This window comes from Nycticebus coucang, chromosome 11 (assembly GCF_027406575.1).
Source record: "Nycticebus coucang isolate mNycCou1 chromosome 11, mNycCou1.pri, whole genome shotgun sequence".
NCBI lineage: Eukaryota > Metazoa > Chordata > Mammalia > Primates > Lorisidae > Nycticebus > Nycticebus coucang.
The window spans coordinates 22,232,118-22,376,296 of NC_069790.1; positions in this window are offsets into that span (position 1 = coordinate 22,232,118).

The window sequence follows — 144,179 nt, forward strand, 5'->3', positions numbered from 1 at the left end:
TTAGTAAGCACTCCACCTATACTACCTGCCCCCCACTCCCACTCCACTGTATTGATGGTGTCCCAAGAGTATTGGCAAACCTATTGCAGAATATAGTTGGATATTAAATGCCCCCTAGTGGTTATGTGAGGTAAAATCCCAGCCAGCCAGATGTTGAAGAGTTGAAATAATACATAAGTGTAATTAAGATATTTCATTACCTAAACATTGGAGAGTTCTCAGCTCAGTTATATTGTTGATGTCACATGACTGGTTAGCTTTCAAACTCAAGTTACTCAGGCTTCACAGTGACATCAGCTCTCCACAGATTGGGATTGTAAATTGGGATTTAGACAGATGAATAGCAGTGTTTGCATCAAGATGCTGGTACTGCCACAGGGCTAATACCTGGGATAAAACTCCATGGTCCATACTTTCAAAACCCAAAGGTTATCTCTGAAGGAGGCAGTAGGTCTAGGTCACCACTCTAACCGTAGCATCGGTCTGGTCCATAGAAAGTTCTTAATACATATCCATTGCATGGATATATGGTTGATAAATGCAAGACACTTATAAGGATCACAGAAAAGGTCAGTTGAAATGGGAACAATCTCAGGAAATACAGGACTCTTAGTCTAGTGGAATCTAGGTAAGTCAGGCTTATCCGGAGTTGAAGACATGACTAATCCAGATCCAAGGAATGATACCTCTTTTTCAGTAAAGTCCTGGAAACTGAAAGATAAATAGTCAAAGTATCTTTAACAACTGTACAGTGAATGTAAACTAAATTTGTGAGTGAATTACATTAATATGGCATCTGGCTTACGTGGTTGGTAATATATAGTAGGTGTGCAATAAATGTTTGCTATTGATGAATTGTCAGGTGCTAAACATCATTTGAGAAGCTTTCCATACAAGTAGTGCTAACTTAGCCATCACAACCTGACCAGTGAGCCATCACTGTCCTCAGTATTATAAGTAAGGAAATGAGGCTCAGAGAAGTTACTCATCTGAGTCACTAGCTCATAAATGATGGATGGGGTTTGAACATAACTTTGCTTGACTGAAAAGTTCATGCCCTCCTTACTACAGTGTTTTTTTGCTCAAATTTTGGCTCAGAGATAATGAATTTGCCTCATTTACTTTCAATTTTCAAGTGGGAAACAAATCTTTCTATCTTTTTTTATTTTTTTATTTATATTTATTTATTTTTTTTTACTTTTTGTTGTTAAATCATAACTGTGTACATTAATGCAATCATGGGGCACCATACACTGGTTTTACAGACCGTTTGACACATTTTCATCACACTGGTCAACATAGCCTTCCTGGCATTTTCTTAGTTATTGTGCTAAGACATTTATATTCTACATTTACTAAGTTTCACATAGACCTTTGTAAGATGCACCGCAGGTGTAAACCCACCAATCGCCCTCCCTCCAGCCATCCTCCCCCCTCCCTCTACTCCCTCCCAGTATTCTGAGGTTATAACTCTTCCCCTTCCCCCTGTTCTGAGGTTATAACTGGGTTATAGCTTCCATATGAAAGTCATAAATTAGTTTCATAGTGAGGCTGAGTACATTGGATACTTTTTCTTCCATTCTTGAGATACTTTACTAAGAAGAATATGTTCCAGCTCCTTCCATGTAAACATGAAAGAGGTAAAGTCTCCATCTTTCTTTAAGGCTGCATAATATTCCATGGTGTACATATACCACAATTTATTAATCCATTTGTGGATCTATGGGCACTTGGACTTTTTCCATGACTTAGCAATTATGAATTGGGCTGCAATAAACATTCTGGTACAAATATCTTTGTTATAATGTGATTTTTGGTCTTCTGGGTATATACCTAGTAGAGGAATTATAGGATTGAATGGCAGATCTATTTTTAGATCTCTAAGTGTTCTCCAAACATCTTTCCAAGGGAATGTATTATTTTGCATTCCCACCAGCAGTGTAGAAGTGTTCCATTTTCTCCACATTCACGTCAACAACTCTGGTATTGGGATTTTGTGATATGGGCTAATCTTACTGGAGTTAGATGATATCTCAAGGTAGTTTTGATTTGCATTTCTCTGATGATTAAAGATGATGAGCATTTTTTCATATGTCTGTAGGCTGTGCGCCTGTCTTCTTCAGAGAAGTTTCTCTTGAAATCCCTTGCCCCTCCTACGATGGGATCACTTGTTCTTTTCTTGCCTATACATTTGAGTTCTCTGTGGATTCAGGTTATTAAACCTTTGTCAGAGATGTAACCTGCAAATATCTTCGCCCATTCTGAGGGCTGTTTGCTTGCTTTACTTACTGTGTTCTTGGCTGTGCAGAAGCTTTTTAGTTTGATCAGGTCTCAGTAGTGTAGTTTTGAAGCTGCTTCAATTGTCTGGGGGGTCCTCCACATAAAATACTCGCCCACTCTCTTCTAGTATTTTTATAGTTTTGTGTCTTAAGTTTAAATCTTTAATTTAGTGAGAGTCTATCTTAGTTAATGGTGAAAGGTGTGGGTCCAGTTTCAATCTTCTACAGGTTGCCAGACAGTTCACCCAGCACCATTTGTTAAATAGGGAATATATTCCCCACTGAATGTTTTTAATTGGCTTGTCAAAGATCAAATAATGGTAAGTAGCTGGATTCATCTCTTGGTTCTCTATTCTGTTCCAGAAATCTACTTCTCTGTTTTTGTGCCAGTACCATGCTGTTTTGATCACTATGGATTTATAGTATAGTCTGAGGTCTGGTAGCGTGATTCTTCCTGCTTTGTTTTTATTTCTGAGTAATGTCTTGGCTATTCGAGGTTTTATCTGATTCCATATAAAACGATGTATTATTTTTTCAAGATCTTTAAAGTATGACAGTAGAGCTTTAATAGGGATTGCATTAAAATTGTATATTGTTTTGGGTAGTATGGACATTTTAACAATGTTGATTCTTCCCAGCCATGAGCATGGTATGTTTTTCCATTTGTTAACATTTTTGGCTATTTTTTTTCTTAGAGTTTCATAGTTCTCTTTATAGAGATCTTGCACGTGCTTTGTTAGATAAACTCCCAAATATGTCATCTTCTTTGGCACTACTGTGAACGGAATAGAGTCCTTAACTATTTTTTCAGCTTGACTATTATTGGTATATATAAAGGCTACAGATTTATGAATGTTGATTTTGTAACCTGAGATGCTACTGTATTCCTTGATCACTTCTAAGAGTTTTGTAGCAGAATCCCTGGTGTTTTCAGGTATACAATCATATCATCTGTGAAGGGGGAATGTTTGATCTCTTCTGACCCTATATGGATACACTTGATCGCCTTTTCTTCCCTAATTGCGGTGGCTAAAACTTCCATTACAATGTTAAAGAGCAGTGGAAGCAATGGGCAGCCTTGTCTGGCTCCTGATCTGAGTGGAAATGATTTCAATTTAACTTCATTAAATATGATATTGGCTGTGGGTTTGCTATAGATGGCCTCTACCAGTTTAAGAAACGTCCCTTGTATACCAATTTTCTTAAGTGTTCTGATAATGAAGGGATGCTGGATATTATCAAAAGCTTTCTCTGCATCAATTGGGAAAATCATATGTTCTTTGGTTTTTAATTTGTTTATGTGCTGAATTATACTTATAGATTTACTTATATTAAAACAGCCTTGAGACCCTGGGATAAAACCAACAAACCATCATGATTTGGTCATGATGTATAATTTGTTTGATGTGTTGCTGGATTCTGTTTGTTAGGATCTTGTTGAATATTTTTGCATATATATTCATTAGTGATATAGTTCTATAATTTTCTTTTCTTGTTGGATTTTTCGTGGTTTGGGGATCAGGGTGATATTTGCTTCATAGAATGTGTTGGGTACTCTTCCTTCCTTTTCTACATTTTGGAACAGGTTGAGTAATATAGGTACTAGTTTGTCTTTAAAGGTTTGGTAGAATTCTGACGTGAATCCACCTGGTCCCAGGTTTTTCTTTTCAGGGAGTTTGTTTTGTTGATACTATTTCAGAACTTGATATTTGCCTGTTCAACATTTCCACTTGTTTCTGGCTAAGTCTTAGAAGGTGACGTGCTTCCAGGTATTGGTCAATTTCCTTCAGATTTTCATATTTCTGAAAATAAAGTTTCTTGTAATATTCATTAAGGATTTTTTTAATTTCTAAGGAGTCTGTTGTTATTTTGTCTTTGTCATTTTTGATTGACAAGATTAGAGATTTTACTCTTTTTTTTTTTTCCTGGTTAGGTTAGCCAAAGGTTTATCTATTTTATTGACCTTTTCAAAAAACAAACTTTTTCATTATTGATCTGTTGTATAATCCTTTTGTTTTCAATTTCACTTAACTCTTCTCTAATTTTGGTTATTTCTTTTCTTCTACTGTGTTTGGGGTTGGAATGTTCATCCTTTTACATCTGCTTGAGATGTCCCATTAAGTAGTTAACTTCCTCTCTTTCCGTTCTCTTGAGGAAGGCTTACAGTGCTATAAATTTCCCTCATAGGACTGCCTTTGAGGTATCCCAGAGGTTCTGATAACTCATGTCTTTTTTGTCGTTTTGTTCCAAAAATTTGGCAATTTCCTTCTTAATCTCATTTCTGACCCAGCTATCATTCAGCTTAAGTTTATTTAACTTCCATGTTTTTGTATGCGTATGCAGATTCCTGTTGTTACTGAGTTCAACTTTTATTCCATGGTGGTCTGAGAAGATGCAAGGAATAATTTCTATTCCTTTAAATTTACTGAGGGTAGACTTGTGACCTATGATGTGATTGATTTTGGAGTATGTTCCGTGGGCTGATGAGAAGTATGTGTATTCAGTTTTTTGGGGGGATGAAATATTCTGTAAATGTCTGCTAATCCAAATGTTGGATGGTTAGGTTTAAATCTAAAATTTCTTTGCTCAGCTTCTCATTGGAGGATCTATCCAAAACTTCCAAAGGAGTGTTGAAATCTCCAACTATTATGGAGCTGGAGGAAATCAACATAATTTATAAGTTTCTTTCATATATTGAGGTGCATTCTAGTTGGGTGCATAAATATTCATAATTGAAATCTCATCATATTGAGTATTACCCTTAACAAATATAAAGTGACCATTTTTATTGTTCCTTATTTTTGTTGTTTTAAAGCCTATTCTGTCTACAAATAGAATTGCAATGCCTGCTTTTTTCTGATTACCATATGCCTGAAATATGGATGACCATCTTTTCAATGTGAGTCTATATTTATCTTTTAAGGTAAGATGTGACTCTTGTATGCAGCAAATATCTGGCCTGAATTTTTTATCCAGTCAGCTAACCTGTGCCTCTTTAGAGGACAGTTTAAGTCATTCACATTAATGGAGAATATTGATAGGTCTGGTAAAATTTTGTGTATCGAGTTTTTCGAATGTCCGTTGGACACTTTTAATCCTTTTGCCACTGTGGAAGTTGGACTTTGATCAAAGTTTCTGACTGAGTTTACTTTTGTGGTAGAGGATTGGGCTGGTCATTATGGAGGATAGGTCTGAGAATATCCTGAAGAGCTGGTTTGGTTATGGCAAATTTCCTCAACATATGAATGTCATTAAAGCATTTAATTTCTTCATCATAAATGAAACTCAGTTTAGCTAAAGACAAGATCCGTGGTTGAAATTTATTTTGCTTTAGGAGATTAAAAGTTGATGACCACCCTCCTCTGGCTTGAAAGTTTCAGCAGAGAGATCTATAGTCATTCTAATATTCTTCCGTTTGTCGGTAATGGATTTCTTATGTCTGGCTGTTTCAGAATTTTCTCCTTCATATTCACTTTAGTGAAGTTAATTATGATATACCCGGGGGATGTCTTATTGGGATTGAGTCGTGCTGGGGTTCTGAAACTGTCTGCTATCTGAATTTCAGAATCTCTTGGCATGTCTTTAAAATTCTCTTTCATAGGGGGTGGAGCATGATGGCAGACAGGACGGATGTGTAGCCTACCTCTCCCAAGCCATCAGGTGAGAGGAAAGGCGGTCTGGACCTTCCCTGTGTGTGGATTATTGGAGTGGACAGACAGCTGGAGATGCCCAGCGAACTGGCAGAGTGCTATATAAGAGGGGTAATTTAAAATCACAGACTCTGTTGTAGAGATTCTTCCCTGCTCGGCCATGCTGGGACTCCCCTATGGAGGTCAGCAGCTTGTAAATGCTGACAAAACCCAATTGACAAATAATTATTCCTGAACTGAGGGAGGCATCCGAAAGGAGAGCCACTCAAAACCATGGGGAGCTGGGCAAACTGTTGGACAATTGAAGGGCAGGGATCCTGCCTGGGAAACAGACATTTTGAACTACCCAAAAGGGTGGGCACCTTTCCCCCAGGTGTTGGAGGGGGCTGGTGGTTCAGGCTGCCCGGCAAACTGGCGGGTGCCAATCCAAAAGGGAAACTCTGAACCATAAAACCCAGAATAAGTTCCCCGAACGCTCTAACCACGGGAAACGGCTTGAAGCCACAGACCCGGCTTTACCTGCTAACACCGAGAACTTGGCTTCAGCCCCGGGAGCCAGCTACAGCAGATAAAACTGCAAGCCCGCCAACGACTGCGCAAACTCAGCACCAATCCCCCTACAGAAGATTGCAGTCGCCAGTTTGCAAGAGAACCTGGGAACAGAGTGGAAAGACTTAAGAAGTGTGGACACCTGCACTGAGTGGGAAGGTTGGTCACAAGTGCTGTCTGGAAAAGAACAGCTGAGGTTACACAATTCTTAGGCGACAAACTTTTACAGAAATTCCAAAATGGCGATCGGCCATGGAAGGTAGTTACCATGGTAACAGTATAAACTGTAAATCAGGTATAAGTCTCAGAATCACTCACAGCACCACCTGGTGTCCAGAAAGTATACTGAAGTATGAATATATTCCTACAAAAGTTGATCCCTACAGCAGACATATAGATATATATAGGTATATTTCTACACGCAAGAATATTTTTGTAGTTGGTGCCTTTTTTTGTTTGTTTGTTTGTTTTGGTTTTCGTGGGGTTTTTTTTGTTTGTTTGTTTTGTTTTTGTCTGTTTTTTCCTCACCATTTTCTTAGAGGAGATTTCGATAATTTTTTATTATTACTTTTTATATGGATATATTTTTTATTTCTATGTCTTCTAATTTTAATTTCTTCTTTCTTATCATTTAACATTCCTACTAACACCACTTTTTCACTCTTTTTTTCCTTTATTTCAATTATTTTACGATTATCACTATTTTTATTGCAGTTGTTCTTATATTGCTGTTGTCGTGGCTGTTACCTGTATGTCTATGTGTTTCTATCTGTCTCTGTATCTATGGGCCCACGTGACTGATAACCTTTGTACCTGTTTGTTTATTTAGTCTCAATGAGTTTGGTGTTATGACCTGCAACTCTGAGCTGCTAACACTCCCCTCCACTCTCACTCCGTGATCTGGAGACCTGCCCTGCCAGGAGTCCAGATTCTTGGGTGAACTCTCGAGAGGTGCAGACAGGACCTGGACTGCAGCCGGCCAGTTCTGACTCTGTAGCAAAGGAGTGAGAAGACGACGGTCGGCTAAGAGTGAATTACACTGGAGCGCTGGTGCCCTGAGGTGCAGAGCAACAGCCATCTTCAGCAATAACAAGGCCCACCCCCAGATATCCCATAGCCTCTCCTCCTGTTGTCCTGGGCAACCAGATGAGGCCGAGCATCTTCTCAGATGGCAATAACCATGGAACAGACCTGGGACTGAAACACAGGCAAGGTGAGTAAAGGGTTTGCCTGAGGCGGCACTGACCTGGGGGGAACACGGGAACTAGAAAACACACCTGCAGAGCTAGGAAACTCCCAGGGTGGGGCTGATCCAGAGGACTGCTTTACTGAGCCTTGACGCACCTGGCCCTCAGGGTATTACCAGCCTATAGACAAAGGTGGCCAAGAGGCTACAGCTGACAACTGATCATGCTGCGAACACAAACCCGCAGGACTAAAGATAGGGCCTGTGGCACAGGTTCTGGGAAATCAAATAGGCCTCTCCTCTGCAGAAGAATCTAGCAGGGTCAGAAACAAACTTCCACAGGGTTGTTCCGTTCACCCAGTAACATAAACTAAGGGTGGGGCTGGAACTGAGTGAATACCTCCAGCCTCCATCAAGTGCCCGAGGTTGACAGGCCACACCACCCCCTGCTGGATAAAGACAGAGAGTAGTGGCCTAGATGAGCATACACAGACTACCCTGTGACTTAGGCAGGTGCAAACCCCTGGAGTATCTGCTTACTGCAGACAACTGACTGGGTCACAGCCCTGTGGGGCTAGCAGCGACTGGGTGTGACAGAGATGCAAGGTGGGGAAGGAGGCATCAATCTTCCCAGACTGATCTATTTATTGGGTGGCTCTTCCTGACTCCATGCAGCACTGGAGCAAGCCATATTAGAGCAGTCACCAGACCCCTGTGATCCAGTTCCCAGGGACCTCTTGAAATCTCCCACCCGAGGCAGCTGCTGACTGAGACAATTGATTTGGACCTTTTGAACTGAGCCACTCACCTGGAGACTATCCAGGTGGTGCCCTGGGTGTGTGGTTGTAGGAAGGTTTGATTTTCCTTTTGGATTTTTTGCCTGTGGTGGGTGGGGTGACTTAATTGCTGGTATTTCTCCAAAGCTGAGACTTCAACCCAGAGAAACTGTTTCACAAGGGTCAAATAGAAACGAGCTGAAAACAAGACAGACCACTTAGCCCCTCTACACCAAACAGGGCTCCAGTTTCTCAAGCCACAGCACTATATGGGTCCTCGACAAAACACCAGGGGAGAAATCAAAGGGAGTAAAACAATCATGGGGCGGAATCAGCAGAAAAATTCTGGTAACATGAATAAGCAGAATAGATCAACCCCCCCCAAGGAAAAATACGGCAGATGTAATTGAAGATCCCATTCACAAACAACTGGCTAAGATGTCAGAAATCAAATTCAGAATTTGGATGGAAAACAAGATTAACAAAATGGAACTAGGAATTCATGGAGAAATTCAAAAGCTGTCTCAAGAATTTAACGAATTTAAACACAAAACCACCAAAGACTTAGACACACTGAAGAAAAAATTTGCAGCCCTCAAAGATATGAAAAATACAGTAGAATCCCTTAGCAACAGAATGGAAAAAGCAGAAGAAAGGATCTCCGAAATCAAAGATAAAGCCTTTGAACACTCCGAAACTCTCAAAGAGGAAGAGAAATGGAGAGCAAAAATGGATCACTCAGTCAGAGAGCTCTGGGATAACTTGAAGAAGGCAAATATCCCTCTCATAGGAATTCCTGAAACAGATGAATTGGCCTTACTGGGCGCAGAGGCCCTTCTGCATGAAATTATGAAAGAGAATTTTCCAGACATGCCTAGAGAACCTGAAATTCAGATAGCAGATAGCTTCAGAACCCCAGCACAACTCAACCCCAATAAGACATCCCCCAGGCATATCATAATTAACTTCACTAAAGTGTCATACTTTAAAGATCTTGAAAAAATAATACTTCGTTTTATATGGAATCAGAAAAACCTTGAATAGCCAAGACATTACTCAAAAATAAAAACAAAGCAGGAGGAATCATGCTACCAGACCTCAGACTATACTACAAATCGATAGTGATCAAAACAGCATGGTATTGGCACAAAAACAGAGAAGTAGATTCTGGAACAGAATAGAGAACCAAGAGATGAATCCAGCTAATTACCATTATTTAATCTTTGACAAGCCAATTAAAAACATTCAATGGGGAAAAGATTCCCTATTTAACAAATGGTGCTGGGTGAACTGGCTGGCAACCTGTAAAAGACTGAAACTGGACCCACACCTCTCACCATTAACCAAGGTAGACTCTCACTGGATTAAAGATTTAAGCCTGAGACCTGAAACTATAAAAATACTGGAAGAGAGTGTAGGGAAAACCCTTGAAGAAATTGGGTTGGGCAAGTTTTTTAAGAGAAGGACCTCCCGGGCAAATGAAGCTGCTTCAAAAATACACTATTGGGACTTGATCAAACTAAAAAGCTTCTGCATAGCCAAGAACACAGTAAGTAAAGCAAGCAAACAGCCCTCAGAAAGGGAAAAGATATTTGAAAGGGAAAAGATATTTTCAGGTTATGTCTCCAACAAAGGTTTAATAACCAGAATCCACAGAGAACTCAAACACATCAGCAAGAAAAAAACAAGGGATCACATTGCAGGCTGAGCAAGGGACTTGAAGAGAAACTTCTCTGAAGAAGACAGGGCACGGCCTTCAGACATATGAAAAAATGCTCATCATCTTTAATCATCAGAGAAATGCAAATCAAAACTACTTTGGGATATCATCTAACTCCAGTGAGACTAGCCTATATCACAAAATTCCAAGACCAGAAATGTTGGCGTGGATGTGGAGAAAAGGGAACACTTTTGCACTGCTGGTGGGAATGCAAATTAATACATTCCTTTTGGAAAGAGATTTGGAGAACACTTAGAGATCTAAAAATAGGTCTGCCATTCAATCCTGTAATCCCTCTACTGGGCATATACCCAGAAGACCAAAAATCACATCTTAACAAAGATATTTTTATCAGAATATTTATTGCAGCCCTATTTTTTGGGGGGGGGGATTCATTGAGGGTACAATAAGCCAGGTTACACTGATTGCAATTGTTAGGTAAAGTCCCTCTTGCAATCATGTCTTGCCCCCATAAAGTGTGACAAACCCCAAGGCCCCACCCACCTCCTTCCTTCCCTCTTTCTGTTCCCCCCCATAACTATAATTGTCATTAATTGTCCTCATATCAAAATTGAGTACATAGGATTCATGCTTCTCCATTCTTGTGATGCTTTACTAAGAATAATGTCTTCCACTTCCATCCAGGTTAATACGAAGGATGTAAAGTCTCCATTTTTTTTAATAGCTGAATAGTATTCCATGGTATACATATACCACAGCTTGTTAATCCATTCCTGGGTTGGTGGGCATTTAGGCTGTTTCCACATTTTGGCGATTGTAAATTGAGCTGTAATAAACAGTCTACTACAAGTGTCCTTATGATAAAAGGATTTGTTTCCTTCTGGGTAGGTGCCCAGTAATGGGATTGCAGGATCAAATGGGAGGTCTAGCTTGAGTGCCTTGAGGTTTCTCCATACTTCCTTCCAGAAAGGTTGTACTAGTTTGCAGTCCCACCAGCAGTGTAAAAGTGTTCCCTTCTCTCCACATCCATGCCAGCATCTGCAGTTTTGAGATTTTGTGATGTGGGCCATTCTCACTGGGGTTAGATGATATCTGAGGGTTGTTTTGATTTGCATTTCTCTAATATATAGAGATGATGAACATTTTTTCATGTGTTTGTTAGCCATTCGTCTGTCGTCTTTAGAGAAAGTTCTATTCATGTCTCTTGCCCATTGATATAAGGGATTGTTGGCTTTTTTCATGTGGATTAATTTGAGTTCTCTATAGATCCTAGTTATCAAGCTTTTGTCTGATTGAAAATATGCAAATATCCTTTCCCATTGTGTAGGTTGTCTCTTTGCTTTGGTTATTGTCTCCTTAGCTGTACAGAAGCTTTTCAGTTTCATGAAGTCCCATTTGTTTATTTTTGTTGTTGTTGCAATTGCCATGGCAGTCTTCTTCAAGAACTCTTTCCCCAGGCCAATATCTTCCAGTGTTTTTCCTATGCTTTCTTTGAGGATTTTTATTGTTTCATGCCTTAAGTTTAAGTCCTTTATCCATCTTGAATCAATTTTTGTGAGTGGGGAAAGGTGTGGGTGCAGTTTCAGTCTTTTACATGTAGACATCCAGTTCTCCCAACGCCATTTATTGAATAGGGAATCTTTCCCCCAAGGTATGTTCTTGTTTGGTTTATCAAAGATTAGGTGGTTGTAAAATGTTAGTTTCATTTCTTGGTTTTCAATTCCATTCCAAGTGTCTATGTCTCTGTTTTTGTGCCAGTACCATGCTGTCTTGAGCACTATGGCTTTGTAGTACAGACTAAAATCTGGTATGCTGATGCCCCCAGCTTTATTTTTGTTACAGAGAACTGCCTTAGGTATACAGGGTTTTTTCCGGTTCCATACAAAACACAGAATCATTTTTTCCAAATCTTGAATGTACGATGTTGGTATTTTGATAGGAATGGCATTGAATAGGTAGATTGCTTTGGGAAGTATAGACATTTTAACAATGTTGATTCTTCCCATCCATGAGCATGGTATGTTCTTCCATTTGTTAATATCCTCTGCTATTTCCTTTCTGAGGATTTCATAGTTTTCTTTATAGAGGTCCTTCAACTCCTTCGTTAGGTATATTCCTAGGTATTTCATTTTCTTTGAGACTGTGGTGAAGGGAGTTGTGTCCTTAATTAGCTTCTCATCTTGACTGTTATTGGTGTACACAAAGGCTACTGACTTGTGGACATTGATTTTATATCCTGAAACATTACTGTATTTTTTGATGACTTCTAGGAGTCTTGTGGTTGAGTCTTTGGGGTTCTCTAAGTATAAGATCATGTCGTCAGCAAAGAGGGAGAGTTTGACCTCCTCTGCTCCCATTTGGATTCCCTTTATTTCCTTGTCTTGCCTAATTGTATTGGCTAGAACTTCCAGCACTACATTGAATAGTAAAGGTGACAGAGGACAACCTTGTCTGGTTCCAGTTTTAAGAGGAAAAGCTTTGAGTTTTACTCCATTCAGTAAAATATTGGCTGTGGGTTTGTCATAGATAGCTTCAATCAGTTTTAGAAATGTGCCACCTATGCCTATACTCTTCAGTGTTCTAATTAGAAAAGGATGCTGGATTTTATCAAATGCTTTTTCTGCATCTATTGAGAGGATCATGTGATCTTTATTTTTGCCTCTGTTAATATGCTGGATAACGTCTGTAGACTTGCGCATGTTAAACCAACCTTGCATCCCTTTCAGCCCTATTCTTAATTGCTAAGTCATGGAAAAAGCCCAAGTGCCCATCGATCCAGGAATGGATTAATAAATTGTGGTATATGTACACCATGGAATATTATGCAGCCTTAAAAAAAGATGCAGACTTAACTTTTACTGTTTACATGGATGGAGCTGGAACATATTCTTCTTAGTAAAGTGTCTCAAGAATGGAAGAAAAAGTACCCAATGTACTCAGCCTTATTATGAATCTAATGTAAGACCTTCACATGAAAGCTGTAACCCAGTTACAACCTAAAAATAGGGAGAACGGGGGAAGGGAGGGGAGGGAGGGGGGAAGGAGGTGGAGGGAGGGGGATTAATGGGATTACACCTGCGGTGCCTCTTACAAGGGTATATGTGAATCCTAGTAAATGTGGAATGTAAAGGTCTTAGCAAAATAACTAAGAAAATGCCATGAAATCTATGTTAACTAGTGTGATGAAAATGTGTCAAACGGTCTATGAACCAAGTGTACGGTGCCCCATGATCATACTAATGTACACAGCTATGATTTAATAAATAAATTAAAAAAAATTCTCTTTCATAATTTCATGGAGAATGGCCTCTGTGCCTTGCAAGGCCACTTCATCAGTTTCAGGGATTCCAATGAGGCAGATATTAGCCTTCTTGAATTATCCCAGAGTTGTCTGAGAGAATGATCCGTTTGGCTTTCCATTTCTCTTCCTCTTTGAGAGTTTGGGAGCGTTCAAAGGCTTTGTCTTCAGTGTCAGAAATCCTTTCTTCTGCTTGCTCCACTCTGTTACTGAGGGATTCTACTGTAGTTTTAAGATCTTTGAAGGCTGCAAATTCTTGCTTCAGTGCATCAAAATCTTTGGAAGTTTTGTCTTTAAATTTGTTAAATTCTTGAGACAACTTTTGATTTTCTCCTCGAATTTCTAATTCTGACTTTTGAATTGCTCCTCGAATTTCTAATTCCAGATTTTCCTCTATTCTATTAATCTTGTTTGTGATCCAAATTCTGAATTCGATTTCTGACATCTCGGCCAGCTGTTTATGAATGGGATCTTTAGTTATATCTGCCATATGTTTCCTTGGGGGGGGTTGATCTATTCTGGTTATTCATGTTACCAGAGTTTGTCCGCTGATTCCGCTCCATGATTGTTTTACACGGTTTGATTTTTCCCCTGGAGCTTTGTCGAGGACCCGTAAAGTGCTATATTCTGAAAAACTGGGGCCCTGTTTTGTTTAGTGGGGCTAAGTGGTTCTGTCTTATTTTTAGCTAGTCTCTGTCTGACTCTAGTGAAACAGTTACTCTGGCTTGAAGTGTCAGCTGTGGAGAAATACCAGGAACTAAGTCACCTTGCCCCCCACAGGCAACAATTGGAAAAGGAAAATCAATCCTTCCTAGAACCACACACCCAGGGCTCCACTTGAATAGTCCTCAGGCAATTGGCTCAGTTCAAAAGGTCCAAATCAATTGTCTCAGTCAGCACCTGTCTCAGGTGTGAGAGTTTAAAAGATCTCTGGCAACTGGATCACAGGGGTCTGGTGACAACTCAAATATGGCTTGCTCCGGTGCTCCGTGATGTCAGGAGGACCCACCCAGTAAATAGATTAGTCTGGGAAGGTTGATGCCTCCTTCCCCACCATGCACCTGTGTCACACCCAGTCACTGATAGCCCCACAGGGCTGTGACCCAGTTGCCTCTAGTGAACAGATACTCCAGGGTTTTGTACCTGTGTGAATCACAAGGAAATCTATTTCTGCTCAGCCAGGCTGCTGCGCTCTGCCTCTATCTGGCAGGGGGAGATGAGGCCTGACAAGCTTGGGCACTTGCTGGAGGCTGGGGGGTGTTCACTCAGTTCCAGCCCCGCCTCTGATTGATGTTACTGACAGAATAGAACAGAACAACTTTGCAGGAATTTGTTTCTGTCCCTGCTAAGTTCTCTTGCAGAAGAGAAGCTGTTTTGAGTTCCTAGAGCCTGTGCCACAGGCCCTGTCTTTGCTCTTGCAGGTTTGTATTCGGTTAGCTGTCTGTTCTAGCCTCTTGCCTTCCTTTGTCTATAGGCTGATGATACCCTTAGGGCCTGTGCGTCTTAGGCTCATTAAAGTGGTCCTCTGGGTTAGCCCTGCCCTGGGAACTTCCCGGTTTTGTGTGTGCGGTTTCTAGTCCCCGTGCTCCACCCAGTGCGGTACGGCCTCAGGCAAACCCTTACTCACGGGGCCTGCATTTCTGTTTCAGATCTGTTCCACGGTGGTTGCCATCTGAGAAGATGCCCGGACTCCTCTGGTTGCCCAGAGAGACAGGGGGTGTGGCTTCGGAATATCTGGGAATGATCCCTATTGTTACCAAAAAACGGCTGCTGCTCTGCGCCTCGGGGCACTGCCACTCCAGTGTGGTTCCCTCTCAGCCAACTGTCCTCTCCTCACTCGGGTGCCGCAGTATCAACACTGACCAGCTGCACTTTAGGCCCTGTCCACAACCCTCAAGAAATCACCAAAGAATCTGGACTCCTGGGGGACAGGCCTCCAGAACTCAGAGTGAGAGTGGATGGGAGTGCTAGGAGCTCAGAATTGCAGGTAGAGAATATATACAGTTTTATACAGTTTTATGCCTGGCAGAAGAACGCCATGGCACCCTAGTAGGGGAGGTAGGTCAAGTTTTTAGAGGGTCTCTCCCATGGAGTGTAGTGGGAGGACCTTTGACCTCTTCTCATTTGTTTGTAGGGCACTCTGAGCCATTCTCATGGGGGAGGGGACTCCCATCCGCTTGGTGATGGATTTTTCACCTTTTGTTTGTATCCTTTGGGTCACAGCTTGCCTTAGCAGGGTTGATGTGCATACTTCAACCTTCTCTCTTGGTGCAGCTCTAATCCACCAGGTTACTTGCTAAATTTCTGTCCTTCAACTTTCCTTCTGGACAGGAGCCTCTGGGGAAAGCTGGCTTCAGCCCCAAATCTTTATTTTCCTTCTGAGCCAAAACATGTCTGAAGCTGGGTTTCTATGTCTTTGTCAGATTCATGACAGTCTTCCCCAGGACAGAGGTTAAGGTTAATTTGTTGGATGAATGGATGGACACCAAGAAACATGTGGCTTTCATGTTATACAAAATGTAGCTACCTCATCAGGGCTAGGGTGGGTCACAAGGCTTTCTGTGCCCATAATGTGTTCAAGATTTGTTTCATGAATGTTATTTAAGTGGTGTTGAAGATGAATATCTCAAACACAGGCAAGAGGTAATATAAAGACAATGAATATCAAATTGCAATTCTAGGTGGGAATGAAGTCTCAGAAAAAAGACTCAGCATCAGTTCTCAGTGATCAGGAGAGAAGTTCTGCTGTCCTGTTACTAGACCTGCTTGGCTTCTATCATTCAAGCACCTGAGCTCTTTGGCCTACTCAAAGCCTCAAGCCTCACTATTCTTCTTAGATGGGTGGGGAATAAAAAGCAAAGTACTGACATCTCTAATTCCACCCACATACACACAAGCACACAATTTTATGTGAAACAGGCAAGAACAGACAGCAACACTTTGGATTCCTGAAGCTGCTCAGTTAGACTTGGAGGCAAAGAGGCATTACTAATTGTGAGGATCTAGTGACCTGAGAGATACCTTTGCAAGAATGGTTGAATCATTGTCATTGCAATTACCATTCTGCATTCACCTTTTCTAACTATTTTACCTACAGCTATGGGCATTCTACCTTGGATTGCCCATAGTAGTCTTTTCTATCACTGGATTCAGAAAACATGTATGACAAGACTTTTTAATTAATCATGATTACAAAAAACAAGACACCTGTAAAAAGTTACATATATAAATGCAGATGTTAGTGCAAGGATTACTACCTTTGTCAGGCTTCTTTGACAAAGCCCAGGACAGGGATAGAAGTGGTACCCTCTGTAGTGCCTCTGGACCTGTCTAGGGGCTGGCAGGACAAGCTGTTGGGCCCTCCTGCATGAAGGATGGGATGGGGGTGCTACTGAAGCTAAGCCTATTGAAGTAGGCAGTGGGGCTGTGGATCACATGATCCCTAGTAGCTGAGGACTAAGAGTCATTCAGTGAACTCTCATGTGGTGCATTTACCATGAGGGAGGAGCCTTAGCTTATGCACAATGATATAGAAATGATACTCAGGCCAGAAGTGGGAAACTCTCCTGGAAGTCATGGGACTGTGGATGTGGTTATACTGGTGTATAGTTTTATAATTAAGTTCAATGGACATGTTTTTAGAATCTAGTAGGGGCATTCAACATACTCTGGGGTTATCAGGAAGATGAAGACAAAGAGTGGAGTCTGGTGGTGGAGGTAAACCAAAAAATTCACTGTGAACGTCTATGACAGAGATGTAGATCCCAAAGTAGAGCTTGTCCTAGTTGGTCAAGAGATATATATCTCACAGAAATTGACAAGTGAGCTGAGTCTGGACAAGTGAGTAGAAGCAGCTAAGCTAAGAAGTAGAGTGCCTGGCAATAGTGTGAGTGAAGTTGGAGGGTGAAAACTATGGGTTAATGGACAGATGGGGCCATCTAGGCTGTTAGGTGTGGAAGAAATAAAGAAAGGCAATAAATAAATAGAGATGAAAAACTGGAGCTCGATCCCCCAAACGAAACCAGTTATTTTCAAAAATGGGACAAGGTCCAGGGCCTGGATCATCACTTAGAGATAAAAGAGTTTGCAGCCAAGAGGAAAGATTCTTGTCCATCTGAGATCTTCTTCACTTGCCTTCATTGTTTGAACTGCCTCTCCCCTACCTCTCAATACCTCCATCACAGGTGACAGAACGTAATGTTTGTGCCTTCAGACAAGAAAGCCACACAAGGGACGTTGGATTACTGCTTAACACAGTATTTCTTAGTCTTTAGGACATGTTGAATAATTTATATTAGCCATTTCTTCTCTGGCTGGAAACAGTCATTGTTCTGGAATGTTTTATTCTCAGTGCCATGGGTCAGAAATCATGTTTTATTAACAGTATTAATAACCCACTGCCTAATTGCTCTCATCTCAATCAGGGCTTGGCAGGTGAGAACTCCATTTACATTACTGTCAGCTTTCTGGTTACAAGTGAATCTGTGGATCTTACCCAAAACAGAAACACGAATATTCTGCATTCATTTTAATGTGATTGCCTTCTTGCAATTCTTCCTTGGATGACAAGAGGACTTTTAGATTAACCACAAATAAAATGTATTGAAAAATTTGAAACAATTAAATTACGGGATTCCCTCTGAATTCCCATAATATATCAAACCACAGATGCTATAAATCATCTCAAAACTCACTGGGCTTCAAGTCTATATAGTAATTAATATTTGCTGAATATACAAATGAAATGTCTGCTGTGTACCAAGAACTAAGATTAACATTTAAATTGCTTTTCTAAGCTCTAGACTCTTGAAATATGGAAAACTAACATTTGGATAAATTAGGTCAAAATTGCTACAATGCTGTAGAAACCGAAGTGATTACCATATAATAAAGATACCAAAGAAGTACTATTCCTGATGATCCACATGATTAAAAAATACTGTGGGAATTTGTTTTCTGTCCTGGATGTGCTAACCAACAGCATCTGAGAACTTTCCCCTGGGGGCCCACCTCGACTCAGACTCATACTTCCAGTCCTTCCAGGAAACTCTAAATCAAGTAGCTAAAAGAAAGCAGGAAGAGCTAATCCATGGAGCAGCAAAAGGAATGTAAGGACCTAGAGGGGAACATCCTGGGAGGTGAGGACAGGTAGAGGACAGAGGCATGAGAGAGGCCCTGTAGGAGGATTCTTTGGAGAACATCCTAATGACAAATTTCTACTGTCAGAAACTTCTCTTTCTGTGCAATTAAGTTGGGTAACTTGTCAGTAATATTTAAAAGGCGAATGAGTTAGTGCATACCCAATCCATGCACCTGGTCGTGCCTCAGTTTTTCTTCGTCCGCTCCTTCCTTTGCCTGCATTTATGGGTTCCTTGTGTGTTGTCTGGGTCATGGGAGCCTCCCCTGCCTGGGGTTAGACATCTCTCCTTCCAGCTCTCATCTATCACACCATGGGAGCCTAACTGAGGTTTGCAGATGCAGCTGCCTGACCAACTCTAAATACTATGCTGACCTTAGTTCTTGCAAAATGGCATGAGGAGGGAGAGTTAACCTGAGTGGAAATGGTGGGAAATGGAGAAATAAAGCCAAGAAAGACAGGGACAGACGAAGAAAGATGGGAGACGAGAGAAGGATGGTGTCGAGAGGACTGACACAACTGATGACTGCAGCCAGCACCTGAACTGTGGAAACAGCTTTATTTATACGGTGTCTTAACAAGGTTATATAAATCTTAACACAGGGGGTAGAGATCAACCTTAAAGAGGAAAAACTGTGTTACTTGACGATAACAAGGAAAGTATGCATAGGCTAGGTGACTTCTGGCAGGTGGAAAGAATGCTGTTAAAGGAGAGAGAAGTGGTCGGGAGTTGCTTCCTGAGCATTTCTCATGCTGTGAGGGCCCTGCAGCCCACAGCCAGCTCCCCACACTTAGTGTTTTAGATTTTGATGGTGCCCTCATTACTCCAGCAGAAGCCAGTCTCCTGGGCCAGGGTGATGCTATAGCCTGATGCCCACCTCTGCCTAATCCATCTTCCTATTCCTGTCCACTTGCTATGAAAGTCCTCAGCCCATCCCAGCAATGGTAGAAAAACAGCAGATGATTGGAAAAATGGGTTTTCCTAAAAATATAACTTACATGTTATATGTTTAATCCAGAAACTGCTGTCAAGACCTCAATTGGGGTTTGAGGTATGAAAAAATGATGGGGGGGAAATTGATCTGGGAGACAAGAGAAAGAAATGAAATGGGAAAATTGAGTCCAGATTCACATTTTTTTTTTTTTACTTTTTTTATTATTTTTTTTTCTTCTTTTTTATTGTTGGGGATTCATTGAGGGTACAATAAGCCAGGTTACACTGATTGCAATTGTTAGGTAAGGTCCCTCTTGCAATCATGTCTTGTCCCCATAAAGTGTGACACACACCAAGGCCCCACCCCCCTCCCTCCATCCCTCTTTCCAGATTCACATTTTTGAACTATTAAGTATTGTATGAACACATCCTCTCTGAGCCTCACTTTTCCCGTCTCAGAGTTTTATGAGTTGTACTAAATGATTACTGAGCACTAACATCACTTGCCTTTCCCAGAGGGAGAACTATATATTTTCTCCCCCATTGATATCAGATTTAATCATAAGCTTATTTTGGTCAATGAGTTGTGTGTGGAAGTGACATGTGTCATTTCTGGGAAGAAGCTATGAGAGTTAGGGCAAATTTCATTATTCTTTCTCCCCCACCCCCTCTCTTTTTCTCTCCCTACTCCCTCCAAACCTCCCTCACCCTTCCTCTCTCCCTTTCTATTATTCTTCCCTTGTCCTGACTCTGGTATTGTGGAAGCCTGGGTTGAGACCATTCTTCCATTAGCCTGAGTCTCTGAAAGAAAAGAATAAACTGAGGCCTCGGGCAGTACCTGCAGCTCAGTGAGTAGGGCACTGGCCCCATATACCCTAGGGTGGCAGGTTCGAACCCAGCCAAACGGCAACAAAAAAATAGCCTGGAATTCTGGCAGGCACCTGTAGTCCCAGCTACTTGGGAGGCTGAGGCAAGAAAATCACCTAAGCCCAAGAGCTGGTGATTGCTGTGTGCTATGATGCCATGGCACTCTACCCAGGGTAACAAAGTGAGACTCTGTCTATAGGAAAAAAAAAAAAAAAGCCAAGGCAACTTATTAACCTGTGATGGAGGGACATGAGCAGGAGATAAACATTAAAGCATATGGTTTTAACTTGAGAATGCCCAGTTATTTGTTACTTCAGCATAACCTCACTTAGCCTGGTTAATGAGGTAGTAAATCAAATTATCAATGGAAAAGACTAAGTGGCTGCCCAGAGTTAGCACTTTATAAGTTATTACAAGTTTTATTTTAGGCTAATCGTTTATGTATTTTGAAATACCCTTTGCTTTTTTTCATAACCTAGGCCAAAAATACTCATATGGGACTAAATGTGTTGGAAAGGGAATTAAGTTTATTCTTAGTCAAAAGAATATCTCCCATTTGCATGGATTGCTATCCGTTGCCAAGGGCTATAGAGTACAATAATAGGCAAAAGAGGGTAAACTGGCATTTAAGCACTCACAATATTTCATTTTTTTAATTAAAGTATGACTTTTGAATGAAGTTCCTTGAATGAACACTTCAAATCAATATCGATATATGAATGGAATTCTGAGTGCTGTGGGGAGAGCTCTTGTCTGATTCAAAGGCCTGAGGGAATCATAGCTCCAGCCCAGCAGAAGAGTTGTAGTTTCCTCAAGTAACTGCAAGAATCCTCTTCACCTGTAGTCTTCAACTTCCCAGATTGTGGACCAGTACCCTTCTGTACCTGTTAAGAACTGGGCTTCACAGCAGGAGATGACTGGTAGGTCACCATCTGAGCTCTGCCTTCTTCACATCAGCCACTGCATTAGGCTTCTATAGATGGGCCCTTACTATAAACTGTGCATGTGAGGAATCTAGGTTGTGTGCTCCATATGAGACTAATTCCTGATGATCTGAAGTAGAGCTGAGTAAGATGCTAGTCCTGGCAAGCAGCTGCAAATACAGATTATCATACGCAGAGAGATTTGACTGAACGGACAGAGAGATTTGACTGAACAGAGACCATAATAAATCAATTCCTTGCAGATGCATATCAAAACCATCCCCTACCTCCTATCTATGGTTTGTGGAAAAATTGGCTTCCATGAAACTAGTCCCTGGTGCCAAAAAGGTTAGGGAGCTCTGCTCTAGACCCTGTATGACTTTCACTATCTCATGTGCAGGGAGCTTAGGAGAGTAGGGCTTTATTTATATTAAGCAAAAGCTTCTTTTAAAATGCAAATAGCCAGGCAAAGTTAGGGGGCCTAAGGGAAGAGACACCTGCAGAATGGAATTATTAATAATTTTCTCAGAATGATTTTTATGCTAATACTTAGAATTAGTTTCTTGAGGAAAAAAGTGAAGATGGGATAAAGGGGGTATTGGAGAAAAGAGACAGAGTAAAACAAATTTTTAAAAATATAGCATGCAAGGTCCAAGCTAAGTGACTTGGTAAAGAGGAGGGCAGGCAGAGGATATGGAGAAAGAAGTGGCTTGTGGGAAGGCAAGTAATCTTCATTTGGGTTCTCATGAATTGTGCCGTGATGCTTGCTTGTTATTCCTCTCCAAACTCCTATTCCTGTCTGTTAAGAGAACTGTCTTTTTCCTTCCAAAAATGAATTCAGAAAGGGGACAAGTCTTAGGAAGTTTCTACCTTATTCACCTTCAGCAATGGGTGAGTAGTCTAGGTAGATGGAGAATCTGAGAGGGTGGAGAACCTGGAAAGGTGAAGAACATGGGAGGGTGGAGTATCTGAGAAGATGGAGAGTCTGAAAAAATGAAGAATCTGGGTGGATGGAGAAGCTGTGGGGGTGGAAAACCCGGATGCCTAGAGAATCTGTAAGGCTGGCCTTTGAGAGAGAAGAGTGTCCGTTTTCTACCTCCCATCTGCTCTAGGCTCTGAGAGGACCCTCACAGGAGATTAGTGAGCAAAGTTCCTCCATGAATACCTACCTCTTCCCTTTCTCAATACTTTGCCTCGCAGATGAGAACTGGCTCCAATCCTACTTCACCAACCAGGTAAGGCAGTTGTGATTCTTCTGCCTCCAGAGCAGAATTGCCTGGGACCAGAGCAGTTGTGTCATATGCGTGGGTGCCCACAGGGTGGTCCAGGGTCCATGTCTCAAACTCACACTGACTTGGGCTGTTTTAAATTGTCTGGAAAGGATCAGATTCCTTATGCTTTTTGGAGGAGAATAACAAACGCTCTTATTGGATTGAATAACCCAAATGACCTAATACTTAGGCAGTTTTTTGAGTTTTTGAGAGCTTTTAGTATTTTTTCACATAATTATATAAATGAATGGCATTGTTATCTAGAATGTGGAGAATCATCTAAAAGAGCAAACCCCTTTTCTTTAGGGAGTGGGAGAGACTTTTTCTTGGTTATTCAGAAACATACAGTCTAATGTTAATCAACATTTATAAGAATCTATGTGATCTCTTTGTAATCTAGGTAAGAATAGGACAAGAAACATGGACAGAGACACCCTCCATAGCCTGAAAATAACTGAAATGTTCATTTGACTTTCTGTGGGTCACTTTTTAAGGCTTTGGCTTAAAATACCCTTAACATTCTATTTCATTTAGTCTTTGTATCACTTACAAAAATATTCAGTTCAAAATAAAAGCCCATTCAGCAGAGGCTAACACAAATCATTAATTTTTCTCATATAAGAAAAAATCTGAAGGTAATAGATTCTAGAATTATAATGTACTACAAATAAACTATAGCTGACTCTGGAAAAAAAGAATCTCAGAGGCTTCCAATTAAATTTCCCAAACTGCGATACTTTTAACTGCAAGGGAGACTAAGACAGTGAATAGTTGATCCCAGTAAATTGGGATCAACTAACTTTTGGGTCAACCAAACAGCATCACTGGTTAAGTATGTGTAAGAATCCATTCTCTTTGGTGTGTGCCATACCTTCTGGGGGCAAGACAGGATTGCAAGAGGGACTTTACCTAAAAAATGCAATCAGTGTAACCTGGCTTATTATACCCTCAATGAATCCCCAACAATAAAAAAATATATATGTATATAAAAAAATCCATTCTCTTGGGGGTGGCACCTATATAGCTCAGTGAGTAGGGCACCAGCCCCATATACCAAGGGTGGAGGGTTTGAACCTGGCCCTGGCCAAAATGCAACAACAACAAAAATATAGCCAGGCATTGTGGCAGGTGCCTGTAGTCCCAGCGACTCTGGAGGCTGAGGAAAGAAAATCACCTAAGCCCAAGAGCTGGAGGTTGCTGTGAGCTGTGATGCCACAGCACTCCACCAAAGGCAACAAAGTGAGACTCTGTCTCTAAAAAATAAATAAATAAATAAATAAATAAATAAATAAATAAAAATCCATTCTCTTTCCCCTTCCTTTCTCCAGGCTCATATAGTTCCTCTTCTCACCAATCCTGTCAATGTTTCCCAAAATTCAGAAGCATCACTATTACTCTTTACCAGTACTAAATAATATTTAGTGAAGATTCATGGTAATTGACTAGTGGTTGATGTCTACATGTAGAGCAGAAAGGGGATACTTGGAAAATACTCTTACAACTATGTCCTGAATTCTTTGTTAATTTATATCTATCTGGGTATAAAGTTCATAACAGGATTCATTCACTCTTCAAGATCTGTGGGCCAGGCATGGTTGTTCATACTGGAAACACAGCTGTGGAATAAGGTGAAGCTCTTGTATTTATGGAACATAATTTCTAGAAATTATGAGATAGATAATGTAGACAGATACATATCATATAATGTCATGTAAGTACTATAGGGAAAATAGACCTTGCTGGAGGATAGAGAATGATGATGGGAGTGTTGCCATTCTGGATGGGTGAATCAAAGAAGACCCTTGAGAAAGTAACAGTTGAGCAGAGACTCAGGTGGAGTGAGGCCTCTGTCACTCTGCCTGTTTTGAGCCATACTTGTTGCTCTTGGGGGTTCATCCATCTTTACTTCTGTACTAATGACTTCTAAACCTGTATCGTATTTTTGTTTCTCCTGGGGCTTTAGCTATACTGTACTATACTGTAACTATGCTGTTACTTGAGATCTACAATTTTCAGTGAAACAAGCTTTCTTGAAAAATTAAACTCATGATATAAGTCCCTATAAAACCATTTTTTTAAAATGAAGTATATGTTATATAGAGGAAAATTCACCCTTTTAATACACAGTCCTTTGGGTTTTGACAAATGGAACCATGGGTACAATCAAGATACAGAATAGTTCCACCAAAGTGATTTCCCTGTGCCCTTTGGTAGTCACCTTGTCTCAAACTCCAGTTTGTGACAAGCAGTGATTTATTTTTTTGTTGTGAGAGTTTTTCCTTTTAAAGAATATAATACTAACAAAATCATTATAGGACGCAGCAACTGATTCTGGCTCTTTTCAGTTAACATAATGTATTTGAAATTCATCTAGGCTGTTGTATAATCTGAAAGTCTATTTCTTTTTAATTGCTGACTAACATTCCAATGTATGGATGTACCAGTTTGTTTATCCATTTTCCAGCTGAGAAGAAATGTCTGTGGCATTTTTTTTTCCAGTTCTTGGCAATTTCAGATGACGCCATAATAAGTATTTGCATACAGGCTTTTGTACAGGCGTATGTTTTATTTTCCTTGGGCAAATGAGTAGGAGTGGGATTTCTAGCTTGTACAGTAAATGTATGTTAAACTTTGTAAGAAAATGGCAAAGTTTTCCAAAATGTCCTTAACCATTTTGCTCTACCATCAACAGTCATCCTGGCTAGTACTTAGTATTATCAGTGTTTTTTATTTTAGCCATTCTAATAAATGTGTGGTGGTGTCTCATTGAGGTTTCATTTTGCATTTCCCCAGTGAGTAATGAATGCTCCCTGGAGCATCTTTTCATGTACTTATTTGCCATCTGTGTATCTTCTTTGGTGATATATCTGTTTAAATATTTTGCCATTTTCAAAAATTTCATTGTTTGCCTTCTTTTTATGGAGGTTTAAGAATTTATATGTTTGGATATAAATTCTTTCTTACATATGGAATTTATAGATATTTTTTCCTAGTGTGGAACTCACCTTTTTATTCTCTTAATAGCCTCTTTTAAGGAACAGAAGTTCTTAATTTCACTGAATTCTTATTGATCAAAATTCTCCTTGATGGACTTTGGTTTTAGTGTTGAATGTAAGAAACTTTTCCCTAATCCAAGGTCACAAAGACTTTCTCCTTTGTTTTTGTTATATTAGATTTGCCCTTAAATTTATGGTCCTTCTGGTATCGCCTTTTAAAGGGTGGAAGGGATGTGTGTTGGGATTCACCTTTCACATGTGACTATCCACTTGTTCCAGCCCTGGTTTTCCTTTTCTTCATCAAATTAATTTTGTTCCTTTGTCAAAAATCAATTGACCATATATGTTTAGGGCCATTTCTGGGCACTGTCTTCTCTTCCATTGATCTGGATGTCCATCCTCTTGCATGTAGCTTTATATTAGTTTGCAGAGCAGTTAGTATGAGTTCTCCAACTTAATTCCTTTTCACAATTTTTGTGGCTATTCAATTTCCTTTGTTTTTCCATGTAAATTTTAGAATCAATTGATGAATTTTTGACCCTCATCTCACTTCCCTTCTCTGCCTCTGCCAATCTTCTGTGACGCCACGTGATCCCACATGACAGCACATCGTTGCTTTCTCAGTCTCAGATAATCTTGGCTGATTGAGTGCAGAGTCCCTCATGTCATCCTCACAGTTGGTATCCCATTCTCAGCATCCTTCTCCCCAAATGATCAATCTATCCAGCACTCTGCAACCTGATTAATCTCTCTATAGTTTTGAATAGTTAAATTTTTTGCTAATGACACTCAAAAGATTTCTTCTTGCCTATAAGGCTGATGGTCTACCTAGTTCTTTTGGGTTCTTTTTACTTTTCTAACTATTTCACCTAAACCCTAAACTTTACTCATTATAGGAAAGTTAACTTAATTTTCTCTGCAGAAATCCTTTTGTTCCCCATTTGTTTATACTCCTCCCTACCTCTCATATTTTCTTCCTTTTCTAAATGGTAACATCTTCTTCCTTTATAAGTCTCACTCTGTTTCCCAGGCTAAAGTGCGGTGGTATCATCATAGCTCATTGCAACCTCAAACTTCTGGGCTCATCCAATCTCCTGCCTCTCAAGTGTCTGGGATTGCAGGTGTGTACCATTATGTCTGCCTAATTTTTAATTTTTTTTTTATAGAGATGGGCTTTATTCAGGGTGCCCATGCTGGTCTCAAACGTCTGGCCTCAAGTAATTCTCCCTCCTTGGCATCTCAAAGTGCTAGGATTACAGATATGAGCTACTGTGCCCAGCCTGTAAGTAATTATTGACCAAATGTTTGTTTCATGGACAAAGCTGCTGGAGGTCAAGTCACCGGCTCTGTCCATCCTGAACCCTCAGAGCCTAAGGTAATATAATCAACCTTTAGCATCTGTGGGTTCCTCATCTGTGGATTCAACCAAGAATTGAAAAAATTAGGAAAAAAATAGATGATTGTGTTGTACCGAACATGTAGAGACATTTTTTCCTTGTTCCCTAAACAATACAGCATAACAATTATTTACATAGAATTTATATTATATTAGTATTATTTGTAGCTTAGAAATGATTTGAAATATACAGGAGGATATGCATAGGTTATGTGCAAAAACTGTACCATTTTCTATTGGTGACTTGAACATCCATGGATTATAATATCTGAGAGGTGTCCTGAAACCAATCCTCCATGGATGCCAAGGGATCACTCTACTTGGTCAAACCAATCTGTCATCTCAACTTAGCAGGGTGAAAGGATACCCATTGTAGTGGGGAGGGAAAGAAGACAGTTTATAAGCATATATTCCACATTACCATGCTTTGGCTTATTTTTAGGCATGACATAAATTTTAAAATTTTAATTAAATTGAATAAGAGTAAGAAATATTTATGTGTATATCCATAGTTGTTAGGATTTCCAGGGCTCAAATCATTTTTTAATAATATTTATTATATCATCACATTAATTAACCAGTCCCGTAGGACAGTAATAAATCCTCTTTGGCTCCCTAGTACTAGAATAGGCTTCAACCCAGAGAAAGCAGCTGTAGCCTCATGGTTCACAGGACTGACACAACAATCTTCTAGAAGTGTCTAAAGGGAAGAATCTCAGGTGACTTCCTGAGTGAGAATTCTAGTGAACGGGGCTGAATCCATTTATTCCACGAGTGGTACCCTTTGCAGAAGCTCTTGGTGGTTGAGCTTTTATAATTAGACTTCAGAACACATATGGAAAGTACAGATATGAATGTGTAAATGTCAATGTCCTGCTTTGCTCAATACCTTCTTGGTTTCCTGGGGCTCAGAGATAGATGGTCCCAAGGCCTGGGATGTGAAATCCCCCCATAGGAAGGGGAAGAGAGAGGCCTTGGATGTTGTATGTTTTGGTTTTAAAGGCTTGTCCATGTATCCTCTCAACATGTCTTACTGTGGTGTCAGGAATAACAACCAAATTATGTATTGCATCTTTAAAATTCAAATCTAATGGTTGGTAAGAATTAAGATCGCATCTACCCTAATCCTTTTCCATGAACTTATTGAGACATTGGCAATAAACTTGTTATACTAAGATTTATTTCTTGATATGTCCTTTCATTCAATAATATATTTATTGACCATTTATCTGCTCTGTGTCACGTGCTATACTGGGGGCAGTGGGACCTACAGATGTATGAGAGTGATTGGCATCTAGGGTTTGTGTGTGCCTCTGTGTGTCTGGGTCCACGTGTACATGCTCATGACTGTAAAAACATGTGTGTGCATGCCTGTATGTGTATATATGTAGGCAAACACGTCTGTCAACAGATAGATCATTTACAATGAGGCCACTGCACTGTACCCAGGGCAACAGAGTGAGATTCTGACTCAAAAAAGTGGGGGAATGAATCATGTTGCACAGATATTTCAAGTGCTTTAGGTACATGAGGATAATGATGATGCAGAACTACTAAACCAATCTGAAGTTTTCACCAAAGAAAGGGTGTCTGAGTTTAGAGTGATAACAGAAGGAAAAGGTGTGAGAAAGGCATTGCCAACAGGTACACAGAACCTCCTGTTCCTGGACTACGGTGAGACACTCATTGCAACATGGTCCAGGATGTGAGAAGAAGGGCAAGGGGTGGGTTAGGACAGACTGTGAAAGCTTAGTAGGCCAGGCCCAAGAATTGAGTTTTAACCTGTAGAAGGTGAGGATGAATGCTTCAAAGCCATGCATAATGTCCCCCACACCAGGCACATTTTCCTTTCCCATCAGGAAACTAACTCTCGCAGTGAAAGTGACTTAAAGTCCTGTGTCCCTTCAGATAACTTGACATAAGAGGCAATAAGAGTTTCCCATCTCCCCTGGAAAGCACTTGGCCAAGAAAGTGTAGCTACAAATTGATCTGCTTGCAACTGCAATGTGAGAGACAAATAAACCTTGGGTGTGTTAAACCACTGGGATTCAGAATTGGGTTTGTGCTTTGCTGGGCCTGAATGATTATGACTAAAATCAGTTTAGAATTCTATTTTTTTCCTTTTTAAAATTATATTTTATTAATTTTTTTAGGAAATTACACCTTTAACATTGCTCATATTTTCATATCTACTTTTTAAAAATGCTATTTTAAATCCCCTTAGAGATAACAAAAGCTTTAGATGTAATGATTGGCAGTCACATTGCAAACTATAAAATGCTGATGAGAGTGAGCAATCCGTCACTTTTAGGCAGCCATCAGTATTGCCTAAGTGGGAAAACAGATGATTATTGCTACAACCTCATCACAACCTTGGGTGATTTTGTCATTTGTGGCCTGGAAAATCTTTTTGCCACAGAAGCAGCCAAATTTTTCTCTGGGTGGGGCATAATTTCTCTTCTCTACAAATGGCCTTTCATGCAGTGGGCCATTAAGCTTGCCTAGATAACAGTTAGATATAATATCAGGATGATAAAGCAAGAAATAGGATCTTCCCTAAATATCTATATCTTATTCTACAGTTTTTCATGATCCAATTTAAAAGAAAAGAGAAGAGAAGAAACAGCTCACTGTACTCCCCCCAACCCACCCCGTATTTGAGGACTAATAGCATATTAAAGCCGCTCTGAAGAACCTCTGCCTGCAGTGGTCTCTTGGAGCCTGTTTAGAAGCCGCTTCTGTATAGATGATGTTGGTCTTTCTCCTTTCAGTAGTAGTTTTGAGAAAAGAGAGAAGCGACTAATTCCTGGGAATATAATAGCTAATATTGAATTATTACTCTGGGACATTTGCTGTTCTTAAAGGCTTTATAAACATTCTGTCATTTAACTTTTCACAGCAACCCTCTGAAGGACATTTATTGTTTGTTGAACGTGGAAACCAAGGCACAGACAGCAGTGAACTACACAAAGTCACACAGCTAGAAGGGAGTGGCCCTGGGATTGGAGCCCAGCAGTCTGGCTCTGAAGCAGGGGTGTCCAAGCTTTGTTTATCTTTGTTGCACGTTGAAAGAATAAGAGTTGTCTTGAGTCACACATTAAATATACAAACTGACTAGCAAAAATTAAAAAATAAATAAATAAAAAGTCTGTACACACTTTTTGTGATTTCCGACTTGACAGATAAGCCAAAAAGTCCTCACAAAATCAGCATTCAGCCTATGGGCCTCTGGTTGGACGCTTCTGCCTAAAGCCTCACTGAAATGGTGGGGAAAGCTCAAGTCTGAGTTTACCTGGGATAACTGAGCTGCTTGCTCTGCGATCAGCTGCACTGAGAGGTCCAGAGAGAAGCTTAGTTACTTAAAAACAAAGTGAGATTTCTTATCTACTTGAGTGCTAGGCTTGAAACATTCTTACTCACTGTATCAACAGGAAATCATTTCAAGGATGGCAGTGAGATTTTGAAGCATTAATACATGCGCTCCTTCCCACTCCTACAGACAACCTCTCCCAGCCCAGGCAGCCCCAGCTCCCTGTCCCACTGCCTTTAGGGACCAACCTCAGCTCCATCAAGGCAGGCAGGGAAAAGCTAGTCAGCTCCGAGCTTCCACAATACCCCCGAGGGGAATCATAACCAGCTGGAAGAGAAATGGCTTTTGTCTGTTGTGAGAAAATGTGTCTTTCCAGCATTCCAAGTGCCCAGAATAACACATTGGGAGGAACACTGTTTACTCAGTTTCCCCGTGACAGAGAAGGGAGGTGGAGGGAGACAGAGGGTAGGGGTACTCGGTGGTGCAGTATTCCAGGACAGCTGTGGGAAAACTCAGACACCGATGCGCTAGCTTTGGATTGACCCCTTGCAGGGGTTAGCACAAAAAGTGGGAGAGAGAAGTCCTGCTCACTTCAGGGAGCACAGGCCTGAAAGGTGCTGAGGTCCATTTATTGTGAGGGGCTGAGGAAGGGCAGCCTCCCGGATTTCCCCAGCTATGAGATGAGAGTTGTACAGTTTAAACAGCTACGCTGGGTGGGAGAGGACCAGAGATAACACCACTGTGTTTTCTGCTGCCCAGAGGTGAGAGGTGAGGGGTCAGATTTTCCATTCTAGTAAAGGATGTGGAAATTTAGCCTGAATTGAGAGGGGGAGATTTGAACACCATGTACTTGGAGGGAGAAAGCAGTGTGGCCCTGACCTGGCCCAGATGGGAACCCAAGCTAGGGTTCAGAATAAGGATGACCATGTTTGAGGGACATCCAGGCCTTGTTTCAGCTAAGGCCAATTTCCTCAGGTCCCTCACTAGACTAAACCCTCTCCATCACCTCTCCTATACCCTTTATTCCCCAGGAATGCCCTATGGAAACACAAGCCATAGAGGTTAGATGCCTTCCCGAAGCCAAAGATGTAAAAACTCTTTTTAGGCTGACGTGTTCTGCAATGACTTATCTTAAATTAACTAAGATTATGTTTCCTGCCATCAGATGTATTAGTGATGCCAAGAGAAATTTAATGGAGGAAAATTTCCTTTTACACACACTAGAGTCTATAACCTGGAAATTGCATGTCATCTCTGCCTTTCCATTTGAATGGAGTGAAATTGGACAGGCTGTATGGTAGGTTGGGGGATTGGAAGGTGCAGTGCTAGGTCTGGGGAGAAAAGGTAGAAGGAACCAGGCCTTTAGTAATTATTTAACTGAGCAAAACTAGTAGTAATTCCCTTAGGAACAGTCACAGTATTCAGCTGCAGAAACTCAAATTGGACAAGAGTGAGACTAATTAGAAGGGGATAAACAATAAGCAATGTAAACGCAAGACTGCTCATTACAAATTGCAGGAAATATATTAAAAGGCCGGGGACTAAGGCCTCCTGGATTCCAAGAGGAGTATCCCAGCCACTGTCCTGAGTCCAGGGCGGGAACAGAGACAAGCAAGCCTTGGAGAGGTGGGGAGGGTGAGGCGGGAGGGCTTGGGGAAGCAGGCAAGTGGGCAAAAAGGAATTGAGAAAACAGTCATGGGTGAAAATGCTGACAGTTTGCAGAACGAGTTCTTAGAAATGAGTTGTCAACCTAAGTTGTCAACTGCGCTTTGTTGAAAACAAGCACAGTCTACTTAAGCTTCTTAAATTGAGCTCTTGCAGAAGTATAGTGTGGGATTAATTGGGACACAGGTTGAATTTAAATTTGCTTTTGTTAATATTAATGGAGGAAGGATATGTTAAGAAAATTAATTGTAAAAGACCCGTGGAAGGAAGGGCGGGTGTACAAACAAAGGGAACAAACTGTCCAATCACCCTGAGACACTGAGAAGCAACCATTTGCATATAAACAATAGTTAGACTAATCACATATCATTTGTAACTACCCACTGAAGGATGTTCAACAAAAGATCGTCATTAGGTGATATTTAGCAGTCTGGGTTTGTGTTTCTCCCCTCACCTAAGAGTAATAAAACTGAGTTTCATTTGCATTATTTTGTAATTCAGGTAATTTGCTAATTCAGACAGGTATCCCTCCCAGTTACTTCTAATTAGGTTTCTCATCATTAAGACTCAGAGTTTCAGGAAACATCAGCGAATTTACAAGCTGAATTAAGTGCTTTTGTGTGAAGGGTTTTGCATTCATCTTCCATTTGTACAGCCTTACCTTCAAGTGCTGCTGGGGCTTTCTGATGAGCTAGCTAGGTCCCACCCTCCTTGAAAACTTCTGGCAGGTTCTTAAAGCCCATGTAATTTTTTAAGCTTGGGGCCTAGGAATTGAGGAGGTGAGGTGGATGTGACCTTGAATGAATAAGAAACTGGGGACAGAAAAAACCAAACCAAAACAAAACAACCCATCAGGGTCTGAGTCAAGAACTTTGAATCCAATGTCAAACAGAGTTAGCCACACAAAACCCATGATAGAGGATGGGGAAGGTGGACTCACTCCTCCCCCCCATCTCCTAGCTGTTTTCCAAGATCTTAGGATGGCAGAGTAGGTTAGAGTGGTGGAAATAGAAGCTAGGATTTGGGATAGAGATAGGAGGAAGGAAAAGGCTCAGAACTTGTGAAGGAGATGCTGGTACAAATTAGAAATGGATAACTTGTCTCCTGCCAAGAGAGCTTTTGGGGTTCAGAGGAGAGGTGGTAAACTAAGGTAGAAACCCAGGTGTGTGGGCAAAACAGGGCAGCTGAGACTAGGTAAGGCTGCAGCATGCTGGGTGTGGATTCCCCAAGGCTAAAACAGGTACTGATTGAAACCCCAGGTGCCACAACTAATTCTAGACCCCACCCAGTGAGAGATGTAATTTACCTTGGTAACAGTGGTTTAGAAACAAGATAGGGATGAGCCAATCATGGGACCTGGGTAAATTCAGCTGGTGGAGACCAGGGAGGGAAGAGGTTGAGGGGTAGAACTGTGGTTCACAAGATCCTGTCCCCGCATCACTCACACAGAGAAAACAAGCCTTCTGTTGCCCATCCTGACAAAAGATTGGCAATTGACAGAAAAACACCACCACACTTCAGTTATACAATAAATGTTTATTGACTATGCCTAGCATGGTGCTGGGGCCTCGGGAAAATAGAAAACAAGGCATTCCTTTCACTCGAAGAGTTTAATGACTGTAACTCATTTACCTAACATGCACTGAAAGAGCAGTTAGGGCAGAGTTGGATTATAAGGGAAGAGGAGAGGGCCCGTCCATGATTGCTAAAATTCAAAAGGAGGGGTGACTCAAGTAGAGACTTAAAGAATGGGTAGAATTTAAATAAATACAGATGAAGATTTGTATTCAAATTTGTATTCAATCAGATTTGGAGGCTGGTCCAAGGGAAAGCTACACCAGGGGTTGTGAGAATTAAATGAGATACTTGACAGAACTCACCTGCTAAGACTCTTGGCACCAAGAAGGCCAACAGCTAATGAACTACTGCTATTGCTGTTATTTCTGTTCCTTTTACTGTGGTTATCATTTTTATTTTCATGCTTATTTTACTACTTTTGATAAATGCAAAGAGGATTAAAGGGACACATTTGAGTGATTGTAAAGGGGACAGAGTTTTAACTTTCTTCTTCTGAAATACGTGAGATAAAATGCCTCACAGTGAACAAGACTTTCTATCAGAACTGTTTGTGTATTAACAGTGCTTGAAAACCACTTGTACCCCCAGGGGACTGCTGAAAAAAGTCACACTAGGAAATTTAAGCTATGTTCCCGCAAACAGCAGCACTGATTGCTATGTAACTAAAACTCACTATGTTTTAGTGAATGAATGTATCTATCTCTCAAAAAATGAGGCAGAACAGTCTAAGCCCTTGGTAAGACATAATTCCTCTCTTTTTGCCTCTCTCTTTGTCTAGCAGTTTTGCTGTTTGGCTGCAAACACATCAATAGGAATGAGATAAAGATGATGTGATTCCTTTTAGTGCCTAGAGATTATGTTGCTAGTTCAGAGAGGACAAATCCTTGTAGAGAGCCAGCCAGGATTTGTTCACATATTTAAACCATCACCTTAGGTGCTATATTAAAAAAATGTAAATGAGATTTCAGCTGAGACTGATTGTGACCTGAGTCTCAAAACAACCGACTCATGGCTGATTATTATCCCCTTCACCACGGTCAGTCTTACTTCATTCAGTTTGCTGTTTGCCGTCATCTTCTGTAAAGATCAACAAGGCTGCACGGGCAGTCACTGAATGGAGCCCCGTGCTTCCTGGGTGCACAAAGCCTGCTGAGATAGAATCTGGATCTGCAGGTTGATTTCATAAAGGGGATTACTCAGTCAGCAGTAAGCGGCAGCAAATTCTAATTTCACTTTCAATGCTGTGTTTCGGAGCCGAGCACTAGGGCTGTATATGTATGCGGCATAAGGAGGGATTCTCAGGGACGGAAGCCTGCGGCAGCCACAGGTGACATGTTCAGGCTCAGCTTAGCTGCAGTCTCTCCAGCCCTAGAGTGCAAGGCTGATTCTCTGGACAGCTCCCTGCTGAAAGTTTTATTCTGAGCATTCGCGAGTAAGAGAAGTGGATGTCACAGTGATTCTAACTCCTTATGTAAAAATCAAATCACTTCAAGAACGCTGAGCGGATTAAACTACCACAACAATAGCAATAAAGCAACGACTAGCATTTTTCTTGAAGCGTTTTCTATTTTGGTATAAAGGAGCAGTTTGAGATTCGTGAATCACGGCAATGACAAAACTTACACTGGGCAGTGTGTGCAATAATCCGACACCCAGCATTCGATTGTAAGAAGCAAGAAACTATTGTGTTCTAGATGCTTGGTTTGTTCCTATCCCCAAGATCTTGTTGCAGAATAGGGAACGATACACTATTAGCTTAATGAAGATGTTTCTTACGACGTGGCTCTGGGACACTCTGAAGATGAAACTCAACAAACTCTGATTTTTTTCATTTGTTCCAGGAGGCAACTTGTTGCAAATGGTGGCATTACTAAATACTGTCAAAGAATCAATTTCTCACTGATATTTAATGAAAAGGATCAACCAAAAAAATGTAGTCCTTCCTGCCTGGCTCGGTGCTACCTCTCTCATTCTGTCAGCCATTGCCTCGGGGGATGTAGGCTTTCTACGCCTCTGGTGTTCCTAGCAAAAATCTCACAGTTCTACCCCCTAATAGAAATAGACATTTCAAGTACTACTATAGGATTAATTAAAAGTGCTTTTGCCTAAGGAAAGGGGAAAATAAAAATCGTCCATTTATAAATATTGCTCACAATTCACACATTTTCAGCAGCAGCAAAAAAAAAAAAATAATAAAAAATAAAAATAAAAACACCTGTAATTAGGAGAAATTACAATATAGGTCTTTGTACACTAAAGCTTGCTGTTTTAGCTCACCAGGTTCTTTTTTTTTAATCCTTTTCAGTAAAGAAAATAAGCAATGTCCATTCACAGTACTGGCCATGATACTTTAACTGGCTCTCTTAAGTTCTTCCCCTCCCATTATCTAAAGTCAGCGTCTGGAGCGGAAGGCAGGAAACTTACCTTAAATGAGTAGTAGAGGGAGCCCCACTCCTCTCCTTCTGCCACCTCAGTGAAAGTCACCGTGTCAGTGCAAGCCACTAGGGAAGAAGCAGGTGTCTGTGTGGTCCCGCTGGAATTGGGGCTGCCCTCTGTGAGGTTGGCTGGCATGGCTCAGGTAAGGTTGAGTGTCACTGTCCTGGAGTCCAGCTCGCCTCCCGAGAGCTGGGGAGCAGCTGCAGCTCAGTGCCTCCTCTGCTCTCAGTGCTTCTGGCTGGAGCTTGGCTGAGCAGAGGCACAGAGCCCTCCCTGAGCCCACCTCACTGAAGAGCTCTGCTGACGACAGGAGGATCCACGTGTTTCTCTCTCCTTGGCAGTTATGATCCAATCCAGCAGCTAGCACAGCCCTCATCACCCTGCAGTCCTGACTGGGGCCCAGGCCTCAGGCTGAGAGCCGTCTGCACAGTTGCCTGGACTGGCCTCCCTGCGCTGGTGTGCTTTCTCCAACTTTCACAATGGACCCTACTTTTGCTCCTATCTCCATAATATAGGAATTTGGATTAACAGCAGGTGCATTAATTCAGGTCATGTTTGTACTTTTGAAATCAAATCATAATTATGCATTCATATCAGCTGAGGTTGCTTTCTGATGTACACTCCCCACCCTGACATTTACTTCCTTGCATGCACATTATTACAGTAAATGTAGGCAAATAGTACATTAGTATTTCATACCTGTTGCTCTATCTGAGTTTTCATGGGTCTGTGTTTGTCAATAAGTCACAACCCCTTACATTAAACTGAAGGTGACTGGTGAAGACTCTTATTCTCTTACTGCCTTGAGTATATTCACTCAGTTCCTGCCTAGGACCAACACTCAGGGTGAGGGGAGAAAGGCAGTGCATCACGCAGTATCCTTGGTATTTGCACCAAAAAAGAAACAACTAACACAGCACATTTGTACATTCTTTCACTGGATTTTCAAAACAATGAGGTAGGCAGGGAAAGTATCTCTAAGTTCTACTTTCATGCTAGAAGAGAATGGTTCTGATCAGTGAAATGACTTACTCAAGATCCCACAGCTGGTGGCACAAATGAGCTGATAACCTGTATCTTCTGAAATTATTGGGCAGTGGCACTTTCACTGTAGCATGCACTGATTTGCATCAAAACTCAAAAGCTTGCCAGAGCATGAAGTTAACATGAATAAGGGTAGCAGACCAGGTGTAAAACAATAGGAACTAAGCTGTTTGTATTGCAACTAAACCTAATACCTGATTATCCATATTGGAGAAACTTTGTGAACCAAACAGCTTCCCCCCTCACTGGCTTATGATACCTGGGGATAAGAGGAAGCAGGTTTAGTGACCATCATAAAGGACCCTGGCCCCTAGAGTCTCTTGGGAGAGCTTCAGCACGATCCACCCAGCCCCAGAAGAGTATGGTGTGCTAGTAATGAGGAGACATTAGTCCATAAGGGAGGGGCCGGATACAGAGGGAGCTGTCCAGCACACTGGATAAGCTGTGAGTTCTGAGGGAAAGGGCCAAAACAGGTCAACAACCCAATAAATTGCAAAACGAACACAATATATTCCAATTGGCAAATAAAGGTGGAAAAATGCTCAGTCATAATAGAAATTGAGGAAAAGCAGCTCAAAACACTAAGAATTTTTACCTATCAGCATAGTGAAAATTAGGGTATAACTACCCCAAGCATTGACAAGAGCGAGGAGAAATGATACATGTTTTTACCTTTGCTTTATTCTATTGGTTCAGAGCAAGTCTCAGGTTCTGCTCACACCCAAGAGGAGAGGATTGTACAAAGAAGTAATTACCAGATGTCAGACATCAGAAGGTCACTTTAAAGCCTATCTTCCACCCTACCCCTGGGCTGGGTGTTCACAACTGAGGAGGCGACTCTTGAAAAGACCAGGGTAGAGTGGAGCTAAGAGTTTAAGGCATATCCACTGGAAATACTGAGCATCAAAATAGCTGGGAAAAAAGAACTTAATAGATGTTTTGAATATTGAAAAATAATTAACGAGCTAAAAGGCAAGTATGAGATTTTCAGAAGATACTGAAAAGGATGACTTCATGAAAAGAATGCTAGAAAGGCAGTGAAGGAATATGTACAATGGAAGTCAACATTCAAACATTTATATGAGCTCCAGTAGAACTGAAAAATAAAATTAAAGAAACAATTTCATTTATAATCCAAAGGAATATCTGAAATTTAGAAATTTAATATTCTTATTTAACAAAGGGTATGAAGTGTCTCTATGAAACATTGCTGAGGGAAATGGATGCAAATATGAGGAAACTGAGAGGCGTACTGGTTCAGGCATGGGAGGGCTGGATATCGGTAGGGACGTCAGTTCTTCCCAAATTGATCTATACATTCAGCAAAATTCCATTCATAATGAGACCAAGATTTTCAGAAGAAATTGTCAAGTTGATATAAAAACCTTATATGAAAATGCAATGAATCTTGACTATACAAAGTACTCCTGAAAATGAAAACATTGAAGAGTGTAAATTACCAGACTTCAAGATTTTCTATAAAGCTACAGAACTCAAGACAGTGTGGACTAATGAATGGATCAATGGACCAAAACACTTTCTCCACACAGAAATAGACAGCCACTTATATAGGTATCTGATATTTGACAGATGTACCAAAACAATCCAATGAGGAATGAGAAGTCTTTTCAATGGTGTGAAGCAACTGAATAGCCACTTAAAAAAGATAAATAAACCTTGGCCTCTATCTTACACCATAGACAAAAATTAATTTGAGGTGAATCATCGACTCAATATATAAGCTTTTAGAAGAAAGCACAGGATAATATTTTCATAAATTGGGGTTATGAAAATATTTCTTAAGATATGGAAGTCAATAATTATAATAGGAAAATTGATAAAGTAGACTATTAAAATTAAAACATTATTTATACTCATCAAAGTATTTGTATTTGGAAAACATCTTCTTTTGAAAAAAGATGTTAAAATATATAGACGAGATGCATTGTGCAAATTTTGGGAGAAAGTATGTGTAAAGTATACATGTAGGAATGTGCTGGCAACAATGATGTATCAATAAAATAATAAGAGACAAAAAAATTAAAATAAAGAGAAGATTCATGTAGACAGCTCACAAAGGGTGATATAAGAATTCCCCATATGCATCTGGAAAAGTGTTCATATGATTAATATTCAGGGAAATATACAATGAGTGCCTCTCGACACAGAACTACTAAAATTCAAAAGATTAACAATATCAACGATTGATAAAGATGTGGAGTGATTGAAATTCTCACACACTGCTGGTGAAAGAAAAAAAGGGGGTTTTTGTTTATTCATATTGGCCCAAACTGAAAAGATTCCAGGAATTCATCGATAGAACAGGTATCAAACCATGTAGTCATACAACGGAGCATTTATACAATGGGACACTTCTCAGCAACAAAAAGGAACAAAGTAATGATATATGTTGCAACATAGGTTAATTTCATAATCTTTATGCTGGATGAAAAGAGAACTAAAAGGATGCATATTCCACCATTTTATTTATCTTAAAGCCCTAGATCACAAAACTAATTTATGGTAGAATATTTAATCACAAAGTTTGCATCTGTGGGCACAAGGATGGGGCGGGATGAGGAGATTGTTGGAAGGGGCATAAGGAATTTTCCGAGTTGATGGTAACGGATTGTATCTTGATCTAGGTCTAGGACACAGTTTTATGCATCTTTCAAAATTCACTGGATGGTGTTACTGAAATTTGCGTATATCATTTACATAATTTTTTGCCTAAAGAGGCAAAACCAAATATAATGAAATATTAGTATGTATTTTTATATAAGGATATGCATACTGAAGTATTTGGAGGAAGTGTGCTGATGTCTGTGATTTATTTTCAAGTTCATAAAAAGCCTAAAATCATTGATGGGAGGGGGAGATAGAATGATAATTTTGTGACACATTAAAAAAATGATAGAATCTAAGAGGTATTTATGTTGAGTAATCATTATGTAATTCTTTTCTATGTGATTGAGAATTTTTATAATAAAATATTGGAAAAATTATAGGAAATATATTCAAAGAAAGAATTATTGAAAATTTCTCGGGATTAAAGAAAGATATTATATGGTTTAAAGAATAATTAGATAATAACTAATTATCCTAGAATAGAAAGGATACAGCAAGTATGTAACAGAAGAAAAGAAAAATCTAGATAAATAGTAGTAAAATTTAAGAACATTAAGTACAAGGAAATAATTCTAAAAATTTCCCAAAAGAAAAAGCAGAACTTTTCTAAGGAAATAAGCATCATATGTGTGTATGAGGTTTCTATAACATTAGATATGAGAATATAGTAATGTTTATAGAAATTAAAAAAAATACCTTCAAGTATAGAATTGTATATCCAGAAAAACTAAGGTTTCTGTGAGAGTATAATACAAGGATTTTTTCTAACATTAATGGCTCCAAAATGAACCCAATTTTTTTTTTTTTTTCTGGTAGGGGGAACTCCAGATTGTTAGTTGATCATCATAAAAATATCAAGAGATTGGGCGGCGCCTGTGGCTCAGCGGGTAGGGCGCCGGTCCCATATGCCGGAGGTTGCGGGTTCAAACCCAGCCCCGGCCAAATTAAAAAAAAAAAAAAAAAATATCAAGAGATTAAAAAAAATTAAGGGAGTACAAGTGTTTTTATTACATTGGTATCTTATGTAAGGCTTCAGTCAGGGATTTTTGGTGTGCCCATTATTCCTGACAGGTAAGTTTTTATCTCACACCCACTCTCCTCCCCTCCCTGCATTTTGGTTTCTCATATCCTTTATATCACTTTGTGCCCACATGTATCCATCCATTAGCTCCCACTTATTCATGACAACAAGTGGTATTTGCTTTTTAATTCCTAAGATACTTCACGTAGGATAATGGTCTCCAGTTCGCTCTGCATAGGCACAAATGACATTATTTTATTTCTTTTTATACACACCATGGAGTATTATATATATATACATATATATACACACACATACCACATTCTCCTTATGCACTTATGAAGTGAAAGGAACTTAGGTACCTGAGTCCACATCTTTGCAAGCATGAATTGTGCTGTGATAATACTTGAATGCAGGTATATATACATATATTTATTTTATTTTATTTTATTGCAGTTTAAGTCCAGGGCTGGGTTTGAACCTGCCACTTCTGGCATATGGGGTCTGAGCCCCACTCCTTTAAGCCACAGGCGCCTCCCTGCAGGTATATTTTTGATAAAGTGACTCCATTTCTTTTGGGTATTTACCCAGAAGTGGAATTACTGGATTTAATGGTAAGTCTACATTTATCTCAGTAAGGACTTCCCATACTGTTTTTGTAGAGGTTGTTCTAATTTGCAGTGCCACCAACCATGTATAAGGTTTCCTTTCTCTCTATATCCATGCCAGAATCTATGGATTTTTTATTTTTTCTTTTTTTAATAATGGCCATTCTGATAGTCTTTCATTATAGTTTTAATTTGTATTTCCCTGATGATAAACAGTGTTAATTATTTTTTTCATGTTTGGTTTTGTTGGTCATTCTTTTGGATAACTCAATGCCTGCTTTTTGGTAGAGTCATTTTTTTTCTTGATGATTTGTTTACTGGCCATTAGTATATCTTCTTTTGAAAAGCTTCTGTTCATGTCTTTTAAGATGTGATCAATTTTGGAGTATGTTTCATAGGCTAATGAGAAAAATGTGTATTCAGTTTTGTTGGGATGAAATGTTCTGTAGATTTCTGTTAAATCAAACTCTTGAATGGTTCAGTTTAAGTCTAAAATTTCTTTACTTAACTTCTTTTTAGAGGATCTATTTAACACTTACAAAGGAGTGTTAAAATCTCTGACTATTATGGTGCCGAAGGAAATCAAGTTGCTCATCTCTGTTAAGGTCTCTCTTATAAATTGAGCCGTGTTCTGTTTAGGTGCATAAATGTTAATAATTGAAATCTCATCATGTTGAGTGTTAGCCTTAACAAATATGAAGTGATCATCCTTATCTTTCCTTACTTTTGTTAGTTTAAAGCTTATTGTACCTGTGAATAAAATTGCAACACCTGCTTTTTTCTGATTTCCATTTACCTGGAATATGGATGACCATCCCTTCACCCTGAGTCTATATTTATCTTTTAAGTTAAGATGAGATTCTTGTAGGCAGCAAATATCTGGCCTGAGTTTTTGTATCCATTCAGCCAACCTGTGGCTCTAGAGGGCAATTTAAGCCATTCACATTAATTGAGAATATTGATAAGCCTGGTAGAATTTTGGGCATCGAGTTTTTTGAAAGTCCAGTGGACATTTTTAATTCTTTTGCCACTGTGGGAGTTAGAATTTGATCAAAAGTTGCTGAGTGAGTTTACTTTTGTGGTGGAAGATTGTGCTGGTCATTATGGAAGATAGGTCTAAGAATATCCTGGAGATCTGGTTTAGTTATGGCAAATTTCTTTAACATGTGAATGTCATTAAAGTATTTAATTTCTCCATCATAAATGAAACTCAGTTTAGCTGGATACAGGGTTTGGAGTTGAAAGTTATTTTGTTTTAGGAGATTGAAAGTCTGACTACCCTCTTCTAGCTTGAAAGGTTTCAGCAGAGAGATTTGCAGTCATTCTAATATTATTCCCCTTGTAGGTTAAGGATTTCTTCCTTTCACCTGCTTACAGAATTTTCTCTTTAATTTTAACTTTGGCAAAGTTAATTACAATGTGTTTGGACATGTCTTATTTGGGTTGAGTTGTCCCGCGGTCTGAAACTGTCCGCTATCTGAATTTCAGAATCTCTTGCCATGTCTGGAAAGTTCTCATCCATTATCTCATGGAGAAGAGTCTCTGTGCCTTTCAAAGCCACCCTGTCACCTTCAGGAATTCCTATAAGGTGAATATTCATTTTCTTTGAATTATCCCAGAGCTCTCTGAGAGAATGATCCATTTCTACTCGCCACTTCTCTTCCTCTTTGACTTCTTGGCAGCCTTCAAAAGCTTTATCTTCAATGTCAGAAATCCTTTCTTCTGCCTGCTCCATTCTGTTACTGAGGAATTCTACTGTATTTCTCAGATCTTTGAGGTCTGCAAATTCTCTCAATTTGTCAAAATCTTTGGTGATTTTGTCATTGAATTCATTGAATTCTTAAAACAACTTTTGAAATGCTTTTTCAATTTCTAATTCCAACTTTATCTTCATTCTATTAATCTTATTTGCAATACAAATTCTGAATTTGATTTCTGACATCTCAGCCATCTGTTTATGAATGGGATCTTCAGTTGTGTCCACCATGTTGTTCCTTGGGGAAGTTGATCTGCTCTGGTTATTCATGTTACCAGAGTTTTTCTGTTGATTCTGCCCCATGATTATTTTACACCGTTTGGCTAGATGTGTAGATAAGGTGAAGTTGGGTTGGGGGCTCCTGGAGTAGTGATTAACCAGCCCTTTGCCCAAGAGCTCAGACTGGTATCTGTATCTTTCCCCCTAGAGGTTTTCAAAGGACCCATACAGTGCTACAGCCTGAGAAACTGGGGACCTGCTTGGTGTGGTGGAGCTAAGTGTCTCTGTCTTGTTTTTAGCTGGTCTCTGTCCTACCCTCGTGGACCAGTTACTCTGGTTTGAAGTCTCAGCTGTGGAGAAATACCAGCAATTAAGTTTTCCCACCCCACCCCCAGGCAAAAATTGAAAAAGGATAATCAAACTTTCCCACAACCACACACCCAGGGTACCATTTGGATAGTTCTTGCATGATTGGCCCAGTTCAAGAGGTCCAAATCAATTGTCCCAGTCAGCACCAGTCTCAGATGGGAGAGTTCAAAAGGTCTCCAACAACTATGTAGCTGGGGTCTGCTGGCAGCTCGAGTATGACTCACTCTGGTGCTCTGTGAGGTCAGAAGGACCCCCTCAGCAAGGAATTAATCTGGGAAGATTGATGACTCCTTCCCTACCTTGTACCTCTGTCACACCCAGTCATTGGTAACCCTTCAGGGCTGTGACCCAGTTCCCTCCATTGAGCTGATGCTCCAAGGGTTTGCACCTGCCCGAGTCACAGGGAAATCTATGTTTTCTCTGCCAGGCCGATGCTCTCTGCCACTATCCTGCTGGGAGAGCTGAGGCCTGACAGCGTAGGGTGCTTAATGGAGGCTGAAGTGGCTCACTCAATTCCTGCCCTGTCCCTGATTGATGTTGCTGACAGAACAGAACAATTTCACAGAATTTGTTTCTGTATTGGCTATATTCCTCTGGTGTTTGAGTTCACAGAAACTGTGACTCAGCCCTGGTCTGTGCTGCTGCCCAGAGCTGGGGTATCTGTCTCTGCTATAGTGTGTGTTGGGGCAGGCACAGTTAGAGCTCACACTCAGCTTTTTGTTTCCCACCTGCTTTTGTCTCAGCTATGAACCCCTGAGGGCCTGGTGCATCTTATGCTCACTAAAGCAGTGCTGGCTCAGCCCTGCCCTGGGAGGGAGTGTCCTTTCAGTATGACTTTTCATACTTCCAGAGTTCTTGTACTAATTTATTGTCATCTGGAACAGCTGTCACTTCTTATTTGGGGATTTTCTTTTGTTTAGATGGGGTTCCCCCACTCATTCTTAAGTGCCCTTTTATAGCATATGTTGGGTAAGGACCTTTGGCTTTGCTTATGGGCACTTTGATAGGGATATATGTTCTGGACTGATACTTTGACACAGTGTGGTGGTTTTCTTAATTGTTTGTTACTTTCAAGCTGTATTAGTAGTGTATCATGTGTAAACAGATTTCCTATCTCTTGTTGATATGGGAAGATAAAAGTTTTTGAAATACTTTCTCTTTCCCAGGTCCTGTGGTTTTTTTTAACAGTGTGAATTATATAAGGATGCCCAGTTTAACCTGTGCCACAATAGATATGCTTGTGGGTAAGAATAAGCCATGCCCTGTATAATTGAATTAGTAAATGCTGCAATATGCTGAACACATCAGCCTTTCTGCCAGCAGATGGCACTTGCAGCAAAGAGCCACCTACAGTGTTTTTTTTTTCTTTGAGACTCACTATGTCACCCTCAGCAGAGTGCTGTGGCATCACAGCTCACAGCAACCTCCAACTCTTGTGCTTAAGCAATTGTCTTGCCTCAGCCTTCCAACTACAGGTGCCCACTACACCTGGGGCTACAGGTGCCCACCACACCTGCAGTGTTATTTTTTGTGATCTTTGACCAGCTCTAGCCCATCAGGAGAAGCACTTGGTTGCCTCAGGTGGTGAAAAGTATCCTGGAGCTCCCAGGGGCACTTTCTTTTTCTTTTCTTTTTTTTTTTTTTTTGTAGAGACAGAGTCTCACTTTATGGCCCTCGGTAGAGTGCCGTGGCATCACACAGCTCACAGCAACCTCCAGCTCCTGGGCTTAAGCGATTCTCTTGCCTCAGCCTCCCGAGTAGCTGGGACTACAGGTGCCCGCCACAACACCTGGCTATTTTTTTTGTTGCAGTTTGGCCGGGGCTGGGTTTGAACCCACCACCCTTGGCATATGGGGCTGGCGCCCTACTCACTGAGCCACAGGCGCTGCCCGGCACTTTATTTTTCATCATAGCAGAGGTGGGTGGATGAGTGAGGTTGGGCAGAACCGTGTCAAGTAAGCCAGCATTGAGGCTCCATAAAGGATAGTAAGGATAGCTATCTCAGCAGGCAGAGATTAAGGGTCAGCTCCCAGGCTGCTGGGGAAAACCACTAGGGAAGGGCGGAAGTGCTCCCACCAAACCAGAAAGTCTGCTTGTGGGGGTGGGACTGTCTGGGATTCACAGATAGGTTGGGAGTGGGTTTTGCTCTTATCTCTCTTTCCCTTCTCCAAGGTCCCCATCCAGTCGCAAGCAGCAGCCTAAACTAGCTGAAGTCACTAGCAATGGTGTTGTGGGCTGACAATTTTCCAGCATAAGATCCCATCCTGGACAGAAATTGTGGCTTTCTTGTGGGGGAGGGGTACTCTATGGATGTGCTTCAGGTCAAACCAACACTGCACTTTCCTTTCAGTTCTCCCCACATGGGCTCCCTCACCTCCCAAGATTATTTACAAATATCACCTCCATACCCCTGAGCAACATGACTGAGTCCAGGGGGTGTGGTGTCTGACCTATAGGCCTATACCCTGGTCTCTCAAGTTCAAGACCTGACTGGGCCTGGGAGAAGCAGGTTGGTCCCAAATTGATCATGGAGTGCTCAAGCAGGCTTAATGTCTCTCCACTTCAGGATGTACCCTGCTCTGCTGGAGCAGTCAGGTGAGCCATGCTAGGGAAGGCTGGTGGAGAAGGAGCTAGCAGTCTAAGTACACCTTGGTTTGCTGCATGTCTTTAAGAGAAAAAGCATGATCCTGGCTTATGTAGAAGCCTTGGTGTAGTGGATGTGCTAACATGGGGGAAGCAGCCACTCTGAGAGCCTTGGATCAATTGCCCCTTGAGGCACCTGTGTCACTTGGCAGGAAAGAATCTGAATGGAGGACTGTGAACACTCTGATGCCCTCTGTTCCTCTCCCCAGAAGGTAGCATGTCCAGAATGTCCAAGCTCTGAGATCATACAATTCTCTTGGGACTCACTAGCCTTTGTGGCCTCAGCAATCTGGGGAGGATTTGGAACCTGTTTTTGTGGGGGAAAGTGAAACAAAAAATGAAGGGCTGAGGGTCCCTGGGGAAGACAAAGGCACATAATGGGTTGAAAATGAAAATGACATGCCATCATGGCTCAGGTTTGTGATGATGGGGAGTCCACTGAGGGCCTGGTGGCCTGGTGCTTTGTTTCAAGAAGCTCCCAGTTCACTGGTGGTAATGACATATGGGATTCATAGTTGGAGCTTCTGAAGGTAAAGAAGCTCTCTGGCAGCTTAGGATCCTGCTGACCACCAGACGCGTAAGGCAAGGAGAAATACAACTCCCACCTACCTTTTCCACAGGACTCCAAGTTGATGTCTGCTGATATCTTGTTCCTGCCTCTTCTGCTCTGCCACTTTTTCTTGTGGAGCCTCTGGTAGGTTTTGGAAATTTTCTGCAGAATTACGCTTGAGCTATATTGTATTTTCATCTAAAACTTTTCTTTCTTTCCGTGATAATCTGCCAGTCAATGTCTGTAGTCAGTCATCTTACCCATATTTTTCCCCAAATGATTTTTTAAATAAATAAAAATGTATGTATTCTTTAAGAATTTTATTGCCCCCATTCTACACATAAACTTATATTTTATATGTGATGATATGACTTTTATTTTTTTAAAATCTTATTGTTTGCTGTATGATTTCTTCAATTGGACAATGACTGAGAACAATGATTAGTACACATATAAATTTATTAGACAGAAAGGTTAAATAATGGAGCTGTCACACTTACAAAATTCAATAGCTACCACCTAGAAATCCTGCTTCTAGAAGTTCCTTTCTAATGGTTATGAAATAAAATATGGGGACAGCAGATTCTAAGTCTGCATGCTGCTTTAGAACCTTCTCTGGATATTGCAGTCAGAGGAAAAGAGTGGAGCTGAATCTCAACCGTCTGCCAATGTGTTGGAGTTTCTTCTCAAGGACCAGAGCTACAGAACACAAATACTCAAAGTATAGCCAGAGGACTGAAAGAATTATTACCTGGGAGCTTTCTGGAAATGCACATTTTAAGGCCCCACACTAGACCTGCTGAATCAGAACCTCTGGGAGAGGGGCACAGAAACCTGCTTTAATTAATCCTTCAGATTATCCAGATTCTTGCTAGAGTTGAGAAGCACTATCCCAGGGATGGATGTTGAAGGCCATGGAGTTGTCAGAAGAATGAAGTGATGATGACACTGGATGGACTTGCAGGAAGTAGGAAGGAATAGAAACCCACCAATCCATTGGCCTTTAGGCATAAGATAAATACGATTACCTTCTGCCTTATTTCCTAAAGTATTTCTATGGTTCTTGACCTTTCCTTTAAAGTGATGCATAAGCCTGAAATATCCTCCATATATCACCGAGATTCTGATGAATTCTTTCAAATCTGTAGGGAAGTAAAATGTATTACGATATTATAATAGTTAATTATTGTGATGACTATTAACTTTCTTTTTTTTTTTTTTTGTAGAGACAGAGTCTCACTTTATGGCCCTCGGTAGAGTGCCGTGGCCTCACACAGCTCACAGCAACCTCCAACTCCTGGGCTGAAGCGATTCTCTTGCTTCAGCCTCCCGAGTAGCTGGGACTACAGGTGCCTGCCACAACGCCCGGCTATTTTTTGGTTGCAGTTCAGCAGGGGCCGGGTTTGAACCCACCACCCTCAGTATATGGGGTCAGCGCCTTACCAACTGAGCCACAGGCGCCGCCCTTAACTTTCTTTTTTTTATTATGATTTTTTTTTTCATTGTTTGGGATTCATTGAGGGTACAATAAGCCAGGTTACACTGATTGCAATTGTTAGATAAAGTCCCTCTGGCAATCATGTCTTGCCCCCATAAAGTGTGACCCACACCAAGGCCCCAACCCCCTCCCTCGATCCCTCTTTCTGCTTTCCCCTCCCCCATAACGTTGTCATTAATTGTCCTCATATCAAAATTGAGTACATAGGATTCATGCTTCTCCATTCTTGTGATGCTTTACTAAGAATAATGTCTTCCATTTCCATCCAGGTTAATACGAAGGATGTAAAGTCTCCATTTTTTTTAATGGCTGAATAGTATTCCAAGGTATATATATACCACAGCTTGTTAATCCATTCCTGGGTTGGTGGGCATTTAGGCTGTTTCCACATTTTGGCGATTGTAAATTAAGCTGCAATAAACAGTCTAGTACAAGTGTCCTTATGATAAAAGGATTTTTTTCCTTCTGGGTAGATGCCCAGTAATGGGATTGCAGGATCAAATGGGAGGTCTAACCTGAGTGCTTTGAGGTTTCTCCATACTTCCTTCCAGAAAGGTTGTACTAGTTTGCAGTCCCCCCAGCAGTGTAAAAGTGTTCCCTTCTCTCCACATCCACGCCAGCATCTGCAGTTTTGAGATTTTGCGATGTGGGCCATTCTCACTGGGGTTAGATGATATCCCAGGGTTGTTTTGATTTGCATTTCTCTGATATATAGAGATGATGGACATTTTTTCATGTGTTTGTTAGCCATTCATCTGTCATCTTTAGAGAAAGTGCTATTCATGTCTCTTGCCCATTGATATATGGGATTGTTGGCTTTTTTCATGTGGATTAATTTGAGTTCTCTGTAGATCCTAGTTATCAAGCTTTTGTCTAATTGAAAATATGCAAATACCCTTTCCCATTGTGTAGGTTGTCTCTTTGCTTTGGTTATTGTCTCCTTAGCTGTATAGAAGCTTTTCAGTTTAATGAAGTCCCATTTGTTTATTTTTGTTGTTGTTGCAATTTCCATGGCAGTCTTCTTCATGAAGTCTTTCCCCAGGCCAATATCTTCCAGTGTCTTTCCTAGGCTTTCTCTGAGGGTTTTTATTGTTTCATGCCTTAAATTTAAATCCTTTATCCATCTTGAATCAATTTTTGTGAGTGGGGAAAGGTGTGGGTCCAATTTCAGTCTTTTACATGTAGACATCCAGTTCTCCCAACACCATTTATTGAATAGGGAGTCTTTCCCCCAAGGTATGTTCTTGTTTGGTTTATCAAAGATTAGGTGGTTGTAAGATGTTAGTTTCATTTCTTGGTTTTCAATTCGATTCCAAGTGTCTATGTCTCTGTTTTTGTGCCAGTACCATGCTGTCTTGACCACTATGGCTTTGTAGTACAGACTAAAATCTGGTATGCTGATGGCCCCAGCTTTATTTTTATTACTAAGAACTGCCTTAGCTATATGGGTTTTTTTCCAGTTCCATACAAAACACAGAATCATTTTTTCCAAATCTTGAAAGTACAATTTGGTATTTTGATAGGAATGGCATTGAATAGGTAGATTGCTTTGGGAAGTATAGACATTTTAACAATGTTGATTCTTCCCGTCCATGAGCATGGTGTGTTCTTCCATTTGTTAATATCCTCTGCTATTTCCTTTCTGAGGATTTCATAGTTTTCTTTATAGAGGTCCTTCACCTCCTTTGTTAGTTATATTCCTAGGTATTTCATTTTCTTTGAAACTATGGTGAAGGGAGTTGTGTCCTTAATTAGCTTCTCATCTTGACTGTTATTGGTGTACACAAAGGCTACTGACTTGTGGACATTGATTTTATATCCTGAAACATTACTGTATTTTTTGATGACTTCTAGGAGTCTTGTGGTTGAGTCTTTGGGGTTGTCTAAGTATAAGATCATGTCATCAGCAAAGAGGGAGAGCTTGACCACCTCTGCTCCCATTTGGATTCCCTTTATTTCCTTGTCTTGCCTAATTGTATTGGCTAGAACTTCCAGCACTATGTTGAATAGTAAAGGTGAACAGAGGACAACCTTGTCTGGTTCCAGTTCTAAGAGGAAAAGCTTTCAGTTTTACTCCATTCAGTAAAATATTAGCTGTGGGTTTGTCATAGATAGCTTCAATCAGTTTTAGAAATGTGCCACCTATGCCTATACTCTTCAGTGTTCTAATTAGAAAAGGATGCTGGATTTTATCAAATGCTTTTTCTGCATCTATTGAGAGGATCATGTGATCTTTATTTTTGCCTCTGTTAATATGGTGGATAATGTTTATGGACTTGCATGTGTTAAACCAGCCTTGCATCCCTGGGATGAAGCCTACTTGATCATGATGAATGACTTTTTTGATGATAAGCTGTAATCTATTGGCTAGGATTTTGTTGAGAATTTTTGCATCTATATTCATGAGTGAGATTGGTCTGAAATTCTCCTTTTTGTTTGGGTCATTTCCTGGTTTTGGTATCAGGTTGATGCTTGCTTCATAGAATGTGTTGGGGAAGATTCCTTCTTCCTCAATTTTTTGGACTAATTTCTGCAGTACAGGAATAAGCTCTTCCTTGATGGTTTGATAGAATTCTGGTGTGAAGCCATCTGGACCAGGGCATTTTTTGGTTGGAAGATTTTTTATTGTTTCTTTCATCTCAGTGCTTGAAATTGGTCTGTTTAGGAGCTCTATTTCTTCCTGGTTGAGTCTAGGGACAGGGTGTGATTCCAAATATTGATCCATTTCCTTCACATTGTCAAATTTCTGGGCATAGAGTTTCTGGTAGTATTCAGAGATGATCTCTTGTATCTCTGTGGGATCAGTTGTTATTTCCCCTTTATCATTTCTGATTGAGGTTACTAGAGATTTTACTTTTCTATTCCTCGTTAGTCTGGCCAATGGTTTATCTATTTTATTTATTTTTTCAAAAAACCAACTCCTTGTTTCATTAATTTTCTGAATGATTCTTTTGTTTTCAATTTCATTGATCTCTGATTTGATTTTGGATATTTCTTTTCTTCTACTGAGTGTAGGCTTAGATTGTTCTTCTTTTTCCAATTCCATAAGCTCTCTTGTGAGATTGTTGATGTGCTCTCTCTCTGTTTTTCGAATGTAGGCATCTAAAGCAATGAATTTTCCTCTCAAAACTGCTTTTGCAGTATCCCACAGGTTTTGGTAGCTTGTGTCTTCTTTGTTGTTACGTTCAAGGATGTTAATGACTTCCTGTTTTATTTCTTCCTGCACCCATCTGTTATTCAACAGAAGATTGTTTAGTTTCCATGCCTTTGGGTGGGGTCGAGCATTTTTGTTAGAGTTGAGTTCCATCTTTAGTGCCTTATGGTCTGAGAAGATGCAAGGTAAAATTTCAATTCTTTTGATTCTGTTGATAGTTGTTTTGTGTCCCAGGATATGATTAATTTTGGAGAATGTTCCATGGGGTGATGAGAAGAATGTATATTCTTTATCTTCGGGATGGAGTGTTCTATATGCGTCTATCAAGCACAGTTGTTCTAGGATCTCATTTAAATCTCTTATATCCTTGTTTAATTTCTGTTTAGAGGATCTGTCCAGCTCTGTAAGAGGAGTGTTAAAGTCCCCTGTTATTATGGTATTATCAGATATCATATTGCTCAGACTGAGTAAGGTTTGTTTCAAGAATCTGAGAGCATTTAAATTGGGTGCATAAATATTTAGAATTGAAACATCTTTTTATTGTATTTTTCCCTGGACCAATATAAAGTGAGCATCTTTGTCTTTTTTGACTTTAGTTGCTTTAAATCCACATGTATCTGAAAATAAGATTGCAACTCCTCTTTTCTTCTGAATGCTATTTGCCTGAAAAATTGTCTTCCAACCCTTGACTCAGAGCTTTAATTTGTCTTTTGAAGCCAGGTGTGTTTCTTGCAGACAGCAAATGGATGGCTTGTGTTTTTTAATCCATTCAGCCAATCTATGTCTCTTCATTGGGGAATTCAAGCCATTAACATTTATTGAGAGAATTGATAAATGTGGTAGTATTCTATTCATCTTATTTGGTGAGAGTCCATTGCTTAGTTTTATCTTTTGCATCAGTGTGGAGGTTAGGTTCTGTCCTTTAATTCTGAGTTCTTACTTTGCTGCTGATCCATTGTGGTGGTCAGTGTACAGAACAGGTTGAAGTATTTCCTGTAGAGCTGGTCTTGTGGCGAATTTCCTCAATGTTTGTATATCCGTAAATGATTTGATTTCTCCTTCAATTTTGAAGCTTAGCTTAGCAGGGTACAGAATTCTGGGCTGGAAATTGTTCTGTTTAAGTAAATTAAAGGTAGATGACCGTTGTCTTCTTGTTTGGAAAGTTTCGTGAGAGAATTCTGCGGTCACTCTGATGGATTTGCCCCTGTAGGTCAACTGGTGCTTACTCCTGGCAGCTTGCAGAATCTTTTCTTTTGTCTTGACTTTGGACAGGTTCATCACAATGTGTCTTGGAGAAGCTCGGTTAGAGTTGAGGTGACCTGGGGTCCGATATACCTCTGAAAGCAGTGTGTCAGAATCTTTGGTGATATTTGGGAAATTTTCATTTATAATATTCTCTAGTATGGCTTCCATTCCTCTGGGCCATTCTTCTTCCCCTTCTGGAATTCCTATAACTCGTATGTTGGAACGCTTCATAAAGTCCCATAATTCTGACAGTGAACGTTCTGCTTTCTCTCTCTTCTTTTCTGCCTCTTTTACTATCTGAGTTATCTCAAGAACTTTGTCTTCTACCTCTGAAATTCTTTCTTCTGCATGGTCTAACCTGTTGCTGATACTTTCCATTGTATCTTTAAGTTCCCTAATTGACTGTTTCAGTTCCTGCAGCTCTGCTATATCCTTTTTATATTCTTCATATCGTTCATCTCTTATTTGATTCTGTTTTTGGATTTCTTTTTGGTTATTTTCCACTTTATTGGCAGTTTCCTTCATTGTTTCCATCATTTCTTTCATTGTTTTCAACATGTGTATTCTAAATTCCCTTTCTGTCATTCCTAACATTTCTTTATAGGTGGAATCATCTGCAGTAGCTACCTCATGGTCCCTTGGCGGGGTTGTTCTGGAATGGTTCTTCATGTTACCTGGAGTTTTCTGCTGATTCTTCCTCATGAGTGATTTCTTTTATCTGTTTCCTTGCCCTAATTTTCCTTTCACTTCCTCTTGCTCTTTAAGTTCTCATGCCTGTGGAAGTTGCAGGCGGGTTTAGATGGATTGAACACACGCGACCTCTTGCCGTTTTTCCATTGTTTTAGTCCTACTCTTGGAGTCCAGAAGTCTCTTGCTGACTCCCTGTATTTTCACAGGAGTGATGACAGGCAGATCCCACCAGCCAGATATGCCTGGAGTCCTTTCTCCCCAGACTCACGGTGCCCATTTGCAAGGAAGCTGTTACTCGGCCGCCATCTTGCTCCGCCTCCGACTATTAACTTTCTTCAGGGATGGTGGCTCTTATAGCTTTGAGGATAGTGGCCTCACCCTGGGTAATTCCTCATCATTAATTGTAACATTATCCTTTCCTTTTTACTCAATATCTACTCACCACTCAGGTCACAGGGCAAGAAAGGGCTTTTCTACCTCTGCGAAGAAACTTTGCTGTGTGTTTTATTGGTAGTCTTTTGTTTGTCTATCATAATACTCACCTCATTTTAATACTTTAAGTATTTCTGTTTCTCTGATAAATAATAATCTGAGAGGGCAGGGATCACAGCTGTCTTATTGACTGCTCTATCTTTGGTATCTAACACAGCACTTGACACATGTATTATAGCAGGTGTTAGATATTTGTTGAATAAATGAAACTGTCCGAGTGAAAGTGATGAGTATAATGTTATTGTAGGATAACTTTGAAACCTTTATGATTTAACAAAAACAGGTAAATAGTTTAAATATGCCAGGACTTTAACTTAGGTATTAATTGATAAATAAATTAATTGATAAATTGAATTAGGTATTAATTGATAAAAACAACTACAAACCCAAGTATGTTGTGATGATGAAATTGAGAATCTTTGCCCTGAATAGCCAACTTTCCTGGGGAATCTGGCTTAAGGCAGTGCTTGGAAGCTACCCTCGCAGAGAATGTACTCTGCTTTGAGAGCTCTGGTCTCTAGTTATATCAGTAGACCCAGAACAGAATTCCCCTCCTTAAGGTTCCCTACACAAGCCATAGTAAATGGTTTTCAATTAAAAACCATATTTTACCTCCATATTTTACATGTTTAATGCCCACGGGTTAGGGAATTTCAGTCCTTACTGAACATTAGAATAGCTTGGAGTGCCTTAAAAAATATTAATGCTTGGGGATCACCCCGAAAATTTCTGAAAAGATTATTCTGAAGTGCAACCAGTTCCCTAGGAGTTCTTAAAGCTTCCTAGGTGATTCTAACATATATCCAGGGCAGTGAATCTCTGTCCTAGGAGGATGGCAGTTTATATCACTGATCCTAGTCTGTGTTATTGCTGCCCGCCCTGCAATCTTCATTCTGGGGTCACTGTCCTAATTATCTAGTTCGGCCTGGTCTTCAGCCCTGAGGGCTACTTCTGGCACTCCTGGGACCCACAGAGAGCCTGACCTCATTTTGTGTGCTCAGCTTTCTTAAGACCCAGTTTTAGCCATCGGGTACCCATAATTTTGGAAGAGCAGAGAAAGGGAGTGAATTTTCTACTCCTTTATTTTTGGGGCACCAGCTTTTCTCTTTCACAGCAAAGGAGAGTTATAGTTAATATTTATTTTAGAGACTTTCAGAAACCAAATTTGGATCACAGCTCTAGGACTAAGTATTGCCTTACATAAAAAAGTAACCAACATGAACCTGAAATAAGAATTTCCAGGTAAGAAATGGAGCATAGATCACAAACTCTAGCTACATTTCTAAGTTTTCTCTGCTTTGGGGGTAGCTTAGTAACTCATTCTGCTGTTCTGACCTAGGAAAGGCGGCCCTCTCTTATACCTGAGAACTCAACAGACCTCAGACTAGGGCATCACGATGAGACTTAGCCAAGGCTTGGAGATACTAAAAGCGAAATTCAGACAAACTACTATGAAAAGGCTTTGTAAGATATAGTTTACTCTTCAGGCTGTGAGGCTATAGAAAAAAGGTGGTATCTGGAGAGATTTCACCTTTTTTCTTGGTTTACCTTTGTCCTCAGCACAATTCTCCTCTGCTCAGACTCCCTACCTCTTCTTAATGTATGTCATTCAAGTATTTAGTATGGAGGAAGGCATCTCATATCACATCCCCTCCGTCCTTGTCACTTTGGTCACTTTCCAATCTCTAGTAGCTACTGAGACACCTGCAGTGTCCCCACTGAAAGTATAGCAGAAAATCTGAAAGTTTCAACTGAAACAAATGTCTACTGTAGCAAATATCAGGGATCACGTGGAATCAGGCCAGTTCTGCCCCCAGCTGCCTCCTATCGCCAGAGCTGGTTGAATGTGAAAGCAGTGTCCCCAAATCTCAGGGCATAGACCTAATGGACAGTTGGTGGGGAAGTGTTGCCCATTTTTGACTGTGGGCCATTACCAGATGAAACAAAAGCAGAGCTGACTGGGCTTCCACAAAGCCTCTGTACTTGGCTCACAAATGACCCATTCTGCAGTGACCAGTACTCTCCAAAGCAGTGGGTAACTAGCGTCCAGCTCTTCATACTTGACAGGGGGATGACCTTGGTCTACAAATAATGAGATTTTGTAAGTACTGAGAGAAAGGAATACAAAAATTTACATTTGATATATTACCTTATAATATTTTGATCATTGTAAAAAGCAAGATTTTGTTGGCTTTGTTTCTAAACCTTTTTGCATTCTTTATCCTCCCCTCCCAGCCTCTTCTTATTCCCATTTTCTGCTTGTTTTCTTTTTTTACAAATGATGTTGGGGAAACTGGATATACAATCACTTCCTTTTCTAGGTGAAGGTCACCTTTCCCAGGTTGCTGGCTCACTTCTTCATTTCCACTAGGCAGACATTTGCTCAGAATTAGTCTCTTATCAGTCATATACCCCTTGGAGGTACCAGGTAGGAACATTTTTAAGTCTTGACCTTCCTAAGGTGAAAAGTTTTGCCTCTGGGACAGGCATTTAAGTTTTAGCAGACAGAATGATGGAGAGGATTAGAAGGGAGGTGCTCAAGATTCTATGAATTCCCTCCAGCTTTCTGCTTCGGACATTCATTATGGAACCCTGGCTACAACAGTTATGACCTTGAACAAATGCATTGTTTTACAATAATGTTAAAAAGAAAGAGTAAATAAGCTTTAGAGTAAAAATTATAGGCAAAATATTGAAATTTGTTTCTTTTTTTTTTTTCTTTTTTTTTGTAGTGACAGAGTCTCACTGTACCGCCCTCGGGTAGAGTGCCGTGGCGTCACACGGCTCACAGCAACCTCTAACTCCTGGGCCTACGCGATTCGCTTGCCTCAGCCTCCCGAGCAGCTGGGACTACAGGCGCCCGCCACAACGCCCGGCTATTTTTTTGTTGCAGTTTGGCCGGGGCTGGGTTTGAACCCGCCACCCTCGGCATATGGGGCCGGCTCCCTACTCACTGAGCCGCAGGCGCTGCCCTGAAATTTATTTCTTATGTACACATTTTAATGGTTATTGGGGTCTATCTCAATAGGGATTGCCACTCTGCCTCACGGCAGGTTGGAAGTCCACAGGTTTCTTATTAGTTCTATGTAAATAAGACAGAAAATTCTGGAGGCTCTAAGTATTTTCTACCTGCCTACAAGATGCATTTTATATGAAATTTTGGCATTTTCATTTAATAGCAGTGACCAGGGCTATTAACATGATCTGAATCCAAAGTTGGCTTTGTTACTTCCTATTTGTGAGTCCTTGGATTACTTACTTAACACCCTCTAAGTCTCTTTTTCTTCATCTGCTCACTGGAAAAGGCTATAGTGCCTGCATCAAGAGGTGCATGAAGGTATTGGAGAATTAAATGACATAACACTTGTCCATTAATGTTGATTGTCTTCCTTTTCTCTTTCTCCTTAATCATCACTACATTTTTTTTAATGTGTGCAATTTTTTTTTTTTGGCTCTTCATTTACTCTTCAAATTTCTGAAGGGAGATGCTGCTACTTTTCTTTTTGTATTCTGTGATAATTTTGAATTTTTCCAAAATGCTGTGATCCTGGAAAACAGAGAGGGTTAATATATGCCCTCATCACTTCGTGTTCCTGAAACAGCTTACTGCAACTAATTGTAGTTCTCCCTGTGACCTATGTCACACTCACTGATGCTACATCATGGGCCATAAACACCGATAACACTGCCAGCTGCAAATCATTTGCCTCATAAATGGTTAGCTAAATTGTTTTGTCTCCCCCACACATCAATCAAAATGAACTGCTGGCTAAACAACTCTATGCTTCCCCCAGGCTGGCCTCTGACCCACCCTCAGCCTCACTCAACTCACAGGCCTTTCTTAACATCCCACTTGAATATGCTACCACCTGCAGGATAGAAAGTTCTCTCATTCACAGAGAGATCACACTATCCCTGTAGTCCCACTTCTCCACATCTGGTTCTCTCTAACCTTGTTTATTTTTATTCATAAAAGACATTTTTTTTTCTTAACTCTTGAGATGCTTGCAGACCTTATGATGGGAATGTTCTCTTACTACAAAACTTCCTCCTTTTTATTGAGATGGTACCTCACCCCTTCTTGGGAGTGCTTGTGAATAAAGTCTCTTCATATCTAAACAAAAAATTATTTTTTCACACCTCCAAAGTGTATCAAACATGTCAAAAATACATGTTATTAAAATAATGTTTTGGCTAACAATTCAGACAGACAAGAGATTATCTCTGAATACTACAAGAAACTCTATGCCCTTTTCTTGCTAATATGTTTGAATTCTCTGTGGATTCTGGTTATCAAGCCTTTGTCAGAGACATAACCTTCAAATATTCTCTCCCATTCTGAGGGCTGTCTGATTGCTTTATGTACTGTGTTCTTGGCTGTTCAGAAGCTTTTTAGTTTGATCAGGTCCCAGTAATGTATTTTTGGTGTTGCTTCAATTGCCCTGGGGGTCTTCCTCATAAAATATTCTCCGAGGCTGATTTCTTCAAGAGTTTTACCTGCACTCTCCTGTAGTATTTTTATAGTTTCATGTATTAAGTTTAAATCTTTTATCCAGTGAGAATCTATTTTTGTTAAAGGTGAAAGATGTGGGTCCAGTTTCAGTGTTCTACAGGTTGCTAGACAGTTTACTCATCACCATTTGTTAACTAGGAAGTCTTTCCCCCACTGAATGTTTTTGATAGGCTTATCAAAGATCAAATTTACAATAAGTAGCTTGGTTCATCTCTGTGCCATCCACCCACGAATGGATTAATAAATTGTGGTATATATACACCATGGAATATTATGCAGCCTTAAAAAATATGGAGACTTTACCTCTTTTATGTTTACATGGATGGAGCTGGAACATATTCTTCTTAATAAAGTATCTCAACAATGGAAGAAAAAGTATTCAATATACTCAGCTCTACTATGAAACCAATATATAATCACCCACACTTCCATATGAAATCTATAACCCAACTACAGACCAAGATGAAGGGAAAAGAGAAGGGGGAGGGGAGAAGAGGGAGGGGATGGACAGAAGGAGGGTAATTGGTCGAACCACACCTATGGTGCATTTTACAAGGGTATCTGTCTAATCTACTAACTGTAGAGTATAAATGTTTTAACACAATAATTAATAAAGTGAGGTAAGGCTATGTTAACCAGTTTGTTGTATTTCAAATTGTATATAAAACCAGCACAGTGTACCCCATAAATGCATTAATGTACACAGCTATGATTTAATAAAAAAAATAATAAGGTAACTTTGTGAACTTTAAAAAAAAAAAAAAGGAACTCTATTCCCACCAATTTGACAATGTAGAGGAAATGGATCAATACCTGGAATCACATCCTCTCTCTAGACTTAACAAAGAAGAAATAGATCTCCTGAACAGACCAGTTTCAAGCCCTGAAAGCCAAGAAATAATAATTAAAAAAATCTCCCAACAAAAAAATGCCCTGGTCCAAATGACTTTAAACCAGAATTCTATCAAACCTTCAAAGAAGACCTTATACCTATACTTCAGAAGTTATTCCAAAAAATTGAGAAGGAAGGAATATTCCCCAACATGTTCAACCAAGCAAACATCCTGATACCCAAACCAGGAAAAAAAACAACTAAAAAGAACAGCTTCAGACCAAATTCACTAATGAATATAGATGCAGATGTTCTCAGTAAAATACTAGCCAATAGATTATAGCTATACTTTAAAAAATCATTCATCATGATCAAGAAGGTTTCATCCTAGGGATGCAAGGCTGGTTTAACATAAATTCCATAAATGTAATTCACCATATCAACAGAAGAAAAACAAAGATCATATAATCCTCTCAATAGATGCAAAAAAAGCATTTGAAAAAATCCAGCGTCCTTTTCTAACAAGAACACTTAAGAATACTTAGTATAGGCATAGGTGGCATATTTCTTAAAATGGTTGGAGCTGTCTATGACAAACCCATACTTAATATCATGCTGAATGGGGTAAAACTGAAAGTTTTTCCATGTAGAACTGAAACCAAAGATGTTCTCTATCACCACTACTATTCAACATTGGGCTGGAAGTTCTAGCCAATATAATCAAGCAAGAGAAGGAAATAAAGGACATCTGAATGGGGGCAGAGGAGGTCAAAATCTTGCTCTTTGCTGATGATATGACCTTATACTTAGAGAACCCCAAAGACTCAACCACAAGACTCCTGGAAGTGATCAAAAAATACAGTAATGTCTTAGGATATAAAATCAATTTCCACAAATCAACAGCCTTTGTATATGCCAACAACAGCCAATTGAGTAGCTAATGAAGGACACAATTCCCTTCATAGTAACTTCAAAAAAAGTGAAATACCTAGGACTATACCTAACAAAAGAGGTTAAGGACCTTTATAAAGAGAATTATAAAACTCTAAGAGGAGAAATAGTAGGGCAGCACCTGTGGCTCAAAGGGGTAGGGCGCCAACCCCATATGCCAGAGGTAGTGGGTTCAAACCCAGCCCCGGCCAAAAACTGCAAAAAAAAAAAAAATAGTAAAAGATATTAACAAATGGAAGATCATACCATACTCATGGCTGGGAAGAATCAACATTGTTAAAATGTCTATACTTCCCAAAGCAATCTACAGATTCAATGCAATCCCCATTAAAATATCAACATCATAACTTTCAAGATTTGGAAAAAATAATTCTTTGTTTTGTATGGAAGAAAAAGCACTGTATAGCCAATGCAATTCTTAGCGATAAAAACTAAGTCAGGGGCATCATCCTTTCAGACTTACATTACAGGGCTACATTACAAGTCCATGGTGATCAAAACAGCATGGTATTAGCCCCAAAATAGAGATATAGATATTTGGAACGGAATAGAAAACCATGAGATGAAACTAACATCTTATAGTCACTTGATCTTTGATAAACCAAACAAGAACAATTATGGAAAAGAATCCCTATTCAATAAATGGTGCTGGGAGAACTGGATAACCACATGTAAAAAACTGAAATTCGACCCACAACATTCACTACTTAAAAAATTGATTAAAAATGGATAAAATATTTAAATCTAGGGCATGAAACAATAAAAGTCTTTAAAGAACGTGTGGGAAAAACACTTGAAGATATCTGCCTGGATTTTATAAGATTTTTATGAGAAGACTTCTGTGGCAATTGCAACAACAAAAAAAATAAATAAATGGAACTTAATTAAACTGAAAAGCTTCTTTTATAGCTAAGGAAACAGAACCAAAAACAAATAGACAATCTTCAGAATTGGAAAATATATTTGTATAATATAAATCAGACAAAGGGTTGAATGATAACTAGGAGCTACAGAGAACTCAAATCAATCAACACAAAAAGACCCAACAACCCCATATATCACTGGGTAAGAGTCATGAATAGAACCTTAGCTAAGTAAGACAGATGAATGGGTAACAAACATATAAAAAAATGATTATCATCCCTAATAATCAGAGAAATGCAAATCAAAACCTCCCTGAGATATCTATCTCCTGACTTTAGTAAGATTAGTCCAAATCACAAAGTCCCTAAGCTGCAGATGTTGGTGTGGATGTGGAGAAAGGGGAACAATTTTACACTGTTGGTAGGACTACAAACTTATACATCATCTTTGGAAAGAGGTATGGATAATCTTTAAAGATCTCAAATTAGACCTCCCATTTGTCCCCCCAATCCCACTACTAGGCATCTACCCAGAATTAAAAAAAGAAATTCTTTTATCATAAGGACATTTGCACTGAATTGTTTATTGCACCTCAACAATAGCCAAGATGTGGAAACAACCTAAATGCCCATCAACTCAGGAATGGATTAACACCATTTGTTACTATTCAGTAACAAATAAGACAGTGACTTCACATCTTCTGTAATATCCTGGATAGAGTTGAAATCACCCTTATTATGAAACTAATGTAGGACCTTCACATGAAAGCTATAACTCAGTTACAACCTAAGAATAGGGAGAAGGGGGAAAGGAAGGGGAGGGAGGGGGGAGGGAGGTGGAGGGAGGGGGATTAATGGGATTATACCTGTGGTGCATCTTACAAGGGTATATGTGAATCCTAGTAAATGTGGAATGTAAAGGTCTTAGCAAAATAACTAAGAAAATGCTACAAAAGCTATGTTAACTAGTGTGATGAAAATGTGTCAAATGATCTATGAACCAAGTGTATGGTGCCCCATGATCATACTAATGTACACAGCTATGATTTAATAAAAATAAATAAATTAATTAAAAAAAAATGAATGGAAAAGCAACTACCCAAAGTACTCAATACCATTATGAAGCCAGTAGATGTAGTATACCTACATAGGAGAAAAACTCATTTCAATTTAAGTTGAGGAGATGGGTAATGATGTAGGGGAAAGTGGAGGGGGTTGGGGTGCTCTCACTGAATGAGCATGGGGTGGGAGTGTTGGGTACACCTTTTGTATGTGGGACATAATCACAAGAGGGACTCTACCTAACAAAATCGAACATTTTTACCTGGTTGTTTGCACCCTCACATTAACCTAAAATAAATTTACTTTTTTAAAAAGAAACTTTTAATTTTGTTGATATTTTGTTTTAGGAGGGTTTCAATTTCACTTTTTTTTTTTTTTTTTTGCACTGATCTTCATTATTTTTCTTTCTTGTACTAATTTTGGGTTTGGTTTCCTTTTATTTTTCTGGTTCTTTGAGATGAATTGCTGGATTGTTTTTTGAAGCTTTTCTATTTATTTTTGATGTAGGCACATATTTCCTTATTCCCTTCAACTTTTTTTCATATTACTATTTTACTGTATCCAACAGGCTCTGATAAACATAAAAAGAGCCAGCAATCCCTTAGATCACTGGGCAAGAGAAATGAATAGAACCTTCTCTAAAGAAGACAGATGAATGGCTAACAAACACATGAAAAAATGCTCACCATCCCTAATTATTAGAGAAATGCAAATCAAAACCACCCTGACATATCATCTAACCCCAGTGAGAATGACCCTCATCACAAAGTCTCCAAATTGCAGATGCTGGTGTGAATGTGGAGAGAACACTGTTTGTAATTTTTTAAGACTTATTTCTTGTCCTATCATATACTCTGCCCTTGAGAATTATCCATGAGCTGAAGACAAGAATGTGTACTTTGAAGCTGTTGGAGGAAATATTCTGTAAGTATCTATTCTGCCTATATTGCAGATTAAATCCAATGTTCTTTGCTGATTTTTCTGCCTTGATGATCTGTTCACTGCTGAAAGTGGAGTGTTGAGGTTTCCAGTGATTACTGTATTGAAGCCAATCTCTTTCTTTAGTTCTGATAATATTTACTTTATATATCTGGGTGGTCAAAATTTTAGAATTTTTATATCCTCTTGCTGAATTTTCCCCTTTATCATTATGTAATGACCTTCTTTGCCTCTTTTTACATTTTTTTCCCTTCAAATCTATTTTATCTGATAGAAGGATAAAATAGATCCTGATCTTTTTGAATTCCATTTGCATGAAATATATTTTTTCATCCTTTTTTTTAGACTATATGTGTCAATATAGGTAAAATGGGACATGTAGACAGACATGTCATACCACTGGGTCTTAGGGGTTTTTTTGTTTGTTTGTTTGTTTTAGTTCTATGTTTTAATCCATTCAGTCATGCTATCTTTTGATTAGAGAGTTTAGTCCATTCACATTCAATGTTATTATCGATAGGTAAAGACTTACTTCTGCTAGGGTGTTATCTGATTTCTAGTTGTTTTGTGATCTTCCTTCTCTCCCTCCCTCCCTCCCTTCCTTCCTTCCTTCCTTCGTGTCTTTCTTTGCGAAAAGTGATTTTTCTCTGGTGCTATGTTTAATCTTTTGCTTATTTGTTGTATATCTATAGCATATTTTTTGATTTATGGTTATGATGTGACTTGCTAAAAACATTTTATAACCAATTATTTTAAACATATGACAACACAGCTCACAAACAAACAAACATGCAAAGAAAACTCTATACTTTAACTCCATCTCCCCATACCCATTTTTTAACTTTTTGTTACTTCCATCTGTTTCTTTTGACATTACCTATCTCTCAAAAAGTTGTAGTTATTTTTGGTAGTTTTGTCTTTTAATCTTTCTACCAAATATATAATTGGTTTATACACTATGATAACAGCAATAGAATATTCTGTATTTGTATACTTACCAGTAAGTTGTATACCTCCACTTCTTCTTTATCTAACCATTATGCGGAAAGCTTATGATTGTCAAGAATAATCCATTTTTCCTCATATGTAAAAAAAACATTATAGAAACAATTTGCTATATTGTGACACCAAAGAAAGGCAAGCTTGGAGATGCCTTTATTACTGATGCTCATTTAATTCATATGAAACCTATCTCTCCATCTTCTTTACCTCCTGACTTGTTTCAAATGGTCCAATATTGTTGGAATAATAACATCAAACCTTGCTGCTAATTCATGCATAGGTTGAGATGGATTCACTCCCACTACAGTTTCCAGCTGATCATTATCCACTTTGGTCTCAGGTTGCCCATATGGCTCCTTTTCAAGATAAAATCACCAGAACAGAACTTCTCAAACCATCGATGTACTGTGCCACAGTCCCTAGCCACATCCTTCCCAAACAGTTTATTGATATTTTGAGCTGTCCATGCTGCATTACTTCCACGGTGGAATTCATACTCAAAAATAATATGCATTTTTGATTTATCCATTGTTGCACAAAAATCGCTCTACAGAAAATTTGAAAAAAATAATCACAAGGCAAAATATGCATTCAAAAGAATGAGGATGTACCTTCACAATAAAAATAAAACAAGAAGTGTTAAAGTGAAATGTCAGAAATATCAACTGTCAAGTTTAATACTTAAGAAAATTGGGCATTTCATGATTAATAACATATACATAGTAAAAATTTCTTGAGCTATTATTTTTGTATTTTATTTGGCAACATATTAATTGCACCATGTGAGAAGGCAATAAAATTGCTGCCCTGATGCATAGAAAGCAAGGTGGCTAAGTTGCTTATCAGATGTATGTGGAGGATCTGAGGAAGTCTTATAGCCCTGGTTAGTGTAAAATAAGAGAAGGAAGGTTTATAGCACCATCTGTGACTTCAGATGGAATTATACCAGGTATAGCCAGGTAATTTCAGTTTCAGAGTAAAGGTCTGTTAGAGTCCTCAATTCATTTCAATGATTTCAATTTTCACTTTTATATCAGTTTCAAATATAAAATCTTTCCATCCAAACTTATTCTCTTATGTGAAGTTTTTTTCTTCCTTCTCTCATATATGACAGACTTCTATCAGAATTGGAATATCGTGCTACATATTGTCGCACTATGTTTTAAATTATAATGCTGTTTTAAATTATAATGCTGTTTTAAATTATAATGCTGAAAAGAATCTTAGAAATAGCCATATGAAGCTACATTTGCCGAAAACAAAATCAAAAGCCCAATCTTCTAAATCTAATGGATGCTGTTATATCAGGTATTCTGTGTCTGTCAGCTGAAGGGGCAGTTCCCTCTAACTCAGGAGACCAACTAGCTGGGCTTCCCCAAGAATGCTCTCCCCCCCCCCCACTATTTCAGAGAACACATCTGCATTTGATTGATAGAATGCATTGAAGAAAGAGGAAACGGATTAGTTTCCACTCTGAAGGTGGGGTGACAAAAGATATATCCACCCTAATCTTAGTAACTTCAACCAATTACTGAGTTTCTGCAGAATTAGAGAACTAACACTCAAAATGTCCCTTGGCAACATATTCATTGGCCCTTATAAGAAAGAGATCAAATTGCTGACCCAATTTGTCAAATTCAATTATCGGTGGAATGAGGGACAGCTTAGAAAGATTGAAATAGCTTTTATACTTCTGGTTAGTGTAAAATCAGAGAAGAGAGGTAATAGTAAGTTAAAATTATGTCTTGCCCAAGAAGTGAATCTACAAAAGCAATATTCTCAGTTCTTTATGTGTTTGGTCACTTTCTGATTAATTGTTTGGCTGGAAATCAGAGATAATGTACGAGTTTCAAAGATCCTTTCCCCAGGGTAAACTACATTGTTGATGTAACATCCTAGAAATTCAGGAGGCAAAAACGCCAATGTCCATGTGTGTGTCTGATTGGGGTGGGGATGTAGGAAGAGAGTCTGAACTAGTCCTTAAGGATTCCTTACTATCTCCCTGCTTCTTTACTGTACTTATTCTGTAGCCCTTTCTAACTCTGTCTCATACCCAAGACCTTCCTCTAAATTCTTGTGCTTGCTCCTGGTCAGCCTGTGCTCCTCCAACTTCCCATTCATCTTCTGACCTTGTTTTCTCTCCCTCTTGGCTTTTGATCTATGAATTAGGTTTTTGGGAAGCTACCTACACCCTCTTTATTGGGACACCCTCTGGAGTAATTGCCCAAGGTGAGACCGTGATTGACTGTGAATTCTCAATGAGGCAGAAGCTGGGACGACAGGACAGCTATTCAAGTTATTTTTGTCCTTTTCTATCAACTCCAAAGCCAAATATGTTTCACTGTGGATCTGGCTTCTCTAGCTGAAGGGGTAGTCAGTAGCCATCTGGCCAGAACCAGGGTCCTAGATATTATGTAGGAAAGTATCCTTGGTGATAGAAGGGCTGAAGGAGAGTTCCTGCAACTGCTCTGAACTCTCTTTCATTATTCCTGACTTGGTTCCTAATTTGAACATTCTCTTTCTGGGCTTTTCAGAGCTTTAAATGGCATAAAAAGACACCCACAGGGAGAGAAGCTAGTGTGCCAACAGTGAAACATTACTTATGACAGGTCAGTAACCCCATGAGCTTGGTATCAGAAGCAAATCCAGTGGAGTGTCCTGGCTGTCTTTGAACAGGTCTATTATGAGTGTGGGAGTGCTGTGTGGTGAGTGCTGTAAAGGCTGATCAAGCCACCTTCCTGCGGTGGGCTTGTGCCTGCTCTTCTTTGTGGCTGTGAAATACACTTAATACTTCTTAGCATGTGGTGTTTCTAAACCTGGAGATTGTCAACTTGGGTTTTTTCCCTTGGGTCAGATGAAAGTATGAGCTGATACATCGTTTGGCTCAGACAAATAAAGTCAGAAGTGCCGGTAACAGGGCAGGCAGCTTGCCACTGACAGCTCTTTTGGAAAGTCACTGTTAGTTCAGGGAGATATGTCTTAATGTCTCACACTCCAGGGATGTTACATTGTCTGCAGCAAGTTTAAATTTTACAATATCAACTCAGATGGACAAAACAAAACTTTTTTCAAAAGAGAAATTAACATACTTCAAGAAACACCACTTTTGTTCTGTAATGGAAAAAAACCTTTAGCTTCCCATTTCAGGGTAATTCATTTTAATATTCAGTCTGTCTGAAGGATTCTCTTTCTATTCATCCCACTGTCCAATCCCTCAGCCACAGTCACTGTCTGAGGCGCTGATATGGAGATGTGCATTCTGATACATGCTGGCTCTTAATTGTCAGCTGTCTCCTGGCCTCCTTTGCAGGAAGCTTGGGAAAATTTTTGAAATATAGTCCAAGGCCTGAGATGGGTTGATTTAGCTATGCTAGGCCCCTGTTACATATCCATAGCAGTCTGCCTGTGTTGATGTGAGGCTACCTGCAAGGCTATCTCCTCTCTGAGTTCCAGGCAGTAAGCGTGTGCTGCAAGTTGTTTCTGTTCAAATTCCCAAGCCTATTGTATTCAACTCCCTATCAAACCTGCAGGAAAGGGCACCCAGGAAGCAGAGCTCAACATTAGAATCTATTGCCTTTCTCTCTATTCCCAATCCTTTCTAGAAAATTTTCTTATTTTCTCTGTGCACAGGGAGAAAATAGCTCTCAAGTAGAATTCTTCTTCTGCCTCACTGTATAAATTGCCTTACTGTATAATCTCCAAGTCCATTGGAAGTTTTCCTAAGAATTTGGCTTTTATGATTAAAACTATGTCTTTTAAGATTTATGATTTTTGCATTTATAGCTTTACAAAAATGTCACTCAGAGATTCAATGAATTATCTATATTGACCCAAAGGGTAGAGCATATAAAAAGTTATTGCTGCTACCCATTTTCTGGTGTATTGGTTGTGGGATTACTCAGGCCATAAGAAGATGACTTAATTCACAGTAGATGAAACCATGAAGCCAGATATTGTTTACAGCACATAGGGCTGGGTCTGGGTAGTATCAGGGTATATCTGGTAGCTCAACAAAGCCCAAAGGAACTCAGGATCTTTTCATTCTCCTCTATGCCATTTTTGTCATGTTGCAGATGGCTTCTTTGTGATGACATTAAGGTTGCCAGACCCTGATTGTCCTGTCTTCACATGTCAGTTTCTAAAGTAGAAAGCAAGGGTAGTGATGGATATAACAGGGGAGCTAGTGGTGGAGGAAAATGTTCTTTTTATCTGCCTTTCTTTTCAAAGAGGAAGATAATTTCACAACACTCATGAAAGTGCTGCCAATTATCTCTATCTAGTTGGCAAGAATTAGATTTTTACATCAACTCCTTGCTACATGAGGGAGTTTGGAAAATGAATACTTGGTTTTTATATACTTGATAATGGGAGGCAAAAAGGAACTTCTTGTTGGAAATGACAGTAGAGTAGCTGAGTTGGATAATAGCTGATTTGGGTAATGGCTATGAGGAAGCCAAGGGGAGAAGCAAACTCTTAATATTGCATCACCATGTTCTCCTTCCTTACATCAGACCTGGACAAACTCTCCACTCCGCATGCCTGCTGCCTTTCCCACACCCACGGGTGGATCACAACTTATGCCCGCTGTGCCCCTGTATATCTTTGGAATTTTCCTCAAAGTAGCACCATGATGAGTTGGTCAGGTTGATTGAAACTTAAAAATCTAGATTCTATTTTGGAAACTTTTGAAACAGATATGAACTTTGGCTTTACATCACTTTGGGTTTAAATTTCCAATCTACTTTTCAATAGCTATATACCTTTGGCAAGTTAGATCTCTTAGCTGATTGTGTGTTTACGTTGGAGAATGAATAGGGGTGATAAAGAGAAAGCAAGATGGCATTTTGGTTATGGGGATAACTAAAGAAAAATAGTGGAGACAAAATTTCAAAGTAAAATTAGAAGAGTGGAGACTTCAGGCTGTGTGAGTGGTGCGGGTGGGGTGGGTAACATTTAAAAGCTAAGTAACTGGCTATTTGAGTAACAGGCTAATGAATCTGGCCTTAATTCTATAAGGAAAAGAAAAGAAGGCAAGGCAGAATCCAGAAGGCAAGAAAAGAAGGCATCCCAGTTGACTTGATGGAAACTTATTTTTTTCTTTATCATATCATTTAAAGACAATCTTAATCAGAAGCTGAAGATTTAAAAAATAAATACTGATCTACCTATTCTCAGAAGTAACTTTTTGCCTTATGTCAAGGTGTTAGTAATGGTGGTTTATAAAGTTAAGTATTTGAGTGGTCCAAAGACAGAAACCAATTATTACAAAATTATAAACAAAACAGGGCTTCATTCTATATAATGTTGGATTTATTTACTTGCTGTAGCAATTTGGATATAGCATTGACTTTGGAGTTGGCCTATATAGTTGGAGGATGCTGTTACTGTTCAGCTCTGATACTCTTCATTGGGTAATTTGTGGCAGTTCTTTAATCTGTTTATGCCTCAGTTTCTTCATATATAAGCTGCATATTCTAATAGCACCTAGCCTTACATATAAAGCACTATGAGATTCACTCTGAGGATAGACACTGTGTAGCATATAGTAGGAGCTCAATAAATGTGAACTACTATCAGTAATTGTTGCAACTTAGTTTGTATTCTTTTTTTTACTCCACCAATCCTCTCATTTAGTGACAGTCATATTTTCAATGAGTCATATTTATGATATCATTTGGCTGGAAAAGAAGAAACTCATGTTTATGGAGCACCTGCTACACACTGAGTGTTACCCTCACAACAATCACTTATTAAAAACTTAGGGTACGCGGGGACCTGTGCCAGGTGATTTATAGACATTGTTTATTATTTTCACTTGGCTGGTGAGGACACTAAAGCTCAAGAAGAGTTTTAGGGAGTTTACCTAATGTCACATTCCCCTATCTAGTGAAGAGTAGAGAGAAAGTTCTGGCTGAGGTATAGGCAATACCAAAACTAGGATCATTTCCAGCTAGGATATCATGGAAAATATTGTGTTCTGGCAGTTAGGAGGTCAGGCACTATTTTGAGTACCAATCCTTAATAATTCTGTAATTTTATGAAATTACTTAATCTCTTCTATACTGTCTATAAGAACAAATATAACATCGTTGTCCTGACCATTCCAGAGTTGATGTGTGAATTAAATGAGGCAATAGATATGGGAGTGTTATAAAAGCATTATAGTGCAAGAAAACTGAATGACGTTTGAGTGAATAAAATAAAAGATATCATCAGTAAGTGTAGAGAGTACATTGGAAAATTTCAGAGGAAAGTGGGAACCGTATGTAAACCTTATGTCAGGCATTTCCAGTCTTGGTGTCACAGTTTTCTCTGGCAAGTTAAAAATGGAAGAATTGTTGTATAACATAAATCAGGACATAAAAGGAATTGTGTGGAAAGTAGGACAGGCATGACATTTTAAAGATATCAATATTGTTGTCCTATAATACTATGTACTCATAATGTGGATGAAAGGGGTTTCCTCTACACAATTGACATCAGATTATCAACCTAAGTTAAAACTTCAAAAGAAAAAAATTAATTTTGTTTAATGAATCAAAAGATGGAACATGTCTCAAAAGGCAAAAAATAGCAAAAATTAACTTGAGCTGCTTGGAATATTTAGAAAAATTATAAATTTATAAGCCTAGAACATTTTCAGGTATCTATAGTGAAGATCATATGTCAACCGGATGAGAATTCATTAGTCTCGTTGTTTTTCAGTGATTTGCTTGTGATGGGACTTCAATCATTAGCCATTTATGGTCATTCTCTAGATTCACATTGCCTCATGTTGCTCTCTTTAAAAACACTTAGGAGTTGGAAGGTACTTTATGTGCTCATCATCACACTGGGACCACAAAGTCCCGTTAATGTTGTACTGTCTATCTCCAGCATTGTCCCAACTCTGGAAAGAAAAGGTCAGCAGGGAGAAGCATGGTTCTCGCACATATAAGGACACGTTGCTGATCATACATTCACCGTGCCAACATACTGATAGAGGATACATGTAGAAAATTGTATTTCTTTCTAGTTCATAACTCCAGTGTTTTTTGGATTCTCACAAATGAACCAGATGGCAAATGAATTCTCCTGTCAGGTTTAGAAATTAGAAGAGAAATAGAATTTAAGTACATTTTGGAGCTAGATTATGCATTCTTCTTCAAAGAAACTCATGCCAAGAAAACTTCAACAAAGAAATAACTTACATCATTTATGATTCCAGATAGGGAGGTTGCAATTGTGGTTTTCTTTGTCTACATAAAGGTTTTTGGAATTAAAAATAATGCCTAATCAGACCTTTAAATATATAGCCAGAAAGATGACGAGGCCACAGATATTTTAAGGTCTATTAGTACAAAGTTTTCAATAACAGGATTGTGAAGTGTGTTATTATGAATATCAATAACCTTTCTGGCTTCAGGCCTAAGAGGCCTTTGACATGAAACTCCATGGTCTGACAGAGAACTATGTTTTAAAGAGACTCACAGAGCAAACAAGTAATCAATGGGTGCTCCTGGATGGGATGCCTCAGTGTTTCCTTTGATCAGCTTAGATGTCTGCAATAATTTCTACACTGTCCTTCCGTGTCTTTGAGCCTATGTTCTCATCTCCCTTTGGTGCTTCAGTTTTTGCCTCTGACAAACAGATAAAATGGCAAATGATCCCCATACCTTTTAAGCAATTGTTTTCAAGATAGATCTTTTCTGAGATCTTATGAGTTAGGAGAAGGAGAAACAAGATTTAAATTCAATGCATAATTATGAGAGGACAAAATAGTGACCTTGCTACAGTTTTGTACATGTGTAGCATATTTAGAAGATTCCTCTTAGCTTACAAAAATAAGGAATAATTCACTATATGCTCAAAAAGGGTTCAAGGTATCATGAGCAGGTAAATTAATTTGAGAACTGCATAAAAATATTTAAATAAATAAATATGTATGCTCATGTAGAAACCATGAATTCTGATTCTGCTCTATTAAGGGCTTTATATACACTACTTTATTTTTGCCTTGGTAAGAACTCTAATGTATTAGAATAAAACTAATGGTCAAGGGGTTCATAATTTGTTTAATGACACATAAATAGCAAGTGGAGAGTCAGTTTCATCTGACGCTGAAGTTGTTACAACACTTTATGAGGACAGAGCACGGGCAGAAACGTTGCCGTGTCCATTGTGCTTATGACGCTTCTCTCTTTTTTTATGTGGACTATTGGTCTGTAAACTTAGTCAGGCCAGGGACTGCATCTGTTATATTCTCAACTGTATTATAGTACTGAGAACAGTGCTTGTTACTCAGTAGATCCTTGATTGTATTTGCTGAATGAATGAATGAATGAATTGATGAGTATTTTGGTTTCCTTGAGGACGTTGAATTAAAAAGTGTTTTGGAAAGGATGAACTCTGAATCTCAAGAAGGAATTCATTAACCAATTAATTTCATATATATTTTCCTTACGTATGTGCACAAAGTGATACACAGTAAAATTTTACCTCTGAATAGATTTAAAACAGTGCTTTAAACAAATGTAAAAAAGTAAAACACTTTGAGTCGTAAGCTTCTTGGGAAATTTAATTAGCAGTGTTTTCAACTTTTTAGTGAAAATTGAGAAGCCTTATAACAATGGTGTCTCTTTTTTCCTTTCTTTCTTCTTTTTTGAGACAGAGTCTCAAGCTGTTGCCATGGGTAGACTGCCGTGGCATGACAGCTCACAGCAACCTCCAACTCCTGGGCTTAAGCGATTCTTGTGCCCCAGACTCCCAGGTATCTGGGACCATAGGCGCCCGCCACAACGCCTGGCTATTTTTCTTTTTTGTTGCCGCCACAACGCCTGGCTATTTTTCTTTTTTGTTGCCGTAGTTGCCATTGTTGTTTTAGCCAGTCCAGGCCGGTTCGAACCTGCCAGCCTCGATGTATGAGGCCAGCGCCCTACCCGCTGACCTACGGGCGCCGCCCAATGGCGTCTGTCCTAATTAACTGGTTGGTGGAGTCTCTGATATCCACACAGAAGCCAGGATAATTTTTAAGGGCAAATTAACCTTTTTCTGTCTCCTATTCTCCCCTGCCCCCAAGTAGCTTCTCTTTCACATGGTAAAGGAATTGCAAAACCTTACCTTGGCTTAGGCAGCCCTGGGTGACTTGCCCCTCTTTAATCTCATCCTATATCTGACCCGGGGCCATCTCTTGACTTTTTTGCTTGTCTCCTCAGCCCGATAACTTTTGCTTACGCCCCTTTGCGCTTCTTACTTCCTTAGCCTGGAATTGCTGTTCCCATGGCTCATATCATTCTCATCTCTGTTGAGCTGTCACTTTTCCAGCATCCTTCCCTGATGGCTGTCTATGTCTCTACATTTGGGTCACTCTGTCTTCTCATACTGCTGCATTGGTTTTCCATAGGAGTTACAGTTCCATGACCCTCTGGGATGTGTTTTTGTGTGTGTACTGTCTGCCCTTCCCCTCCATCACCCTTCCTCTCCCATCAGAATGTAGGCTCCATCACAGCAGAGACTTGGTCTGTTTTGCTCACTGCTCTATCTCCACTATCTAGAACACTGTCCACCACAGAAGCTTCCAAATAAACCCTTGTCGAATGAGTTGTTGTCCCAGGTGAAAAGGCCTCTGTTGGGGAAATGTAGCACAAATGTAGAATACCAGGGGCCACTTTATTGTTGGAAAGGGATAGCATCTAAAAAGGCAGAGGGTGAATACATTATTAAATAAAACACTCTTTATACCTGAGGGAAAGCTCTCAGGGTCAAAACTCAAAAATCCAAACTCATTCATTATCAGGATCAATGGGAACTACTAATACCAGGAAATGAGGAAAAACGGCCAGGAGCTGCACAGTCAGACAGAAGAAGGAATGTGGTGCTAGGGTGAGAGGCTCTCAGGCAGAGCCCCGAGCTTGTTTGTCCTGAGCGGTGGCTGTTAGGGGCACCGGGTTCTGCCTTGTTACCTTACTCATTAGGGTAAACAATTCCTACAATTTTTATTTCAGGCCTATTCTACTCTTCTTTGATCCCCAATCCTCTTTATTCCCAGAAATAGGTTGAGTCTATTACTTCCAGACACTCTTGGCAGGAGCCGTGCGTCAGAGACTTTTGCTACTTATTTCTCAGCTTCAAACCACCCTTCTGGGCTCAGCTTTTGACAGCAGGGCCAGAACTCTGCGAACCGGGTTTGGGTTTCCTCTGCGGGCGCCTCGTCAGACTCTCCCATAGGGGGCGCTGCAGGGAGGGTGGCGTGATGGAAGAGGGAGAAAGGACTGGCGGCCTCACGCCTTTCCCCTTGGCCTCAGCAACCCTGCGGCAGTTGGTGCCGGGTCTGTGGTTAGAACCTGCTTCACGGTATCCTCTCGAGGACCAGCGCTGGCTGAGCTGGCCCAGGAAGACCGTGAAGCGCTGCACACTTCACCAATGAGGCGGCGAACGTCCTTTCCTCGGAGGTGTCCGTCCCAGTTCCTCCGGACTCCTCTACCATACTAAATTTTAATAATCGCAATCCTTTCTTTTTGTCCTTCTTACCCGAGGGAAGAGCTGCACTTTCCTGCAATTATAGCCTCTGCAATACTTCAGTGTCTCGAAGTCTCACTCTCACTTTTCCAGTCCCTGATTAAATACTCCTGCCATTAAATTCTCTCTGTGAAAATAACTGATGTCGGCACTGTCTCCTTCCCGGATATTGACTGAGACAAGCCAAGAAAAAGCAGGACTGGATGGTGGAGAAGAAATAAGAGTTTCTCATTTTACCATTTCCAGCTGGCATCAGAATCATCCTTCCAAACAAGACCTGCGCTCTAATATTCCTCAAATACTATGGCTATGTGCTGAGGGCAGAAAAGAGGCAAGATCAAAATAAAAGGTTAGGGAATACTTGTTGTAAAACAAATGACATTGAGCTATGAGAACCACAAAATAGAACTGTTTGAATTATAGATGTGAATGACAATAAAAGAAGCCAACGTGAAAGAAATTCTTAAAGGAGATGGTTCATAATGTATTATTGAAAGATAAAAAGGAATCACATATAATGTACCTTATTATTTCAATTATACATGGAAGTGGAAAAGGGTAAGCAGAAGTGAAAATACTGAACTTTAGTCTGGTGGTACATTTTATTTCTCCCAATATATTTAGGTGGTCTTGTCAGGTATTTAGGAAAGTCTTCTGGTATTCTTTGCATTATATTTCTTATAAATAAATATGATGATATTAAATATATTTAGGTACAACTGCAAATTGAATTTTGTTTAATATTGATACATTGATTTTGTATACTGCTTTTTAATTAAGCACCTTGCTGAATCCATCAGTTCTAATAGTTATTTAGTTGTTCTTTAAATGTTTTACAAGTATAAAATGACAGCATATGAAAATAACAATTTTATTTCTGCTTTTGTAGTATTTATAGGTCTCAAATTTTTCTTATTCTTTTGCTTTTTTGAGAGGGGCAAAGATTTTATTGGATTGGCCAAAATATGCAGAAGAATATTGAATAATTCAATTGTAGCAAACTAAGTCTTCTCATTCTTGACTTTAGTAGGCTGTCTCTAATATTTAATTCAAATATAATTATTTGTCATTACTTTTAATAGTGTCATTTCAGTGTATCTTTTATGGTTTTTATTGTGTGATGAATTACATTAACCAGTTTTCTAATATTGAATTATACTTTTATTTATGGAGTAAATTTTACATAATAATTGTGCCTGCTTGCCTGTTGTTCTAAGATTCATTCTCTACTTTCTTTACTACACTTGCTATCCATGGAGGCAATCTTGCAAACTGTATTTCCCAGGCTCCCTTGAAAACAGGATTTTGATTGAGTTTGGCTAGTGGGTCTGTCATCATTTTGCCAAGGACTAAGTAAGCTTTCTTTGGCTGAAAATGGAAGCTTCTTTACATCTTAGGGAATTTTCTTCTACTTTTTTTTTTTGCAGTTTTTGGCCAGGGCTGGGTTAGAACCCACCACCTCTGGCATATGGGGCTGGCGCCCTACCCCTTTGAGCCACAGGTGCTGGCCACTTCTACTCTTTTTCTAATTATTGCTTTACTACTTTCTCCCTTACATGTTCTTTCTCCAATATTATTGTAAGCCTTTTCATCCATGTTTTTCTTTTTTTAATGTGCTAAAATCATATAATGTAAACTTTACCATTTTAATATTTTAAGTGTACAGTTCAGTGGTATTAAATACATTCATAATTTTCTGCAGTCATCACCCATCCATCTCTATAACTTCCATCTTGTAAATCTGAAACTTTGTATCTATTAAACAATAACTCCCCACTTCCCTCCTCCCCCTAGCCCATGGCAACTGTCCCTCTACTTTCTGTCTCTATGATTTTGACTATTCTAAGTGCTTCATATAAGTGGGATTTCTTTTGTGTCTAGCTTATTTCACTTATCATGATGTCCTCAAGCTTCAACCTTGTTATAGAATGTGTCAGTATTTCCTTTCTTTGTAAGGCTGAATAATTCTATTTTATGTGTTTGCTATGTTTTTTTCCTCCATCCATATATGGACACTTGAGTTGCTTCAATGTTTTGATTATTGTGAATAGTGCTGCTTTGAGCAAAGGTGTACAAATAATTCTCTGAGACCTTCCTTTCAATTCTTCTGGGTATACATGAGTCACTATTGAAGTTTTGGGACAGGCTATGTTATGGTTTATTATTTCACTCCAAGAAACACAGTTGAGAGGATGCTTTCTGATTCACCCGAGCAAGTTTCAACTTGCTTCTCTCATCCATGTTGCTGGGAGGGCTTCATTTGTTTCTGTCAGTGCAGATTTTATGTCTCTTAATTTTTATGTATCTCAAAACTTTCATAATGATCCACATATACTTAGAATTGCTGTATCACATGATAATTCTATTTTTAATTGTTCGAAAAACTGCCATATTGTTTTTCATAGCAGCTGTACCACTTTACATTCCTATCAACAGTTCACAAGTGTTCCAATTTCTCTACATCTTCACCTGTTTTACTACTTTCTGGTTGTTTTTATAGTAGCCATCCTAATAGATGTGAGTTAGTATCATATTGTAGTTTTGCTCTGCATTTCTCTTATAAGCAATGGCATTGAGCATCTTCTCATATGCTTATTGGACATTTGTATATTTTTTTTGGAGAAACATCTATTTGCGTTTTTTGCCTACTTTTAATATGATTTTTTGTTTTTGTGTTGTTAGAGTTCTTTGTATAGTCTGGATATAATTCCTTTCAGATAATATGATTCCAAAATATTTATCCCATTCTGTTGGTTGCCTTTTCACTCACTGGATATTGTCTTCTGTTGTATAAAATTTTTAAAATTTTATGAAGTCCAGTTTATACAGGGTCACTACAACTTTTTTATACAAAGTTGCACATGAAATTTATGGTCATCCTGTATATGTTTTCTCTTCTTGCCGGTGTTTTTGGTGCCATATCCAAGAAATCCAAGAGAGAAGCAAGTCAAAACTTGCTTGGGTGAATCAGAATCATTGTCAAATCCCATGTCATGAAGCTTTTTCCCCACATTTTTTTCTAAACGTTTTGTTGTTTAAAGTCTTACACTTGAGTCTTTGATCCATTTTGAGTTAATTTCTGCACATGTCTTTAGTAAGAGTCCAACTTCATTTTTTTGCATGTGACTAACCATTTTTCCCAACAACATATGTTAAAAAGATTTGTCTTATTCCCATTGAATGGTCTTGGCACCCTTGTCAAAAATCATTTAGCCATATATTATTGGGTTTATTTCTGGACACTCTATTCTGTTCTGTTTGTCTCCATATATGTCTTTACATTCAGTGCAAAGTACCACGTATTTTTATCTATGCTGGGTTTTTTTTTGTTGTTTGTTTGTTTTTAGAGACACAGTCTCGTTTTATTGCCCTCAGTAGAGTTCTGTGGCGTCACAGCTCACAGCAACCTCCAACTCCTGGGCTTAGGCGATTCTCTTGCCTCAGCCTCCCGAGGAGCTGGGATTACAGGTGCCCGCCACAATGCCTGGCTACTTTTTGTTGCAGTTTGGCAGGGGCTGGGTTTGAATCCACCACCCTCGGTACATGGGTCCAGCACCCTACCCACTGAGCCACAGGCACTGCCCTATCCATGCTGTTTTGATTATCAGAACTTTGTAGTACGTTTTGAAATCAGAACATATTAATCCTCCAACATTTTTATTCTTCAGGATTGTTGTGGCTATTTGGGATCCCTTGAGATTCCACATAAATTTTAGGATGAGTTTCTCTATTTCTGCAAAAATTGTCATTGATATTTTAATAGATATTGCATTGAATCTGTCACTTTGGCTAGCAATGACATCTTAACAATATTAATTCTTCCAATCATTGATTATGGGATAGGTTTATATTTATTTATATCTTTTTAAATTTATTTCAGCAATCTTGGTTTTTGTCATATAAATCTTTTGACAATTTGTTAAATTAACCTAAGTATTTTATTCTTTCTGATCCATTGTAAATGAAATTGTTTTTGTAATTTTCCTTTTAGATTGATGTCTATTAGTGTACAGAAATGCAACTGAATTTTGTGTGTTGACTTTGTTTTGTTTTTTGAGACAGACTCTCAAGCTGTCTCCCTGGATAGAGTGCTATGGTGTCACAGCTCACAGCAACTTCAAACTCTTGGGCTTAAGCAATTCTCTTGCCTCAGCCTCCCAAGTAGTGTGTGTTGACTTTGTATCCTGAAAATTTGCTGAATTCATTTATTAGGTCTAGCGCGATTTTTGTGGAATCTTTAGGGTTTTACACATATGAGGTCAAGTCATCTGCAAACAGAGATAATTGTATGTTTTCCTTCCCAATTTAGATGATTATTATTTCTTTTTATTGCCTAATTGCTATGACTAGAACTTCCAGTACTATGCTGGAAAGAAGCGGTGAAGGGAATCATCTTGTCTTGTTTCTGATATTAGGAAAAAACCTTTACAATTTTCATCATTGTGTATGATGTTTCCTGTAGGTTTTTAGTATATGGAATTTCATATATATTGAGGGAGTTTTATTCTATTTCAGTTTGTTACATTTCTTCTTTTATCATAAAGGGTGTTACAATTTGTCAAATGCTTTTTCTGCACCAATTGAAACGATCATTATTTTTTCCACTGCATAAATCCCACTTTGTCATGTTCTGCAATCCTTTTAAAAATGCTACTGAATGTTGTTTGCTAGTATCTCAATGAGTTTTTTTGTATTAACATTCATAGGGAATATTAGATGTAGTTATTTTCTCCTATAATACCTTTGTCTGGCTTTGGTTTAGGGTAATGTAAGCTTCATAGAATAAGTTGGAAATTGTTATTCCTCTTTAATTTTTAGAAAAGTTTAAGAATGATAGTATTTGTTCTTAAAATGTTTGGTAAAATTCACTAAGCCTTCTTGTTATGTGTCTATTCATATTTTCTGTTTCTCCATGATTTATCTTGGTAGGTTTCATGTTCTAGGAATTTGACCAATTCATCTAGATTATCCAATTTCTCAGCAGATAATAATCTGCTTTGTTATAATCCTTTTTCTTTCTGTAGAATCAATAGTAACATCTCATTTTCATTTCAGTAATTTCAGTCTTCTCTCTTTTTTTCTTTTGATATTTATGAAACTAAAGTTTGTCAATTTTGTGGATCTTGTTGAGGAACCAACTTTAGGTTTCATAATTTTTCACTATTTTTTCCCTCTTTTCGGTTTAGTTCATTGTTATTGTGATCTTCATTATTTCCTTCTTTCTGTTAGCTGTTAAATTTAGTTTGTTCTTCTTTTTCTATTTCTTTAAGTTGTAAAGTTTGATTGGAGATTTGAGATTTATCTCATTTTTGAATATAAACATCTATAGCTGTAAGTTTTCCCCTCAGCACTGTGTTCATCATGTCCCACACTTTGGTCATATGTTTGTCTCCAAATACTGGCTAACTTCCCTTGTGTTATCTACTTTGATCAATGGTTGATTATCAATATATTGTTTAATTTCTACAAATTTATATATTTTTCAGTTTTACTTTTATTAATAATTTCTAATATCATCCCATTGTGTCTGGAGAAGACACTTTGTGTGCTATCTTTTAAAATCTACTGAACTTTATCTGTGGCCTAACAAATGGTGTGCCCTGGGAAATGCGATACATGCACTTGAGAAGAATGTGTATGCTCTTGTTGGGAGAGTGCTCTGCATAAATAGGGTAGTCTAGTTGGTTTATTGTGTAGTTTAACTCTTCCATTTGATTATATATTTCATGTCTGAGTGAACCATCCATTTGTGAGAGTGGGATATTGTAATGTCCAACTACTATGGTAGAACTATGTATTTCTCCTTTCAATTCTCTCAGTTTTTGTTTCATATATTTTTATAATATTTCCTTAGGTGCTATAATTACTGCATATTCTTGTAGTCCTGTACACAGCATATGGTTGGATGATGTATTTTTATCCATTCTGTTAATCACTGTCTTTGGTTGGACAGTTTAATCAATTTATATTTAAATAATGACTGATAAGGAGGGATTTCTGTCATTTTGCTGTTTGTTTTCTTTATGCTCTATAATTTTTTTGTACCACATTTCTGCTTTATTCTCTTCTTTTATGCTTAATTAATTTTTTGTAGTGAAATGTTCATATTCCTTTCTCATTTCCTTTTGTGTGTGTTCTATAACTAATTTCTTTGTGTTGACATTGCAATTGCATGTAACATAATGCAGTCATAACACTATTTTGAATTCATGCCAGTTTAATTGCAATAACTTGAAACAACTCTTTTCCTTTACAACCTTCTCCCCACCCTTAAAGGTTTGGGTGTTTGACTTATCTGTTCCAACCTTCTCTAGGAGTATTGCAGAAAACTATTTGTTGTTTTTCTTCAGAAAATATGAAGGTATCATGATCAGAAACCCAGATTTCTTGCACTCTGTTTGCCTATATGAGCATCCTGGTTAATGCTAAAACATTGCTGACTGCTGTGTACTTGCATGTATCTGGCTGAATTACCACCACTATTCTCAAGACTTTAATGACCTTCAGACTTCTCTAACAAAGTTTCATATTTGTACAACTTGGTCTACTTTACCATTCAGAATAAAGAATTGTGTCTGCATTGTTATGTCTAATGAATAAATGTCTTAACCAAAAACATGAAAAAATAGATTTTATAATTGTCCATGAATTTAGGTTTATTGACATCTTTATTTCTTCATTTGGGTTCAAATTGCTTTCTCGGGCCCTTTTATTTCACCTTCGTGAGACTTCCTTAAGTATTTCTTTTAGGGTAGCTCTGGTGGTAACAAAAATGTCCAGCTTCTTTTTGTCTAGGAAGGTCTTACTTTCTCCCTCATTTTTGAAAGACAGTTTTGCCAGATACAGGATTCTTGGCTAATGGTTTTATTCTTCTTTTAGTACTTTGGGTATATTTTCCCAGTATTTTCTGGCCATGAAAATTTATAAGAAATCTGTTGATAATGCTATTGAATATCCTTTGGATATGATGAATTTCTTTTTTCTTCCTGGCTTTTAAGATGTTTTTTTAATCTTTGTCTTTTGAAAGTTTGATTATAACATGTCTCAGTGTGAGTCTCTGTGGATTCATCTTATTTGTTTGTTACACTTCTTGGATGTTAATATTTATTTTGTTAGTCACATTTAGGAAGCTTTCTTCAAATGTTCTCTCTGCCTCTTCCTTTCTCTTGTCTTCTGGAACCTCCACAATATGTACTTTGGTTCACTTGATATTAAGACCCTTATGCTCTGTTTAGTTTTCTTTAATTTTTTTTTTTTTTTTTGGCTCCTAGGACTCAATAATTTCTATTGTTCTATCTTTCAGCTATCTGATTCTTCTAACTACTCAAATCTGCCTTTGAATACCTCTAGTAAATTTTTTATTTAAGTTATTATACTTTTTGGCTTCAAAATTTCTCTTTGGTTTTCTTTTTAGGATTTGTCTTTTTTAATCCTTTTGTTCATACATTGTTTACTTGACTTTCTTCACATCTTCCTTTAGTTTTTGAACATCTTTAAAACAATTGTTTTAAAGTCTTTATCTAGTAGATCTGTCATCATGTCTTAGTTTAAAACAGCTTCTGCTAATGTATTTATTTTTTCTTTTGGGGGTACCATATTTTCTGTTTGTTGGGAATCAGGAAGTTTTGTTGAAACTTTGGTGTGTCCTGGGTATTGTTGCACAATACCGAGTTTTGTTGAAAACTCTGATTTTCAGAGTTACCAAATTATTGAAATCTAATAATTTGGTAACTCTGAAAATCAGATTTACCTGCTTCCTTGGAGTTTGCTTTTTTGTTATAGTGTTTTGCATTGTCATAAGCTTTTTGGTTTTTTGATTGCCAATTATTAGCCTGAAGTATAAACTTAAGGTTTTCTCAAGTCTTTTCTGAGCTTGCACTTTTCCATGAAAATGCATGGTCACTTTCTAATTTTCCCTGTATACATAGGGATATGTGTATAATATTTTGGGTATATTTTCCCAGTATTTTATGGCCATCAAAGTTTATAATTTTAAATATATTAGCATGTAATATCTGATGCTCAAAGTTGAAAAAAAGAAGAAAATAAAAGGAGAAATGAAAAGGGTGCTGGTCTTGGGCAGCACCTGTGGCTCAACAGAGTAGGGCACCAGCCCCATATGACAGAGATGGTGGGTTCGAGCCCAGCAAAAAAAAAAAAAAAAGGTGCTGGTCTTTTAAGTATGTTGAATGTTACTTTAGTCAGTAGGAGAGGGGCTTGCAACAATGGAAAAAATGGCCACCCGTATCTTTGCATATCTTTGTCTGCATTTCTGTGATCAGAAGCAGCAATCAGCAATAAGAACACGAATCCCACGTATTTGGAGGGCAGGGTCCTTATTTTCCACCCTGGTTCCTTCAAGTTTTATTCATGCCATTCCAGAAATATGTGCACAGCTGCCTGCCATGGGGTAGCTGCTACTGTGCACAAAGCTGAATGGATCTAAATTAATTGCATTTTGCAATCCAAGCTTTCCCCTGGAGACCACAAGCCTTCAGTAGACTCCAAAGATGCAGAATACATTAGACAATTGCAACATACTGATGCAATTATTGTGTGGTTGGAGAGACAGATCATGGGTCCTTCCTATTCTGCCATCTTCCTGGAATTATCTTCTCATCTCTGTCTTTTTTGAGTATATTCCCACATTCATCATGATTATTCCCTTCCCCCCTCTGGGCCCCAGTTCTGGGAAAAATTTTTTAAGATTTTTATCCAATTAACAAATTTAGTTTACCATCCATAGACTTCATTTTATTGTAAATCTTTCAGACCTAATTATGTTGATCATCTGAAGACATTTTATCCTCACCCCAGATTATTAACTTCTCATAGATAAAAATTTCTCTGGAATCTTTTTGAAACTAAACATAAATTGTTAATATATACTTTTCCTTGACTTTCTCTTTTAATGGAAAGCATTTATTCTGATTTCTCAGAATGGCCTCGGTATTTGTAACTATTGAATATTTTCATAGATTTGTAGAAAACCTATTTCATAGATTTTTTTTCTCCATTCACTCTTATGAAGAGATAGCATACCACTTTATTTCTGTGTTAGGGTCTGAGATGGATCTAGACAGATATTTTTAGATACCTATTCAAATATGTTATCTCAGACAAAGAGAAAAGGCAATATTCATGCTGTGTTCTAGTCTGTGAGGAAAGAGCCTGGATTGCCTGTGAAATGCAGGAAGGTATTTCAATAGGATGTATTTTCAGGCTACACAGCACATCCTGCTTGGCTTCTTTCCCATGGGTTTGGATACAGACAGAAGTTATCTTGGATGGGCTGTTTTCCCCTTCTCTAACCGGTGTTAGAGCACACTGGAATAATTGCCTAGGCCTGCCAGCCCACATGCGGAGAGTACTCACTCCTGGAGATCACTCATGAGTTTGATTCTGCCCTAAAGTTTTCTTCCTACGCTGCTTCACCTTTAGCTCCTATTACTCTGTTTGTTCCAGAGTCTGTGATGCATCAGGCAGAAACTCCCATCTGATGTCAGTGAATTTCATTATTGGAGTGCATGCAAAGGAGTTCACATTTCTTTTGAATTAATATTTTGAGCCTCTAATAGCTATAGCCTGAAATTGAATCTCTCTGTGTATGAGTTTTCTTTATTATGTCTCAGAACTTGCAGGGGCTTTTTCAAATCTATAAGGGATCAGTTTGGTTTATACACTCAAGGCAGGAATCCACTTCCATTTTTTACTGCTATGTGGTACACATTGAAAATTGTAGGTATGATCGAAAATCCAACTTTGTAATATGCTCTCTGATCCCAAGGCCTGAGTGGAGTGAGGACTTTCACACTTTCCAAGTGCCAAGTTCAACTCAGGAGGCCTCATTCTGGGTGTTCAGAGCTCAGCTCTTTCTGTTTCTATATCCAGCCTCTTCCCAGGTTCCCATCCCATATCAAGAACTCTGCCTAGAACAGCCCTGATTCTGGCATTCTTCCTCTGTTGGTTGAATAATTAATGCCTCCTTCTGTTACAACTCTACACTCAAGCATTAAAATTAGACTCTCAATTATTCCTGCATTAAGTTGATGGTAAGATACTCCTCAGCTTCATAGGGGAGACTGTTTCAAATGCTTCTCAGGAGCCTTTCTCTCCTCAGATCTGAGCAGAAATATCTCAAAAGACTCCAGAGGATAGCCTGTGCCAGGCTGGCCACTTTTAAAGACTATCAGGTGATTTCTGGTGTCTGGCACACTAAGTTGAAAGATATCCTACCTATAAAATCGCTGAGGTGTCTAACTGTATGCTGTAGTCTTCACCATGTTCTCTACATGAGGCACTGCCTTTATTGAACACTTCTGACTTTCTCCTTAGTACATGGCAAATGTAGGCCCCAGAGCTCAGAGCTCCATGGCAATTATTGAATTTCCTAAAGTTGTTAATAAAGTAAAAATTCCTCCTTTTCTCCAAGCTGCTACATCTTAATCCATACTTTAATCCCCACTTCTCTGATACAGGAACTGTTTAATGGGTTTTTCTGGGAATATATCCCACTTGCTTCTGGAACATACTTTCATACATGTTTATTCTATGAGTTGGTAGGTCTTTATCCAGATGTAGTCCAATCTGATCTACAAGTTCATGGATGATTCTTCTCCAAAATATGGTAACTGTTTCTCTAGCATGGATATATTTTTCTCTGATCATTTCAGAGATTGATAAGTATATTTATTGGGTACCTACTATGAACAAGAAACAATTTTAAGTATTTTAGTCATATCATCTTTGCTTTGCTTTTTTTTTTGCAGTTTTTGGCCGGGGATGGGTTTGAACCTGCCACCTCCAGCATATGGGGCCGGTGCCCTACTCTGTTGAGCCACAGGCACCGCCCCATCTTTGCTTTTCATAACATCCTGCATGGTGGATATTAATAGGTCTGTTTTATGTATAAGACCCAGCATCTCTGCTCACCTTTTATAAGGAAATGTCTGGAGAGGTTTGACTGCCTGTCCAAGCTCAGAGCTGGTAAATAGTGGTGTCAGATGTGGTCAGAGTAAAACAGATACACTTGTTCATAAATGGTGATATTATATATAGGCAAAACATTTGGAAGGCAACATGATAAAACATAAAACTTCTCATGTATTCTGTTCTTATTCTGTTTATTTCATTCCTATGAATTAATACCAAAGATAATAATCTATTAATGAGAAAATATACATGATTGCATGTATTGTATCACCATACATTTTAGCAAAAAGAAAGAGGGTACTGAAAAGTTTAATAGAGCAATGGATTAAAGAGTAATGGGATAAAGCATAATAAAATAAGAAGTTATTATGGAAAGGTTTTTACAAATGAGAAAACTCCTTGACATAGTGTATAGGTAAAATAGACTGTAAAGTAACACACATGGTAATATTAGTAAAATTTGAATGCAGAATTAACACATACAATTCCTATAAAGGGGAGTGGTATAATAATGGATGATTTATTGTCATTATATCATGCAAAGGTCCTTTAATACTGCTGTGATGTTGTCTTTTCTATTAAAAATCTAGCAACTCAACTCATTTTTCCTTTCAAATTCCTGCCCTTTAGAGTGAGTGCGCTTCTCAGGGTGACTTTCATTTTCCACCCCCGTTTGGAAAATGACTCCCACCCTCACCATGTAACTGGTGGACACATTTTTAACAGTCTCCAGACACCACAACACCTTCTTGCTAAGGATTTACTCAGATCTTATCTTGACCTTTGTACAAACTATAATACTATAGAAAAATCCTAATTCCCTAATTTTTCTCAAATGTATTACTATAAAAACTTTCAACCATAGAGAACATTTGAAAGGATAATACAATAATACAATGCCTTATAACCAGGTTTAAAAATTATTTGTATTTTATCACATTTTCTCTCCACTCCCCCATGTATGTGCGTGTGTGTGGTTGTTGTCATTTTTGTGCAACTACTTGAAAGTAAGGCACAGACATTAAAACTTCTTCAACCTCCTTTGTGAAACTCTCCAAAGTAGTGCATTCTCCAACCTACCTATGTTATCACAGTTAAGAAAACTAATAGTTCTCTAATGTAGCATTAACTATACAAGCGTGTGTTGTTTAAAATGAGAATATGTGTTGAAAAATATGTCATTAATAAATATGGTTATTGTGTGAACACCATTGACTGCACTTACACAAACCTAAATGGTATAGCCTACTACACACGGAGGCTATATGGCATAGCCTATTGCTCCTGGGTTACAAACAGGTATAGCATTTTACCGTAGTGAATGCTAGAGACAATTGTAACACAGTGGTGAGTATTTGTGCATCTACACATAGCAATGTACAGTAAAAGAACAGATTTTTAAAATTTCAATAAATGGAGGGGATACAAGTATTTTTTGTTATATGGATGAATTTCATCATGCTAAAGTCAGGGCTTTTCATGTACCTTTCACCTGAAGAATGTACATTGTACCCAATAGGTAGATTTATATTCCTTACCCACTGTCACCCTCCCTGCTTGTCAGTTTTCTATGTCCACTATATCACTTTATGACAATGCCCTTTGTTTAGCTGCCACTTATCAGTGAGAACTTGTAGAATTTGTCAGTCCATTTCTGAGACATTTCACTTAAGATAATGATCTCTAGTTCTACTGAAGCTATTGCACAAGATGTTATTTCATTCATCTTTATGGCTGAATAGTATGTCATGGTGTATATATGACACTATCTTTCTCCACTCCTCAGTTGGTGGGCACTAGGTTGATTCCACATTTTTGTGATTATAAATTGTGCTGTTACAAACATTTGGCTATAAATGTATTTTTTGCAAAATGACTTATTTTCCATGGGGTGTACTCATGAGTGGTAATGTTAGATTGAATGGTAGGTCTTTAAGGGATCTCCATACTGTTTTCCATTAGAAATTGTACAAGTTTACATTCCCATCAATCATATATAAGCATTCTCTTTTCACTGCATTTGTGCCAACATCCATTGTTTTTTTTTTTTTTTTTGGCTTTTCTAAATAATGGCCTTTTTAACAAGGGTAAAATGGAATTTCCTTCTAGTTTTAATTTGTATTTCCCTGATAGTTAGTGATTTTGAGCATATTTTCATATACTTATTGTCCATTTATCAATTTCCTTTTGCAAAAACTCTGTTCATATGTTTTGCCCACTTTTTATGGGGTTATTTGTTTTATTCTTGATTTGTTTGAATTATTTATAGATTTTTGATATTGGTCTTTTGATGAGTGCATACTTAGACAATATTTGCTACTATTCTGTAGGTTGACTTTAATTCTGCGCTGGTATTTGTTATTTCTTCTCTTCTCCTAGCTTTGGCTTTGATTTGTTCTTTTCTTTCTAGTTCCTTGAGGTATGATATTAGGTTGTTAATTTGTGATCTTTCTGTCTTTGATGTAAATATTTAAGACTATGAACTTTCCTCTTAGCACTGTGCTTTCTCTATCCCAGAGTTTTTGGTAACTTGTGTTGTTCCATTTGAAAAGTTTTTTATTTTCATCTTGATTTCATCATTATCCTATGGATTATTCAGCAAAAGATTGTTTAATTTCCATGTATTTGTGTATTTTTGAAAGTTCCTGATGATGGCAGACTGGATGGACGTGTAGCCCACCTCTCCCAAGTCATCAGGTGAGAGGAAGGGGGATCTGGACCTTTTCCCCATGTGGATTATTGGTGTGGACAGAAAGCTGGGGACGCACAGTGAATTGGTGGATTGCTGTATATGAGGTATAATTTAAAACCACAGACTCTGTTGGTTGTAGAGATTTTCCCTGCCTGGACATGCTGGCCGGCAGGACAGCAGCTTGCAATTCCTGGCAAAACCCAATTGATGAAAATTTATTCCTGAGTTGAGTTTGGCGACCAGAAAGGGGTGCCGCTCAGAGCCACAAGGGGGTAAGCATCCCAATGGAAAATTGAAGGGCAGGGATCCCACCCAGGAAACAGACATTTTGAATTGCCCAAAATGGCAGACACCTTCTCCCAGAACAACAGTAATGATTAAATAGACTGGACCATTCCTGGCGGGGAATCTTGGTGTGGGCTGGCAGTTCAGGCTGTGCAGCAAACTGGCGGGTGGTTGGACTCAAAAGTCCAGATTCAAAAGTGAGACTCAGAGCCACAAAATCTGAGGAAAAGGTCTCCGTGCACTGCAGCCGCTGGAGCAGGTGGCAGCTAGAGCAGGCACAGCCAGCCCCTCCCCCACAGCTGATTGCAGTTGCCAGTTTGCAGGAGAATGTGGGAGTAGTGTGGAAAGATTTGTGAAGCATGGACTCCAGCACCGAGTTGGGAGGTCAGATAAGAGTGCTGTCTGGAACAGAGCAGCTGAGGTTGGACAACAATTAGGTAATAAACTTTTATAGAAACCCCAAAATGGAGATCGGCCAGTAAGGTGGTTACCGTGGTAACAGTGTAAACTGAGAATCAGGTATAAGCCTGGGAACCACTCACAGTGCCACCTGGTGTCCAGAAAGTATATTACATTATAAATATATTCCTATGAAAGTTGATCCCTACATCATACATATAGATGTATATTTCTACATATATACAAGAATAATATTTTTGTAGTTGATGCCTTTTTTTTCTCCATTTATTCCGCCTCATTTTTTTGGAGGAGCTATTGTTAATTTCTTTATTTTTTATTTTTATTTTTTCTATTTTTAATTTTTTCTTTCATTTTTTAAACTTTTTAAGAACACCACTTTTCTTTCCCTTCTCTCTTCCTCTTCTTAGCTTCTTGTGGTTTCTGAGAGTGCTTACATCAGATTTTTAGAGGTTTTTTGTTTGTTTGTTTTTTACCCTTTTTTTCAATTATTTTACAATTATCATTATTTCTATTGTAGTTGTTTTTTGTTGTTGTTGTCTGTATGTCTATCTGTTTCTAATTGTTCATGCATCTGTGGGCTTGTGTGTCTGGTAGCCTTTATATCTGTTTATTTGCTCATTTGGTCTCAATATGTTTGGTGTTTTGGAAATCCTTGGGTTGGCTATTTTCCCTAACTCCAATTTTCACATTCAACAAGAACAAGGGGGAACGGGGGATGATGGATGATTGGAGCCAACTCTCAGTAGAAGCTCCAGTCCAGAGGGAGAGATAACAACCAGAAAGAACCCAACAAAGCCGAAGGAGGGGAGCCGAGCTGAGAGATGAGATAGATAATTGCTCGTCTTTCCTGCTGAGGCAACCTTCAACTCCAAATAAACTATTTTCAGCTTCCCCAAGATGGCTGACTGAAACCAGCTTTCCACAGAGGCTCCCATCCAGAAGGAGAGTTAAAGGACAGAAAATTAGCAAGTAACCTGGGGGATTAGAGCTGCACCAAGATACAAGGTTGAAGAATGCACATCAACTCCACTGAGGTGAGCTGCAACCCCAAGGATACAAACAAAAGGTACAAAATCCATCACTAAGTGGACGGAAGTCCCCTCCCCCATGAGAATGTATCGGAGTGCCCCACAAACAAATGAGCAGAGTTCAAAGGTCCTCCCACTACACTCTATGGGAGAGACACTCTAAAAACTGGACCTACCTCCCCTACTAGGGTGCCACGGCATTCTCCTACCAGGCATAAAACTGTATAAAACTGTACATATTCTCTACCTGCAATTCTGAGCTCCCAGCACTCCCCTCCGCTTTCACTCTGAGATCTGGAGGCCTGTCCCCCAGGAGTCCAGATTCTTTGGTGATTTCTCAAGGGGTGTGGACAGGGCCCAGACTGTAGCTGGTCAGTGCTGATTCTGTGGCCCAGGAGTGAGGAGAGGACAGTTGGCTGAGAGGGAACCACGCCGGAGCAGCAGTGCCCCAAGGCGCAGAGCAACAGCTGTTTTGGCAATAGGGATCACTAACAGATATTCCAAAGCCACACCCACTGTCTCCCTGGGCACCCAGAGGAGGCCAGGAATCTTCTCAGGTGGCAACCACCACAGAACAGATCTGGGACGGAAATGCAGGCCCCGTGAGTAAAGGGTTTGCCTGAGGTGGTACCAGCCTAGGTGGAGTGCAGGCACTAGAAAATGCACACACAGAGCCATGAAATTCCCAGGGAGGGGCTGACCCAGAGGACTGCTTTACTGAGCCTAAGATGCACCCAGCCCTCAGGGGATCGTCCACCTATAGGAAAAGGAAGGCAGGAGGCTAGAATTGACAGTTAACCGAATACAAACTTGCAAGAGCAAAGACAGGGCCTGTGGCACAGGTTCTAGGAACTCAAAACAGCTTCTCTTCTGCAGGGGAATTTAGCAGGGACAGAAACAAATTCCTGCAAAGTTGTTCTGTTCTGTCAGTAACATCAATCAGGGGCAGGGCTGGAACTGAGTCTCCATCAGTTCCAGAAAATTAGCAAGCATCTGAGGTTGTCAGGACTCACATCCCCCTGCAGGATAGAGGCAGAGAGCAGCAGCCTGGCTGAGCAGATATAGCTTTCCTTGTGATTCAAGCAGGTGCAAACCCTTGGAGTATCTGTTCACTACTGGCAACTGGGTCACAGCCCTGCGGGGCTATCAGCGACTGGGTGTGACAGAGATGCAAGGTGGGGAAGGAGGCATCAACCTTCCCAGATTAATCTATTTGCTAGGTGGGTCCTCCTGACTTCATGGAGCACCGGAGCAAGTCATATCTGAGTGGTCACCAGACCCCTGCGATCCAGTTGCCAGAGACCTTTTAAACTCTCCCACCTGAGACAGGTGCTGACTGAGACAACTGATTTGGAACTTTTGAACTGAGTCAATCACCCAAGGACTATTCAAGTGGTACCCTGGGTGCATGGTTGTAGGAAAGTTTGATTTTCCTTTTCCAATTGTTGTCTGTGGGGGGTGGGGTGATGTAATTGTTGGTATTTCTGCACAACTGAGACTTCAACCCAATGTAACTATCTCACTACGGTCAGAACATCAAATTCAGAATTTGGATTGCAAATGAGATTAATAGAATGGAAGAAAATTTGGAATTAGAAATTCGAGGAGCAATTCAAAAGTTGGAATTAGAAATTTGAGGATAAATTCAAAAGGTGTCTCAAGAATTTAACAAATTTAAAGACAAAACCACCGAAGATTTTAACAAACTTAAGCAAGAATTTGCAGCCCTCAAAGATCTGAAAAATACAGTAGAATACCTCAGGAACAGAGTGGAGCAAGCAGAAGAAAGGATTTCTGACATTGAAGACAAAGCTTTTGAACACTCCCAAAATCTCAAAGAGGAAGAGAAACCGTGAGCAAAAACAGATCTCTCTCTCAGAGAGCTTGGGGATAATTCACAGAAGGCTAATATCTGCCTCATTGGAATCCCTGAAAGTGATGAAGTAGCCTTGCAAGGCACAGAGGCCCTTCCCCATGAAATTATGAAAGAGAATTTTCCAGACATGCCCAGAGATTCTGAAATTCAGATAGCATACAGTTTCAGAACACCAGCATGACTCAATCCGAATAAGACATCCTCCAGGCATATCACAATTAACTTCACTAAAGTTAATATGAAGGAGAAAATTCTCAAAGCAGCCAGACAGAAGAAAGCCATTACCTACAAAGGGAAGAATATTAGAATGACTGCAGATCTCTCTGCTGAAACTTTTCAAGCCAGAAGAGGGTGGTCATTGACTTTTAATCTCCTAAAGCAAAATAACTTTCAACGCCGGATCCTATATCCAGCTAAACTGAGTTTCATTTATGACGGAGAAATTAAATACTTTAATGACATTCATATGTTGAAGACATTTGCTATAACCAAACTAGCTCTTCAGAATACTCTCAGACCTATCCTCCATAATGACCAACCCAATCCTCTACCACAAAAGTAAACTCAGTCAGAAACTTTTGATCAAACTCCAACTTCCATACTGGCGAAAGGATTAAAAATGTCCACCGGACTTTTAAAAAACTCGATACACAAAATTTTACCAGACTTATCAACATTTTCCATTAATGTGAATGGCTTAAACTGTCCTCTAAAGAGGCACAGGTTAGCTGACTGGATACAAAAACTCAGGCCAGATATTTGCTGCATACAAGAGTCACATCTTACCTTAAAAGATAAATATAGACTCAGGATGAAAAGATGGTCGTCTGTATTTCAGGCAAATGGTAACCAGAAAAAAGCAGGTGTTCCAATTCCATTTGCAGACACAATAAGCTTTAAAACAAGAAAAGTAAGGAAGGAAAAGAATGGTCAATTCATATTTGTTAAGGGTAATAGTCAATATAATGAGATTTCAATTATTAATGTTTATGCACGTAACCAGAATGCACCTCAATTTATAAGAGAAACTCTAACAGACATGAGCAACATGATTTCTTCCAGCTCCATAATAGTCGGAGATTTCAACACTCCTTTGGCAGTGTTGGATCGATCCTCCAATAAGAAGCTGAGCAAAGAAATTTTAGATTTAAACCTAACCATCCAACATTTGGATTTAGCAGACATCTACAGAACATTTCATCCCAACAAAACTGAATACACATACTTCTCATCAGCCCATGGAACATACTCCAAATTTGATAACATCTTAGGTCACAAGTCTAACCTCGGTAAATTTAAAGGAATAGAAATTATTCCTTGCATCTTCTCGGACCACCATGGAATAAAATTTGAACTCAGGAACAACAGGAATCTGCATACTCATACAAAAACACGGAAGTTAAATAACCTTATGCCGAATGATAGTTGGGTCAGAGATAAGATTAAGAAGGAAATTGCCAAATTTTTGTAACAAAATGACAAAAAAAGACACGAATTATCAGAACCTCTGGGATACTGGAAAGGCAGTCCTAAGAGGGAAATTTATAGCATTGTAAGCCTTCCTCAAGAGAACGGAAAGAGAGGAAGTTAACAACTTAATGGGACATCTCAAGCAACTGGAAAAGGAAGAACATTCCAAATCCAAACCCAGTAGAGGAAAAGAAATAACCAAAATTACAGCAGAATTAAATGAAATTGAAAACAAAAGAATTATACAACAGATCAATAAATCAAAAAGTTGGTTTTTTTCAAAAGGTCAATAAAATAGATTAACCCATGGCTAATCAAACCAGGAAAAAAAGAGTAAAATCTCTAATCTCATCAATCAGCAACAACAAAGATGAAATAACAACAGACTCCTCAGAAATTCAAAAAATCCTTAATGAATATTGCAAGAAAATTTATTCTCAGAAATATGAAAATCTGAAGGAAATTGACCAATACTTGGAAGCGCGTCACCTTCCAAGACTGAGACAGAATCAAGTGGAAATGTTGAACAGGTCCATATCGAGTTCTGAAATAGCATCAAACAGACTAAATCTCCCTAAAATGAAGAGTCCGGGACCAGATGGCTTCACGTCAGAATTCTACCAAACGTTTAAAGAGGAAATAGTACCTATATTACTCAACCTGTTCCAAAATGTAGAAAAATAAGGAAGACTACCCAACACGTTCTATGAAGCAAACATCACCCTGATACCCAAACCAGGGAAAGACCCAACAAGAAAAGAAAATTATAGACCAATATCACTAATGAATATAGTTACAAAAATATTCAACAAGATCCTAACAAACAGAATCCAGCAACATATTGAACAAATTATAATCATGACCAAGTCAGCTTTATCCCAGGGTCTCACGGCTGGTTCAATATATGTAAATCTATAAGTATAATTCAGCACATAACTAAATTAAAAAACAAAGACTGTATGATACTCTCAACTGATGCAGAAAAAGCTTTTGATAATATACAGCATCCCTTCATGATCAGAACACTTAAGAAAATTGGTATAGAAGGGACATTTCTTAAACTGACAGAGGCCATCTACAGCAAACCCACAGCCAATACAGTACTGAATGGAGGCAAATGGAAATCATTTCCACTCAGATCAGGAACCAGACAAGGCTGCCTATTGTCTCCACTGTTCTTTAACATTGTAATGAAAGTTTTAGCCATTGCAATTAGGGAAGAAAAGGCAATCAAGGGTATCCATATAGGGTCAGAGGAGATCAAACTTTCACTCTTCACAGATGATATGATTGTATATCTGGAAAACACCAGGGATTCTACTACAAAACTCATAGAAGTGATCAAGGAATACAGGAGCATCTCAGGTTACAAAATCAACATTCATAAATCGTTAGCCTTTGTCTATACCAACAATAGTCAAGCTGAAAAAAACAGTTAAGGATTCAATTCCATTCACAGTAGTGCCAAAGAAGATGAAATATTTGGGAGTTTATCTAACAAAGGACGTGAAAGATTTCTATAAAGAGAACTATACAACTCTAAGAAAAGAAATAGCTAAAAATGTTAACAAATGGAAAAACATACCATGGTCATGGCTGGGAAGAATCAACATTGTTAAAATGTCCATACTACCAAAAACAATGTACAATTTTAATGCAATCCCTATTAAAGCTCCACTGTCATACTTTAAAGATCTTGAAAAAAATACTACTTTGTTTTATATGGAATCAGAAAAAACCTCAAAAAGCCAAGACATTACTCAGAAATAAAAACAAAGCAGGGGGAATCACGCTACCAGACCTCAGACTATGCTATAAATCGATAGTGATCAAAACAGCATGGTACTGGCACAAAAACAGAGAAGTAGATGTCTGGAACAGAATAGAGAACCAAGAGATGAACCCAGCTACTTATCTTTATTTGATCTTTGACAAGCCAATTAAAAACATTCAGTGGGGAAAAGATACCCCATTTTAACAAACGGTGCTGGGTGAACTGGCTGGCAACCTGTACGAGACTGAAACTGGACCCACACCTTTCACCATTAACTAAGATAGACTCTCACTGGATCAAAGATTTAAACTTAAGACATGGAACTATAAAAATACTAGAAAAGAGTGCAGGGAAAACCCTTAAAGAAATTGGTCTGGGCGAGTATTTTATGAGGAAGATCCCCCCAGGCAATTGAACCAGCTTCAAAAATACACTAATGGGACCTGATCAAACTAAAAAGCTTCTGCACAGCCAAGAACACAGTAAGTAAAGCAAGCAGACAGCCCTCAGAATGGGAAAAGATATTTGCAGGTTATGTCTCCGACAAAGGTTTAATAACCAGAATCCACAGAGAACTCAAACTTATAAGCAAGAAAATAACAAGTGATCCCATTGCAGGCTGGGGAAGGGACTTGAAGAGAAACTTCTCTGAAGAAGACAGGGGCACAGCCTACAGACATGAAAAAATGTTCATCTTCTTTAATCATCAAAGAAATGCAAATCAAAACTACTTTGAGATATCATCTAACTCCAGTAAGATTAGCCTATATCACAAAAGATGTTGGCGTGGATGTCGAGAAAAGGGAATACTTCTACACTGCTGGTGGGAATGCAAATTAATACCTTCCTTTTGGAAAGATGTTTGGAGAACACTTAGAGATCTAAAAATAGATCTGCCATTCAATCCTATAATTCCTCTACTAGGCATATACCCAGAAGACCAAAAATCACATCACAACAAAGATATTTGTAGCAGAATGTTTATTGCAGCCCTATTCATTATTGCTAAGTCATGGAAAAAGCCCAAGTGCCCATCGATCCACGAATGGATTAATAAATTGTGGTTTATGTATACCATGGAATATTATGCAGCCTTAAAGAAAGATGGAGACTTTACCTCTTTCATGTTTACATGGATGGAGCTGGAACATATTGGTCTTAGTAAAGTATCTCAAGAATGGAAGAAAAAGTACCCAATGTACTCAGCCCTACTATGAAACTAATTTATAGCTTTCACATGAAACCTATAACCCAGTTAAAACCTAAGAATATGGGGAAGGGGGAGCTGGAGGGGAGGGAGGGGGGAGGATGAGCAGAGCGAGGGTGATTGGTGGGATTACACCAGCAGTGTATCTTACAAGGGTACATGTGAAACTTAGTAAATGTAGAATATAAATGTCTTAACACAATGACTAAAAAAATGCCAGGAAGTCTATGTTAACCAGTGTGCTGAAAATGTGTCAAAAGGTCTGTAAAACCAGTGTATGGTGCCCCATGATCGCATTAATGTATACAGCTATGATTTAATAATAATAATAAAAAAGAAAGTTCCTTGAGGAAGTGATTTCTAGTTTCATTCCATTGTGACCTGAGAAGATACATGATATGTTTTCGATTTTTCTATATTTTCTGAGACTTGCTTTGTGGCCTAACATTTGATCTGTCTCAAAAAAAATGTCCTGTGTATTGAAATGGAAATATATTCTGTACCTTTAGGATAGAATATTCTATAAATGTTAGGTTCCTTTATTCTAGAGAACTATTTAAGTATGTTTTTTGTTGATTTTTCCTCCTAAATTGTTTTAGCATTCATTGATGAATTGTGTATAACATAATTATTATGTTGAAATTTGAAAGGTGGTAATTTTATGATTCTACCTTCCTTCTCCATTTATTACCTGATAATATTTTACTCTGAATGTTTTATTTATTCACTATATTACAGGGCATTGTAGTCCATCTTTTTTGATGGTATTATCCTGAATTTGCCCTTGCAATCTTTTTCAATCTGAGTCCTGGGTCTTTGTGAAATGTTCCCATTATTATTTGAGTGCTTTACTTCCAAAAATATATACTTTCCCTGTTCCAAGTCTAGAACCAGTCATTCTCCAAAAAAATTTTCTCATTATAAGGGGCAATGGTAAAATCTGGGAAATGAGTGTGCTGTTTCTACCAACGTGTCATTTTCTAGACCCTATTGATGTCAGAGGTAAGAAATAAGAATAATGACTGCCGACTCTCTGTTACAAAATTTTATCCTAAGGTTTTGTACACATAGTTATTCTATATTGAAATCTTGCTCTTGAATAATATTAATATATTTTCTTGTTTGCTATAACTTACAATATGAATGTAATATATTCACAATTACAATATCACTTTACTTAACAACAATAAACCTGATTCTACATGAATTATTTGAGTAAATATTGAACCTGAGTGAAATTTAAGGTTTCTTGGCAGTTAATTTTATTTTTAGAGTACTGCATATTATATTAAAGCTGTACATTCAGAGTTCTGATTTCATAGTTATTTGAAATAATGTTTTCATGAGCCATTTTTTGTTGTTAATTATGTATATGTGTATACTATATATTAAGCTCATTTGTTATTGCTTGTGTTCAGTTTTATAGTTTATCATTTTCTGTTTAAAGTTTAATTTTTTTTACATGAATACATTTTAAACACTCAGATAGTTTGAAGGTCAGAATTATAAGAACAGGTGTTACCAGATTACTTTTAGAAGTAACAATTTTTATTAGTTTCTGGCTCATTGTGTCTATATTTCACTTGGCAAATATAAATATCTATACTTAATTCTTGTATTAGTTTGTAGATGTCATGTTCGTATTAACAGATGCATCGTAGTCTATTATATGGGTATACTACAGACTATCCTTGATAGACTTTTGTTGCTCACATAATACCACAATTCATAATCATATGCATATACTGTTTCATATTCGTAGAGATGTATTTTCAGGGTAGATTTCTAGAATTAGAATTGCTGAGTAAAAAGGTCATATGTAGATTTGTTACATATTTCCAAATTATCTCGTACAGATACATTCCCTTCCTAACACTCCCCATTTGGCTACTGGAATACTAAAGTTTCTGTGTTACTTCCCTAAAACTCTTTTTATTGTTCACCAGGGATAATTCTTCCCCCCCAGCTATATACTTTATACGTTTACTCAATACACTTCTTTTGAGTTTAATGCAAGTTACCAATATTTGAGAGATGAACAGGGCACAGTCCCTGCTTTCAAGAGCTCATGGTTTAACATAAAGTCACCAGCAAATTGATCCTGGAGCATAATAAGTGAGAGATTGATTGAAATATAAATAAGATATTGCAGGATTGTATGTATGGTCTAGCCTGGAGTTGTTTGGGAAGTCTTTGAAGAGGTGTAATCTTTAAAATGGTTCGTATCAAAAATGAGGAATGGCAAACAGATGAGCAGAACTTGAAAGTCAGGACATCATAATGGAGCTCATTGCATTGGAGAGGTCGTGAGGCTGACCTAACACCCCCCATTTGGCTCACAGATGTGTGAGGAGGTGTGGCAAGATAGCTAAGCAGTGGTTTATGGAGGATGCTATATGCCAATGTAAAGATTTTGCTTTTACGAGGCAAAAGAGAAAGTGGAGATATAATTAATGTGAAAATGACTATGTACCATCTATATGGAAGATATTATGGTAAGTAGCTGATGAAAATACAAAGTCACAGATACAAAGTCAAGAAGCCCATAGGGCTGTTGAGACACACAAACCCTTTAATAGGACATACACAGGCATCGTGGAAGCAGAGAAACAAGACACCAAACTTTTAACCTGCCACACTTCTTGGATTCTCCATTTTAGTGAAGCCATCCTGTCAGCTGCTCTTTCCTAACCCTCACATCCTTTCAGTACATCACGAAGTCCTATTGATTTCAACTTCAAAATTGATCTCAAAATTCTCCTTTTCCATTGTCCGTGTTCTAATCATACCTGACTATTGGTTTCCTTGTTTCCTCTCTTTCCCATTCCCCACACATTTGCAGCAGTTAGAGTGAGCATCTACATAAACCTGCTGGTTCTGCTCCCTCAGATGCTCACGTCTTCTTCTGTGCTGTGAATAATGCCTAAGACCCTTAACTTTTCCCATAAGTGTATATGATCTGGGCCCTGTCAAGCCCTCCAGTTCAACTTGAGCAACTTTCACTGTCAATTACCTTCATTGGGTTTCTTGTGGCTTCTGGAGCTCACGAATCTCCTTTTTTCCCCCTCCAGGCACTTCCACATGCTATCATCTCTGTTGGGAGAATATTTCCTTCCCCCTCTCTGTATATGGCTGCCTTCTCTCATCTCTCAAGCAATAGGTTCTTGTCACTTCCTCAAGGAGATCTTCCCTAACACCTAATCTGTACCCAGTTCTATCCTCAATTTCTCAAAGCAACATGGACTTTCCCTCTATGTATAATAGGATGAGTTGCTCTTCCACACCCAGAGAGTAAGCAATGTCACAGTTCTATTTCCTTCTAAAACATATACTATAGTTCAGGGTTCTCATTTAGTCTGGAGAATGACTTTGTTTCCTAGATCTGTATTGTCAGTTTGACTCCTTTTGCTCAGTGATGCTGCTGTTGAAGGTTGCCCTCCATCAGCTTCTAATCCAGGATGGATTAAAGATATGCCTGTCTTTTACCCTAAGGTTTGGTCACCAGCCTTTGCCAGGATACCAAGACCTTGGAGATTAGGGCTTATACCCCACAGTTTCCCCACAACCACCTCAGTGAAATCTTCCTACTGCACTAGCCATAACTTTGAAGAAGAATGTGTCCAGTCCAGTTGAGTTGCACTGTGAGTATAAAATACACACCAGATTTTGAAAACCTGATATTAAAAATACAGTGTAAAATGTCTCATTAATAATTTTATATTACTTATATATAAAACAATTCTTTGATATTGGGATAATTTGTTACAAAAATTAATTCAACTTGTTTCTTTTTATTGTTTTAATGTGACTATTAGAAAATATAAAACTGGCGGTGCCTATTGTGCTCAGTGAGTAGGGCGCCAGGCTGGCGGGTTCAAACCAGCCCAGGCCAGCTAAACAACAATGATAACTGCAACAAAAAATAGCCGGGCATTGTGGCAAGAACCTGTAGTCCCAGCTACTTGGGAGGCTGAGGCAAGAGAATTGTTTAAGCCCAAGAGTTTGAGGTTGCTGTGAGCTGTCTGTTACATCATAGCAGTCTACTGAGAGTGACATAGTGAGACTCTGTCTCAAAAAAAATAAAATAAAATAAAATAAATATATATATATATATATAAAACTACCTATGTAACTCACCACATTTCTACTGTACAGTGTTGTTTTAGACCTTCCAGAACAGAGGCCAAGACCCTTCCCCATTTGGCAACTCTACTTTCACAGTGTCGGAAGCCCTAAAACTACTTTACACAAAGCTTAAGTATCTCACTATAGGGGGAGAGAAAAAAAATGACCTTTATATTTTTTCTTAATAAATCATCTGCAGAATAAAAAGGTATAGGGTAATTTAATTATGAAATTATTAAAGCATCATAATTCTGGCATATCAGCCTTATCCCAGACTGTAATTACGTGCAAATTATTTACTTAATGTTTAACTCACCCACTAAAATGTAAGCTCCATGAAGGTAAAGATCATTTCCTTTTTCTTCACTTCTATATCCCTAATGGGAAGAATTATTATTTTTTTATTTTAATAGATCTAGAAGGTAAAATTGAATTCAGTTACATAACATAAGGAATTTTGAGCAAGGCTCATAATACCTATGGAATGAATGAGTGGGGTTATCTTGAGGAAAGGTCATCAAGAGGAAATGCTTTGAGTTAAATTCTGAAGGATGATTAGGAATTAGTTAAATGAGTAAGAAAGCAATACAATGCAGATGGAAAGCAATATGCAGGAGGGAAGGAGCCGTACCTGAACATTTCCACCCCAGCTGCAGAGTCATGATTGGCAGGGTCAGATCATGGAGGACTTTATTTTTCCAACAGGCACTGCTGATGTTATTTATTATAAAAGAAACGAAAATATTATATTTGTGATCCTCTTGGACTATGGGCCTAGGGAAAGGAGGAGTTCCAAAGGGCAAGAGACAATTTTGTCATAAAGTACATTTTAGAGTGAAGACAAGAAGTATACTTTGTGGGAGATATACGAACTCTGATATTGAAACAAGACCTGAATGCGTTTGAAGTAAAAGTAGCAGCAAATCTGTTCAAGAGCAAAAAAGTACAGAAAATCAACTTTATCTGTTAGTAACACTATGGACACATCAGATCAATCCTTGCTAAATGAACCTTAAGATGCTTCGCAGCAATGCATGGGTCCCTGGCTGTGATGCACAAAACATTGGCCTTTGGCGCGCTTCCTCCTCCAGTTTCTTTATGCTTCATCCCAGTGCCAGGGGTCTCATGATTCTCCTGGCTGTGGCCATGAGCAGTGTTAAAATTTAAGCTGTTGTCTGAGTTCCTCTGCCCCGAGACTTGTGTCAGTGCAGCTGCCAGCTTCCTGTGGCTGGTGCTGCTGTGCAACTCCTGATGACTTGGACTCTGCATTTCTTTTCAGGTCATTTTCCTCCCAGACTTAATCCAGGATATAGGCTTTATTAATTTCATATTGCCAAGGTAACAAATTACCGAGAGTTCAGCAGTTTAAAAGAACAGAAAGATATTATTTCATGGTCATGTAGTTTGGTAGTTTAGGCAGAGATTGGCTCAGCTGGGTCTTCTGCTTTGAGTCCCATAAGGCTGAAATCAAGCATTAGAAGGACTGTGTTCCTGGCAGACTTTGGGACGAATGTGCATCCAAGTTCATGCAGATTGTTGGCTGAATTCAGTTCCTTTCCACTGTAGTGCTGAGGTCTCCATCCCCTGGCTGGCTGTCAGCAGTGGGCAGATCTTTGTTCCTAGAAGCTGCTCACATTGCATCTCATACTTTCCGTGTGGCCTTTCTGGTGGTGGCATGTTGAGTCTCTCTCATGCATCAGATAGCTCTAACTTTCCCCTTTGCCATAGCTAGCCAACTCCAGCTGGCGGACTCTCCTACCTTTAAGAGTTCATGTAATTGAATTGGGCTCCTCAACAATTCAGTCTAATTTAGGGGCCATAACTTTAAGCATACCTGCAAAATCTCTTTTGCCAGTATTACAGCATATTCACAGGATCCAGGGATGAGAGAGAACATGGACATCTTTGGGGACCTTTCTGACATTCACAGGCTCTATGTTTCCCTTTGTTTTCCTTGGGTAAAGAGGTGGGGCCCTTTTTCCTAACAATAAAGGCTGAATTTGTTGTGAGCCTGAGAGGTTATTCTGAGTGCATTACATTCAGCATAACATTTAATTCTTGCAAGGATTCTAGAAAGTATTAATAGATGTGCTTATCTCCTTATCAACTAGAGCATAAGGCTCCAAGGGTGGGCCTAATAAAATAGATCTTATGTTAATAATTATACTGATAATAGATGATACTATGGCTGCCAGAAAAGAAAATCCATGGGGGTTGGCTCAAACTCCAAGAAGTGGTTTGATCTAAAGTGATATCAAAGTGTTTATGGGACGAAAATTTCAGAACTATGTTTGAGTCATAATAGGAAACACTTGCATAGCTAGGAAGGCAACAACCCTAGTCAGTACAGCAGAGCTGGGCTCAGGGGACTGGGCCTGATGAAGAAGTCATTAGGAGGTGAGTTGAGGACAAGAAATGAGGGCTCAGGGAATCCATTAGGGCATTACAGCACTGAGTCTGTGAATAGAATATGTACATCAGAGTGTGCCCTTCATGAAGTGTGCCCTTCATGAGATGCCTGGGAAGTGGCAGGGGTAGATGGAGGCAAAAGCTTAAAGGCTTAAAGCTGGACATTTGAATGTCATTGAGAACTTCATCTTCTTTTGAAGTTCTTTTCAACTTCTTTTCAACTTCAGCACCTTTTGTAGAATCCCTCAACTAGCTGAAATAGCCAAATTATTTGCAGCTGATATAAAGCACTCCCTTGGAATCACCCTGGGGATGCTATAAAAATATTAAAAGGAAATCAGTACCCTAAATGTTTAAGGGGAAAAATACAGAATAATACAAACAAACATCAAAGCACAACCCCCTCAGTGCAGCTTCTCGAAACAGTCTGAAAAGTCCTGGCCTCCAGTTGCACACTAACACATGACACAGAATCTTTTCTCCAGGCTATTTCCCCTTGCATGTAATGTATTTCCCCTTTGTAATGACAGAAGTGAGTCCGTTGGCTAAAACAACTTGGCTGCTGCCCCAGGTCTCAGAGGAGCCAGCCATGGTTGCTAAGAGGCAGCAGAAAGATGCCTATATCCGTGGGGCACAAGTCTCCAGAGGTAGAAGAAACAGAAATTTGAATTCCATAATGACATTCTGGGATCTTATTAGCCTATCCTATTAGTCAGAAAAGAAAATTAATTCTGGTTGTTTATCTTCCTAATCAGCAGAGTGACTCTCTCATTGCAATCATTAAATAACATATTTTCAATGAATTTATGGAAGGAAGAAAGAAAGGGACTGAAATCCTGTGGTGGAGAAAAAAAAAAAAGAATTTTGACTTTTATAAATATTTTTGTTGTTTCGTGTCATTTTATGCTGAGGAGCCAGCTTGTTCCTCTCTCTGGAAGTTTGGGTGCCCCATAGGGTAAGCCAAGTGACCTAGAACAAAACATGGTGGTCTTAACCCCATATCCTTTTCTGTAAAAATCAGATTTTCTCTTTCTCCAACCTGTGTAGGCAGAGTGCAAATACAAAAATTAGCTATGTTAATCATATGGAACTGGCAAAACTTCATATAAGATTCAGTACGGCGTGGGGGTTGATAACAACAGCTGCCATCTACAGCATGACTATACAAGCAGGAATTGTTCCGTCCAATGGAACAGAAGCTCCAATGTTCTCATTTTGTGGCATTCATAGTAATGGTAATTTTTTCATGGCACATCTAGGCCAAAAAATAAAAATCCATTATATCCATTTACTAAGTAGTTATGTTTCAACAACTTAGTACATAATTTATGTCCTGATAACTTAGGAAAGATCTGAAAAAAGACTAATATGCATAAATTGAAAGAAAAAAATACTTTTATTTCATTCTAAAGTAATATTACAGTTACTAATGGGATGTGTGCACCCGTTGGGTTTTACACAACTTCTGAAACCTTGGAATCCAGATTGGACACCTCCATTCTCCTTTCCTGCTCCACACAGATTTTCAGGTAGTACATGCCTTTCATCACAGCAATAGCTAAAACTCAGCTTTGTGAAGATACACTGCCATCAAAAGAAAGGTGGTGTGATCTAATGAAGAAACTGTGAACTACCTCGAACTAGTTCACTCACTGACTGACAAATGTCAGGTGTCCCCACATTTCCCTTGAAAATTTAAAATTTTTAACCATACCTTTTATAAGTTGACTGAAGTGCCCTGGGGCATGTTGGCATATAGGATGAGAATCTCAGCTCCAAACACCAGAAATATATTAACTCTTTTTATCCTCACAGGGCCCTACTATTTCTGTACTATTTCTTTTACTATTCTCTGTTTTGGAAACAAAGATACTAAGGTTCAGAGAAATTAAGAAACTGTTCAAGGTCAGGCAGGTCGTGGAGAGAGAATTTGAAGCCAGGTGTTTTGGCTCTAAAGTACTTACCACACAAGGACACAGGTCAGGTATAAGGGAAACAGGGCACTTCATGTCTCAGAATTTGCGTGGCCTTGGGAAGCTAAAAAAAAACTCTCTAAGGCCCACTATTCTTTTTTGATAAAAGGGAATTATAACAGGTATCTTGAAAATAAATAAGAAAACAGGAGGGTAGCAAGAAGGTTTACTAGAGATATAAATCTCCAGATTGTTTCGATAAAAAGGAAAAGTTTTAGATTAAAAACAAACAAACAAAAAAAACCCAAAACATAGCTTAGGTATAATTCAGAAGTAAAAGTACTAAAAGCTATTGGAGATTCCATGGTAAGAATCTATGGACCAGAACAAGAAGAAGCAAGATTTAGGCTTAGATCAACCTCCAAGAAACATAGTCACATGGTAAAAGTAGATGGGGGTTTTGTTTCTCCTTTCCTCACATCTCTGGTAGTTAACAGGCTCCCAAGCTGCTGGAGAGTTTTGCTACCCTCACAAGCCCGAAAGCTGCTGCTGCCAGCGACCTGGTAGCTTCTTGAAAAGAAAACGCCTGGCTTCCAGCCACATTGCAGTTGCTCCCCATCACCACAAACCTAAGCAGAGATTGTAGGGGCCATACTGCTTCCCCACCCATTGTCTCTTCTCAGGTAGCTTCATCTCAGGTAGTTTTTGTGTCACTGGTCCTCACATAAATATTTCCTAACTCTTCCTTAGATTGTAGAGGCCAGGAGGGCCAGTGTGTCCTCAGATAACTGTGTTGATCCCAGAAGTTGGATATCCTAGGGTAGCTGTCTTCCAGGGAAAGGGGCAAAAAGGTTCAGAATTGCAACTCTCCTCCATGCAGACTCTATTCCTCACTTTCCCCTTTCCCAGCCACTGCTGCCAAGTGGTATAGGTGCCCAAGGGATAACTGGGCTGGGATTCTCAGGAGCAGCTGTTTCCCCTCTGTTGGTGCATCTACTACACTGAGGCTTCCACAGAGAGTAGGACTCACATCTTTCTTCTTAAAGACCTGCACCAAGGGGTGCTTAGATTGTGAGCTCCCTGACTTCCAGCCCTCCTGAGTAATGCTCACCTGGCTAGTCCAGCACAGCAGGGCACAACCCAAGCCTACCTGAGCACCCCACAGGCAACCCAGACTAGCATATGTCTTCCTGGTACAGTCAGGGATTGAACTTGGGAGACCAGAAGACAGGTGCACAGACTGGATCTTGTATGCCCAAGATTCAACTGTATTGTTCGGGGGCATGGAAGGAAAATCTGTGAACTAATCTGGGAGGTGAGGGAGCCCCCACAGGAAGAACTGAAGGAGATTTCAGTGAGTTTCTGAGTTGCAGCACACTCACAGAGCTCCCTCCTCCCAAAGGAAAGCTGCACTGTTGGTCCAGGACAGGATCCTGGGCAGAAGAGCTCACATCCTGTGATGTCATTGCTGGTGAACTCAGCTACTTTGCTCTGTTGCTTGCAGCCAGACACTGGAAGGAGACCCATGGGGCAGAAGAGGATGAAGAAGACTGAAACCTATTCCGGTCACCCACTCTGTGAAGCCCAGATGGCCCCTCCCTATGAGCAGACTTTCTGGCTTTATGAGGCCACTTCAGCTCCTCCTTGGTGGTTTTCCCCAGTGGTCTGGGAGCTGATCCTTAACCCTTGGAAATCCTATGTTGGACCTCAGCTGACATAATGTTTTTTTTAATAAAAATAGACAAAACCACTTTGATTATGTTATATAACCTACAATAGATAATAACATCATCAGGTGAATTCATATTTACATTTTTCTTTTTTGAAACTGCAGGATAATTACAAGTAATCCATAAGCCTCTTTCCCACCCCAAATAAATAAGAGCTGGGGAGTATGCTGGTGGTAGAAATATTGGATTGGAAAGGGTTAATCCCAGGTGAAACCGGCTGTCCTTATGGGATCTACTAGAGTCAGTCACCAGTGCATCTGGCTCTTTCCTGCAAGCACCATCTACAGGCAAAGAAGATAACTTTTACAGCCCATTACAGTTCTTACTAATTCAATTATACAGGGTATGGCTAAATCAGACTCACGAGCACAATATACCACTCAAAGTTTAAAATGGGCATCCCAATATAATTCATACCATTAAGAAGACCATAATGCTAGGAAAACAGAAAGAACTGCAAAGACCTCCATCTTCCCTTGCTAGCAAGAGACAAGGAATCTGCTCACACACATAGCTCACCACCAGTACAGCCTCTAGGTAACAAGCAATTAAGAAAATACCACACTAAGGATTGAGCAGGGTATCATCCCAAGCCTAGACCCTCATCAATGTATCCATAAGCAAAGCCAAAGATCCTTACCAAGCATATGTTACAGACACACTTGACTAGCGAGGGGGAGAAAAGACACATCTAAACAAAAGAAAATACAAAAACAAGAAGGACAGCTTATTCAGATGAGAAGGAATCAGTGTAACAACTAAAAATATATGAAAAATCAAAGTGAAAGGACACCTCCTAAGGAGAACACTGGATCTTTAGTAATAGATATTAACCAGAATGAAAATACTAAAATGATAGGTAAAGAACTTTAAATAAGGTGTATAAGGAAGCTCAATTAAATCAAAGAGAAAATGAAAAAACAACTCAAAGAAACTAGAATACAATTCAGGAAACAAATAAAAAATTTACTAAAGAGATGGATATTTTATAAAAACCAAATAGAACTTCTATAAATGAAAAATTCATGTAGGGAAATACCAAACATAGTGGAAAGTTTTAAGAATATACTAAATCAAGCAGAAGAAAGAATTTCAGAGCTTAAACACGTATCTTTTGAATTAAAACACTCAGAAAAAATTTAAGAAACACAGCAGCAAGAGAAACAAATGAAGTCTATAAGAATCATGGGATTTTGTAAAATAGCCCAATATAAGAATCACAGACATCTCTGAGGGTGAGAGAGAAAAAGCACAAGACTTGGACATTCTATTTAAGGAATAGAATGATATCTATCATATCGTAACTGAGGAGAAGTCCTCTCATCTTGCTAGAGATTTATACATCTAGAATACTTGGGTGATTCATTGCAAAAAGAGAATCACAAAGGCATATAGTCTTCAGATTGGCCAAAGTCAACACGAAGAAAGGTCTCTTATGAGCCATCAGGTGAAAACATCAAATAACTTACAAAGGACAATCAATCAGACTACAACAGACTTCTCAAGGGAAACTTTACAAGCTAGAAAGGAATGGGGTCCTATCTTTATCCCCTGGAACAATATAATTGCCAGCCAAGAATTGTATATATTGCTAACTTAAATTTTATATAATATGGAGAAATGAAGTCTTTCTCATATAAACAAATACTAAGGGAATTTTTCACTACTAGAAGTGCCCTATAGGAAGTGCTCAAAAGTTTATTATGCATGCAACAGTGCAATAGATACCAATAACTGTAAAAACACTCAAATGTTATAGCTCACAACTCTTATAAAATAACAGCATATAAGGGAAATCAAAACAATAAGGTATTATTCAAAATGTTGAACCTAACAGCATCCCACATATCGATACTAACATTCGACATGAATAATCTGAATGCATCACTTGAAAGACATAGACTTGCTGAAAAGATGACAAAACACAACCCAAATATTTTCTGTCTCCCAGAAACATATCTAAGCCACAAGGACTCACACAGACTCAGAGCAAAGGGATGAAAAAAATTATTCCATGTAAATGAAAACCCAAAGCAAGCAGGTATAGCCATGCTTTAAAAAGACAAAGTTGTCACTACTTAATGATAAAAGGAGCAATTAAACGAGAACTCATAATAGTCTTAAATATTCATATATGCACCCAACACAGGAACTCCCAAGCTTATAAAGCAAATTCTTCTAGGTCTAAGTAAATAAACAGAAGCATTTTAATAGTCTGGGACTTCAACACCCCACTGAAAGAACTACATAGATTCAACTGAAGCAGAAAATGAATAGAGAAATACTCATCTTAAACTGGACTATAAAGCAAATGGACCTAAGAGACACGTACAGAACATTCTACCCAAGAAATGTTAATTATACATTTTTCTCTTCCGCATATGGGACATTATCCAAGACTGATCATATCTCTGGCCAAAAAAATGTCTTAGCAAGTTAAAAATATAAAAGTCATATCATGTATCTTCTTACACCACAGTGAATAAAACTAGAAATTAGGCCCAAGGGACACTCAAGTTTACACAAAGTCATGGAAAATAAACAACATTCTGCTGAATGAACCTTGAGTCATGATGAAATTAATATGACAATAAAAAGATTCCTCAAGCTGAGTGATAAAGGGGACACAAGATTTCAAAATCTATGGGATACAGTAAAAGGAGCTCTAAGAGGAAGGTTCACAAGTTTAAATGCTTATAATAAAAAGATCAAAAGATCTCAAATTAACAACCTAATAACATACCTCAAAGAACAGCAAAAGGACAACTGAAACCCATAGCCATCAGAGGAAAAGAAATAACAAAGCTCAGAACAGAACTAAATGAAATGTAAGCAAACAAAAGGATCAATGAAACAAAAAGTTGGTTCTTTGAAAAAATAAACAAATTTAGTAAATCATTGGCCAGATTAACCAGTAATAGAAGAGAAAGGATTCAAATAACCTTATTCAAAAATGACAAAAGAAACATTACCTCGGACACTGTAGAAATACAAAATATCACATGTGACTACTATGAAAACTTCTATGCAAACAAACTAGGAAATTTAGAAGAAATGGATAAATTTTTGGAAACATACAACCTCCCAAGCCTGATTCAGGAAGAAACAGAAACCCCAAACAGACCGATAATGAGCAGAAAGATCAAACAAAAAATCCCGCAAGGAATAGAAATCTCTGGATCAGACACATTCACAGCCAAATTCTATCAGACCTACAAAGAACTGGTACTATTAGAGAATATTCTATAACACTGAGGAGGAAATTCTCCCTAACTCATTCTATGAAGTCAGTATCACCTGATGCCAAAGCCAGGAAGGACACAACAAAACAAGAAAATTACAGACCCTCATGAATGTAGATGCAAAATACTAGCAAATTCAACAGCATATCAAAAAGATAATCCACCACAATCAACTGGGTTTCATACCAGGGATGCAAGGATGGACCGACATATGCAAATCAATAAAGGTAATTCATCACATAAACAGAAACAAAAACAAAGAGTACACGATCATTTAAATAGGTGCAGAAAATGCACTCAACAAAATTCAGCAAACTTTCATGATTAAAAACTCTCAAGAAACTAAGCATAGAAGGAACATACCTCAAAAGTCTAAAACTGTTTTATTCATGACCTCCAAGTGCACAAAAACCTGTTCAGGCACAACTATTTATCTCCTTAGGCAGCCCAGGGTAGCATCCCACACAGCAGACTCTTCCCTCAGAGCCTGGTGCTCTCTATTCTGGAGCTTTTCTTATGCATAAATTCTAATATTCTGTTTTAGTGAGCAATAGTTTTGATAGTTGTGGGCTTCTTCTCTGTGCTACAGAGAGTAGTTTAATAGAAGGCGCTGGATCATGAAGTGAAACTGCTCGCTCACTGAGTCTCACATGGTTCTGACACCGATGGTTGTGTGGATTTGTGAAGTCCATCTCCTTCTTCTCCTCTATAATGTTGGAATGATAGTGTTTTCCCCTCAGTGTCAGTGGGCAGATTACCTTTGATAAAATATGTGAGGAGAAGAAATGCAGCAGACACCATACTGCTGTTGTCTCTAAGACAATCTGTCAATGTTTTCTTTTTCTTTTTTTTTTTTTTTATAGTTTCTAACATTTATTGAACTCCTGTCTGTCAGGTTATATCTTTTTTTTTTTTTTTGTATTTTTCCTCTTTTTTTTCTTATTGTTGGGGATTCATTGAGGGTACAATAAGCAAGGTTACACTGATCGCAATGGTTAGGTAAAGTCCCTCTTGCAATCAGGTCTTGCCCCCATAAAGTGTGACACACACCAAGGCCCCACCCCCATGCCTCCGACCCTCTTTCTGCTTTTCCTCCCCTCCCCATAACCTTAATTGACATTAATTGTACTCGTATCAAAATTAAGTACATAGGATTCATGCTTCTCCATTCTTGTGATGCTTTACTAAGAATAATGTCTTCCACTTCCATCCAGGTTAATACGAAGGATGTAATGTCTCCATTTTTTTTAATAGCTGAATAGTATTCCATGGTATACATATACCACAGCTTGTTAATCCATTCCTGAGTTGGTGGGCATTTAGGCTGTTTCCACATTTTGGCGATTGTAAATTGAGCTGCAATAAACAGTCTAGTACAAGTGTCCTTATGATAAAAGGATTTTTTTCCTTCTGGGTAGATGCCCAGTAATGGGATTGCAGGATCAAATGGGAGGTCTAGCTTGAGTGCTTTGAGGTTTCTCCATACTTCCTTCCAGAAAGGTTGTACTAGTTAGCGGTCTCCCCAGCAGTGTAAAAGTGTTCCCTTCTCTCCACATCCATGCCAGCATCTGCAGTTTTGAGATTTTGTGATGTGGGCCATTCTCACTGGGGTTAGATGGTATCTCAGGGTTGTTTTGATTTGCATTTCTCTAATATATAGAGATGATGAACATTTCTTCATGTGTTTGTTAGCCATTTGTCTGTCATCTTTAGAGAAGGTTCTATTCATGTCTCTTCCCCATTGATATATGGGATTGTTGGCTTTTTTCATGTGGATTAATTTGAGTTCTCAGTAGATCCTAGTTATCAAGTTTTTGTCTGATTGAAAATATGCGAATATCCTTTCCCATTGTGTAGGTTGTCTCTTTGCTTTGGTTGTTGTCTCCTTAGCTGTACAGAAGCTGTTCAGTTTAATGAAGTCCCATTTGTTTATTTTTGTTGTTGTTGCAATTGCCATGGCACTCTTCTTCATGAACTCTTTCCCCAGGCCAATATCTTCCAGTGTTTTTCCTATGCTTTCTTGGAGGATTTTTATTGTTACATGCCTTAAATTTAAGTTCTTTATCCATCTTAAATCAATTTTTGTGAGTGGAGAAATGTGTGGGTCCAGTTTCAGTCTTTTACATGTAGACATCCAGTTCTCCCAACACCATTTACTGAATAGGGAGTCTTTCCCCCAAGATATGTTCTTGTTTGGTTTATCGAAGATTAGGTAGTTGTAAGATATTAGTTTCATTTCTTGGTTTTCTATTCGATTCCAAGTGTCTATGTCTCTATTTTTGTGCCAGTACCATGCTGTCTTAAGCACTATGGCTTTGTAGTACAGACTAAAATCTGGTATGTTGATGCCCCCAGCTTTATTTTTATTACTAAGAACTGCTTTAGCTATACGGGTTTTTTTCTTTCCATAACCAGAAATGATTCTACAACGCAGAATCATTTTCTCCAAATCTTGAAAGTACGATGTTGGTATTTTGATAGGAATGGCATTGAATAGGTAGATTGCTTTGGGAAGTATACACATTTTAACAATGTTGATTCTTCCCATCCATGAGCATGGTATGTTCTTCCATTTGTTAATGTATTCTGCTATTTCCTTTCTGGGGATTTCATAATTTTCTTTATAGAGGTCCTCCACCTCCTTCGTTGGGTATATTCCTAGGTATTTCATTTTCTTTGAAACTATGGTGAAGGGAGTTGTGTCCTTAATTAGCTTCTCATCTTGACTGTTATTGGTGTATACAAAGGCTACTGACTTGTGGACATTGATTTTATATCCTGAAACATTACTATATTTTTTGATGACTTCTAGGAGTCTTGTGGTTGAGTCTTTGGGGTTCTCTACGTATAAGATCATGTCATCAGCAAAGAGGGAGAGTTTGACCTCCTCTGCTCCCATTCAGATTCCCTTTATTTCCTTGTCTTGCCTAAATGTGTTGGCTAGAACTTCCAACACTATGTTGAATAGTAAAGGTGACAGAGGACAACCTTGTCTGGTTCCAGTTCTAAGAGGAAAAACTTTCAGTTTTACTCCATTCAGTAAAATATTAGCTGTGGGTTTGTCATAGATAGCTTCAATCAGTTTTAGAAATGTGCCACCTATGCCTATACTCTTCAGTGTTCTAATTAGAAAAGGATGCTGGATTTTATTGAATGCTTTTTCTGCATCTATTGAGAGGATCATATGATCTTTATGATCTTATGATTTTTATGATCATATGATCTTTATTTTTGCCTCTGTTAATATGGTGGATAATGTTTATGGACTTGCGTATGTTAAACCAGCCTTGCATCCCTGGGATGAAGCCTACTTGATCATGATGTATGACTGTTTTGATGATAAGCTGTAATCGACTGGCTAGGATTTTGTTGAGAATTTTTGCATCTATATTCCTGAGTGAGATTGGTCTGAAATTCTCCTTTTTGTTTGGGTCTTTTCCTGGTTTTGGTATCAGGGTGATGTTTGCTTCATAGAATGTGTTGGGGAGGATTCCTTCTTCTGCAATTTTTTGGAATAATTTCTGCAGTACAGGAATAAGCTCTTTCTTGAAGGTTTGATAGAATTCGGGTATGAAGCCATTGGACCAGGGCATTTTTTGGTTGGAAGATTTTTTATTGTTTCTTTGATCTCCATGCTTGAAAATGGTCTGTTCAGGAGCTCTATTTCTTCCTGGCTGAGTCTAGGGAGAGGGTGTGATTCCAAATATTGATCCATTTCTTTCACATTGTCAAATTTCTGGGCGTAGAGTTTCTGGTAGTATTGAGAGATGATCTCTTGTATCTCTGTGGGATCAGTTGTTATTTCCCCTTTATCATTTCTGATTGAGGTTACTAGAGATTTTACTTTTCTATTCCTCGTTAGTCGGGCCAATGGTTTATCTATTTTATTTATTTTTTCAAAAACCAACTCCTTGTTTCATTAATTTTCTGAATGATTCTTTTGTTTTCAATTTCATTGATCTCTGATTTGATTTTGGATATTTCTTTTCTTCTACTGAGTTTAGGCTTAGATTGTTCTTATTTTTCCATTTCCATAAGATGGCTTGTGAGATTGTTGATGCGCTCTCTGTCTGTTTTTCAAATGTAGGCATCTAAAGTGATGAATTTTCCTCTCACAACTGCTTTTGCAGTATCCCACAGGTTTTGGTAGCTTGTGTCTTCATTGTTGTTATGCTCAAGGAAGTTAATGATTTCCTGTTTTATTTCTTCCTGTACCCATCTGTTATTCAACAGAAGATTGTTTAATTTGCATGCCTTTGTGTGGGGTCGAGTGTTTTTGTTAGAGTTGAGTTCCACCTTTAGTGCCTTATGGTCTGAGAAGATACAAGGTAAAATTTCAATTCTTTTGATTCTGTTGATATTTGTTTTGTGTCCCAGGATATGATCAATTTTGGAGAATGTTCCATGGGGTGATGAGAAGAATGTATATTCTTTATCTTTGGGATGGAGTGTTCTATATGCGTCTGTCAAGCACAGTTATTCTAGGGTCTCATTTAAATCTCTTATATCTTTGTTTAATTTCTGTTTAGAGGATCTGTCCAGCTCTGTAAGAGGAGTGTTAAAGTCCCCTGTTATTATGGTATTATTAGATATCATATTGCTCAGACTGAGTAAGGTCTGTTTCAAGAATCTGGGAGCATTTAAATTGGGTGCATATATATTTAGAATGGAAACATCTTGTTGTATTTTTCCTTGACCAATATAAAGTGACTATCTTTGTCTTTTTTGACTTTAGTTGTTTTAAATCCACATGAATCTGAAAATAAGATTTCAACTCCTCTTTTCTTCTGAATGCCATTTGCCTGAAAAATTGTCTTCCAAACCTTGACTCGGAGCTTTAATTTGTCTTTTGAAGCCAGGTGTGTTGCTTGCAGATGGATGGCTTGTGTTTTTTAATCCAGTCAGGCAATCTATGTCTCTTCATTGGGGAATTCAAGCCATTAACATTTATTGAGATGTCTTTTGAAGCCAGGTGTGTTTCTTGCAGATGGATGTCTTGTGTTTTTTAATCCAGTCAGCCAATCTATGTCTCTTCAGTGGGGAATTCAAGCCATTAACATTTATTGAGATAATTGATAAGTGTGGTAGTATTCTATTCATCTTATTTTGTGAGAGTCCATTGCTTAGTTTTATCTTTTCATCAGTGTGGAGGTTAGGTTTTGTCCTTTAATTTCTGAGTTCTTAGTTTACTCCTGATCCATTGTGGTGGTCAGTGTGCAGAACAGGTTGAATTATTTCCTGTAGAGCTGGTCTTGTTGTGGCGAATTTTCTCAATGTTTGTGTATCTGTAAATGATTTGATTTCTCCATCAATTTTGAAGCTTAGCTTAGCAGGGTACAGAATTCTAGGCTGGAAATTCTTCTGTTTAAGTAGATTAAAGGTAGATGACCATTGTCTTCTTGCTTGGAAAGTTTCATTAGAGAAGTCTGCGGTCACTCTGATGGATTTGCCCCTGTAGGTCAACTGGCGCTTACTCCTGGCAGCTTGCAGAATCTTTTCTTTTGTCTTGACTTTGGACAGGTTCATCACAATGTGTCTTGGAGAAGCTCAGTTAGAGTTGAGGCGACCTGGGTTCCGATAGCCCTCTGAAAGCAGTGTGTCAGAATCTTTGGTGATATTTGGGAAATTTTCTTTTATAATATTTTCTAGTATGGCTTCCATTCCTCTGGGGCATTCTTCTTCCCCTTCTGGCATTCCTATAACTTGTATGTTGGAATGCTTCATAAAGTCCCATAATTCTGACAGTGAACGTTCTGCTTTCTCTCTCTTCTTTTCTGCCTCTTTTACTATCTGAGTTATCTCAAGAACTTTGTCTTCTACCTCTGAAATTCTTTTTCTGCATGGTCTAACCTGTTGCTGATACTTTCCATTGTATCTTTCAGTTCCCTAGTTGACTGTTACAGTTCCTTCAGCTCTGCTATATCCTTTTTATATTATTCATATCGTTCATCTCTTAATTGATTCTGTTTTTGGATTTCCTTTTGGTTATTTTCCACTTTATTAGCAATTTCCTTCATTGTTTCCATCATTTCTTTCATTGTTTTCATCATGTGTATTCTAAATTCCCTTTCTGTCATTCCTAACATTTCTTTATAGGTGGAATCCTCTGCAGTAGCTTCCTCATGGTCCCTTGGCGGGGTTGTTCTGGACTGGTTCTTCATGTTGCCTGGGGTTTCCTGCTGATTCTTCCTCATGAGTGATTTCTTTTATCTGTTTCCTTGCCCTAATTTTTCTTTCACTTCCTCTTGCTCATTAAGTTCTTGTGCCTGTGGACTAAGGGTTAGATGAGTCCTTTTGGTACAGGACGAGAAGGGTGAGTAGGTTGAAGAGCAAGAAAGGGATGAGAGAAACAAGGGCCGAGTGAAAAGAAAAAAAAAAAAAAAACAGAGAAAGGAGAGGGGGTGGGTAAAAGTAATATTGACAAAAAGAAGAGAGTCACAGAAAAAGGGAGACAGAGCAATCTAGGTGTACAGTAGGGTACTTTGACATAACCTTAAAAAAAAAAACCACCTTCTGGGGGTGCCCAGTTGGGTGGTTCCCTTGAGGTCAGCAGCTCTTCGCTAACCTGATCAGACACAGTATCCCACCTCCACCAAGTAGAGAGGAAAGACAAAAATGCTATAAATCAAATCAAAACAAGCAAACAGAAAACTTTATGGGATAAAATTGGGCGAAAAACCAAATAATATCAGTAGAAACACTAGCAAAAATGAAGTTCTAGTTACTAAAAAAGGCAGCAATGGGAAAGTATAATTGAGCTAGAAAAATTGTGAAAGAGAAAGGGATCTGTATGGAAAAGGTTGAAATTAAAAAACAAAACCACATCAACAACATCAAAATAAACAAAAAAACAACCCCCCCAAAAAAATCCACAACCAAAAACAAAGCAGTATGTATATGTTGTTGAATATTGTCTGGGCAACTCGTGGTCTTCTGGGTTATGAGATGTTAATCACAGTTCTGATATGACTGGAGGCTGCTGATTTCTCAAACCCCAGCAGGTAGACACCCTATATGTCTCTTCAGCCCACTTAAAAGGCACTTTGAACTTGTAAACTTGCTGAGCAGAAGCTTTCCCAGGAAAGTGCTTGTCACTGGAATCACTGCTGAAGTGGCTATCCGCTTACCCAGTGTGCCAAAACCGGTCTCACTCTGCCCCTGAGGGTTAGGGCTGCAAGGCAGCTCAGACCCCACCCTTAGGCTACTCGGTCGCTGGGTTACTGGCTCCCACCCGATTCTAGCTCTGTGACCCTGAGGGCGGAGCTTGCTGGGGCAGATCGCTCAGAATGGCTCCCTGTGGCCCACAGCCAAACACTAGTAGCTCCATCTGGCTCAGCGGCTCAGACTGGGGCCCTAGACAACAAAGTTCTCCGCATTCCCGCTCAGGCTCTCCCCAAGGCAGTTCAACTGAGTGCCAAGTCCAAAGACACCAAAACAGTTCACAGGTAAGGTCTTTCTGGTTTGCAGTCTCGCTGCTACTGAACTTACACTTGTGGGCGGGTTTAGACCGATTGAACACACGCGACCACTTGCCGGTTTTCCACTGTTTTAGTCCTCCTCTTGGGGTCCAGAAGTCTCTCCCTGACTATATCCTCACAGGGGTGATGATAGGCAGATCCCACCAGCCAGAGATGCCTGGAGTCCTATCTCCCCAGACTCACGGTGCCCAGATGCAAGGAAGCTGTTACTCGGCCGCCATCTTGCTCTCCACTTCCTGTCAGGTTATATCTTGAATGTCAATGTTTTCTTAATGTTAGAATGTTGTTTCTATTTTCCACTGTCTTAAAATAAAAATTCCTGGACTGTTTTCTTTAACGATGCTCATTTTTCCTACCATAAGCATTTATTTTCCTTAGAAATATTTACCCACTTTCTCTCATATTAACACAGAAATTGGCTTTTGAATTTATTTTACAGTGTTTGTGTGAGTTATAGTTTGCACAGAATGTACTAATTTAGCTCCCTTTTAATGACATAGAAATGAAGACTGCAGAGACCTCCTAGAGTTACAAGGACATTTAGAGGGAAAATACAAAGGAAATTAATGAATTAACCCAAATAATCCTTTGAAACAATTTTCAGCACAGTAGATTTTATCAAGCTGTCTTTTCACCGTCAGGTATAAGTAGTATTTAGGAAGTTTTGTTCTATAGTATTTTCTCTGTTGATGTTCCTTCTCCTCTGGGAAGCAGAAAACTCAAATCCAAATGACACTTAAATAGTTTGATGCTTAGAAGTAGCTGGGAAAATTTCAGGCCTTGATAACAGGGAAAGATGGTTGGAGTTTTATGGACTTGACCTTCTCTCTCTTGACAGGTTTGGTTTGGGGAAGTAGGTTGGTCCAATTTCAAGTACAGTTATGTGTCACATAATGACATTTTGGTCAATGAGAGGCTACATAACCAATGGTGGTCCCACAAAATTATACCATTGTATTTTCACTGTAATTTTTTTAAGTTTAGCTGTGCTTAGATACACAAATGCCATTGTGTTGTGATCATCTGCAACGTTCAGTACAGGGGCGTGCTGCACGGGTTTGCTGCCTTGGAGCAACAGACTGCACCATATAGCCTGGGTGTGGAGCACACGGTCCCATTTGGGTTTGTATAAGTAGACTCTATGATGATGGCACATTCCCACATTGACAAAAATAATCTAACATTGGGCATCTCAAAACATGTCCCTGTCATCAAGAGAGGTATAACTATTTAAATACGAAAGATAGGAACCTGCAGTTAAGATATTTGGCCAAGATGTGGCAGTAGTAGTTCAAAGGTGGTGGCATGGTCTATATGACAATAATACAAATTACGTGGCTAATAAAACAATAACAAGGCTTTCTATATTTTAAGTACCACATTCAACACTTTTTATGAGATTATTTCATGTAATCATTACTCAATCTTGGGAGGTAGGCGTAATCATTATCTTCCTTTTATAGACGAAGGTATTGAGGTTTAGAGAAATTAAAAATTTGTAGAAGAAAATAGGATTAGCAAGTTACAAGGCCAAAATGATTTTCAACCTCTCAACCCTGATTTCACATTAATCTTGGAGATATTTGGAAAAACAAACCAAAAGACCCGTCTGAGCACAATTTTATAGACTGATTAAGATTAAGCATAAACCCGAGGACACATATTTTAAAAGCTGAGCAAGTGACAGATACATTGTCATAATTTGCCTGAGGGACGAGTATTAAGATCTCTTGACTGCTGATTTATAAGATGCTACCTAATTTTGATTATAAGAAATACTGGTTTACTTTATATGCTAATCAAAAGCTTATGTTCAAAAAAATTTATCTTTTAATTTATTCAACAGATGATTATCAAGTAACTACTATGTTCTTGGCCATCCTGGGGTTCCAGAGATTTTTAAAACTCGCCTTCCTTGCCCTGAATTCAGGCTAGGTTTTGGGGAGTGGAGGAGCCTGAGAGCAGCTAAACATATGATATACTGAAATGTTGAACAGACTTACCTTTTTTAGTTTAGGTTAACAGATTTACTAAACATGTACTTGGTGCCAGCCTTGGGTGAGCCTCAGTGACAAAGGGAAAAAAGGGACAATCACTGACTTCAAGGAGCCCACAGTCTAACTAAAAAGACAGTGCTTGACAAAGGAATCCATGATAAATCCTGCGGTTGTTATAAACCGGAGCCCTGCAGGCCAGAGGAGGGCATATCCACATCTACTGAGCGAGGGGGAGCACTGCAGACCCTAGTAAGCATCTGCAGGTGAATCCCGGAGGCCAGGAAAGGCAAGCCTCAGAGAGGGAGCCCTCGGGCAGTGTCCCGGGAGCATAGATGGGCTATGATTGTCTAGAGTTGTTTAAGATGTGGTGAAGAGTTTATTACTGGGGTCTGGACTGGGTTGCCATTGCTAATGGGAGAGCTCACTAAAATGCCCATGGGCAGGACAGGCCCAATCCCCTAGAACCAGCTCAAGGAAGCCTCCATCTTTGGTCCCAGCCCGACTATAAGTCAGAGTGGGGAGGACTGACGCTGATCTCTTATACACCTGGGGTAGGTGGGGCTGGAATGATTCTCTTCTCAGCTGGATAGTAACACCTAATGGGTAATATTTATGAGAGCTGTGTTATGAACATTGTGCAACTGTATCATTTACTGTGGAAACTGAGGTATAGGAAGGCAGGTAACCTACTCCATGTGACATCAAGGACTAAAGCCAAGATTTGAACTCAAGTTCCATGACTTTAGGGTCCACGTGCTTTGTGATCTCTCAGTATCCATAGGGATTAGTTCTAGGACCTCCCCACAAACCCTCTGATATAAAAATCTCAAATACCTTATATAAAATGGTGTACATTTACATATAACCTAACACATCTTCCCATATACTGTGCTTCATTGCTAGGTCACTTAGAATACCTAATTCAATGTAAGTGCTGTGTGAATAGTTGTTATGTTGTGTTATTTAGGAAACAATGATAAGAAAAACATTTGAACATGTTTGGTACAGACATAATCCTTGTTTTGGAATATTTTTGGTCTCTGCTTAAATACACAGATATAGAAACCTCAGGAAGGGCTGGCTGTACAATGCAAATGCTATGTAAATTATTGTTATACTACATATTTCACTTGCAGTTTTTATTATTGTACTGTTATTTTTAATGTATTTGTTTTTTAAATATTTTTTATCTGCACTTGCTTGAATCAGAGGATGTGGAAAATGTGATAGCTGGGGATAACTGTATTATCAATTTTTTAAAATTTCAGATTAATAGGAGGGTCCAAGACAATTATCACTTACGTTAGTACTTGATTTATTTATCAGCTGGCCTGAGGTGAGTGCTTATTGCGTGTCAGGAACTGTGCTAATCACTTTTATATACATGATTTCTTTTTACTGAGGCCCAGGTTTATGCAGATGGTAAACAGCTTGGCTGTTTAATTTGAGGGTGATTACTGGTTGTCCAGTAATGAAGTGTGCCAGTACTTTAATTCATCAGCAATTAGAAATTGCAGCATAGATTACTGATCACTCTGAAGTCAGTACTTGAAATTTGAGTGGGAGAGAAAGAGCTGGCCTGGGAACTAATATGACTAGAATTGCAAAAACTCTGTCTCTTCTCGCTGAGCCTCGCAGGCAGCAGGCATCATTGCTGAAGTTAAGTACATTTATTTTTCTTGTCTTTGAAATAACTACTTTTGAGATGTTTAAGTACCTGGTTTCATTGTTTTTATAATATTTGAAATGCTTAGAAAACATCTGCCAAATAATTCTTGGGGGGATTCATTTGTCAAGGTTGGTTATCCTCCTGGGTTTGGGACTGTGCAGGTGAACATCATCTACCACATATGGAGATATGCTACCTCAGAAGAACCTATGTGATCATGTCCCCCTGAACTTCCCTTAGTCCTGCCCTGATGGTGGCCAGTTCTTGTTACCCCTTTCTAAGAAAGGTTCCTGTCCTGGTATCCCCAGCCCTGAGCTGGGCTCCTGCCACAAATAGTCAGATCAATCAGAGGAATGGCCCCCCTCAGCCACGGTGGATCTGGGGATTTTAGATTATTTCACTGTGCCTCCCAGGTTAGTGGTTTGGCACCTTGGCACTAATTCTTGCCCAATCCTCATAGCCCCAGACTGCCCTGGTATACTGACCACTTGGCAGGAGGTGTTTTTGTAGAGGAGAGCTCACTATTTCAACCCTCTTGCATTCTCCCCTTGCATTAACCTGTGGTAAACACTAGACATATACCCCAAAGGGGCTATAATATCCCTGAGGCCATGGACCTCTTATTCTTCCTTTTTGGACCCTTCCTGTATGTAGTATGATGTTGTTGAATAATACATGTATGGACAAATGGCACAGAGAAATTACTTACAAATTAGATTTAATTCTAGTTTTTGCCATTACAAGCAACTTTTCTAATAATTTTTTTTTTTTTTTTTTATTGTTGGGGATTCATTGAGGGTACAATAAGCCAGTTACACTGATTGCAATTGTTAGGTAAAGTCCCTCTTGCAATCATGTCTTGCCCCCATAAAGTGTGACACACACTAAGGCCCCACCCTCCTCCCTCCATCCCTCTTTCTGCTTCCCCCCCCCATAACCTTAATTGTCATTAATTGTCCTCATATCAAGATTGAGTACATAGGATTCATGCTTCTCCATTCTTGTGATGCTTTACTAAGAATAATGTCTTCCACGTCCATCCAGGTTAATACGAAAGATGTAAAGTCTCCATTTTTTTTTAATGGCTGAATAGTATTCCATGGTATACATATACCACAGCTTGTTAATCCATTCCTGGGTTGGTGGGCATTTAGGCTGTTTCCACATTTTGGCGATTGTAAATTGAGCTGCAATGTTGACAGTCTCAAATACACCAATCTTGAAAATGTCTGTTCCCACTTAGTATATGCTATGATCCCAGTCAGGCTAACAGTGGGGGTTAAAGTGGCAGCTCCCCAGCTGCATCCACAGCCACAGTTTGCCCAATGTGTGAAGAGTCTGAAAGAACCATCCCATAACCTGTCCCTGCAGAGGATAAGTTACAAATTTACACAGTTAACTCAAGACCTCAAGTACAGCCAAGTAGAATCTCCCTGAAAAGGCTGAAGATGACTAGATAGTGCTCTCCATTTAGTGATTCAGGAAAACAGACAACATTTAACTTTGGGTTTTTTGTCCAACATGGTGGATCCAGCACACTCAGAATGCTGGGGCTTAAAGGAGGCTCTAACGAGTCTCTACTCTGTCTTTCTGAATTCCTGGTTTCTATTCTTTTTATCCTGAGCAATTGTTTGGTTGATTTCAGAAAACACTAGTTTCCTCAATGCATAAAGGCTATTTGCCAGTTCAGAAGAAAAAAAAAATTTTTTTAAATATAAGTACAATGCCATCTGATTGTATAATGGAGCATTTACTCTTTGGCTTACTAACCTAAGTTTTGCATTCCACAAAAATATTTGAGGCCTCTCACAATCTCCCTTTTCTTTCCACAGTTCTTCTACCTTCTCAGAGTCACGTATAAAAGTGTTTACAAAGATGCAGACGCACTGACAAGCAGCTTTTGGATAAAGGGCATGCAACTGACAGAGAGGAAGAGCCTACTCCTGACACATCAGAACTCGTGGTCAGATGGAGAAGAAAGACAAGTAAAAAAAATAAATGTAAGGCAGAACATGGTGAATGCTGTAGGGGTGTTAAAAACAAGAGGAAAAGAACTCTGCCTAGGGTCACTGAAGAAGACAGCACACAGAAAAATCAAACTTTCATGTAACAGTGACAGGTGCAAGACACTGTAGAAAAATCTGATATGCATGTACAGCTTTGCAGAATTTTGGTGTGAAAGGCACAGCGGAGGCTGCTTAAGCCATTCCTCTAACCCATGGACACCCCCAGGCCCACTATTTCTAATTCTAGCATCCAACTGCCAAATATCACCCAACAGATGCTTGCCTGTTTGAATTCCTCACTAATGGGGCACTCACTGCTACTCAGCCAGGCTATTTATAGTTTCTGAGCTTTCTCTAGGGATGTGCAGTCAGCCTCCTTCTGCAATAGCAGCCTCCTCCTTACATTGCATGATGACCCCTCAACTATGTGGGGACACATATCACATCTTCCATGGAAATTATCTTCTCTTTGTCTTTTCAGCATCACATCTTCCATGGAAATTATCTTCTCTTTGGTGTCTTTGTGACACCACTTCATTGCCTTCACCATTTCCATTGTCTTGCTCTGAACTTGTTCCAGTTCTTTTGGGTCCATCTGATCTTAGTTGAAATCAAAACTGAACCCTGTCATGCCGCCAAACTCTGTGGCATGCTCAGAACACGTTGGGACTATGATCTTACTTTTTCCCCATAGCCATGCTAGCCTAAGAAATCAACTATATTGGAAATCATGCAGCTTTGTTGACTAGCACTGAATCTACAACTACATAAACACATGGCAGGCTGTTAAAGAAGGGCTCCCATCTGACCAAGTGGTCTGTATTGCAGCCTGGTTCTACTTCTGATATATTAATTTGTACTTTTTGTATTGGGGCAGCCGGGATGATCCTCCCATACACTCTGACAGGAGTTATCAGATCCCCAGACCATTGTTGTCCACATCCCAGTTGTTAATAAAATATTTACCAGAGAAAAATATGAAGACCCAGCTGACTATTAAAAATCTTGTTTTCTGGGCGGCACCTGTGGCTCAGTGAGCAGTGCGCCGGCCCCATATACCGAGGGTGGCGGGTTCAAACCCAGCCCCGGCCAAACTGCAACAAAAAAATAGCCGGGCGTTGTGGCGGGCACCTGTAGTCCCAGCTACTCGGGAGGCTGAGGCAGGAGAATCGCCTAAGCCCAGGAGTTGGAGGTTGCTGTGAGCTGTGTGATGCCACGGCACTCTACCGAGGGCAATAAAGTGAAACTCTGTCTCTACAAAAAAAAAAAAAAAAAAAATCTTGTTTTCTTTAAAACTCTGTTTTCAGAGATAAGAACTTGGTACAAGTTGTAATGCTGGGTACAGAACACATATTTTGAACAACATTAATGGTGACTTCTATAATCAAAGGTATCTGTTCAGTCTTTGAAAACAATCCATTTTGATCTACACTTTCATTCAGCTATTGTTTCAGTTTTTATTGCAAAAAAATTGTAATAATAAAGGAATTGTGGATCTAGCAATGGGGTTATTTTGCTAACTGAATGTTTATTGGGATGATCTCCAGTTATCTTTCATTTGGAACTTTCTTATTATAATATTGCCTAGAGTAATATTTCATATGAAGATGAAACATAAATTCCTAATAGATTTTTGCATTTTGTTTCTTAATGCAGCTAGAGAATGATTTTGGCAAGTTGCATTGAAAATCTATCCTTTTCCCCTCATAAGGAGGTATGTGAATAGAATCATTTTACTAAACTAAAATTTTCCATAAACTAGAGTACTGAAAGATTTATTTTTCCATTGTGGATGAGGAGCTAACGTCCTAAACTATTCAGCAAAGGGAACAATGTGATCTTCCACACATTTCTATATCCAGGGGCATCTTAGCCTATTCAAGAACTAAAGGCAATTTGTTAGGAATCATCCCACACAGTTCTCACTGTGTAACTGTTGCCCTAAGTGGAGCTATGAAGGGTAAAGATAAGAAAGTTCAAAAACATCTGCCAGTTTAGTGACGTATGTTCCCCTTTTCTGTTCTTCAGGTTGGAAAAAGTGTCTTCATTTCTAGGGCTTCTCGAGTATCTTATTTTCCAGGGGAGAATTTCTCTACTCAAGGGGTTTCTTCTCCTTGTCATAGTCTGGTTTGTGCTGTCATAACAATACTACACACAGTGTAATTTCTACTGAACAGAAATTAATTAGCTTATAGTTCTGGATATTGGGAAGTTCAAAACCCAGTTTTCCGCATCTTTCAGGGGCCTTCTTTCTGTGTCATTCTATGATGAAAGGACAAACAGAAGATCAGAGAGAGTGCACACGAGATTGCAACCCCCTCCCACAATAATGGTATTAATCTACTCATGAAAGTGGAACCCTTGTGACTAAATACAGCTTTCCTATGCATTTATTTTAAAAGCAAAACATTCAGTAATGGGGCTAAGAGGGATGGTTATTCCCCAAACTATTTTTTTTCTTTTTAACGAGAAGAGAAATTTGAGAGCTACATTTTAAAAATCACAAGAGATTTATCAAAGTTGGATGTAATGATTAGTGAAGTAGAAAAATTGACATTATAGTTTCAAGTAAGTAAAACTATTTTCCTTCTTCATGAAGTAATGTTCCCAAACCAAATGCATCTCATGTGGCATGGTCCCTGAGGACAATGTTACTAAGATTCTGTTAATAAAGCACAGAACAAATATGTCCCTTTCTTTTTTCCTAAAATATTTAATGCTCAGAAATACCCAAAAGGACAGAGGGAAATATTTTTACTAGATGACATCAACCTATCTTGGCAGACGATGAACCATAGAGATCTGTCCTTTTCCAAAAATGAAAAAGGAGAAACTTTGGGTTTTAGACTTACTTAATAATAGATAAAGCAGCATATCAAAGTCCAGTTTGCAAGTTCTTTCTGAGCGATTGAGAGTATCCATTGACGTCTTTTGACTACATGGAAACTGAAGATGACGCAACTTCACATCTGTGCCTTTCAGCTCCATACTACCTCTTTTTTGTTTATTATTTTTGATAGGGGAGGTCAGTGAGAAGAGACAGAAGAGACAGAAAATGAAAAAGCATATGGTGTGCTGCAGTGGGAAGTCAGATCAAGGAACTCTGGACTCACCACTGCTTTATGGAATCTGTGAGACCAAAGGGAGGTGAACCAGCTGTTCAAATGGCTTTTCCTGCTGTCTTGATCCAGATTCAGTGGGAAGATATTAAAGACACTTGCGTTCAAATGTTTATAGAAGCACAATTCCCCATCAGTACATGAGCAGATTAGTAAAACATGGGATTTCTCTACCTGGGTGTCCTATTCAGCCACACACAAAAAATGGCCATCTAGTATCTTTTCACACAACCTGGATGGAAGTGGAGACCATTCTTCTAAGTGAACTATCACAGGAATAGAAAAACAAATACCACATGTACTCAATACTAAATTGGAACTAGGGGATCAACACTTACATGCACCTAGGGGAGTAAAACTCAAAGGGAATCAAGTAGGTGGGATGGGGGAGGAGGGTTGGGTTAATTTACATGTAACTGGTACAGCACACACCTTATGAGTGAAAGGCACACTTACACTGTGATTTAAACTGCACAAAAGCAAATTATGTAACCAAAACGTGTGTACCCTTACAATACTCTGACACTTCTTAAAAAGGCTGTAGAATAACTTCTTACCTGACTATAGAGCAGAATGGAAAATAGAAGGCATCAATTTGGGGTGTTAATCTTTGAACTTACATTTCTCTCTGAAATTTGATTAAGGTAGAAGTTTTAATAATCAAACTCAGGGCATAAATCTATTAGCATTTTATTCATTTGTTTTTATTGCAAAACCTCTGATATGCTCTCTGGACATAATTTGGGACAAGAAATAAAACAGAGGGCATATTTAAGCCTTGTCTTGTTTGTCCTAATAAATTAGCTGTTCTGACCAATTTCTGAATCTCATAGAGGTAAATTATATATTGTCCATCAGCAGCCTCAGAAGGATACACAAAGAAGCAGAGGTCAGTGCTTGGGGAGGCGCCTGATAAAGGTGGTGGCAGGTCTCCTCTACAGATCTGTGCTGGTCTCCCCTGAGGCAGATGCCATAATTTGGGGGGACCAAAAGCTCAACAGATGAAGATAAAAATAAGCTTGTCAATGTAAGGGCATGGGGCTGGTGCCACTCTCTCCTTTCACGTGAAGGGAAATGTAAGTGTGATAAGCTCAGTCCCTGGAGTTAATGATCTGATTGGTGAATTATACAGGGAAAACATGTTCAATCTCTCTCCCTCTTTCTCTTTCTAGGTTTGCCTTAACACACTGTGTCTGCCCCTGAACATTGTAATTCTCACCCCTTAGCAAGATCATGAATCCATAGGAAGCTTTAGGAGCACTGCCTGGTCCAGAATTGCTTGTGCCTAGATAGTGTCTGTTTAAAGTCTCTTTCCCCCATCACTTGCTCCCTGTAAACTCCTTTGGGAGCCATTTTTCCTCCAGACAGCATGCATTCTAGTGACGTTCCTCCATACTTCTCAATCTAAAAGTTCCTTCTCCTCTCCAATTCCTTCCTTCCATGGAGTTTCCTGTTTAAAGCCCATTTGCCCACAGATGTAAGTGATGCTCTCCAACCCAGCCTCTCGCAGCCATTGCCAGTGATGAGGGGGTATTTTGTTTACTCTTTGACTTATTTTTCAGGTGGATCAGCTAGAACATGGATATTGCAGAAGCTGAGTGTAGGATTTAGCACTTGGCCTTGTGTAAACAGAGGGGGCCCTGGTGCTGTTACACTGAACAGAGACTTTCAATCACCACTTATTTTCATGGCCATTAGCTAAGTTATATTCATCCATTTCATAATCTTTGGATGAATGAAAAATTACAGAAGTTAGTGTATGGTCTCTCAAGTGTGTTTCATCATCTGCTGATTTATAAGCTTTTAAATTGAGTACCCATAAGCTGCAGGCTCTTAATCTGAAGGGAATACGGACCCAATCTAGTGAGGTAGTATGCTGTGGCCACACTGCACTGGCTCAGCAGAGAAGGACTGTGGACACCACTTACAAATTCTGCATTCAGTGATGTCACCTTGGTAGTTTGAAATCGGCAATGACAGGAGTATTTACACTAAAGAAATTGGCAGATGTTACCAGGGCTTTAATCTGTCTTACCAGCACCCCTAGTTTCTCTACCCCAAATATCTCTACAATACTTTTCTTATTAAAAGACTGTAGTAAGTATCTCAAATCACTATCAAATTTGATGACTAGAAATTGTAACTTTATCTAATTAATCTGTGCCCCAGAACTCAGAAGGAGGTGAGAGACAGGGGGAAAAATAAGAGCCAAGATCCAGGAGGCCATTTCCATTTAACCAACTCTCTCCATCTCTACAGTCCTCCATGCCCCCCTCTCCTTTCTCACTCCCTTTCTCAGGACATTCCACTTCTGCCCATATGATTACAGTAGCCCCAGAAACTTTCCCTGTCTCCTGCCCTATATCTAAAAATGCTAACCCAGCCCCAGCTCTATGTCAATAACATTTTTTTTCAAGCTGGGCTTCCCTTGGGTCTGGAGAGTGGAGGGCTGCTTTCCTGGTGGTGGGGTGTGGAGGGTGTAACTGGCTTAAACTCCACACCTGCTTTCTTCATCAGTGTGGCTGTAGCTTGTTTTCTCCTGGATATCATAAAGGGAAACACAGCTATCATTATCATGTATGTTCTTCCAAAGAGAAACAATCCAGAATTGACTCATTTTAGGAACTAAACTTTGCTTATTCACGATAACATTGACCTTCCTTAGTCTTCTGCTAAAACTGCAATGGCCTCACGCCTGAACCCATTCTTGTTACAATGGCCCATGTTAACTGAATCATCAAATATGGAAGTCCCCTCCTCAAGGAGATGTCCTCTATATGATTCAGTTCCTGATGCCTTATTGTGTTTTACTGTTACCATTTGGGGTTCTCACACAATGGTGATAGGGAAGGAAGTTCTTTGATACTAGCAAAGAATACAAATAGACATTGCATGTTCCAAAGCTCTGACTCAGCTACTTAAGGCAAGTCCCTTCCTTAGCTCCTTGAAAAGGGACCATCCTTAAACAACAGCCATTGCAACCTATGTGCATAATATTGAGTGTAGTTTCTGCCTAAATAGCCTCTAAAAAGTTAGAGAAAACCTAGTAGAAAGAAAACTATTGGAAAGGGACTGTATTGTAGCCCTAGACCTGCTCATTCACTATCCTGCTAATCCAGAGAGCACAATTAAAGTACAGCTTTTGTTTGTACAGCCCGCTTTAGTTTGTCCTGTAGGATTTTCAGGAGGCACCCACTTGCTAAAGATTAATACTCAGCATGAAGAGGATTAAGTACTTACACAATTCCAGCAGTCAAAAGGAGATTAGGAAAATCATTCTACCTTTTGCTTATTGGCTCCCAAGTATCCCCAAGTACATTGTTTAAGGCTCTTAACTTGAGTTTTCAGTTAATACAATGTCAAGGAACTTTTAAAAAAGAATATTTTACTTTCAGTGATGGAGCATAATATAACAAGTAAGAACAGGAACTTCGGCGTGAGATGTCTGAGTTTGAATGTTTACCCCATTACCTATGAACTATGTGACCTTGAGAAAATTATTAATACTTCTATGTGTCTGAGGTTTCTCATCTGTGTCATCTTAAAAAAATGACACAACTAATTTTGTTGGGAGATCTGTTTTATGTCCCTGAGAGTTTTCTTATTATTTATGCTCACAAGAAACAATGAGAAAAAAAAACAATGATTTGGAGATAAAAAATATTTGACTTTTTCTTGACTGTGTAGTTTTATACAAAATGCATAAACATATGATGTCACTCCAGAATACAATGTGATAGCTCCTAGTAAGCCCCTCAGTTGTGAAGGGGATTTGAAAACTGCTCCTGAGTCACATTATGAAGCATACTCTCTAATCCTTTGTGGGCTCTAGAAAAATAAGTAGCCTTTGGGGCACAGACCACCTCTAGCCATTCCCATATCTTTCAGAAAAAATTTTTTTTTTTTTTTTGAGACGGAGTCTCACTATGTCACCCTCAGTAGAGTGCTGTGGCATCAGTGTTCACAGCAACCTCAAACTCTTGGGCTTAAGCGATTCCCTTGCCTCAGCCTCCCAAGCAGCTGGGACTACAGGTGCCTGCCACAATGCCTGGCTATTTTTTTGTTTTTGTTGTGGTTCTCATTGTTGTTTAGCAGGCCCGGACTGGGTTGGAACCCGCCAGCCTTGGTGCATGTGGCCGGCGCCAAAACCATTGTGCTACGGGCGCTGAGCCATCTCAGAAAAATATTAATAGCAGCTGTAAAGATCAAATACCAAGATATTACATTTAGCAACAAGGCGAGTAAAAACAATTTTTCATTACATTTAACAGATGAGGAAATCAAAGCTCTCGAAGGTTAATAGTTTTCTAGAGCCAGGAAAATTACATGATCCAACAGGGTCTGAATCTCTAACATTCTAACTACTTGTGGCTTCATACTTTGTACTTTGCATCATAAACTGAGTTTGAAAAGTACATTGTTCTGTTCCTTCTGCCATAACAAAATATCTTAGACTTGGAAATCTATAAACAACAGAAATTTGTTTTTTATAGTTCCACCAGCTAGGAAGTCCAAGATCAAGGCAACTAGCTGATTCAGTGTGCTGAAGGCTCACTCTCTGCTTCCAAGACAGTGCCTAATTGATGCGTTTTTACAAGGGAAGGAGTGAATGCTATGTCCTCAAAATGCTGAAGAAAGAAGGGCAAAAGGGACTAGAATTCTCCCTTGGACCCTTTTATAAGGACATTAATTTCATTCATGAGGGTGAAATGCCTATGTCTTAATCACAGCCCCAAAGATCCCCCTCCCCCACCACCTCTCGATACACTCTTATTGGGTATTAGGTTCCAACATACAAGTTTTGGAGGAGGTGCGCACACATGCAAACCACAGCAAAGAGAAAGGTCAGACATTCCCACTGACATTGCTTTCAGGATATAGAGGCAATGGGGTGAACATCCCAGGGCAGGACTCAGAAAATGCACAAGGAGGAACATTAACCTTTTAAATTTATTTACTCATCATTTTCCAGAAGTTTGGCTATTTTTTTCTTATTTTCATTCTCTACTAAGAGCAAGTAGAGTTTTGATTTGAAAATAACATTGATTCAGCTTCTTGACTTTTCCATCTGCCAAGTGATGGAGAGGTATCTTGGGATTTGTGTGTGTGCATGTATGTTTTAAATATTTTTATAAGTATAATACTTCTAAGAAATATCTCTACTTACATACACAGACACAGTCACACACTTCAAACTTCAGTTTTCGTTCAAATACCTGCCATTTTTTATGGATTTCTGGCATTTCCTGCTTTCCCAGGAAATGTACCAAGGACTTCTGTGAAATTGTAGTAAGGACTTTCCTTCACATGGAGTCTATTCTACTTAGCTGAAGACATTGAGTGTAGCTCTGTATTTTTATGTAGTTTCTTTCAAAGACAGTTGACAGTGCAATTAATCAGTGATTAGACATTAGCCCTCTGACAGAAAATGTTGTAAATTCAAATTTCCAGAACTTTCTAAATGATAAAATAGAGAATGGATAATTTTTACCCTTTAAGTTTTGCTAACAAAGTAAAGTATGCTGATTTATAGAGTGTTCCAAGAAGCTCCCCTCAAGGCAATACTGGTGACTAGTCAGTATGCATTAGCGTGACCCTATAGTTGTGACTGATACATCATCTCTGTTTTTATTTTTTTTTATTTTTTGAAATTTTTATTGTGGTAAAATACACATAATATAAAATTTCCCACCTTAACTATTTTCAAGTATACAGTTCAGTAGTATTAAAAACATTTCTAATGTTCTGCAATCATCACCAGCACCCATCTCCATAATTGTGTTTGTCTTGTAAGACTGAAACTCTATAGCCGTTAAACACGAACTCCCCATTCCCCCCTTTCCTCAGCCTCTGGAAGCCCTCATTTTACTTTCTGTTTCTGAGATTTTGACTACTCTAATTACCTAATCTAAGTGAAATTATATGGTTTATATTTTTTGTGACTGCTTTAGTTCCCTTAGCATAATGCATCCTCAAGTTTTACCATATTGTGGTGGCTTCGAATTTCCTTCATTTTTAAGGCTACATAATATTCCACTGTATATATGTATATACCATATTTTATTTATTCCTTCATCCATCAATGTACCCTTGGATTACTTTATATGGCTATTGTGAATAATGCCGCTATGAACATGGGTGTACAAATATGTCATCAAGACCTTTCATTCAATTGGGGGGAGTGTATGTCCAGAGGTGAAATTGCTGCATCATAAATAAGGTAATCGATATATTTTGGATTGCTTGCAAAACCACCATTCTGTTTTTCACAGTGGCTGTATTTTTTTTACACTTCCAAAGGTTCCAATTTCTCCATGTCCTGGGAAACCTCTGTTATTTTCTGAGTTTTTGAGAGTAGTCATTCTGATGGGTGTAAGGCAGTATCTCACTGTAGTTTTGATTTCCATTTCCCAAATGATTATTGATGTTGAATGTATTTTCATGTGCTTATAAGCCATTTGTGTGGCTATCACCAGGTGGGTATCCAGTACCCACCTCTGCTTTGAATATATCCTCTTTATATATTGCCTTCCTCAAAATATTTATCAGCTGAGAGAGTCCAGGGACTACAAATATTTTGAGCCCGTGGTGTGTGAGGGAAGAGTGCAGTGTTGAGTTAGAGATTAGCATAGAGTTTCTGTCAAAAACAAGCAGTGATTTCTTAGATAAATTACTTAATTTTCTGAGGCTTAGCATCTTAATTAACAAAAAGAAAAATGGTTTGACTGGGTAATCTTCACATTTTTTTCTCCCACTCTGACTTTATGTGACTCACCAGAACTAATTGAAAACCACTTATTGTCAGCATCATAAGCTGTTACTAAAATAAAGATGTGGCCAGCAACATGAGAAGGGAAGGTTATGGCAGCAGCAGTCAGAAAGGAAACAGAACACATTGAAACAACAGGGCCATTTGACAGGTGAGAAAACACAATTCTGTGACCATATAGGGTCTTGAAATATTACTGGATTTTATCTTGAAAAATAACAATGAAATCCTGAAACCTCAACTGAATGAATAGACCCGTTCTTAGTCAAATGGATACCAGAGAAGCCTTAAAAACTGAGTTCCTGGTCATGATTAGACAGGCAGGTCAACACCTTGTTTTACACTGCTCTCACTAACCACCATTTTCCCTCCCATCCCCTCCCCTCCCCTCTCCTTCCATTCCCTTCCCAACAGAATCCCACTCCCTCACCCGGCTAGAGTGCATATCAGCCTAGCTCACAGCAACCTCAAACTCCTGGGCTCAAGCAATCCTCTTGCCTCAGCCTCCTCAGTAGCTGGGACTATAGGCACCTGCCACAACATACAGTTAATTTTAGTGACAGGGTCTTGCTCTTGCTCAGGCTGGTCTTGAACTCCTGAGCTCAAGCAATCCTCCCCAGCTCAGCCTCCCAGAGTGCTAGGATTATAGGCATGAGCTACCATGTCTTTCTTCCCTAAGAGTTAGAAACAAACCAGCTGTGGGGGCTAGAACTACTCTATCTTGACTAATAATCCACTATATTAACTTCTGATTAACCTGTATTTCAGGAATGCCTCTAGATTTCTATTTGATCTGCTGTTACCCTTTGGTTAAAACAACCTTAACCTTGATAATTTTGTCCTTAGGAGATTCATATAGCATCCTTGCCTTTTCCCGGAGAGGATTTCAATTGTCCCACACACTCCTTCCCTGGGATATATACGACTGAGTCTTGAAGGCAATGGCATAGGGATCCACATCTCTTGTTCGTAAATCTCGATGAAATGTTTCTTTCTGCGAAATTGAACATATCATATTTTTTCAGCCATGTAACTTACATGACCTTTGTGTAAGTTTACATACACCTGCCTGCCCCCAGACACCAGCTCTTTCAAAAGACTGGGGCTACTGATTTACACAACAGCTGACCACCACTCCTTCCTGATAAGAGACCACTGGACTGATTCTGGCCAGTTTACTGAGGCTGTGCACAGATGCCTCTGTGTCCTCTGTTTCACAAGTCTCCACAACAAAGTGAACATGAAATGCATGTAAAATTCAGGTTTGTTTCCTATGCCTGTGTGTCCCCCCCCCATCATGAATATTCATAGCTCTTCCTATAATCTGTTAAATATGTATACATAGCCAACTCATTTGGCAAAAACTCTTGTTCTACCCTTCCCTACCTCAAAAAAACACACCTGCATCAAGTTTCTGCTATAGTCTATGCTTCCCAATCTGCTCATAACACTTTACAAGAAAGAGAGCACTCTAATTCAAATTATGAACCTCATAATTCTTTAGGTGAGTCAGATTTCCATGTTGACTAGAAATTCAGGCAGATAAGGGGCTTGATTCTATAGATCTAAAAAGAATCCTAGAACTCAATAAAGTAGAAAATTTGGTAGGTGTTTCTGTTTGATCTGAAGAAAATAAGCCCAATTGCTTACCTTGATTTGCTGCAGAGCTTCCTGTGGGCAAGATGGCTGAATTCCTGAGATTTTGTTCTTTGCTGATCAGAGAGTCCTGAGAGTATCAAGGGCTTACTTAATTAAGATCAAGGGAAATAAACAGTGGAATCTAACTTTATTAGGATAGTATTTTTAAAAATATACAGAGATTTTAATTTCTGTATTTGCTTCATTTGGCAGAAGGTTTGCTTTTTTAGAATTTCTACCATTCTGTCAGCCTCTGTAGTTTTTTTCTTGCTGGAAGGAATAATTGCTGAGTGTTAAAGGCTCAGATGTAAGCTTTTCATCTTTCAAAAGTCAATTAAATATCCAAGTTAAGATGGTTAACCATTTTGCAGATAATATGTACATTATTAGTTAAAGGAAAATGAATCAAAATTTATTTGAGCCAGATATGGAAACGTTTCTGGTTCTTCTTGAAGAACATTTTTCTGGAACTCGGTGGACCTCTATATGCAGGGGTACACTATTGTCCTCTGAGTGTAAATCAGGAACTCAGACTAACTGTCTTGTGTAAGAGAAAATAGCTCTTTGGAAATTCTCTGATTCATTCCTTTCCTTTCATCTCAGTGCTTTTGGGAGAAAAAAAATCACTTCATATTAGTTGCACAGAACTCATTGACTTTACTTCAATGCAGTGATTTTTTTCTTTTTATGACACAAGTTATTGAAGTTTCCCCCATGGCCCCAGAACTGAGGGGATGATCCTCAGAGAGCCAAGAGAAGACAGGAGTAAACAATGCTCTCCTGATTAATGAGTCCTGCCCCATTATTTTGTGTGAAGTTTCTCAGGTGGGCAGTTACCTCATAATTTCATTTTAGCAGAATGAGAGTTAAGGGACCTTGAAGCAAGCACACTGCTCCCTTTAATCATTTTGTTGGCATAGCTTTCAGTTTGCAGGGAGTTGCACAAGGAGAAGGAAGAATGAGTTTTTTAAATTCCTTGAAGGCATCGCACATTTTATAGACACCATATTGTGGAATGAGGAAAGCTATCAAACTTGTGGTTTCTTAATAAAGTTGCTTTGCCTGTTACTTCGTTCAGCCTTTCATCTTGATTGCATTTCTCTTTGCTCTTGAGGAGAGAGATAAGAGTGGGAGAGTGGAAGGAACAGTGAGTGAGAGGCGGAAGACCTAGGTTTGAATATCTGAGCCTCTAATCTTGTTCTCAAACATGGAGAGTGAGGAGTATTTTCCAATCCCTCACAGAGTTGCAAATGAAATAATGTCAAGTACAGTATTGTTTAAGGTGATTTTAGAAAGTGTTCACTATTATAACTTGCTTTTCTTAAGGAGTAGTTCAAAGCTCTTCTCCACTTCATCATACCTCCTGGAGAAGGATGAGTGAAGATATAGAGATCAAGGTCAAGAAGGTTTTATTGCTCAGTGACAGTGAGTGGAATCTTACCATCTGAGATAGTTTCATATGGAATTTGAGTACTATATTTCCACCCCCCCCCCCAACTTCTGGATTTGTTGTGGCCTATGTGTTTATTTGCTACAAATGTCTGTGCTATTCTAGTGGATAAAAGTATTCTTATTTAGCAAGGGTAGTTGAGGTTTTAGATTAGGTGCACGAAGGCTAAAGAGTCAATCCACTTCCTTCTAAAGAACAAAAACAATTTCTTTTCAGTATGCTGAATAGTAGGATAATAGAGTATTGACCTGTGGCCATTTACTATAGCCAATCTCTTTCTACAGCCTACCCTGTCAGTGCACACCCAGATTGTGTGCACAACCCACAACCTTGTCTACTCCAGACTTGTACTGCCCGAGAGTGTCTGCTATCTGTAAGAGTGTGCATTGCACCCACCCGCCTTCAATGCCCAGCAGGTTGAAGTGCCAGAGAGAGTTCCAGGAATGACTCCCAGTCAAAGTGCAATAAGAATTGAGAATTGGTGTCAACAACTGTAGAATCTGTTGTGGATTTATGGGTGTACAATGTATAGTTCTTTACACTTTTCTGAATATTTGAAAATCTTCATAATAACTTGGATGGGATGATATCATAGAAGGCAAACATGGGAAAATATTCACCATATGTTGTTTAATAAAGTGAAGGTTGTAAAATAGCTTACACTATGATTATAATTTTGTAAATAAATATGAGTAGATAGATATACATATATGCTGAGTGAATATATATAGTAAGTATGTATATGTAGAGTGTCTATATACAGTGAGAGAAAGAGATTATGTATATGCTATTTTCAATCCCTTTGTCCGTATTATATAAAATATTTTTGGAAAGAAGTACAACAATAAATCAATTGTTGCCTATGGGTAGAAGTACACAGAGAATCTAAAAAAAAAATTTTTTTCTTTTTTTTTTTTTTGAGGCAGAATCTTACTTTGTCGCCCAGGCTACAGTGCCAGGAAGTCAGCCTAGCTCACAGCAATCTAAAACTCCTGAGTTCAAAAGATCCTCCTGCCTCAGTTTTCTGAATAGCTGGGATACAGGTGCCTGCCCCAATATTCAACTAATTTTTTTTCTGTTTTTAGTAGAAATGGGATCTTGCTCTTCTTCAGGTCGGTCTTGAACTCCTGACCTTAAGCAATCCTTCTGCCTTTGTTTCCCACAGTGCAGGGATTACAGGCATGAGCCACGGTGTGTGGCCTAAGAATTTTTAAAATTAACTTCTTATTACTTCTCTGTACCTTCTAAATATCCTTTAATGTATCCATTTATATAGTCAGATTAAAGTATTATATACTAATTATGTTTTGAACAGTATTTAATGACAGGGCAAAGAAAACTATATAGTTGTTTTATGGTATGATTACATTGTAAACTGTGTATGTGATGTTGGTAGGTTTTAAGATCTTTTTATTGCTGGTAACTAAGGGAAAAAGATTAGAGTATGTTGAAAGTTAAACCACAAGGGTAATAATGTTGATCTTTATGATGTACTTCTACAGAGAATTTTTTTTAATTCTAAAGCTTTTTGTTTGTCTAGATTTCTTACAAGAACATTTATCATTTTTACCACTAAACAAGACATTTTATTTTAAAGGAAGAAGACATAAGTTTTCATTGAGGCCCAACACTTTTGTATCTGTGCCTCTCCTAGGACTGTTATAAGTCAAATGAAATAATGTATGAGAAGATGCTTTTTAAAATGTAGAAACAGAAATTGTAACATATATTAAGAGAATTTTCCTACAGCTTTTTATACTCGAGAGATTATTTTAAACATTAAGAATATGAGGCCCTTGTTACAAATAAAATCTTCAGGCTCTACTGATTCACCTTTCATGAGACCCATTTTTCATTGAATAGCCAGAGCATAACAAGCTTCGCATATCATTATCTGAGTTGAAGAGCAATAAAAATCCATAACAGGGGGAATTCTATTAAACTTGTGCAAGCCAGGGATGTCCTTATTCCACCCTCAGAGCCCACATTGCCTAACATATCCTGCATAACATATGTGTAGACTTGAAATTGAAAAGTAAAGATGACTGTGAGGCACTCTGATCAGGGTTAGGGTTAGGGGTGGGTTAGGGTTAGGGTGCTACTATGGATTCCTTCTCTGTCTGTACATATGTGCCAATTCTTCACCGGGCTGCGGAATCTATTCTTCTACCCACTTTAATCTGGGCTGGCCTGAATGCTTTGACCAGTAGAACATGGTAGAAGTAATGTTGTGCCAGCTTAGGGGCTATCCCTGAGCAGGACTGGCAATGTCTGCTTCCTTGTCTGAGTGGCCATGTAAGAAGTCCAGGCTGCTCTGCAGCAGAGATAGCACTCAAGCCCACAAGCGTGACACTTTTCCACTAGAACTTTCCATCTCCTTGTCCTCTGCTGTGTGTAAGCCTGCTGTTGAGGGAATTGTGAGGTCATCTAGCTCTGCTTGTGACTTAATTTCAAAAGCAGCACTGAGCGAAGTAGATTGGCCAGGATGTCCCCATGCACCTGCTGTGCTCTGCTTCCTGCTAGCTTAATCAGCAATGGGGCCATCATATTCTCGATCTGTCTACATTGTCTGATTGCTCAACCTAGAGGTGGGAGTTGGGGAAAAATTTGACTTATATTATCATCCTCTCAAAATTTGATATTTGAAGATTTTCTTGTATCTATGTAATTGGAAAAATTGCCAGGATATCTTCTAGCATGAATTTGTTGTCACTGATTTTGTCTGTGCTATACGGAGGCATTTCATTTACATGCCATGTCTCTAGGTCATCAGGGAACTCTGATATAATCAGCCCCCCACATGGTGTAATAGGCCCAAAGTTTTAGCTAGTGGGAAAAACACATACACACTTAATTTATCCCTAGCATAATGTGAAAACGACTACACTTCTATTAATGGAAAGGAAAGTTTTACCTTTAAGCTATGCTATAAATATCAGGAACAATAATTACATAATGTAGATAATGACAATCTCTGTCATTACACAATTATATTTTTAAAAATTTCTCAAATAATGAATGCTAATAACATAGTGCCAATAGTGTCGCTTGCCATTTTTGGCAATTTTTATTGATTATTTTTTGGTCCCTGTTAATGACAAGTGATAGTTGAAATGTATTTGGGAATCAGTTTTATAACAAATTAAGCTCTGCATAGCAAAAGTGGGTGGTTTATACATAAATATATGGGGGTACAGTGTGAAAACCAGTAGAGAGAATAGAACAATGCATATATATCTGTGATTATAGCTTCCATTCTGGAATAGCTTTGTTCTGGAGTATCAATTACTCCTATCTGGCCTCCATATCCATTGGCTTTCTTATTGTTTAAATTTCTGTTCATTTCCTGAATATTGTGGAAGACTGCTCCATTTGTCTCTCCATCACTACCTGTATTCCCTGCATTTCTATGCTTATTATGTAATCATAGTTTCATGAGCTCTTTTGACAGATAATAATGATTATACCAAAAGTACTCTCAGAACTAATAATGTGCTACCCCAGATAGTCATTATTTTGTGTGTATAATTCCACTTCGTGCATTAGGAATTGGTGCCTTAGAATGAACATGCAAATTGTACAAGATTATACACTATTACTGAGTGAAACTGGAGAGCAAAACCATGTTTCTCTGATTCCAAAAGCCATGTGTTCAACCACTAGATTATACGGTCAAGCAATTTTTTTAAATTTTCCTCTAGATTCTGCCTAGTCTATTTTCATGGGTAATACTTCCTCTAAGTCACCGTTAGGTAGGGCGTTTTGTTTTCATTCAACCAACAGAAATTCTAACAAGCTTAATAGATGTTTTCTCTGTCCTCTTCTGCTGATAGCATACATTTCTTCCTCCCATTATCCATTCACATTTAATCTGTTCAACATAAATTACTGCCATCTGCACTCCCTCTTTTTCATCTCATTTTTTACATGAAAGAAGGTCTTCATCCTGCCAACAGCTGGTTTCTCTGCCCACTCTGGCCAATATCCCCTATAGTTGTCACAGGGACCTGCTCCATGGATCACTCTCTCTCTTTCTGCATGCTCCTTCTCAATAGCTTTTGTACAATCCCCTGGTATTTAAAAACAGACTGACAAAATAAACACCTTCAAATTTGTTTTTCTCTGCCTCTCTAGCTTTACCTCCTGCTGCAGCCAAGCTGCCTCAAGAGTTTTTGCAATATCCTCTCTCCAGTATTCATGCTATATCCTCTCTTCAACCTGTGGCGATGTGGGAGAGCCACCCCTGCTCTGCCCTCACCACTCATTTATTGAATCCCACGGGCACCTTTTTGCACTTCGTTCATTTGCCCTTCGGAATTATCAGACTCTTTTTACCATCTACTCCTGACAAATCTCTCCTTGGCTCCCCTCCTTGCGCAAAACGTCTTTGTGGTTTCTTTGTGCTTCCTTGGATGCTTTCTCTGCTGTCCTGGGGGCTCTTCTGTCTCTACCTGTCTCTATAATGTTTCACATGAGTTTATTGGGTGCCCTTCATCCCTTGCCTTTTCTGGACTTTTGAATATCTTCCCCCTCTTCTGTCTACACTGCCAGAGCCTTCAAACCCCAGCGACAGCACTCAACCTACTTTCTGATTTTGGTCTAGCACTTGTGTTCATTCTAAAATACAAACCAAATCACATTACATTCCTGCTTAAGACACTTCAGTGGTTTTCTCCTGCACATGAGTGAAATGAAATTTAAACTGATTCCCATGGTTCAGACTTTTGAGTCACATTAATATCAATATTCAGAACTGTAGGCTAAAATTCCAGCAGGGTGATGGCGTCCTATGGAGATGAGCCCTTCTTGGTATATGAGCACATACTGTTTGTTACAGATTGAACCTGTAACACGTGTTCCTATTGTTAATGGGTTTGAGGAAGCCAGGCTGCCTTCACAAATAGACCCCCAGTACAAAAGAAGTTGATTTCTTTTGTGCATAATGATCTGTGGTAGATGTTTCCTTTTGGGGGGGGGTAGCTCTCCACTATTTGGGATTCAGGGACCCCTGATGTCTTCTTCATTCTTTGTATCCAGGTGAGAAAAAGCTTAAGGTAGCCTTTTATGACTTCCATTTTCCTTCTCTTCACCTAACTATTTACCTAACCTTCTCTTCACCCCCTTGATGGAGGGGGTCAGGTCAGGTAATGCTGTTCCTGGGTGGGAAACCACTTCACAAGGATAACTCTGTACCATCAAAGAGGAACTGCTTTAAAGTGCTATCTTTAGAAACAAAGTCATGATTAACACACAATCATTTATTCATTCTATCATTGTCAATAGCAAAGAAAAAAGTAGAAAGAATCACTGAGAGCTTGATATGTGTCAGACAGGTGGGTAAACCAATGGTCATGGCTGTGCTGCTTACTCTTTGGAAGGTATGGACAGGTTGCTGTGGAAACATGGGAGTGGAGCTCTTTACGACTATATTTTGGCTGGTCCTGCTGTGCCCATTTTATATTAGGCAATATAAAGACAGGAACTTTTATTTTTTTGAAAGAGAAACATGTCATTCCCTAAAAGAGCCCATTCAGTGTTGTCAGTTTAGTTTGTAGGACCTTGTATACTCTACTTTTCTAAGGATTTGTACCGGGACTCTGACTCCAGCCAGAGGGAGGCTCTCAAACCAGGAAATAAGTCCAAATACAACTGGGGATTTTTCCCTTCCATGCTGCAATTGCTTCTAAATAGAGATAAGCTTTCGAAATTTCCCTTGGGTATGTTTATAAATAAGTAACTGTCCCTGCAAATGTTTCTCTTGTAATCTTGCGTTCTGAGACAACAGAGCATTGGCATTTAATAATTACTGCTGGCAAGCTGAAAGGACAAGTCTACTTCTAACCACATGATCAGCACTGGATATTGAAATTGTGCCTACCAGAGGCAGACAGGTTTAGTAGGCATCATATACACAGGAGAAGCAGCAAAAAGCTCGTGTGATAATGGTCAACTTGCTTCCTACAGTTTGGTTTGTTTGATGCTACCACACTCATGTTGAAATTTGGTCCCCAAAGTTGGTGGTGGGTCATGGGGGGGATTGCTCCTGAATGGTTTGGTAATGAGTGAGTTCTCACTTTATTAGTTCCCTCAAGAACCCAGCACCTCCCTCTTGCTCTCTTTGACTCCTCTCTTGCCACGTGACCACTGCATGCACAGGCCCCCCTTTCCCTTCTGCCATGAGTGGAAGCAGTCTACAGAACCATGAGACAAACAAACTTGTTTTCTTTATAAATGACCTGGCCTCAGATATTTCTTTATAGCAACACAAGTGGATAGAGACATTACTCAACCTTAGTGAGAATGTGTACAAAGTGGAGCTACCTCACAAGATTGCTGTGAGGGGTTAGCAAAATGCCCTATAGGAAAGCATCTTGCACAGAGTAGATGCCTCAGTAAAGTGGAGAGGAGCAGAGCAGGCTCCCCCTCTTTCCACCTTCATCCCCCTGTCCTCCACCTTTTCCCCCAGCCCTTTGTAAATATTTCTTGTTTGGGAAGTTCTTGGTCTCCTGCCTCATTGTGCCAGCCAAGCGCATATGTATCTTTCGATGCTCAGCTTCACTGTTCCCTACGCTGTGTGCTTTTTCTGTCTAGGTCCTCCCCCACAGCACCTGCTAAACTTCCGGTATGTATGTTCTAATTCAGTTGGGGTTCAAAAGGATTTGTGATGCTTCCCATGTCCCACAAGGACGGGAGATGGGAGTGAAACAGTGTCTCGCTCCTGAAGCTCTGCCAGTAGAGACAGTGGTTCCCAAAACCCAGTACCCAACATGATGAGCTCATCAGAATACCTAGGGAATATATGATGAAATGTAAATTTCTAGGTCTTAATTGCAGGTATCAAAAAAGGGTAAGGCTTGGACATCTGTAATTCAAGAAGTCCTCCAGACAATTCTGATAGGCAGCCAAGTTTGGGAGCTTCTGAAATACTGAAAGAAAAGGAAACAATCTGAGAATATTCTCTTCGATGGAGCTTGGGTTAGTGGTGTTCTATAACACCGACTAGAGGCTAGTCCAAACATTTCTGAGGAAAACTCAAGTGTGTTTAGATTTTACTACATGGTCATTAGGCTTCCATTCAATTTAAGCTTCTTATGTTTGCTCTGGACAAGGTTTGACACACAGAGAAGGCAGGTGGGCAGACCACTGTCACTCGGCACACATGCCAATGACCCAGTGAGGAGAGTGGAATCCGGGCTTCTCTGGGCCTCTGCTCTGCTGAATGCAATCTAACCGGCTTAACATGTGGCACAGGAGCAGGCACTGAGGACTCAGGGTGGGCAAGTCCTCCTTGGTGCTGTCTGTGGATCCTGTTCTGTTGCACGTGTCTTGTTTCCCTTGCTCCTGGTCTCCCCTACTGGAGTCCTGGCTTCACACTGTCTGCTGTCTGGCTCCTTCTCCCTGGTTCAGTGCTGTCCTTTGCTCACTCTACCCTTGATCTTGTGTGCAGCCCCATTCTGGGCAAGGCTTCTTCTTGCTGCATTCTTACTGCAGCAAGGGGCTTTCTATACACTCAACTCTCTCCTATACTCTTTAAAAGACTGTCCTGCCCTGAGTGATTTGCAACTTCCCTAGGAAACTGGAATATGAGCCCAGAGACCATTTTGTGTCTCTGCATAGAGAAGTTCTCCTTGCTGGGCTCCCTGGAACCATCAAGCTATGAACCCAGTCAGCAGGAATGAGGAGAGTTGAAGGAGAATGTCCATGGCTGCATGAATAGGGATTTCTATTTCTTGAGGAGATAGATGCCCCCTACATGGATGAGAGTTGAAAACCTTGCCCTAAGATCCTGAAGCTGAAATCCTTTCTTCTGAGTCTGGAAGTGTGGGATCAAATATGGAGATGGGAAGGTGTCTAGAACAAAAAAAATGCAAAAGCAAAGATCATTTTCCTGACAGATTTGATGTGAATTGTTTAAATGATGGCTGAAAGGGTATAGCAGAATCCCAGAGCATTAAAAAGAGATTACCTTAAAAAAGACAAGCATCTATAGCAGTGGCTCTCAGCCTGCAGGTTGCGACCCACAGGAACTGTATTAAAGGGTCATGGCATTAGGAAGGTTGAGAACCACTGATTCACAGGAAGCAGAGACCGGCCAATCTCTTTGAAATGCTCAGGGCAAGAAGTTTTTATAAGCGGAGTTTGGTGGCCTTGGGCCGTGCCCTCTGGATAATGCTAGTGCGCCCTTGAAGGCTGGGTGGACTCAGGCAGAGTTTTTGTTTCTAGGGGTCCTTGTCTTTTCTCCCATTCCATCTTTTACCACCTTCTGTGTACAAGTCATTCTGGGAAAGAATTTGAAAAAGGAAAATAGCTGGAAACACTGGCAACTCTATTATTTGTCTAGGGCTACCACAACAAATTACCACAAACTGGGTGAATTAAACTAGAAAAAACTTATTTTCTCCCAGTTTTGAATTCCAGAACTCCAAAATCAGTGTCTGCAGG